The sequence below is a fragment of the Lipophrys pholis genome (assembly GCF_963383615.2).
Source record: "Lipophrys pholis genome assembly, chromosome: 1".
NCBI lineage: Eukaryota > Metazoa > Chordata > Actinopteri > Blenniiformes > Blenniidae > Lipophrys > Lipophrys pholis.
The window spans coordinates 25,688,252-25,832,430 of NC_137635.1; the positions used below are offsets into that span (position 1 = coordinate 25,688,252).

Sequence of the window (144,179 nt, forward strand, 5' to 3'; positions counted from 1 at the left end):
CAATAAAATGTCCAGCTTTTCAAACAAATCCACCTTTGAAGAAGGAGAATAAATAACTACAAGAATAAAAGACATTTGCTGTGACAAGGAAACCGTTAGTCCAAAGAATTCTACTCCATTCTCATCTGGGACATGTATCTCATTACAAGGACAAGTGTCCTCCTCCTGTGGAACCCTGTCTGTCTTTTCTAAAAATGTTAGGACCAGGTACAGATAGTGTTGCTGGAGGCAAAGAGTGACGAAGACATGTCTCAGATAGGCAAAGGACGTCGATATTAGAGTCAGTGAGAAGGTGATGGAGCTGATCACTTCTTCTTACAATACTTCTATATTTAAGTGTGCACAAAGAATGCCTTTTGGTTTGTAGGTTGAATCCCATATTAGTTATTGAGTCATTAACGGTTTGAAACACCCTGAATGTCCGGTGTTTTAATTTTGCGGGATTTGGCAGCTTCCTGTTTCTTTTATTGGCAATGTTTGCATGTGGCTTTACATTGCTCGCTTCCACATCAGCCAAAACATCTCCACCTACCGTTGGCCCAGTTAACAGAGGCGGAGGCCCGGGTAGCAGAGGTGGAGGCCCAGCTAGCAGAGGTGGAGGTCAAGCTGGCAGAGGTGGGGGTCCAGCTTGCAGAGGTGGAGGTCCAGCTGGCAGAGGTGGAGGCCAGGCTAACAGTGATGTGGGCCCAGCTAGCAGAGGTGGAGGCCCAGCTGGCAGAGGTGGGGGTCCAGCTAGCAGAGGTGGAGGTCCAGCTAACAGTGGCGTGGGCCCAATTAGCAGAGGTGGAGGCCCAGCTAGCAGAGGTGGAGGTCAAGCTCGCAGAGGTGGGGGTCCAGCTAGCAGAGGTGGAGGTCCAGCTGGCAGAGGTGGAGGCCAGGCTAACAGTGATGTGGGCCCAGCTAGCAGAGGTGGAGGCCCAGCTGGCAGTGGTGGAGGCCAGGCTAAATGGTGACAGTCTTCTCCTGCTCACCTGGGGGGCCCAGCATGGCCATAGTCCAGCACCTGTGTGAATAACATGTGCTGACTCCATCTGGCGGGGTACAAGGTGAGAGTGTCCCTTTTTCTGGTACAAGTTGAACTTAACAGATGTTAGAGAGTTATCCAATAACAGAGGAACAATCCAGGGTCCAATTTGCTTTTTGGATGACTTTTTAACACTCAGGACTGCCCAACTGTGTGTCTGCACCCTGGTGGCCATCTTGCGTACTCGACGCTGCTCCTTAATGACGTTAATGACGTTAATGACCTTAACCACCTTAACCACCTTAACAACATCAATGACAACGCCCTCATGACCTCACAGCAAGTCAAGTTGGCATTGACACATGAAGTCACCGAGGCTTCCAGAGCCTCTGGTTCTACTCCGTCATGTCGGGGATCTGTATGTTCTTCCTCCAGAACCCTGAAGAGCCGTCGGTTTCGGTGTGTTTGCTTCAGATCGTTACAGAACCTGGCGTCATCACTTCTCTGGCAACTTTTTTGTTACACAAAGTGTGTGTGAACAGAGTGTGAACAAAGTGTGTGTGAACAAAGTGTGTGTGAAGAGAGTGTGTGTGAACAAACTGTGTTTGAACAAAGTGTGTGTAAACAGAGTGTGAACAAAGTGTGTGTGAAGAGAGTGTGTGTGACCAGTGTGAACAAAGTGTGTGAAGAGAGTGTGTGTGAACAAACTGTGTTTGAACAAAGTGTGTGTAAATAGAGTGTGAACAAAGTGTGTGTGAACATAGTGTGTGTGGAGACTCTGGCGCCCCCCAGAGGACTGCTGCACTGACTCTCACAGCATGACAGCCAATCATAAGAGCAATCATTGGCAGTGGCGTTTCTACACGTAAACACGCAGCAGAGGTCGACACCACTGAAACGTTTCAGCCACACGTTGCTCTCGTGACAGGGTGAACGCTGAGCCAGCCACTAATAAATGAACACATGATTCTGTTAACTAGGTCGGCCATGGAGCCACCAGCCTCTCAGTGAGCTGGTTTACTCTTAGGATCCTTACACACCTACTGTCACCACGTCACTCAGGTCACCACGTCACTCAGTTCACTACGTCACTCAGTTCACCACGTCACTCAGTTCTCCACATCAACACGTCACCATGTCACTCAGTTCATTATGTCACCACGTCACTCAGGTCACCACGTCACTCAGTTCACCACGTCACTCAGTTCGCCACGTCACCATGTCACTCAGTTCATTATGTCACCACGTCACTCAGGTCACCACGTCACTCAGTTCACCACGTCACTCAGTTCTCCACATCACCACGTCACCATGTCACTCAGTTCATTATGTCACCACGTCAATCAGTTCACTACGTCACTCAGTTCACCACGTCACTCAGTTCTCCACATCACCACGTCACCATGTCACTCAGTTCATTATGTCACCACGTCACTCAGGTCACCACGTCACTCAGGTCACCATGTCACTCAGTTCACTACGTCATTCAGTTCTCCACATCACCACGTCACCACGTCAATCAGTTCTCCATGTCATTCAGTTCACCACGTCACTCAGTTCTCCATGTCATTCAGTTCACCACGTCACTCAGTTCACCACGTCACTCAGTTCTCCATGTCATTCATTTCACCACGTCACTCAGTTCACCACGTCATTCAGTTCACCACGTCACTCAGTTCTCCATGTCATTCAGTTCACCACGTCACTCAGTTCACCACGTCACTCAGTTCTCCATGTCATTCATTTCACCACGTCACTCAGTTCACCACGTCACTCAGTTCTCCACGTCACTCAGTTCACCACGTCATTCAGTTCTCCACGTCACTCAGTTCACCACGTCATTCAGTTCATGATGTCACCATGTCACTCAGTTCACCATGTCACTCCGTTCATGATGGCACCACATCGCTAAGTTAACCACGTCACTCAGTTCACCACGTCACTCAGTTCTCCACATCACCACGTCACCACATCACACAGTTCATGATGTCACCACATCAGTCAGGTCAGCACGTCACTCAGTTTACCACGTCAGACAGATTACCACGTCACTCAGGTCACCTCGTCACTCAGGTCACTACATCACTCAGTTCACCACGTCCCTCAGTTCAACATGTCACTCAGTTCACCACATCACTCAGGTCACCACATCACTCAGGTCACCGCATCACTCAGGTCACTACATCACTCAGTTCACCACGTCCCTCAGTTCAACATGTCACTCAGTTCACCACATCACTCAGGTCACCGCGTCACTCAGGTCACTATGTCACTCAGGTCACCACGTCACTCAGGTCACTACCTCACTCAGTTCACCACGTCCCTCAGTTCAACATGTCACTCAGTTCACCACATCACTCAGGTCACCACGTAACTCAGGTCACCATGTCACTCAGTTCACCACATCACTCAGGTCACCATGTCACTCAGTTCACCACATCACTCAGGTCACCACGTCACTCAGTTCACCATTTCATTCAGGTCACTCATTTCACCATGTCACTCATTTCACCATGTCACTCAGTTCACCACATCACTCAGGTCAGCACGTCACCGTCACTTCCGCCTCTAAAATCAGAGTTTAAACTTCAGTAAATAATCCACCTGGTTCTTTCTGACTCTACAGTACCTGTTGCTCTAGCAGCTCCTTCATCACCAATCATTATTCACCAGCCAATCAGCTCTCAGCTTCCAGATGATGTTGTTTGTGGGTGGGGCCTTGGGCTGGAGCCCCACGAGACATTAACATCTCTGATCTGAATGAACGAACCAACGAACCAACCAACGAACCAACGAACAAACCAACCAACCAACCAACCAACCAACCAACGAACGAACCAACGAACCAATGAACCAACCAACCAACCAACCGACCAACCAACCGACCAACCAACCGACCAACCAACCGACCAACCAACCGACCAACCAACGTACGAACCAACGTACGAACCAACGGACGAACCAACGAACGAACCAACGGACGAACCAACGGACGAACCAACGGACGAACCAACGGACGAACCAACGGACGAACCGACGAACCGACGAACCGACGAACCAACCAACCAACCAACCAACCAACCAACCAACGACACCACAGCCTGTGCGTGACATTTGACTGCATGAATACACACTGCACTGTGGGAGAGGTGCAAGCCACATTCATGTAACCATCAGAGTAGATCAGAACATTCATGTAGTAAAACCCTCCCACACTATTTGTTTGCAGTTCAGGAGGAAGTTTTGTTCATAATCAAGTCTTGTAGAGAACCTTAAAGAATTAACATACTTGGGCTGCAGTACTTTCTGGTGCCTCCAGGTGGCGCAGTGCCCCCCTGACCCTGACGACCAGTCACCCCGAGACAGTTTTGTCTCTCACACTCACGTTGTTTTCAATACATATTTTCATGACTGGTCTCCTCACATGACGCTGAGACCGAACAGTCCAACAGTCCCTGAACGCCTCTCTGTAGACCGTCTGAAGGACAGCAGAGGATCTGCTTCCTGCCCTGGGGGGATTTTATCTCATTTCATTTATTCATTTAGTTAACTTTTCTGAGACCTTGTACAAAATCTTAATCTTAATCTTAATCTTAAAGAAAAGATGCCTCCTATCAGATTTCAGCCGTAGGAACACAACATAATAATACATATTTAAACATATAACATACAGTAAAAATGTGTAACATTAGCAGTAACCATTAAAATGTAAAACCTGCTTCCATAAAAATTCCTACAGATATTAAAAATATTATGGAACACTTTACACAGAAAGCACAACGAGCAGCAAGACATTATAATACACATTGTAAATATAAACTACAATAAGATCAGTAACATTATAATTAACATCAACAATAACTATTATACCTCTACACCTGCATTCCTAAAATTCACACAAAATACTAAAATACATTATACAACAATAAAATGGACATGAAATAGACTAGTGGCTGGTTTTCACTAATGGGATTGTTTAGTTTTTGAGAAAAAGTGTTCCAGTCTTCAGATTCAGAGTTTGATGGTTTTAAATGAACAGAGTGTGTAAAGGTGGAGGCTGTCCTGGTGACGGACACTTTCTGAATGTTCTGCTTCTTTGTTCACACTAAAGTTTGGTGAATATTTTCAGTGGCAGTGGAGCAGTATGGTGAACAATTTTAAAGATGGTTTTTAAATTAGTTACATACGATTAGATTGTCAAAACTTAGTATTTTGTATCTGAAGAATATTAGAGTGACGTATAAAGAAGGGGCTTTTTGTTCAGGACCTTTAGTGCCTGATTCTAGAGAGGGTTTGAGTGTCTCATTGGCCTGAGACAGAAGGACAAACACTACGTGGTGTGAGGAGTGAACATAGAATGAAAGTATGTGAAAGATGCCTTGATGATCAGACTCTTCCTGATGTGTCTCAATGAAGAGACAGTATATTTCACTGAATCACATAGTTTTATTACGTGCTTTTTGAAGCTCGGGGTTTGGTCCAAATGTACTTCTGGACATTTCATTTCTGTCACAATGTTTATCTTGGTTCCATCAACAGATGTTTGGCATCGCTATATGTTTATTAAGCTCCATGTCCCTCCCATGTACATAGATGACGACATCGTCCGCGTATATGATGATGTCGACATCTTTGCACACAGCCGGGGGTCATTGATGTAGATGCTGAACAACAGGGGCCCCAGGATTGACCCTTGGGGGACTCCAGTTTTGCAGGGCTTCATGGAGGACAGAGCATTATTTGTCCTCACACCTTCACCCGATCTGAGAGAAATGACTGCATCCACTGCAACGTCTCCACAGACAGGTTATACTGAGAAAGTTAAGACAGGAGGACAACATGTCAAAAGCTGCTCTAGAATTGAGTTGCTCATTTCCTTTTTGTGAATCTGACTGTGGTTTTGAAGACACTGGGGACCACGGTCCTCAATAGATTCCTCAATAGATGCGGTCACCGTGCTCACAGCTCACAGCCTCACTATTATGAGTGGAAGGTTGAGGTGCTGAGCTCCACAGCTGTGTTGAGTAATTTCATTCACTGAGTTTATAAAACAATTGGTGAAATAATTTGCACTTCTTTACCCATCTTTAAAACATCTCTCATCAGATTTCAGCTCTATTATTCCACTCTGAGCAGTTTAGAGTTTCTTTTAGCTTCTTTGATTCCATCAAGACAAAGTGGAGTTCAGCCTCACTGGCTGGCCTCAGCTGTTGAAGAACTTTGTTTCAAAGTTCAATCTAGATTAATCCAGCAGCTGCAAGTCCTGATTTATGGTACTTTTTAAAAGTTGATGTCATCAATTTTAATAACTTATCATTTAGCCAAGGTGGAGGCTTTTCCTCTTTATGCTTTGCCTTTTTCACTTTAGAATGTGTAGAACCGAGCAGTTTCACCTTTGTAAGCTGCACTGCTGTCCTAATCTGTCCCCCCCCCCCCCCCACACACACACACACATTACCTGTCTTCTCTCATTACCAGGCAGCTGGAGGTCTCTCCTGGGGATTCACACTACAGACTCATTTGAGTTGACCATTTTGACAGTTTCCTGGCAAATAATGTTAAATGATGGTCAGAGAGCCTGTTGTTAAATGATATCTTTACTGATCCGGTCTGCTTTGTTAGTGAGCAGGAGGTGGAGGAGGTGGAGGAGGTGGAGGAGCGTCTGGGACATTTTAGTCATCTGACTGGCCTTTTCAATTATTTGCCTTGGATTAGATTTTTCAGTAATTTCTTTTAGTTTTCTTTTTGCATATTTGTCGAGCCAATTTATAGTATTTCCCCCAAGAGAAGTATCTCTTTTGTGCCACATTGTTTACAAATATCACTAAGGTAAGTAAAAGATACATCATTAGATGATGGAGTATGCAATACTATAACAGCAAATGACATTTCAGGAGCCAGTCTAGTTTTTGTCCCAAGGCATTCTAGAGCATCCCGCACTGCTTCAGTCTGTGAGCACCGAAAACTTAACCCAGCTCATGGCTCCGCCCCCTTTGCCGTGTCCACGATCACGTCTGTATACAGGACTGTCTCAGAAAATTAGAATATTGTGTTAAAGTCCTTTATTTTCTGTAATGCAACTAAAAACATGAAAATGTCTTACATTCTGGATTCATTACACATCAACTGAAATATTGCAAGCCTTTTGTCGTTTTAATATTGCTGATTATGGCATACAGCTTAAGAAAACTCAAATATCCTATCTCAAAATATTAGAATATCATGAAAAAGTATACTAGCAGGCTATTTAACTAATCACTTGAATCGTCTAATTAACTCGAAACACCTGCAAGGGTTTCCCTGAGCCTTTAAAAACACTCAGCTTGGTTCAGTAAACTAAATCACAAGTATGGGGAAGACTGCTGACCTGACTGCTGTCCAGAGGACCATCATTGACACCCTCCATCAGGAGGGTAAGACACAAAAAGAAATTTCTAAAAGAGCAGGCTGTTCACAGAGTGCAGTTTCAAAGCACATTCACAAAAAGTCTGTTGGAAGGAGGAAATGTGGCAGGAAACGCTGCACAACCAAGAGAGAGGACCGCAGCCTTAACAGCATTGTGAAGAAGAGCCGCTTCCAGAATTTGGGGGAGCTTCAAAGACAGTGGACTGAAGCTGGAGTCCAGGTATCAAAAGCCACCGTTCACAGACGTGTCCGGGAAATGGGCTACAATAGCCGTATTCCCATGGTCAAGCCACTCCTGAACTCAAGACAACGGAAGAAGCGTCTGACTTGGGCTATGGAAAAGAAGCACTGGACAGTTGCAGAGTGGTCCAGAGTCCTGTTTTCAGACGAAAGCAAGTTTTGTATTTCATTTGGAAGTCAAGGCGTTAGAGTCTGGAGGAAGGCTGGAGAGGAGCACAATCCAAGTTGCTTGAAATCCAGTGTGAAGTTCCCACAGTCAGCAATGGTTTGGGGAGCCATGTCAGCTGCTGGTGTTGGTCCACTGTGTTTCATCAAGTCTAGAGTCAATGCAGCTGTGTACCAAGAGATTTTAGAGCACTACATGCTTCCATCTGTTGAAAAGCTCTATGGAGATGATGATTTCATTTTCCAGCATGATCTGGCACCTGCCCACAGTGCCAAAACCACCAGTAACTGGTGTACTGACCATGGCATTACTGTCCTCGATTGGCCTGCCAACTCCCCTGACCTGAACCCCATAGAGAATTTGTGGGGTATTGTGAAGAAGAAGCTGAAAGACACCAGACCCAATAATGCAAATGAGCTAAAGGCCGCTATTGAAGCATCCTGGGCCTCCATAACACCTGAGCAATGCCACCGGCTGATTGCTTCCATGCCACGCCGCATTGATGCAGTAATCCGTGCAAAAGGGTTCCCAACCAAGTACTGAGTGCATTAATTGACATTTTCAAATGTTTGATTTTGTTTTGCTGTTATAAATCTTTTTTTTTTTACTTGGTCTGAGGAAATATTCAAATTTTTTGAGATAGGATATTTGAGTTTTCTTAAGCTGTATGCCATAATCAGCAATATTAAAATAATAAAAGACTTGCAATATTTCAGTTGATGTGTAATGAATCCAGAATGTATGACTTTTTTTGTTTTTTTAATTGCATTACAGAAAATAAAGACCTTTATCACAATATTCTAATTTTCTGAGACAGTCCTGTATGTTGTAACCTGGAAAATGAACAACAGTGTTTGAGGTGTAAGGTTTTAGCCACGTCTCAGAAAGACACAAGAAGCCCAGGTTAGAGTGTGTGAGCAGCTCCTGATATTTAGGTGTCCCCCAGATACAGCTGCAGGTTTAACCTTTGTCCCCCAGATACAGCTGCAGGTTTAACCTTTGTCCCCCAGATACAGCTGCAGGTTTAACCTTTGTCCCCCAGATACAGCTGCAGGTTTAACCTTTGTCCCCCAGATACAGCTGCAGGTTTAACCTTTGTCCCCCAGATACAGCTGCAGGTTTAACCTTTGTCCCCCAGATACAACTGTAGGTTTAACCTTTGTCCCCCAGATACAGCTGCAGGTTTAACCTTTGTCCCCCAGATACAGCTGCAGGTTTAACCTTTGTCCCCCAGATACAGCTGCAGGTTTAACCTTTGGGTCTCTCATGATCTCCCAGAGTACTTGGCTGTGGTTTACAGTCTGAAAGAGTCAGTATTTTTGCTGTCTGGCCACAGCGGTAGGATGACACTGCATGAATGAATGTGTCTGTGCTCATTTGAGGGACTCACTGCGGCCGTGGCTGCTGCAGATCCACACCAGGGCAACACGCTGTTAGCTCCCGTCCCAGCTCCCGTCCCAGCTCCCGTCCCAGCACCCGTCCCAGCCGTCAGGATTCAGATGTCCATCCCCGCACAATAAGAGTAAAGTGCACAGCAAGGTTGAAACAGCTGATCCTCGGCGGCGGTGCTTCTCAAATCGGGAGACGGTAGAAACAGGCACAACTGCTTCTGTTTCAGCACCGATGCGTAAATAGCGTGTCTGCTCCAGGTGCTGAACGGTGGTACGTGGTACATCGCATTGTGGTCTGCCCGGCAACAACGAGCTCGCCAGTCCCTCACGGCCAACACGTACGTGAACACATACTGCCTGGTTATTGGTTGTCCATTTCTTCTCAAATAAGGTAAATTGTGAATCAGCATCAGTTCCACAAATGTTCGATGACTTTGGCGTAATAAGGAAGGTGAGCTTGCAGGACCACCTGTTGCCATTCTACGTGGTTCCACCTCAGTATGGATGAGGGTTCATTTGACAGGTGTCATGTATGATCGTCTGCAGTCATGCATGTTCATGTCATGGTGTCATTTGGTTGGCATTTCAGCCTGACGCTGGTGTTATCCCTAACGACAACCAATCAGAGTCAGAGACACTCCAAATAGTGTCTGAACTGAGTAAAGAGGCGGGAAATAAAATAACTGGTACATCCAAATGTTTTCCTCCTTTCAGGTGTGGAGCACATGAGTGATAACCAAGAGGTCCAGCGGTCTGCAGTGACGCCCCCCTGTGGTCACTCACTGACTCTGGGATTCATGACAAGACCCCTGTGGGACTCCACAGGCAATGTCCAACTTGTATTCTCCTGTTTCTACAAACTGTTGTCGGTTCTGTAGCTTTTGGACCAGTTCAGTGCCAGTCCTCTGATACCGAGCGTATACATTTCATCATGTAGGAAATCAGGATTTATGGTGGGAATGCTTTTGGCCGGTCGATAAATACTCCAAGTGCTTGTTGTTTATTGTCCATGCTAGTTGTTATTTCTTCCATCTATTCCATTAGAGCCGTGACGTGGTGCTTTTCTATGAAGTGGTTGAAACTTCCATGGAAAACCTTTGTGAATATCTTTAGCTGTGTGGGAGTGGACATTCAGGATGGAGCCGGTGAATTGATCCAGTGGAATAACTTCAGCTATTCATATCTGACGTGGAAATGAACACGTTAGGAAACAAGTTGCAGATATCGGTTAGTAGGTTTCCTACTCCATCAATGACGTTTCTCACCCCCATCATATCACTCTCATGACAGTCTGCCCACTTTTACTTTTAGAAGTTCCAGCAAAATTCATGGCTTCATTTTCATCAACTGCTTTTAAGAAGATAGAACCTGGAACGCTGTCTCACTGATCACTTCCTGTCTCACTGATCACTCCGTGTTTTCCTGATCACATCCTGTCTCACTGATCACTTGGTGTTTTCCTGATCACTTCCTGTCTCACTGATCACTTCCTGTCTCACTGATCACTCCGTGTTTTCCTGATCACATCCTGTCTCACTGATCACTTCCTGTCTCACTGATCACTTGGTGTTTTCCTGATCACATCCTGTCTCACTGATCACTTGGTGTTTTCCTGATCACTTCCTGTCTCACTGATCACTCCGTGTTTTCCTGATCACATCCTGTCTCACTGATCACTTGGTGTTTTCCTGATCACTTCCTGTCTCACTGATCACTTCCTGTCTCACTGATCACTTCGTGTTTTCCTGATCACTTCCTGTCTCACTGATCACTTCGTGTTCTCCTGATCACTTCCTGTCTCACTGATCACTTCGTGTTCTCCTGATCACTTCCTGTCTCACTCATCACTTTGTGTTTTCCTGATCACGTCCTGTCTGACTGATCACTCCCTGTCTCACTGATCACTTCCTGTCTCACTGATTACATCATGTCGGTTCCTCCGTCAAGTGCTCTCTCGGTGGTTCCTCCATCAGGTTCTCTATCTGCACTTCCTCCATCAGGTTCTCTCTCTGCAGTTCCTCCGTCATGTTCTCTCTCTGTGGTTCCTCCATCAGGATCTCTCTGTGAATGACACAATCTGAATCAGGGTTCCTCCATCCGGTTCTCTCTCTGTGGTTCCTCCGTCAAGATCTCTCTGTGAATGACACAAACTGAATCACGGTTCCTCCGTCAGGTTCTCTCTCTGTGGTTCCTCCATCCGTTTCTCTCTCTGTGCTTCCTCCATCAGGTTCTCTATCTGCAGTTCCTCTATCCGGTTCTCTCTCTGCTGTTACTTTGTCATGTTCTCTCTCTGTGGTTCCTCCGTCAAGATCTCTCTCTGCGGTTCCTCCATCAGGTTCTCTATCTGCAGTTCCTCTATCATGTTCTCTCTCTGTGGTTCCTCCGTCCTGTTCTCTCTCTGAATGACTCAGACTGAATCACGGTTCCTCCGTCTGCCAGAAAACAGGAAGTGTGAAATGATTCACACTCAGCTGGTCATTTCCGTCTCCACCTCCATCACACATCCCACCACTTTCTATCCGTCCTCATCCTTCCATCCTTCCATCAGATAGATGGGGGGGGGGGGGGTGGGGGTAGAGAGAGAGAGAGAGAGGGAGAGAGAGAGAGAGAGAGAGAGAGAGAAGGGAGACTGCTCTTCTCTCTCTCTCTCTCTGATGGAAAGTCTTGAGGAATTGAATCATGACAGTCGGTGGGTGATGAAGAGGATGAAGAGTTTCTGTTGATTGTTGGTCTGGATGGGAGGATGGGAGGCTGAGACAATTGGAGGCTGAGACAATTGGAGGATGAGAGGATGGGAGGATGAGAGGATGGGAGGATGAGACGATGTGAGGATGGGAGGGTGAGAGGATCGGAGGATGAGCGGATGGGAGGATGAGACAATTGAAGGATGGGAGGATGGGAGGATGAGTGGATGAGAGGATGAGAGAATGGAGGATGGGAGGATGAGAGGATGGGTGGATGAGTGGATGAGAGGATGGGAGGATGAGTTGATGAGAGGATGGGAGGATGAGAGGATGAGAGGTATTTATTTACCCATTAGTCTTTTGTTACTTTATCTATTTTTCTCTCTATTTATTTGCACTACCTGCGCTAAGCTGCCATTTAATTGATTGATTGATTGATTGGTTGGTTGATTTAAAAAGGGGCGGGGCTTCCTGCCAATATCTTTTTACTCAGGAAAATGACAGAAATAGTGTAACATCTCTGCAGGTGTGTTCTTGTTGCAATGTTCAGGTTTATTATTTATGTTTGTTTGTTCCAATTCATTGGTGTTTCCTGAACACACCGTTAGAGCGAGTTGGTCCGTGATTGGCTGAGAGTGGAGAAGGGGGCGGGTCAGGTCAGCGTGCAGACACACTGCCTGGGTCCGTTTGGAGGAGAACAAAGCAGTGGCTGGTTCTATTTAGTAACAAAGCTGCTTTACAGACAAGAAACTCGTCCTGCTAAACGCTACCATAGTAACGCACAGTGACTTGGACAAATAACTTTAATCTGATTACTGGTTTGGAAAGAGTCACGCGTTAGATTACTAGTTGGTCCTATGAGAGTAACACGTTACCGGCGCCCCTGATGGCGGCTCACAATGAGCTCCATTCAGAATGGTTGTTATCAGAGGCAGGAAGGCACCCGGAGTTCTACTGAACGCTGGTTCCCCAGGTTCTGTTCCAGGAGAAAACCAGAGATGCTTCCCTGCATAAGGAGCTCGGACGCTGGGTTCTGGGGAGTTCTGACCCTCAGTAGTATCCGGAGGAGAGGAGCTGAGGAGTCGAGGCCACTGGTGTTAGCGGTTAGCTGGCTGGGCTAACCGCTGGGTGAGCTTCATGGGAGGAGGGAAGGGGGAGGGGGGAGAACCTGATGCACGGCCCCCTGCGGTGAGGAGGCCAGGCTGATTCCTGAGGTCAGACTCCAGCTCAGGACTGCTGTGTTGTGTATGGGAGCGTCTGATCATGTCACCAGGCATCGGGGGATGGGTCTTCTCATTGAGAAGGATATCAACCAAACATCCGTCTGGGACCTTTACTTTGGAAACCATTCAGTGCAATGACGTGCTTTTGGGATTCTTGAGAAAAATAACTGCACTTTGGGGTTTTTTTCCTACAAATGTAATCAGGATCAAACTGCTGAGAGCCATTGTGTCTGTTTGAGCCAATCAGGTGTCACGTCAAGAGAAGCGATTCAAGCAAGTCTTTACCTTTCCTGTAGAGGGGACTGGATTCAAACCCAGTCCCCTCCCTCAAGGCCAAGAACAAGACTTCAACCAACGGACTCTAACAGCACGAGTCTTAACGCTTCATTTGTTCTGTATGTGCAGGTGCAGTTTGAGAAAGTACCTGAGGCCAAGAGAAACAGGAGCAGACTTCATCCTGGCAGGATTTATGGAGAGTGCAGCCCCATGCATTTTTAATAGAGCGGTTACATAACAGAGCTTACAGTGTCTCCTCTGCTTCATGTGAGCTTCAGCTAATATGAAGCAGTGCTAAGCTGCTCTCACGCCGCTCTGCCATTCTTCCGGGGAGAAGCAAGATCCACGTTGGACTGGCTGAGAGCAGCCTGATAGAAATAGCTCAGTGCTCTGCCCTCCGCTCTATCCGACTCAGCTCTACCCTCTGCTCTCTGCTCTCTGCTCAGCTCTCAACTCTCAGCTCTCAGCTCAGCTCTGCTCTCTGCTCTCTGCTCAGCTCTCAACTGTCAGCTCTCTGCTCTCTGCTCTCTGCTCTCAGCTCAGCTCTGCTCTCTGCTCAGCTCTACCCTCTGCTCTCTGCTCTACACCCTCTGCCCTCTGCTCTCTGCTCTCTGCTCTACACCCTCTGCCCTCTGCTCTCTGCTCAGCTCTTAGCTCAGCTCTACCCTCTGCTCTCTGCTCAGCTCTACCCTCTGCTCTCTTCTCTACGCCCTCTGCCCTCTGCGCTTAGCTCAGCTCTACCCTCTGCTCTCTGCTCTACGCCCTCTGCCCTCTGCTCTCTGCTCAGCTCTTAGCTCAGCTCTACTCTCTGCTCTCTGCTCAGCTCTTAGCTCAGCTGTACCCTCTGCTCTCAGCTCAGCTCAGCTCTGCTCTCTGCCCTCTGCCCTCTGCCCTCTGCTCTGCTCTCTGCTCAGCTCTGCTCTACCCTCTGCTCTCTTCTCTCTTCTCTACACCCTCTGCCCTCTGCTGTCTGCTCTCTGCTCACCTCTTAGCTCAGCTCTACCCTCTGCTCTCTTCTCAGCTCTCAGCTCAGCTCTGCTCTCTGCTCTCTGCTCTCTGCTCTCTGCTCTCTGCCCTCTGCCCTCTGCCCTCTGCCCTCTGCTCAGCTCTCAGCTCTCAGCTCTGCTCTACCCTCTGCTCTCTGCCCTCTGCCCTCTGCCCTCTGCTCAGCTCTCAGCTCTCAGCTCTGCTCTACCCTCTGCTCTCTGCCCTCTGCCCTCTGCCCTCTGCTCTCAGCTCAGCTCTCAGCTCAGCTCTACCCTCTGCACAGTATTCAACTTGATTGCATGTGTAATTAATGTGGAGCATCTGAGTTGTTTCCTGACATTGATCTTTAGTTGTAATCCAGGTTAGTTTGGCTCTTTGTGGTCAGTTTCTGTGTGTGTGTGTGTGTGTGTGTGTGTGTGTGTGTGTGTGTGTGTGTGTGTGTGTGTGTGTGTGTGTGTGTGTGTGTGTGTGTGTGTGTGTGTGTGTGTGTGTGTGTGTGTGTGTGTGTGTGTGTGTGTGTGTGTTCTGTAAAGAATTGATTAGCAGTGACGAGCCTTCACCCTCCACAGTCCTCCAGGTGGCTCCAGTCCAGTCCCTCCACAATTGGAACCAGAAGTAAAGCAGATGAGTGTCAGTGGAAGCAGCTGGAGGTGACACGTTAGAAGCTTCTTGTTTTCACGATAGAACATGTCATCTGGTTGGACGTCGTGTTGGCGTCTGTTTGGACATCTGGTTGGACGTCGTGTTGGCGTCTGGTTGGATGTCGTGTTGACATCTGGTTGGATGTTGTGTTGGCTTCTGGTTGGACGTCGTGTTGGTGTCTGATTGGACGTCTGGTCGGATGTCTGGTTGGACGTTGTGTTGGCGTCTGGTTGGACGTTGTGTTGGCATGTGGTTGGACATCATGTTGACGTCAGCTGGTGCGCCACCATGAGGGCTGAGGAGGGATGCAGAGCGAGCTGAAGAGGGACGCAGAGCGAGCTGAGGAGGGACGCTGAGCGAGCTGAGGAGGGACGCGGATGGACACAGAGTGAGATGACGAGGGACGAGGAGCGGGCTGAGGAAGGACGCTGAGTGAGCTGAAGAGGGATGCTGAGGGACGCAGAGCGAGCTGAGGAGGGACGCTGAGCGAGCTGAGGAGGGACGCAGAGCGGCTGAGGAAAGACGCTGAACGAGCTGAAGAGGGACGCAGAGCGAGCTGAGGAGGGACGCAGAGCGGGCTGAGGAGGGACGCTGAGCGGGCTGAGGAAGGACGCTGAACGAGCTGAAGAGGGACGCAGAGCGAGCTGAGGAGGGACGCAGAGCGAGCTGAGGAGGGACGCAGAGCGAGCTGAGGAGGGACGCAGAGCGAGCTGAGGAGGGACACTGAGTGAGATGAGGAGGGACGCTGAGCGAGCTGAGGAGGGACGCTGAGCGGGCTGAGTAGGGACTTAAAGCGAGCTGAGGAGGGACGCGGAGGGACGCGGAGGGACGCGGAGGGACGCAGAGCGAGCTGAGGAGGGACGCGGAGGGATGCGGAGGGACACGGAGGGACGCGGAGGGACACGCAGGGACGCAGAGCGAGCTGAGGAGGGATGCAGAGCGAGCTGAAGAGGGACTATGAGCGAGCTGAGGAGGGACGCTGAGCGGGCTGAGGAGGGACGCTGAGCGGGCTGAGGAGGGACGCTGAGCGGGCTGAGGAAGGACGCAGAGCGAGCTGAGGAGGGACGCAGAGCGAGCTGAGGAGGGACGCTGAGCGGGCTGAGTAGGGACTTAAAGCGAGCTGAGGAGGGACGCGGAGGGACACGGAGGGACGCGGAGGGACGCAGAGCGAGCTGAGGAGGGACACGCAGGGACGCAGAGCGAGCTGAGGAGGGATGCAGAGCGAGCTGAAGAGGGACTATGAGCGAGCTGAGGAGGGACTATGAGCGAGCTGAGGAGGGACGCTGAGCGGCGATGCAGAGTGAGCTGAGGAGGGACGCTGAGGAGGGACGCTGAGGAGGGACGCTGAGGAGGGACGCTAAGTTGCGACGCAGTGCGAGCTGAGGAGGGACGCTAAGCGAGCTGAGGAGGGACGCTGAACGAGTGTTTCCCTTCTGAAATCTGCATTTAGCCACTAGTGTGTCACTGGCTGCGCTGGTTGCCATGGTGACACATCCTCTCGCTATTTGGTGAGATGGACACTGTGAGACAGACAAATGAAAATCTTTCTCCTGCAGCACGGTGGGACGTTAGTGGCTGTGATGGCGGTTTGTGAGCAACGAGCAGCAACGGGATTGCAAACATCCCGTCACTCTGAGGGAACCTGGACAAAAGCAGGAACACTCTGTGGTCAGGTCGGTCAGGTAGAACCAAACAGCTTCCAGCGTCGGGGACACAAACAAATATATTCTAATATTTTCACATGCTGCATTGGTGATTCATGACTTTTAATCTGAAATTGTAAAACGAGAACCAGAAAAATCTAAAAATATGTAAATATAATAAATCTATGTTAAATATAAGTTTCACTCTGTGATTTGATTGAAAAGAGAAAAGAGAAAAGAGTTTTCGTTTTAAATGGTTTTCAAAATACAGTATACAGTATACAGTGTACAGTATACAGTGCAGTGACATTACAGAGACTTAGAACCAACGTGACACTGATGAGACTCACGACCTGTCATCAGAATTGTTTGTGTTGTAGTGACTTTGACACTGAGCAAGGTCTTCACAGGATACTTTAGTACTTTAACAATACTTTCATAATACTTTAATCAACCTGTAATAGTAACCATTAAAACGATCTGACTCTCGGCAGTGATTCTATAAACTAATACTAGCAATACTATTGATCGGTGTCAGTGTTTCTATTGGATACAGAATAGCCTCGTTTCCACAGCACAGTATGATCTGGTACAGTACGGTACGTAAGGTAAAGTACGGTACGTAAGGTACAGTACAGTATGTAAGGTACGGTACAGTATGGTACGTAAGGTACGGTATGTAACGTACAGTATGGTACATAAGGTACAGTACGGTAAGTAAGGTATAGTACGGTATGGTATGTAAGGTATGGTACGTAAGGTACAGTATGTAAGGAAGGGTACAGTATGGTACGTAAGGTACGGTATGTAACGTACAGTATGCTACATAAGGTACAGTACAGTACGGTAAGTAAGGTATAATACGGTATGGTATGTAAGGTACAGTACGTAAGGTACAGTACAGTATGTAATGAAGGGTACAGTATGGTACGTAAGGTACGGTACGTAACGTACAGTACGGTACATAAGGTAGAGTACAGTACGGTAAGTAAGGTATAGTACGGTATGATATTTAAGGTATAATACGGTATGTTATGTATCTTTTGGTACGTAAGGTACAGTACAGTACGGTATGTAAGATACGGTATGTAAGATACGGTACGTAACGTACAGTACGGTGCGTAAGGTACGGTACGGTACATTATGTACAGTATCTTATGTACCGTACTGTACTGTACGTACCGTACTGTACTAACCATACTGTATCGTACCGTACCTTACGTACCGTACTGTACTGTACGTACCGTACTGTGCTGTACTAACCATACTGTATCGTACTGTACCTTACCTTATGTACCGTACTGCACGTATGGTACAATCAGGTACGTAGAGGGGAGGAGCTTCAGCAGGACCTGTGCACCTTAATAAAGTGACGAACATCAGCAGTTTCAGCAGCTCGATCTGGAGCAGGTCGTCCTCCATGTTGTTGTATTTGAGTGATGTCGTAGCTCGTACCTGTTGTAGCTAAGTACCTGTCGTAGCTCGTACCTGTTGTAGTTTTTAAATGTCGTAGCTCAGTACGTGTCGTGGCTCAGTACCTGTCGTGGCTCAGTACCTGTCGTGGCTCAGTACCTGTCGTAGCTCACTACCTGTCGTGGCTCAGTACCTGTCGTAGCTCACTACCTGTCGTAGCTCAGTACCTGTCGTAGCTCACTACCTGTCGTAGCTCAGTACCTGTCGTAGCTCAGTACCTGTTGTGGCTCAGTACCTGTCGTAGCTCAGTACCTGTCGTAGCTCACTACCTGTCGTGGCTCAGTACCTGTCGTAGCTCAGTACCTGTCGTAGCTCACGTCCTGTCGTGGCTCAGTACCTGTCGTAGCTCAGTACCTGTCGTAGCTCACTACCTGTCGTAGCTCACTACCTGTCGTAGCTCAGTACCTGTCGTAGCTCACTACCTGTTGTGGCTCAGTACCTGTCGTAGCTCACTACCTGTCGTAGCTCACTACCTGTTGTGGCTCAGTACCTGTCGTAGCTCACTACCTGTCGTGGCTCAGTACCTGTTGTGGCTTGGTTTCATTGTCTGACATCATCCTGTTGGACCCTGCAACCCTGAAACCTCATCCAACATTTTCAGTCCCGCTGACATCATCAGACGCTTCTTAACCTTTGACCCTGTATGCATCCAACTAAGTTTACTCCACCCAACCAGATTTACTTCATCCTACACAATCAATCAATCAATCAATCAATCCTAAAATATTTTAATTCAATATTCAATAACAGCAATCCTGCAGTAGTTCTCGACATGACGTGGTGACTTCAGGTCTGGAAGCTACGCCCTCGGTGTAGGTCTCACACTCACACTTGTTTATACGTCTGCACTGGCCGTTTGAGGACGGGTGTATTGAAGAACATGAAGACACGTTACGATGTCTGACTCTGGATGGTGAATGATGGGCTCTGGCCTCACACCGACACTGGTCCACTCTGGACTGACCTGAGCAGGGAAGCAGTGGTTTCCTCCAGAACCTGTTTTCCTCCATCAGTCCACAAACAGCTGCTGAAGTGACCAAGTTGAGAGGAAGAACATGAGTGTATTTCCCTGTTGCTCTGTGTTTGTGGACTTTCACCATTTCTTATGTTTTCCTGTCAAAGTGCTGCCAGATCTAAAGTAAAACTCACTCCTACTCTCTGGTGCTGCGTGAAGCAGGAGCTGACCCAGAGCCCCTCTAGTTCGATGGAAAATCCTCTGATCTCTGGGAGCGTGAACTCAGCAGTGGTATTTATCCAGACTGCACTCTGTCCAGTGCAGTGGGCAGTGGATTCCTCTGGGGATCTGCTTCCTGAGTGAGACATTTTGATAAACCTGCTTCCAGTGAAGCTCGGCAGAGCTGCCAGTGTCCAAGACAAACCACTGCATTGTGCTTCATGTGGAACCAACCAAACCACTGCATTGTGCTTCATGTGGAACCACGTTGTGTTAGATTATTACTAAGTTCTTATTGACCCTGGTGGGCCAGCGGCAGCCGCTGAGGTCCAGTGGGTCCGGTCCAGCAGGTCCTGTCCAGCAGGTCCGGTCCAGTAGGTCCGGGAGGCTCAGTCTAGCAGGTCCGGTCCAGCAGGTCCGGTCCAGCAGGTCCGGACCAGTAGGTCCAGGAGGCTCAGTCCAGCAGGTCCGGTCCAGCAGGTCCGGTCCAGTAGGTCAGGGAGGCTCAATCCAGCAGGTCCGGTCCAGCAGGTCCGGACCAGTAGGTCCAGGAGGCTCAGTCCAGCAGGTCCGGTCCAGCAGGTCCGGTCCAGTAGGTCAGGGAGGCTCAGTCCAGCAGGTCCGGTCCAGCAGGTCCGGACCAGTAGGTCAGGGAGGCTCAGTCCAGCAGGTCCGGTCCAGCAGGTCCGGACCAGTAGGTCCAGGAGGCTCAGTCCACCGCCTCAGGCTCGTCTCAGGACTCAAAGCTGAACCTCCTTCCTTGATGAAGACAATCTGGTTGTCAATGACTGATGAAATGTCCTTCAGTCAGAAAGAAGACACACGGGACAGAAGGTCCTTCACAGCTGCTGGATGTGGGCTCTGATGTGAAGGTCCTCTCTTATCGGGCCATGGAACGAGGATCCTGTCTGCCTCCGGTTCTGGTACCCACCCTCGGAGGGTGACTCAAAGGCTTTTTGTTTGCCAGCTTCCATTCAGCCTAAAATAACTTGATCTCAGCCCTATTTTCATTCCTCCTTCCGCCCACACACTCAGCATCCAGCCAGCCTGCAGCTCTTTGAAACATGCAGCAGGCGCTGCTGGTTAAAGACCACATTCAGCTGTCAGTCTCTCCTCGCCTGTTTTGATCCCACCGCACAATCTGGTACATTTGTTCCCATCAGCCTCTTTGCATCCAGTCCTGTGCTGCTTTTCTCTTCTCATGTGTTTGGATGCTTCTCACCTGCATTCGTGTGTTAGTTGTATTAATGCTGCTCTCTCCAGTGTGGATACATCTTCTCTTCTGAGCTGTTGAAATGTTAGTCACAGTCACTTCCAACAGAGCAGTGGCACCATGAAAAGAGCTGGACGTCCACTGGGGGCAGCGCAGCGTCCAGGGTCTCAACATTTATTTTCCACTTGCAGCGACTTGACTCAGCTGGTTCGTTGTCGGAGTCATCAGAGCTTTTCTCCGTTGTGCTAAGTTATCCCCCCGATAGAATCTTTATCTCCTGAAGCAACAAGGCGTGGTTCACTGTCCGGTGTTTCGGTTTCACTGGGGCCCCTGTTAACTGGTGACTTCTGCCAGCAGCTGTTAGTTGCAGCTGATGTTAAAATAAGACAAACAAACTCTACGATACTTCAAACTTTGATGGAAATGTTTAATAAAGGGCGTTCTCAAGGACAGCTGCGGATTCTTAACATGTGCTGTGAAAAGGAGACACTGAGGAAGCCAGTCACCAGTTAACATGGGAACCAGTTAATCCTAAACACTGGTGGTATCGTGGCTGGGAGACTGCAGCCTAGAGGTGATCAAGCCCTGATGGGAACCAGGTGTGCTGCCTCACCTCTCGGCCCATACAGGAGGAGCTGCCAGACACTCGGGGTGACGGAGGAGACCCAGAGACCACGAGGGAGCCTGAAAAAGGCACTGTGTCTTCTGCTGTTTTTCTGGTTCTGATCGGGTTTTAAAATGGCGGCTGAATGAGACGCCCTCTGACTCATCTGTGCCGTGACATGCCGGCCAATCAGACGCAGCCGTCTGCCGACGTCACATTTTCCACTGGCCTAAGCTCACTGGGAACCTGAAGTATGAACCAGGACAGCAACTGGTACCACGACAGTGCCCAGTACCACGACAGTACCTGCTACCACAACAGTACCTGGTAGCATGACGGTACCTGGTACCACGACAGTACCTGGTAGCATGACGGTACCTGGTACCACGACAGTACCTGGTAGCGTGACAGTACCTGGTACCACGACAGTACCTGGTAGCGTGACGGTACCTGGTACCACGACAGTACCTGGTACCACGACTGTACCTGGTAGCGTGACAGTACCTGGTACCACGACAGTACCTTGTAGCGTGACGGTACCTGGTACCACGACAGTACCTGGTACCACGACAGTACCTTGTAGCGTAACAGTACCTGGTACCACGACAGTACCTTGTAGCGTAACGGTACCTGGTACCACGACAGTACCTGGTAGCGTAACAGTACCTGGTACCACAACAGTACCTGGTAGCGTGACAGTACCTGGTACCACGACAGTACCTGGTAGCATGACAGTAACTATTAGCATGACAGTACTTGGTAGCACGAAAGTACCAGGCACCACAACAGTGCCTAGTAGCAGGTACTAAAACGTAGTTGAAAAGCATCAAAGACGAGGCGACTGGAGTGGAGTAGGATTAGTAAGGTACAAATAGGTACGAGTGGAAAAGCACCATTAGAGAGAGAAACAAGCAACAATCCCAGAACCTGCTACCTTCTATTGTAATGAATACAAAGAGAAATACAAAGAAAAAACAATCAATGCAATCAGGTCTTCGAACATTTCCCATAACACTGTAAAACAGACATGAACTCTTGTATAAAGTACATTATTTCACCCATTGAGCTGTACTGTCCTCTGTACTGTCCTCTGTACTGTCCTCTTGGCTCCTTCTCACCCTCGTTCACTTCCACTTCTTCCAACTGACGTTACTCTGGAACTTTCCGGAAGAAGATCCCTTCTCACTTAATTCAAACCAAGAAACTGGGAAAACTATTAGTTTGCAGCAGTGAAAGTGATAAACAGACAAGTGAGGTACAAAGATCCCCAGAGAACTACAATAGTATGGGACTGTACTTAGTTCTATTTTGCCAAACTTTAAACCCTGCAGTTCTTATTAAAACACCAGAGAACTCTCTCCTCCACCCTAGAACCTGCTTTCAGTCAGTGTGTGTGTGTGTGTGTGTGTGTGTGTGTGTGTGTGTGTGTGATGTAAGTGTTCAGGATTGAACCGTCTCCCGTTTTCGTTTTAAAATTGAAAATCCAAAAACTAAAAAATCAGATGGTTTCTGGTTTCCTGATATGCGTTTCTTAAACAAATCAGGAAATAAAATACAACGTAATTCTATATTTCAAATTTGATTTGCTGGAAAACCCGGAAGTCGAGTCTCTTTTTCTGCCGCTGCTGCCGCTGCCGCTGCTCCCGCCGCCGCCGCCGCTGCTGCTTCACCGTCCAGACTGGTCTGACTGTCCCCTCGGTGATGTTCTTTTATAAACTTAATGATTAAAAACGTCTTTGGACGGTTGCGCTAACGTAATAGTGGACATGGTCCCCAACGGCAGGACTACGGGTGAAATGAGAGTTTCAGGGAGGAATGTCTGGCGATGGATCTGCAGCAGAGCGAGGCTTCTCCACCTACATGGAGCTCCAGCAGAGCTTCTCCACCTACATGGAACTCCAGTAGAGCGAGGCTTCTCCACCTACATGGAGCTCCAGCAGAGCTTCTCCACCTACATGGAACTCCAGTAGAGCGAGGCTTCTCCACCTACATGGAGCTCCAGCAGAGCTTCTCCACCTACATGGAGCTCCAGTAGAGCGAGGCTTCTCCACCTACATGGATCTCGAAGAAGAAACTCCACTTCCAGGTTTTCCAGCAAATCAAACTTGAAATAAAGAATTTCATCGTATTTTATTTCCCGATTTTTGTTTAAGAAACGCATATCAGGAAACCAGAAACCATCTGATTTCCGTTTTTTTCGATTTTCAATTTTAAAACGAAACATGGGACACGGCTTGTCTTCCGTGTTTTGTTTCCCAATACTAAATTTTAAAAACGAAAATCGAATGGTTTCCGGTCGCGGGGTTGTGGGGTCACAGGGTAGTGGGGTTGCAGGGTTGCGGGGTTGCGGGGTCACGCTGTAGCGGGGTTGCGGGTCGTGGGTTCGCGGGGTCGCCGGGTCACAGGGTTGCGGGGTTGCAGGGTTACAGGGTCACGAGGTCAGCAGAGAAGAGACTCCATGAATCTCGGGCCACACCAGCCAAAACTTCTCCTGTCGTTCTTCAGATATTTCCGTCCACGACGGTGAGGGAAACATCTGCGTCCTCACGACATCATGGAAACCCAGTGTAGAACATAAGCCAGGCCTGTTGGTGGCGCTGTAAAGCGGCCTCATAAATACAACAAAACCAGAGAAGAAAACATGGTGATGACATCATAGCTTTCAGCTCATGGGTCTCGTCCATCCTCACTCAAAGCCGAGGCGGAATTTTCACATTGCTGTTCATAACAAAACCCATTTTCAGGCTCCGAAACCTGCGGCGTGGGACAGGAGATGGTGTCGTGGTGTGGGCGGGGCCTCAGTGTCCGTCTGGAATAAATAACTTTGGTCCTTCATGTTCAATGAGTTTCCTCCAGAGGCTGTTTCTCAGAGCATCAAGTCAAGAGGAAGAAGAGAGACAACTACTGAGGGAGTTTAAACATGAACTACTGAGGGAGTTTAAACATGAATTACTGAGGGAGTTTAAACATGAACTACTGAGGGAGTTTAAACATGAATTACTGAGGGAGTTAAACATGAATTACTGAGGGAGTTTAAACATGAATTACTGAGGGAGTTTAAACATGAATTACTGAGGGAGTTTAAACATGAACTACTGAGGGAGTTTAAACATGAATTACTGAGGGAGTTTAAACATGAACTACTGAGGGAGTTTATACATAACTGTAGTTATTGTAGCTGTGATTACAAGTGTTTTCTCAAGGAAGTAGTTCAGGACTTCCTGTCCACAGTGCATCTGGTGTTACTTCAGTCTTTTCATGTCTCGTCCAGATGTTTCTGGACTCATGACTTTACTCTGAAAGCAGCAGCAGCAGTGAAGACAGAGGGAGGTTTGAGGGACGACTTTACTCTGAAAGCAGCAGCAGCAGTGAAGACAGAGGGAGGTTTGAGGGACGACTTTACTCTGAAAGGAGCAGCAGCAGTGAAGACAGAGGGAGGTTTGAGGGACGACTTTACTCTGAAAGGAGCAGCAGGCTGATACAGGAAGTGAAAAGGTTTCCAGGCTGCTGGACGGTTTCAGTCCCAGTTTGTAAAGTCAAGCAGGTGGACAGGAGGTCACAGCTTTCCTGTCTCTTTTATCTTGTTTATGTGTTGATTTCAAGCTTTCACCTTTGACCTGGACATTCTAACAGAGTTGTGTGTTGTTTCTTTGTGTTTCAGAGTGTGCAGCTCTCCTCTCAGGGACAGTCTTCTGCAGCCTTTCTGACCCTCCATCATCCCTCTCTCCTTCACTCACTGCTCTCGACATGAAAGGCCTGTCCAGTAGTCGGAGCCACCATCATGTGGTCTCCTATGAGCCGTCGTACGACCCGCTGGGTCACCACGTTGACCACAAGCCATACCTGATCAGTCAGATGGACATGCCTGTGCCCATCCCCATGCCACACCCTGCTGAGCTGCCCTACTACAATGCTCAGCGTCCGCCCTACCCCTCTGACAGCAACAGCATCGTCCCATATGGAACCTTTCCCAGGAGGTGCCACTCCACCTCCTCATCCCACCATCCTGAGGTAAAGGATGAGTTCATGGCCATGGTACCATATATAGGAGGAGGAGGAGGAGGAGGAGGAGGAGGAGGAGGAGGAGGAGGAGGAGGAGGAAGAGGAGGAGGCTATGGAAGTAAAACGCCTACTCGGGTACCAGCAAATTTGGTGGACCCGTTTGAGCGTCAGCCGTCCTTTTCCAGAGACGGCTACCACACACTGCAGTACAAACGAGGAGTCCTGGCCCATAGTGGGGGGATGGGGGCCAGCAACAACAACAATGACAGCCCGGGGAGAATCCGTCACCTGGTCCACTCGGTCCAGAAACTCTTCACCAAGTCACACTCACTGGAGGGGCCACACCACACACAGTCCTCCAAGGGGGCCAATAATGGGAGTGTTAATGGTGGCGGTGGTGGCGGAGGAGGTGGTGGTGGTGGTTCACGGGCCAGCCTCGAGGGTGAAACCCCACCGGGGGGGGTGCGCCACCGCAAGCGCAGCAAGAGCCGCGAGCGCTGCCGATCAGCGGAGCCCAAGCATCGCAGCCACCACCACCACCACCACCAGCTCCACGGCTCAGCGTCTGCTCCAGGCTCTGGATACTGGAGTTCAGACGACAACCTGGAACGGGAGCTGTGTCTCTACCACCCTCACCACCACCAACCTCCACCCTCACCCTCACCCTCCATTTCCCCTTCACCCATCGCTATGACCATGGGCCGTTACCAGGGCAACAACCCTGACAAGTTCCCCCAAACTCCCCTCCCCAGTCTCTCCTCCTCACAGTCCCAGCAGTACTTCCTGATGGACCCTTACGCCACACTCAGCGAGCACACCCACTCCCACGCACACCATGGCCACACACACCACCACTCTGCACTCAAAGCCTCCCGGAGCAGCAACGATGTGAAGTATGCAGCGTCATCGCCATGCATGCCAGTTAGTGGTAGCAGCAATAACAGCGGTGGCGGTCTCGGTGGAGGAAGTGGCCCCTTGCTGCCACTGGGTCTTGTGGACGGGCCCCTTGTGAAGAAAGGGGCGTGGTCGTCAAGCCTAACGGTGAGCAGGGCCCGAGAGGTCTACACCAACACCAGCAGCCACAGCCAGCTTCGAGCCAGCGCAGGAGCCGCTAACCTAAACCTAGATAGAGCTCTAGTCAAATCTAAGGCCAGTCAGCAGCAGGAGCGCTCTTGCCATTTCTTGCAGGTAAATAATTCCTCCCCAAACCCTCTTCAAATCCAGTCGATTCACCCTCCCACCCTTTGTTCACTCCCTTTTTTCTCTGCCAATGTTTCCTCTGAGCCAGTACTGTCCAGTCCTGCACCACAAACTACACTTTCTGACCAAAGAGTATCTCCAGTGACAGAAAGACAAACACCGGCCTGAAGCTGAGCACAGCAGGAAGGACGCTGCGCTTCCTAATCATCCCTGTCAAATTCTCATATACCTGAGTATGAAGCTCCTCCGTCCTCTGAGCGTGATGAGGTGAGCAGTGTGGACAGAATCACGTCCTCTGAATGACTCCTGGGGTACGTCTGAAAAGTCCCTCCTATCTCCTTATCTTGGGACTTTACCTTGACCCCTGGATGACATCACAGGGTTAGTGAAAGGTGTTAGGAGGCATCGTAAAGGAGTGAAGGAAAGGTGTTAGGAGACTTCCTGAAGGAGTTAGTGAAAGGTGTTAGGATGCTTCCTAAAGGAAGTTCAGGAAAGGTGTTTGGAGGCAACCTAAAGGAGTGAAGGAAAGGTGTTAGGAGGCTTCCTAAAGGAGTTAGGGAAAGGTGTTAGGATGCTTCCTAAAGGAAGTTAAGGAAAGGTGTTAGGAGGCAACCTAAAGGAGTGAAGGAATGGTGTTAGGAGACTTCCTAAAGGAGTTAGGAGGCTTCCTGGAGGTGTTAGGATGCTTCCTAAAGGAGTTAAGGAAAGGTGTTAGGAGGCGTCCTAAAGGAGTGAAGGAAAGGTGTTAGGAGGCTTCCTAAAGGAGTTAGTAAAGGTGTTAGGAGGCTTCCTAAAGGAGTTAGTAAAGGTGATCACGGTGGTGAGGCAGTCAGACTTTCACTTAGTGACGTCATAATAAAGCGACGGCGGCTCTAGTTAGTGACGTCTGCCATGGTGGGGAAAGAACTACAAGTTTCTGAAAATGAACTACAAAAAGTTCATCTGGGTTCTAGATGATTTCAAGTTGTTCTAGGCAGATTATTGCTTTGGTAACTTACATGATCTGCTCCTTTTTCAGTCATCCTGAGTTTCCCTGAACGCTCCGATAAGCGGTTTCCTTTAAATGTTGTCGCTGCAGGGAATTCTGAGGAACATGAGCTGGTCTCCTTTGGTAAAGGAAGCATCAGTGGTTCCTAGGGTAAAGGAGGTTCTAAAGGATGCATCAGTGGTTCCTAGGCTAAAGGAGGTTCTAAAGAAAGCATCAGTGGTTCCTAGGCTAAAGGGGGTTCTAAAGAAAGCATCAGTGGTTCCTAGGCTAAAGGAGGTTCTAAAGAAAGCATCAGTGGTTCCTAGGCTAAAGGAGGTTCTAAAGAAAGCATCAGTGGTTCCTAAGCTAAATGAGGTTCTAAAGGAAGCATTGAGCCTCCTTTGCTTTGCTTATTGAGAATTCAGACAGTCCTTATCATGGCCACGACACAAAACCCTTCCGGGGTGAAGGAGGAGTGGATAGTGAAGGAAACAGGAGGGACTATAAGGAGACAGGAGGGACTACTCGGATGTACCCCTGGTCAGGATCATCAGGCCTTCAGGCCAGGAGTTCTGCTCATAGACAGAGAGAACCCCCTGGAGCTTCCTGCAGAGGCGTTCTCTGTGGAGCAACCAATACCAGGAGTCATTCTGAACATTTCACATGTGATGAATCCAACAGCTTATAGGAATTTTCCTACCATTTCATCACTTTTACAGTATTTTTCTAGTTATGACATCACTGAAATCATATTAAAAAAACTATTTTAAAACTTTGATTTACGAAATGTTGTCAAGCTCCTGTGAGGATACAATTATTTTTATGAGATTATTGATAATCCACAAATGCTGTGTTGAGTATCACATTAACAAATGTTAGAATGGAGGAGAGCATTACTGAATCTTAGTGACTCAAATAAAGGAAATGTAATGGTGATATTTTAATGATTCATAAGGTAGACTGATTGGCTCCATGACCTCATGACCCTCCACGGGATGATGGATGGATGGGTAGATAGAAGCATAGATGGATGGATGGATGGATACATGGATGGATTGATTTATGGATGGATGGATGGATGGATGGATGAAGGATGGATGGATGGATGCATGGATGGATGGATGGATGGATGGATGGATGTGCAGATAGATGCATAGATGGATGGATGATACATGGATGGATGCATGGATGGATGGCTGATGAATTGATGGATAGATGAATGGATAGATGATCGATAGATAGATAGATAGATAGATAGATAGATAGATAGATAGATAGATGATCGATAGATAGATAGATAGATAGATAGATAGATAGATAGATAGATAGATAGATAGATAGATAGATAGATAGATAGATGTACGGCATGCGTCTGTGCGGCGTATGGTTGCAGGGTCAGAAGGTCGTAGTGCGTCTACAGCCTCAGAGGAAACATTGCCCCTCCTCCACCAGTCTTACCCCACCTTTTCTCCACTCACCCGCCTCACCCCCACGCTTCTTATCTACCCACCTCCACCTCCTTTACCCCCCTTGGTTGGGAGAGCTTCCTCTTCCTTCTCCTCTTCCTCCTCTTTCCTCCTTTTTGAGTTGAAGAGAGAAGTAAGTGCAGAGCCAGTAGCAGCCTTACTCTCTCACTGTAGGTGACCCATGAAGAGCCACACCCTTCCTCTTCCTGTAGACTCCATTTTGTTTTACTGCTTCCTTCCTCTTCCTGTAGACTCCATTTTGTTTTACTGCTTCCTTCCTCTTCCTGTAGACTCCATTTTGATTTACTGCTTCCTTCCTCTTCCTGTAGACTCCATTTTGATTTACTGCTTCCTTCCTCTTCCTGTAGACTCCATTTTGTTTTACTGCTTCCTTCCTCTTCCTGTAGACTCCATTTTGTTTTACTGCTTCCTTCCTCTTCCTGTAGACTCCATTTTGATTTACTGCTTCCTTCCTCTTCCTGTAGACTCCATTTTGATTTACTGCTTCCTTCCTCTTCCTGTAGACTCCATTTTGATTTACTGCTTACTTCCTGCCTGGTGCCGCTCATCTTCTGTCACGTTGGGATGATTGTGGATGTTTGTCTTCAGCTCCAGTCTGTCAGCTTCACACGGGATGGAAACAAACCAGAAACTCACCAGTGGTTTACTGCAAGTGTTTTCATTGAGGCTCAACCATCAGAAAAACAAGCTCATCTCCTCTAGTTTGTTCTAATATAGAGCCTGACATCTACTGACGTCCACTGACATCGACTGATTGACCACTGACGTCTACTGATGGACCACTTTCGCCTACTGACGTCTACTGATTTACCATTGACGTCTACGTACATCTACTGAGGCGCCACTGATGTCCACTGACGTCTACTGACATCCACTGATATCTACTGGTCTCTACTGATGGACCATTGACATCTACTGATGGACCACTGACGTCCACTGACATCCACTGATATCTACTGGTGTCTACTGATGGACCATTGACATCTACTGATGGACCACTGATGTCTACTGATGGACTACTTTCGCCTACTGACGTCTACTGATTTACCATTGACGTCTACTGACATCTACTGATGGACCGCTGATGTCTACTGATGGACTACTTTCGCCTACTGACGTCTACTGATTTACCATTGACGTCTACTGACATCTACTGATGGACCGCTGATGTCTACTGATCGACCACTGATGCCTACCGACGTCTACTGGCGTCCACTGATATCCACTGACATCTACTGATGGACCACTGACGTCCACTGATGTCTACTGACATCTACTGATGGACCACTGACATCTAAAGACGTCTACTGATGGACCACTGACATCCTCTGATGTCTACTGATGGACCACTGACATCCATTGATGGACCACTGACATCTACTGACATCTACTGACGTCTACTGATGGACCACTGACATCAACTGACATCTACTGATGGACCACAGACGTCTACTGATGGACCACTGACATCAACTGACGTCTACTGATGGACCACAGACGTCTACTGATGAACCACTGACATCCATTGATGGACCCCTGACATATACTGATGGACCACTGATGTCCACTGACGTACATTGATGGACCAAAGAATTCTACTGACATCTGCTGATGGACCACTGATGTCTACTGATGGACCACAGACATCTACTGATGGACCACTGATGCCTACTGACATCCACTGGTGTTAACTGACTACTGTCAGGGGGGGATTGAGATGCTTTTCCTTTATTTTCTCACCAATGTCTTGTTATATATTTAATCAAATAAATTGTAACTCAGAAATATTGCAGTATAGTAGAACCACTAAAGGTGGACATCCTGTACTGGTGGACGAATCACAGAGCACAACACGTATTAACTGTGAACTCACCTTAATGACAGACAACATGCCAAAGCAGGACAACAACATGCCAAAACAGGACAACAACCTGCCAAAACAGGACAACAATCTGCAAGAACAGGACAACAACCTGCCAAACTACGACAACCTGCCAAAACAGGACAACAACCTGCCAAACCAGGAGAACAGCCTGCCAAACAAGGACGGACTGCCAAACAAGGAGAACAGCCTGCCAAACAAGGAGAACACCCTTCCAAACAAGGACAAACTGCCAAACAAGGACAAACTGCCAAACAAGAACAGCCTGCCAAACAAGGAGAACAGCCTGCCAAACAAGGACAAACTGCCAAACAAGGACAAACTGCCAAACAAGAACAGCCTGCCAAACAAGGACGGCCTGCCAAACAAGGAGAACAGCCTGCCAAACAAGGACAAACTGCCAAACAAGGAGAACAGCCTGCCAAACAAGGACAAACTGCCAAACAAGGACAAACTGCCAAACAAGAACAGCCTGCCAAACAAGGACGGCTTGCCAAACAAGGAGAACAGCCTGCCAAACAAGGACGGCTTGCCAAACAAGGAGAACAGCCTACCAAACAAGAACAGCCTGTCAAACAAGGAGAACACCCTGCCAAACAAGGAGAACAACCTGCCAAACAAGGAGAACAACATACCAAAACAGGACAACAACCTGCCAAAACAGGATAACCTGCCAGACCAGCACCACAGAAAACCTGTCAAACCTGTCAAACCAGGAAAACCTGCCAAACTACGACAACCTGCCAAAACAGGACAACAACCTGCCAAACCAGGACCACATCATGCAAAACCAGGAGAACAGCCTGCCAAACAAGGACGAACTGCCAAACAAGGACGAACTGCCAAACAAGGAGAACAGCCTGCCAAACAAGGAGAACACCCTGCCAAACAAGGACAAACTGCAAAACAAGGACAAACTGCCAAACAAGAACAGCCTGCCAAACAAGGAGAACAGCCTGCCAAACAAGGACGGCTTGCCAAACAAGGAGAACAGCCTGCCAAACAAGAACAGCCTGCCAAACAAGAACAGCCTGTCAAACAAGAACAACCTGCCAAACAAGGAGAACAACCTGCCAAACAAGGAGAACAACCTGCCAAACAAGGAGAACAGCCTGCCAAACAAGGAGAACAACCTGCCAAACAAGGAGAACAGCCTGCCAAACAAGGAGAACAACCTGCCAAACAAGGAGATTGATTGATGATGGAGCCTCCTGCCACTGTGTTGTGACTCTCAGCTTGACTTTCACTTTGGCTTCACAGCAGAGAACATAAGTCCTTCAGACCAGAGCCTTAACCACAACCACAACCACAACCACAACCACAACCAAAACCACAACCTAACACAGAGCCAAAACCAAAACCAAAACCAAAACCACAACCACAACCTAAAACAGAGCCAAAACCACAACCAAAACCAAAATCACCACAACAACCACAACCAAAACCACAACCATAACTATAACCATGAACAGAGCCACAACCACATCCACATCCACATCCACATCCACATCCACGTCCTCAACCTCAACCTCAACCACAACCAGAGCCACAACAACAACCACAGCCACAACCTCAACCAGAGCCATAACAAGAACCAGAGCCACACCCACAACCTCAACCAGAGCCACAACCACAAACACAACCAGAGCCATAACCACAGCTACAACCACAACTAGAGCCTTAACCACAAACACAACCACAAAAGGAGCCACAACAACATCCAGAGCCACAACCACAACCACAACCACCAGAACAGCAACCACAAGAGTAACAATCACAACCGCAACCAAATCCAATACCAGAGCTACAATCAAAACCACAACCAGAGCCACAACAACAATCCGAGCCACAACCACAACCACAACCAGGGTCACAACAACAACCTCAACCAAAACCAGAGCCACAACCACAACAACAATCAGAGCCACAATCACAACCAGAATAAGAGCCACAACCATAACCACAACCACAAAAACAACCACAGCCACAACCTCAATCTCAACCACAGCAACAACCTCAACCTCAACCTCAACCTCAACCACAACCACAACCACAACCACAACCAGAGCTACAACCAAAACCATAACTACAACCAGAGCCACAACAACAACCACAACTACAAGAGCCACAACCACAACCAGAGCCATAACCACAACAACAACCACATCCACAACTATAGTGACAACCACAACTACAACCAGAGCCACAACAACAACCACAACTACAACCAGAGCCACAAGCACAACCAGAGCCACAGCCACAACCTCATCCACAACAACCACAGCCACAACCACAACAGCAACCAGAGCCACAACCACAACCTCAACCAGAGCCACCACCACAAACACAACCAGAGCCATAACCACAGCCACAACCACAACTCGAGCCTTAACCACAACCAGAGCCACAACCACAACCTCAACCAGAGCCACCACCACAAACACAACCAGAGCCATAACCACAGCCACAACCACAACTCGAGCCTTAACCACAACCAGAGCCACAACAACATCCAGAGCCACAACCACCATAAAAGCAACCACAACCACAACCACCAGAACAGCAACCACAACAAGAGTAACAATCGCAACCAAATCCAAAACCAGAGCTACAACCACAACCATAACCACAACCAGAGCAATAACAACAACCACAACTACAACCAGATCCACAACCAGAAACAGAGCCATAACCACAACCACAACCAGAGCCACAACAGCATCCAGAGCCACAACCACAACCATAACCACCAGAACAGCAACCACAACAAGAGTAACAATCACAACCACAACCAAATCCACAACCAGAGCTTCAACCACAACCATAACCACAACCGCAACCACCAGACCGGCAACCACAACAAGAGTAACAATCACAACCACAACCAAATCCACAACCAGAGCTTCAACCACAACCATTTCCACAACCGCAACCACCAGACCGGCAACCACAACAAGAGTAACAATCACAACCACAACCAAATCCACAACCAGAGCTTCAACCACAACCATAACCACAACCGCAACTAACACTAACACCACAACCACAACAACAACCACAACCACAACCACAACCACCAGATCAGCAACCACAACAAGAGTAACAATCACAACCACAACCAAATCCACAACCAAAGCTTCAACCACAACCATAACCACAACCACAACCACAAAAACAACTAGAGCCACAACCACAACCAGAGCCACAACAACATCCACAACCACAACCACAACCACAAACACAAACACAAACACAAACACAACCACAACCACAACAACAACTAACACTATCACCACAACCACAACCACCAGAACATTAACCACAACAAGAGTAACAATCACAACCACAACCACAACCAGAGCTACAACCACAACCATAACCACAACCAGAGCCACAACATCAACCACAACTAAAACCAGAGCCACAACCAGATCCACAACCATAGTCACAACAACCATAACCACAACCACAACTACAACCACAGCCACAACCACAACCATAACAACAACCACAGTCACAACCTCAACCTCAACCTCCACCACAACCACAACCACTAACACAACCACAACAACAACTAACACTAACACCACAATCACAACAACAACCACAACCACCAGAACAGCAACCACAACAAGAGTAACAATCACAACCACAACCAAATCCACAACCAGAGCTACAACCACAACCATAACCACAACCACAATAAGAGCCACAATCACAATCACATCAATAATAACATCGAGAGCCACAACCACAACCACATCCACATCCACAACCACAACCACAACCACAACCACAACCACAACCAAATCCATAATCACGACCACAACCACAACCACAGCCACAACCACAACTAGAGCAGGAACCGCCTGCCAGATTTTCCCGTCCGGCCCCACAAACCACCAAGCTACGTGCTGATTAGGATTCATAGGAGGGGTTTTCACATTTCACTTCATTTTCACCAGAATGTTTCATTAAAATTTTCAGTACCAACTGTGTGATCTTGCAATATCATACACAGTTTCATGAAGTACACTTTGTACTCCAACAAAGAAAGACTTTCAAGGATAAATTTAAAGTTTATATTAGCAATATTTTACTGGTCTGGCCACTGCAGATGAAACTGGACTGTATGTGGCCCCAGAACTTCACTTCATACATATATATATATATAGATATAATAGTTATATAGATATAGATCTATATATATTTAAATATATATATTTATGTGGTTCTGTGCAGAAGTCTACCTATACATTTCTATGTGGTCTGTCTTCTTCTGGTTTTTTGTTGTTTGGTGAGTCACCGCGCCCCTAAAGGCGAGGCATGTGTACTACATGCCCTGAAGCCTCGTGTTGAGCCTTGTTCATAGTGAGGTGTGGACGGAAGTTTTTTGGGAGAAGGCCAGGGAGGACAAAGATAGCAGTGCAGCAGTATGTCAAAGTATTCTGACTTTGAAGTGGAGTGAAGTGTTTATAATTCACATTGAAATGTAAATGTTTTGTGACATTCAGGTCAAACCTCTCATACTGCTTTAAGGTAAACTGACATTTAATACACAAAGAAGTTACATTGGAGCCTGAGAGTATTTATGTTTAAGATTTATTTATTTATTTTTATTGTTGTATTTGCACTTTTTTAGGACTTATTTTCAACCCAACCAGCCAAAGACACTTTGAAGTGGAATTGGTTTTACTGATTGCTTTCACTGAATACTGTTTATGTTGAAGTATTTTATACTTTATATGTCAAACTGATTCACTGGGTTTCATTTTGAATTTATTTTTTTTGCCACAAAATCCAGGTGAAGTTGTTTAAGTTACCATAAATAAGAGAAACAAGACTGCAGAGTGTAACTGGGTTTTTGTTGTTCTGACTGAATAAAGTTTAAATAAGTTCTTAAGTCGTTCTGAGAAGAAGTTTGATTCAATAAGTGAGTTTTACAATCATTTCTAGGTAAACAAAGCTTCTACCAATAGTGCTTTTAGCTTCAGATATCTTAGCTGCTCCAGAAATACACTATTGAGTATATTTGCAATAGTAATGTAAGTATAGGATCAGGGAAGTATCGGTATCGGCCGATACTCAATTCTGAAAAATCGGATTGGTATCGGGGGCCAAAATGTGTGATCAGTACATCCTTAATATATATATATAGATAGATATGTATATATATATATATATGTGTGTGTGTGTGTGTGTATATTTATATATACCTGCTATTGATCAGTAGCCATTATTGCTGCTGCAGCCAAAGCCAGAACATTCCTGACTTGTTAATGCTGACTTGGTGGGATTATAGCAGATAAATTCATGGAACAATAGAAACGGACTCACTTTCACTTTTGTCTGGTACCGACTGGTACCGACTGGTACCGACTCCGACTGATACTGACTCCGGCTGGTACTGGCTGGTGCAGACTGGATCTGACTCTAGCTGGTTCTGACTCTTGCTGGTTCTGACTCTGGCTTGTTACGACTCCGGCTGGTTCTGACTCTCGCTGGTTCTGACTCTGGCTGGTTACGACTCCGGCTGTTTCTGACTCTAGCTGGTTCTGACTCTGGCTGGTTCCGATTCTGACTGGTTCTGACTGGTTCCTGCTTAGCCCCAGTTTTGTTTTTTTTCTTACCATTTTGGAGCTTTTCTCCCTTTGAGCAGTTTGATCTCTCAGCATCGCTTCTCCCCACTTCGCTTGTTGTGGGTTTTTTAAAGCGTTTTCATACAGGAGATAGAAATCATTCTGAAAATGACTCTGGTGTGTCAATAGAAATAGAATAAGATCAAATGTTTATTTAGGTATAATTTAGTGAAAGCTTCAGGGAGTCACTACAAAAAGGCTAGAGAGCCGCAGGTTGACCTCTGACCTTTAGCCAGAGCGTCTGCTCGTGGATCAGCTCTAATGCTTCAGTAGAAGCACAGAGCGATTCCCTCCCTTTCAAAATGCCTCGTGCAGTGAAGGACTGAGAGAAGGAGCGTTTGGTTTAATGTGCAGACATTTCCTGTTTGATCGTGTGGAAACTCTGCAGACTTGATTGAGGATGAATCACCCAGGCTTCACAAGTCTGAACCACATGTTGGACTTGTGAGTGGGATCTCTGTAAACATCCTCAATCCAGAGTGGTTGTGCATTCTGTCTGTGATGAGGAACCAGTGAGCCGGTGGATTAGGAAAGCAAGTCGAGCAAAACGGTGTGATTCTGGAGAAACGAGCTACAAGCAGCACATCAGAGCAGTTTGATCCTAAACCTGAGCTCGTCCCTCCGGCGCCACGCTCAGTCTGGAAGTGATTATCTGCAGCGTCCCGCTCCGTTTCAGATCGGTTATTTCTAACGCTGCTGCCTAGAGCCCTCAAACGCTGTTACCAAGGAAACCGAGGACTTTCTGTAGTGTAGAACCTGCTAGGTACATCCAGCTCGCCGTGAGTCAGAAGGAAGTCACAAGCTGCTTCCACTTCCCGTCAAACTCACACAGCAACAGGACTGACTGGCAGGAAGTGTGCAGCAGGAAGCAGTGCAGCAGGAAGCAGTGCAGTGGGAAGTGTTCAACAGGAAGTGTGCAGCAGGAAACAGCGCAGCAGGAAGTGTTCAATAGGAATTGTGCCGCAGGAAGTATTCAGCAGGAAGCAGTGCAGCAGGAAACAGCGCAGCAGGGAGTGTTCAACAGGAATTGTGCAGCAGGAAGTATTCAGCAGGAAGTATTCAGCAGGAAGCAGCGCAGCAGAAAGTGTTCAACAGGAAGTGTGCAGCAGGAAGCAGTGCAGCAGGAAACAGCGCAGCGGGAAGTGTTCAACAGGAAGTGTTCAGCAGGAAGCAGCGCAGCAGAAAGTGTTCAACAGGAAGTGTGCAGCAGGAAGCAATGCAGTGGGAAGTGTTCAACAGGAAGTGTGCAGCAGGAAGCAGTGCAGCGGGAAGCAGTGCAGCAGGAAGCAGTGCAGCGGGAAGTGTTCAACAGGAAGTGTGCAGCAGGAAGTGTTCAACAGGAAGTGTGCAGCAGGAAGCAGCACAGCAGGAAGTGTTCAATAGGAAGTGTGCAGCAGGAAGCAGCACAGCAGGAAGTGTTCAACAGGAAGTGTGCAGCAGGAAGCAGCACAGCAGGACGTGTTCAATAGGAAGTGTGCAGCAGGAAGTATTCAGCAGGAAGCAGTGCAGCAGGAAACAGCGCAGCAGGAAGTGTTCAACAGGAAGTGTGCAGCAGGAAGCAGCGCAGCAGGACGTGTTCAACAGGAAGTGTGCAGCAGGAAGCAGTGCAGCAGGAAGCAGTGCAGCAGGAAGCAGTGCAGCAGGAAGCAGTGCAGCGGGAAGTGTTCAACAGGAAGTGTGCAGCAGGAAGCAGTGCAGCAAGAAGCAATGCAGCGGGACGTGTTCAACAGGAAGTGTGCAGCAGGAAGCAGCGAAGCAGGAAGTGTTCAACAGGAAGTGTGCAGCAGGAAGCAGCGCAGCAGGAAGTGTTCAATAGGAAGTGTGCAGCAGGAAGCAGCACAGCAGGGAGTGTTCAACAGGAATTGTGCAGCAGGAAGTATTCAGCAGTAAGCAGTGCAGCAGGAAACAGCGCAGTGGGAAGTGTTCAACAGGAAGTGTTCAGCAGGAAGCAGCGCAGCAGGAAGTGTTCAGCAGGAAGCAGCGCAGCAGGAAGTGTGCAGCAGGAAGCAGTGCAGCAGGAAGCAATGCAGTGGGAAGTGTTCAACAGGAAGTGTGCAGCAGGAAGCAGTGCAACAGGAAGCAGTGCAGCGGGAAGTGTTCAACAGGAAGTGTGCAGCAGGAAGCAGTGCAGCAAGAAGCAATGCAGTGGGAAGTGTTCAACAGGAAGTGTGCAGCAGGAAGTGTTCAACAGGAAGTGTGCAGCAGGAAGCAGCACAGCAGGAAGTGTTCAATAGGAAGTGTGCAGCAGGAAGCAGCACAGCAGGAAGTGTTCAACAGGAAGTGTGCAGCAGGAAGCAGCACAGCAGGAAGTGTTCAATAGGAAGTGTGCAGCAGGAAGTATTCAGCAGGAAACAGCGCAGTGATGTGAGGCGGCTGCGGGGGCGACAAGCTGCATTTATGTGTTTTGACGTCACAGCCTGGAGAGAGAGAAAGAGCGAGAGAGTACATTTTTCCATGCTCTCTCTCCCGGTGATTCATCTGTAATTACAGTACCAACGTTGTTCTCCTGCTGCTCCTCTCTTATTGTCTGAACATACTGCTGAACACACTCCAGCTGCTGAACACACCCCAGCTGCTTAAAATACTGCTGAACACACTCCAACTGCTGAACACACTCCAGCTGCTGAACACACTGCTGAACACAATCCAGCTGTTTAACATACTGCTGAACACACTCCAACTGCTGAACACACTCCAGCTGTTGAACACACTGCTGAACACAATCCAGCTGTTTAACATACTGCTGAACACACTCCAGCTGTTGAACACACTGCTGAACACATTCCAGCTGTAGAACACACTGCTAAACACAGTCCAGCTGTTGAACACACTGATGAAAACACTTCAACTGCAGAACACACTGCTGAACACAATCCAGCTACTTAACATACTGCTGAACACACTGCTGAACACACTCCAGCTGTTAAACACACTGGTGAACACACCTGAACACAGTAAAAAAACGCTACTGAACACACTGCTGAACACAGTCCAGCTGTTGAACATACTGCTGAACACACTCCAGCTGTTGAACACACTGCTGAACACATTCCAGCTGTAGAACACACTGCTAAACACAGTCCAGCTGTTGAACACACTGATGAAAACACTTCAACTGCAGAACACACTGCTGAACACAATCCAGCTGCTTAACATACTGCTGAACACACTGCTGAACACACTGCTGAACACACTCCAGCTGTTAAACACACTGGTGAACACACCTGAACACAGTAAAAAAAAACGCTACTGAACACACTGCTGAACACAGTCCAGCTGTTGAACACACTGCTGAAAACACTCCAGCTGTTAAACACACTGTTGAACACACCTGAACACACTAATGAAGACGCTACTGAACACACTGCTGAACACACTTTAGCTGTCGAACACACTGCTGAACACACTCCAGCTGTTGAACACTGTTGAAGACACCTGAACACACTACTGAACACACTCCAGCTGTTGAACACACTGCTGAACACACTATTAAACACAATCCAGCTGTTGAACACACTGCTGAACACACTCTTGTTGTTACACACACTGCTGAACACACTGCAGCTGTTGAACACGCTGCTGAACACATTGTTGAACACACTGCTGAACACAATCCACCTGTTGAACACACAGCTGAACACACTACTGAACACACTCCAGCTGTTGAACACACTCCAGAACACACTGCTGAACATTCCAGCTGTTGAACACACTGCTGAACACACCCCAGCTGTTGAACACGCTGCTGAACACACTGCTGAACACAACCCAGCTGTTGAACACACAGCTGATCACACTGCTGAACACATTTTAGCTCTTGAACACAGTGCTGAACACACTCCAGCTGTTTAACATATTGCTGGACACTCTACCGAACACACTCCAGCTGCTGAACACACTGCTGAAGTCACTCCAGCTGTTAAACACACTGCTGAACACACTGTTGAAGACACCTGAACACACTACTGAAGACACTGCTGAACACACTCCAGATGTTGAACACACTCCTGAACACACTGTTGAACAATCTCTAGATGTTGAACCCACTGCTGAACACATTTTAGCTGTTGATCACACTGCTGAACACACTCCAACTGTTGAACACACTGCTGAACACATTTTAGCTGCTTAACATACTGTTGAACACTCCTGAACATACTAATTATTCAACGATTCACAAAATAAAGTCAGTGAAGAAAACGTGAACTGAGTTACACCTTAACTTCTATTTCATTATTTCTCCCTTGAAGTAGTAGTATATTATGAAACACACAGTAAACACACAGTAAACATTTGTAGCATCAAGACCCCAGGAGGGTAATGATGAAGTACAGTACTCAAGATAAAGTAAAGCACAGTATGTAATAAAGTATGTCAGTAAAATGGTTGTGGTTCCTGGTTCTGCCAGACCACCTGGTTGTGTGTACCTGGTTCCTGGTTCCAGACGAAAGCCGGACAGGAGCAACTCCTGGTCAAGAGGAGCCGTAGCATCCATAAGAACAGACTGAGCTCAGAACTCCTGGTCCACCATCTGCTGGTCTGGTAACCATGGTAACAAGGACCAGAACTCCTGGTCCACCATCTGCTGGTCTGGTAACCATGGTAACAAGGACCAGAACTCCTTCAGGAGGATTTTGAATAACAGTCTGGAAGACATTTTTGTTGTAATAATAAACCAGTTCATCGGGGGTGGACTGAAAAGAGTACAGTAGAGTACAGTAGAGTAAAGTACAATACAGTAGAGTGCAGTAGAGTAACGTACAGCACAGCACAGTACAGTACAGTACAGTGGAGTAGAGGAGAGTACAGTAGAGTACAGTACAGTGCAGCAGAGTACAGTACAGTAGAGTAGAGTAGTAGAATTGAAAGACGACTCATGGAGTACGGTACACAGAGAAGACGAGATAAAACCTGTAAATATTTAAACAAGGGAGCCAATAGAAAGCTATTGCTGTTTACATTAAATGAAACACAGAGACTGAGACTTAGTTTCTGAACATAAATCCTCAGACGCCATGTTGGAGTACTGGAGGGTTCTGTACACATCATGCACTATGTAAGCCTGTTAGTGGGTCTGGTGCTGCGGTATCCGTATTGGAAGTCAAGGGGTTAATACCTGAAGCGGCGTCTTCATGATGGAGAGAGTTTAACGATAAAGGAGAGTAGGCCGTGGTCAGCCATGGAGAGTTCATCAGCTGTATCGTCTGGAGCAATACATCAGATCCAGAATCTTTCCTTTACAGTTTCTAGTGATGAAGGCATGCTGCAGAAATCCAGACCTCTCGAGACAGGAAGTGAGGTCTGTCTTTATAGACTTTGGGTACGTCTGAAAAAGTCCCTCCTATTTCCTTATCTATGGACTTTACCTTAAACGCTGGATAACATCACGGGGTTAAGAAAAGGTGTTAAGAGACTTCCTAAAGGAGTTAGTGAAAGGTGTTAGGAGGCTTCCTAAAGGAGTTAGTAAAGGTGGTGTGGCAGTCGGACAGCACTTTCCCTAAAGGAGGTTCAAAAGGAAGCATCAGTGGTTCCTAGGCTAAAGGAGGTTCTAAAGGAAGCAACGAGCCTCCTTTTCTTTGCTTTTTGAGAATCCAGACAGTCCTTATCATGGCCACGACACAAAACCCTTCCGGGGTGAAGGAGAAGTGGATAGTGAAGGAAACAAGACTGTGTATCAATTCTGAAATCATCTCATAAATCAACACCTTCAAGCAGCAAACGACATCTAACATGGAGATCTAATCTATTAAACAGCAACACTATGTACAAAGAGTGTGTGTGTGTGTGCGTGTGTTGAGTGATGAGGGTGAATGGGTGTAATGACCCCGAACGTCCACCAAGTGGAAGCAGACATTTGCGGGTCAATGTGAGTGGGTGTAGTGACCTTGAACATCCACCAGGTGGAGGCAGGTTCAGTGTGGTGACTGTGACGACCACTAGGGGCGTGCAGCGGCGCGCAGAGGGAGAGCGATGACCCACGTTACCACAAGAGGCGTTTGACTCGCTCTTCCTGGGGATGGCGGTTGCTTAGCGACCAAATAAACAAGACGCCCGTCACGCGCGCATGTGCGAGAGGCATCTTGGAGCGAGCGGTCCACCGAGGTCGGTTGTGTTAAAGTGACGACTGGACAGTGTTGGTCCGGTTCCGAGTGCTGAAGGTCTAACTGGATGTCGGAACATGTAGCCAGAACTCTGGTGACCGTGTGGATGTGGTCTAGTGGCACAAGTTAGCGGTTCGGGTACTAAATGTGGCAATGTGTGTGAGCTCTATCAGATAAGACGAGCAGCAGCGGACGGATTTAGTGAAAGCGGAAGAGACAGAGAAGGAGAGAAGAGTTCTGGCGAGGTTCGGTTCTGAACCCTGGGTCCTCCACACAGAGATTGAAGAAGCTTCTGGAAGCTACTTGATTCTCTGGTTTCTGTGGTGGGGGAACTGGAGTTCGTACTGCGATGGTGCACGTGAAGGTCGTGCTCACATAACAGGCTGTGAGCACGTCTTGGAGATGGTTGGATTTTCGCCAGTTTGACTTTTATAGTCATGCATCATGGTCCGACTCCTGCTGCGCTCAGGATGCCTCTGAGCCAATCTCCTTGGGCTGGTCTCAGGGTTCCAGACCATGGGTGTGGTGGAGTTGGTGGATCCCCCTGGTGGTGAGCTGCAGGGATGCAGCTTCCAAGGTTGGGGCCTGGGGGCCCCCCTTGTGGGGGTCACGTGACCAATGGCGAATTTTTCCAGTGGGGACTACATGTTTCTTTGTTCTCAGAGAAACATGGTCATCAACAATGGTCATGGTAAGTTACCAAAGCAATAATCTGCCTAGAACAACTTGAAATCATCTAGAACCCAGATGAACTTTTTGTAGTTCATTTTCAGAAACTTGTAGTTCTTTCCCCACCATGGCAGACGTCACTAACTAGAGCCGCCGTCGCATTATTATGACGTCACTCAGTGAAAGTCTGACCGCCACACCACCGTGATCACCTTTACTAACTCCTTTAGGAAGCCTCCTAACACCTTTACTAACTCCTTTAGGAAGCCTCCTAACAACTTTCACTGACTCCTTTAGGAAGCCTCCTAACACCTTTCCTTAACTCCTTTAGGAAGCCTCCTAACACCTTTCCTTAACACCGTAATGTCATTCAGGGGTAAGGTAAAGTCCATCTATAAGGAGATAGGAGGGACAATTCAGACATACCAGAAGTAAAGTCTTTCTAGACAGGAAGTGAAGTCTGTCTCGACAGGAAGTGAGGTCTTGCTAGACAGGAAGTGAGGTCTTGCTAGACAGGAAGTAAAGTCTTTCTAGACAGGAAGTGAAGTCTGTCTCGACAGGAAGTGAGGTCTCGCTAGACAGGAAGTGGAGTCTTTCTAGACAGGAAGTGATGCCTTTCTAGATTAGATTGAGATCTTCCAAGACAGGAAATGCAGTCTTTGGACACAGGAAGGGAAGTCTTTGGTGAGTGGCAGGCTGGTATTGTCCATGTGGATATTATAATCCCCCAGCAGGATTATGTTCGGTGAGAGAGAAGAGAGATGAGTGAGGAAACCAGCAAAGTCATTAAAAAAGTCACTGTTAGGTTCAGGGGCCGCTGACCATAGCAACGATGGTGGGAGTTGGACCAGATGGCTAAAAGACGGTGGATTCAAGCCATCCAGAGACGGGCACAGACACCAGCGAGACTTTCCCCTTCTGGCGGTGAACCACTGTGAGAAGTGGAAAGCTGTTGAAGTGAGTTTTGCAGGAACCATAAGGAGACCTTGTCTGTGATGATCCTGCTGGAGCCCAAAGCTTTGGTCTGACCTGACTGAGACCGAGTCTGACCGGTCCAGGAGTCACAGGATCTGACTCTGAGGGACGTGGTGAAATGCTCCTTCACATCTGATGGTTCAGTCAGTTGAAGAGGCCACGCCCACATCAACGCATTGTGCAACAGGAGTAAAGACAGACACACAGGCATTGATACTGAGAAGTCATCGATCAGACGCATTGAACAACAGGAAGTGACGTGTGTGTTCGGAGAAGAGAGGATGGACCCAGTTTGTTCTGAATGATGACCTGCATCAGCTCCCTGCCTGCTGGGCCACAGGGAGGCGTGCAGACACATGTAATGTGATTACTGTAACCGACTCCTGCATGCACTCAGCTCAGTTTGTCACGTGGCGTCTCTCCAGTGTTTCCAAATACGCCACGACTCAGCTGCAACTTGTGGTTTGTGACTCTGAACGACTGATCTGATGTGTATTTTCATAACATGACTGAAATATGTGTGTAACGCTCAGGTCCTGGCTGTCGTCTGTCACTCTGATCTCAGTGAGCAGGCAGAGCCCTGCTACATCGTCCTGCCATCATGTATGAGCCCCTGAATCTGCTGCTGAACTGATTCACTCCTAGAGAGCAGATGTGCAAAGTAGCCAGAGAGGAATTCCACACGGTTTGGTCCATGCTGTGTCAATGAGCCGACAGACGGGAGTGTGTGTGTGTGTGTGTGTGTGTGTGTGTGTGTGTGTGTGTGTGTGTGTGTGTGTGTGTGTGTGTGTGTGTGTGTGTGTGTGTGTGTGTGTGTGTGTGTGTGTGTGTGTGTGTGTGTGCTGCATGCTGCCTTGCCTTGCCTTGCTCCATGTTGCAGGCCGGTGTAGTGGGGGGTTGGTGTGGGTGTTCAGGCAGCGCAGCAGCAGCTCGTCTTCACAGCCCCTCCTCTTCCTCGCCGGCCGGCAGGTTCCTCAAGATGAGTGGAGCGGCTTCTCTCCGCTGGGGAAGGAGGACGACATCCCCTGTCGCAGGATGAGAAGCGGCAGCTACGTGAAAGCCATGGCGGAGGACGACAGTGGAGACTCCGACGGCAGCCCCAAACCCTCCCCCAAGATGCAGGCCCGGCGGGCCAGCTACCTGAAGGCCACGCAGCCCTCCCTCACCGAGATGACCACCCTCCAGTAAGACTCCACCGCCTCCCTCTGCTGAGGCACACACACCTGCAGCGGGCAGCCCACTGTCAGGGTCAGACCACTGTGAGGTGAAGACCACCGTCAGGCAGACCACCGTCAGGCAGACTACTGTCAGGCAGACCACTGTCAGGGGTCAGACCACTGTCAGGGGCAGACCACTGTGAGGTGAAGACCACCGTCAGGCAGACCACCGTCAGGCAGACTACTGTCAGGCAGACCACTGTCCTGGGTCAGACCACTGTCAGGGGCAGACCACTGTGAGGTGAAGACCACCGTCAGGCAGACTACTGTCAGGCAGACCACTGTCAGGGGTCAGACCACTGTCAGGGGCAGACCACTGTGAGGTGAAGACCACCGTCAGGCAGACCACTATCAGGGGGCAGGCCACTGTCATGGGCAGACCACTATCGATGGTCAGTACGTCCTGCAGGTTGAAACCAGCAACCACAGCAACATGAACTCAGGAACGTTTCCAGAACCATTAAGGTCATCACGCTGTGGTCAAGCCAGTTTGTATTGTCCATCTTGATTTGCTTCCTGTCACATGACATCGACTGTTGAGCATGATTCTTGGGTGAATTGAGCTTGAATCGACGGGGAATCAAGGGGGAATCTAGAGTGAAATCATGGTGAATCAAAGGTGAATCTAGGGTGAAATGATGGTGAATCGAGGGTGAATCGAGGGTGAATCAAGAGTGAATCAAGGGGAACTCGAGGGTGAATCGAGGGTGAATTGAGGGGGAAACGAGTGGGAATCAAGGGTGAATCAATGGGGAATCGAGGGGGAATCTAAGGTGAATCGAGGGTGAATCAAGCGTGAATTGAGGGTGAATCGAGGGTGAATCGAGGGGGAATCGAGGGGGAATCGAGCAGGAATCTAAGGGGAATGTAAGGTGAATCAAGGGGTAATCAAGTGTGAATTGAGGGTGAATTGAGGGGGAATCGAGGGGGAATCTAGACTGAACCGAGGGTGAAGCTAGGGGGAATTAAGGGTGAAAATAGTGTGAAATGAGAATGAATCAGTACATTCTTGCTGTAAGACCCACCACCCTGCAGTCATGATCTGACTGGAGTCTCAATATGTGGTGATTTGTGATGAATGAATGAATGAATGATGAAGGAGTGAATGATGAATGAGTGAATGATGAATGAGTGAATGATGAAGGAGTGAATGATGAATGAGTGAATGATGAATGAGTGAATGATGAAGGAGTGAATGATGAAGGAGTGAATGATGAATGAGTGAATGATGCAGGAGTGAATGTGTGTCAGGCTGTAAAAGCGTGCTGTGTTTCGTCCTGCAGGATTTCCACGGAGCACTCCCCCAAACTACAGATCAGGAGCCACAGTTACCTGCGAGCGGTGAGTGAGGTTTCAATCAATAGAAGCCTGGATACCCTGGACCCCAAAACCCTCCTCGACCCCAAATCGCTGCTGTCCTCACCCCAGTACCGCTCCCGCAATGAGAGCTACATGAGGGCCATGAGCACCATCAGTCAGGTTGGTGTCACACTCCCTCCTCCCCCCAGACATCTCCGCCTCATGCTTCTGTGTGCTGGACCTCATGTTCATGCTCTGTGGTGAGAACCACGACTCATCACCTCCACTTCATCTCAACGTCTACTTGGTTCTACTAAGCAAACCTGTAGAGTCACAGTTCCACCAGCTGCTCCAGAAAACATCCGACTGCAAACCAAAGACCAGATCAACTGGCAGGATACGTCAGAGGAATTTCATTCTGGTTCCACTTCACCCAGTTGTTTCTTTTCTTTAGCCAACACTAGCATAGCCAACACTAGCCTAGCCAATGCTAGCATAGCCAACACTAGCATAGCCAATGCTAGCATAGCCAACACTAGCATAGCCAACACTAGCCTAGCCAATGCTAGCATAGACAATGCTAGCATAGCCAACACTAGTAAAGCCAACACTAGCCTAGCCAATGCTAGCATAGCCAACACTAGCATAGCCAACACTAGTAAAGCCAACACTAGCCTAGCCAATGCTAGCATAGCCAACACTAGTAAAGCCAACACTAGCCTAGCCAATGCTAGCATAGCCAACACTAGCATAGCCAACACTAGCCTAGCCAATGCTAGCATAGCCAACACTAGCATAGCCAACTCTAGTAAAGCCAACACTAGCCTAGCCAATGCTAGCATAGCCAACACTAGTAAAGCCAACACTAGCCTAGCCAATGCTAGCTGTGCTGCCTGTACCAGCTTGGCTTGAAGAACAGAAGTCAGACAGGAAACAAACAAACAATTAGAGGGTGGAGATTGATGAAGCATTTTTCCTAAAGTGTGTGACATCATTACTCACATTCATACACTAACAAAGCCAGTCGCCATGCAGAGCACCTAATCCATCCAGTGGCAGCAGTTTGGGCATTCAGTGTCTTGCTCAAGGACACTTCGGTAGGCGGACAGGCAGAGACGGGAATTGAACCTGCGACCTTCCACCGCTCCACCAGTGAGCGACAGCTGGATTAGGTTGCACATCATCACATTGTGTCTTTATTTCCATGGAAGCCATCCCAGGCTTCCTGGTATCAGGCCCACATCCCAGAATCTCCTGAGCCGCAGCGTGGAGAGCAAAGCTTCCGGAAGCCCAACAGAACCAGAACCAGAACCACTCAGGACAGAAGAACCAAAGACAACAAGCAAAATACTAAACCTTTTTTAACAAACTGAAATCAAACAGAATCAACTGAACAAACTCAAACCACAACAAACACATGAACAGGCCAAAGCACAAAGACAACAGCCTGCATTGCTCACAGAACCCACATCGCATCGCATCGCATCGCATCACATCGCATCGCATCGCATCGCATCGCATCGCATCGCATCGCATCGCATCGCATCGCATCGCATCGCATCACATCATATCATATATGATAAAATATGATAATATTATATTGGCAGGAGAACACAGAAGGTTTTGGTTGTGGACAGGACCTGAATCACAATCAATAGAATCAACACATCTTTTCATTCCCATTCACCTGACCTGTCCTCACCTGACCTCACTTGTCCTCACTTGTCCTCACCTGTCCTCACCTGTCCTCACCTCACCTGATCTCATCTCACCTGTCCTCACCTGTCCTCACCTCACCTGATCTCACCTCACTTGTCCTCACCTGTCCTCTCCTGACCTTACCTCACCTGATCTCACCTCACCTGTCCTCACCTGTTCTCACCTGTCCCAAGTATAACTGCTTGTCAAGCCCACTTTCACCTTAAACCTCTTCCTGACCTTGTACCCCCCCTCCCCCCACACACACACTCTCTGACTTGATTGATGGATGGATGGATGGATGGATGGATGGATGGATGGATGGATGGATGGATGGATGGATAGATGGATGGATAGATGGAGTGAATAGTGGAGTCTCCTCCTGAGTGTCCTCCCCCTGAGTGTCCATCCCCTGAGTCTCCTCCCTCTGAGTCTCCTTCTCCTGAGTCTCCTTCTCCTGAGCCTCCTCCCCCTGAGTCTCCTTCTCCTGAGTCTCCTTCTCCTGAGTCTCCTCCCCCTGAGTCTCCTCCCCCTGAGTGTCCTCCCCCTGAGTCTCCTTCTCCTGAGTCTCCTTTTCCTGAGTCTCCTCCCCCTGAGTGTCCTCCCCCTGAGTATCCTCCCCCTGAGTCTCCTCCCCCTGAGTCTCCTTCTCCTGAGTCTCCTTCTCCTGAGTCTCCTCCCCCTGAGTCTCCTCCCCCTGAGTGTCCCCCCCCTGAGTATCCTCCCCCTGAGTCTCCTCCCCCTGAGCCTCCTCCCCCTGAGTATCCTCCCCCTGAGTCTCCTCCCCCTGAGTCTCCTCCCCCTGAGCCTCCTCCCCCTGAGTATCCTCCCCCTGAGTCTCCTCCCCCTGAGCCTCCTCCCCCTGAGCCTCCTCCCCCTGAGTATCCTCCCCCTGAGTATCCTCCCCCTGAGTATCCTCCCCCTGAGTGTCCTCCCCCTGAGTATCCTCCCTCTGAGTCTCCTTCTCCTGAGTATCCTCCCCCTGAGTCTCCTCCCCCTGAGCCTCCTCCCCCTGAGTATCCTCCCCCTGAGTATCCTCCCCCTGAGCCCCTCCCCCTGATTCTCCTCCCCCTGAGTCTCCTACTCCTGAGTCTCCTCCCCCTGAGTATCCTCCCCCTGAGCCCCCTCCCCCTGAGTCTCCTCCCCCTGAGTATCCTCCCCCTGAGCCCCCTCCCCCTGAGTCTCCTCCCCCTGAGTATCCTCCCCCTGACCCCCTCCCCCTGAGTCTCCTCCCCCAGAGTCAATTTTTCCTGAGTCTCCTCCCCCTGAGTCTCCTCCCCCTGAGTGTCCTCCCCCAGAGTCGATTCCTCCTGAGTCTCCTCCCCCTGAGTCTCCTCCTCCCTGATTATCCTCCCCCTGAGCCTCCTCCCCCTGAATCTCTTCCCCTCACCCTGAGCCTCCTCATGAAGCTGCTGTAGAGAAGAACCAGACATGATGTTTACCATGAAGATTTAAAAATATTCCTGAAGATTTTTTTGTTAAATCATTCCTGTTTCCTGTTTTTATCCTCCTCCTCCTGCTCTTTCGCCTCCTGTTCCTCCTATTCCTCCTGATCATCCTCCTCCTCCTTCTCCTTCTCCTGCTCCTCCTACCGTTCCTCCTCCTTCTCTTGCTCCTCCTCTTCCTCCTCCCCTCCTCCTCCTGCCCTTCCTCCTCTTCCTTCTCCTGCCCTTCCTCCTCCTCCTGCTACTTCTTCTCCTCCTCCTTCTCCTGCTCCTCCTCCCCCTCCTGTTCCTCTTCCTTCTCTTGCTCCTCCTCTTCCTCCACTTCCCCTCCTCCTCCTGCCCTTCCTCCTCCTCCTCCTCTTCCTCCTGCTACTTCTCGTCCTCTTCCTTCTCCTCCTGCTCCTCCTATTCCTCCTGATCCTCCTCCTGCTACTTCTCCTCCTCCTCCTTCTCCTCCTCCTGTTCCTCCTCCTTCTCTTGCTCCTCTTCCTACCACCTCTTCCTCCTCCTCCTATTCCTCCTTATCCTCCTCCTGCCCTTCCTCCTCCTGTTCCTCCTGCTCCTCATCATCCCGCTCCTCCTCCTGTTCCTCCTCCTCCTCTTCTTGCACCTCCTTCTCCTCCTCTTCCTCCTGTTGCTCCTCCTCCTTCTCCTCTTCCTTCTCCTTCTCCCCCTCCTGCTCTTCCTTTTCCTCCTCCTGCTACTTCTCCTCCTCCTGCTCCTCCTATTCCTCCTATTCCTCCTGATCCTCCTCCTGCCCTTCCTCTTCCTCCTCCTCCTATTCCTCCTTATCCTCCTCCTGCCCTTCCTCCTCCTGTTCCTCCTGCTCCTCCTCATCCCGCTCCTCCTCCTGTTCCTCCTCCTCCTCCTCCTACTTCTCCTCCTCCTCCTTCTCCTCCTCCTCCTCCTGTTCCTCTTCCTTCTCTTTCTCCTCCTCTTCCTCTTCCCCCTCTTCATCCTGCCCTTCCTCCTCCTCTTCGTGCGCCTCCTTCTCCTCCTCTTCCTCCTCCTCTTGCTCCTCCTGTTGCTCCTTCTCCTCCTCATCCTCCCCCTCCGCCTCCTGCTCCTCCTCCTTCTCCTTCTCCTCCTGTTCCTCCTGTTCCTTCTCTTCCTGCTGTTCCTCCTCCCCCTCCCCCTCCTCCACCTGCCCTTCCTCTTCCTGTTCCTCCTCCTCCTCTTGCGCCTCCTTCTCCACCTCTTCCTCCTGTTCCTCCTGCTCCTCCTGCTCCTCCTCCTCCTGTTCCTCCTCATCTTGCTCCTCCTGTTGCTCCTCCTCCTTCTCCTCTTCCTCCTCCCCCTCCTCCTCCTGCTCCTCCTCCTTCTCCTCCTCCTCCTATTCCTCCTGATCCTCCTCCTGTCCTTCCTCCTCCTCCTCCTCCTCCTCCTGCTCCTCCTCCTCCTTCTCCAGCTCAGCGAGGTGGAGGTGAACGGTCAGATAGAGCAGGTGTGTGAGCAGATGTACAGTGAGCTCCAGGCCCAGGCGATGGAGGCGGCGATGGACAGCCTGGAGACCATGGACACGCTGCCGATGCCTGGATGCTTCCGGATGCGGAGCCACAGCTACGTGAGGGCGATCGACCAGGGCTGCTCCGGGGAGGAGGAGGGGGAGGAAGGGAGGCCTCTGCTCCTGCTGCCATCTTCTCCACCACGAACATCAGCCACCACTGTGAGGACCATCCAGAGCAGCACAGGTAGGACTCGGCTCTGCAAATGGAAGGTTCTTGGCGAGGTCTGCCGCCACAGGAAGCTCCTGAAGCTGTGACTCGCTCACATGTCAACTTTTTAATAGACTTGATATCATTTGTGCGCTAGATGATCTTTCTAAAGGACTTTAGTCGAGCTTTTTAAAAAGAGAGAAAAACCAAGATAAAAAAGCTGAAACAACTAAAATGGCCAAACATGTCGAAAAAGTTTGATTCCCAAGAAAACGTATAAATAAGTAAATAAAACAAGCAAAATGAAATGACTTCATTGTGTGAAATAAAAAAAAAAGTTGGAGTCATAAAAATGGCTGAAACAAGTAAATACGTAAAACACAGAAAATAACGGAGTGGAAGTGCTTGTCAGACAACACCATCATGGAAGGTTGATCCTGTTTCCTGTTTGTCTGTCCTCCTGCGCCGCGCCGCGCCGCCGCGCCGCGCCGCCCTGCCGCGCCGCCCTGCCGCGGCCACGGTGGTCGTGGTTTGTTCCGTACAATCCACAACTTTGTCAGTGACACCACGTGAAAACTCATTCAGTCCTGTTAGCACAGATCAGCCTCTTTAGCCCTGTTCAGCCCTGTTCAGCCCTGTTCAGTCCCATTAGCCCTGTTCAGCCCTGTTAGTCCTGTTCAGCCCCGTTAGCCCTGTTCAGTCCCATTATCCCTGTTCAGCCCTGTTCAGCCCTGATAGCCCTGTTCAGCCCTGTTCAGCCCTGATAGCCCTGTTCAGCCCTGTTCAGCCCTGTTCAGCCCTGATAGCCCTGTTCAGCCCTGTTCAGCCCTGATAGCCCTGTTCAGCCCTGTTCAGCCCTGTTCAGCCCTGTTCAGTCCCATTAGCCCTGTTCAGCCCTGTTAGTCCTGTTCAGTCCCTTAGCCCTGTTCAGCTCTGTTAGCCCTGTTCAGCCCTGTTCAGCCCTGTTCAGTCCCCTTAGCCCTGTTCAGCTCTGTTAGCCCTTTTCAGCCCTGTTCAGCCCTGTTCAGCCCTGTTCAGTCCCGTTAGCCCTGTTCAGCCCTGTTAGCCCTGTTCAGCCCTGTTCAGCCCTGATAAACCGCCACAAACAGCCGGTGGGACCGAGACTTTATCTTCACCAACTCTGGTTCCTTCTCACATGGTAACAGTCACACTGCTGAACTGCAGAACCAGACTAGGAGGAGAAACCTGCAGAACCAGACTCAGAGGAGGAGAAACCCGCAGAACCAGACTAGGAGGAGAAACCTGCAGAACCAGACTCAGAGGAGGAGAAACCTGCAGAACCAGACTAGGGAAGCAGAAAAGAGAAGCGATATAAATGACCCTCCAGCAGGTCCAACTCGTTTTCATCCCAGTTGTTGTGCTGATTCAGCAATTTGGCATCTTCAGCTCTAACCTAGAATCACCTGGACTGTGGAGAAACGTCCTGTTTATGGTGTAAAGTCCTTGATGTTCTCCTGTTCCGTTGCAGTCAGCTGGTATGTCCTGTTCCGTTGCAGTCAGCTGATATGTCCTGAGTAAAACTCTGCCATGAGACAGTCCTGCAACATTTCAAAGTGCTGACTCAGTGATTCCTGATAGAAATGGCTGCTAATGAAAGATTGTGATTCTTTAGTATTAGGAATGAGTGGCGAGTCGTCCCAGACGCTCATTAACCATTAGTGTGTGTGGCTGGGTAGAGCTGCTACGCTCCCTGCTGCTGCTCTGCCTGGCGCTGCTCTGCCTGGTGCTGCTCTACCTGCAGCTCCACTGGTCTCCAGATGAGAACTGGTCTGAGCTTCATCTCTTCTCTCTGCTGTTCCTACTGTTTATGCTGCACTGGGGTGACCTACATTCACTTCTCCTCTGGGAATTCTTCTGTACACACACACACACACACACACACACACACACACACACACACACACACACACACACACACGCTCAGCTCCACTTCCACATGACAGGACATTGTGCTGATGAGGTGCTTTAATGTTCATTGAACTGAAATGTTCACTCTGGACTGTAATGACCACCGGGGTCTCCACTGCATGACCGCCAGGGTCTCCACTGCATGACCGCCGGGGTCTCCACTGCATGACCGCCAGGGTCTCCACTTCATGACCGCCGGGGTCTCCACTGCATGACCGCCGGGGTCTCCACTGCATCCCTGGATTACCTGGAATGTCAGAGTATGTTTTTGGTTTCTTTCCTAAGAAGAAATGAAGTGAAACGTCCCTTCAGTTCCTGTCAGAGGAACCAAGCAGGTCAGAGGAACCTAGCAGGTCAGAGGAACCTAGCAGGTCAGAGGAACCTAGCAGGTCAGAGGAACCTAGCAGGTCAGAGGAACCAAGCAGGTCAGAGGAACCTAGCAGGTCAGAGGAACCTAGCAAGGTGTTGGAACAGCAGGTGGGCCTCCTGGATTGAATTGATGAAATCTGGGATTAAAGACAAGATGATTGAAGAGCTGGAAAGAAGAGTGGAGGAGCCGCAGCAGATTACAGAGTGATGGAGTGGTGGTCTCTGGCCTGGAGAAAACCCACATTACTGATGCTGGGATCAGTTTGTCCACCATAAAGAGTACAAATGGAGCTGCATGTCAAAGTTTCCCACAAAAACCAAACATCAGAATCTGATTAGTAAATAGAAAACATCAAACTGAGGAGCTGCAAATGTCCTGAAGGGACAGGGAGACATGAGGACATTCCAAGAAGTATTCCTGAGACTCAATGGTACACAGAACAAAGTGTAAAGTATTCCTGAGACTCAATGGTACACAGAACAAAGTGTAAAGTATTCCTGAGACTCAATGGTACACAGAACAAAGTGTAAAGTATTCCTGAGACTCAATGGTACACAGAACAAAGTGTAAAGTATTCCTGAGACTCAACGGTACACAGAACAAAGTGTAAAGTATTCCTGAGACTCAACGGTACACAGAACAAAGTGTAAAGTATTCCGGAGACTCAACGGTACACAGAACAAAGTGTAAAGTATTCCTGAGACTCAACAGTACAAGCTGTCAGAGATACCACAGATCTTGAGATATCTAAATGAGAACTCTGGATGAGAGGAGGAATGTCATTATCTGTTTGGGGATTTGTTGTTAACAAGGTTTGATACTTCAAACGAATATGTGAAGATATTCAATTTAAATGTTTTGATTTTAACGACGGCTCATTTCCTGAGTTGCAGAACCACACTGAGCTGTTCTGACCATGTTAATATGAAGTGTGAACATTATTCTGAGGGAGAAGTAAATACTACGATGAAAGACTTCCCATTGATACATTTCAACAGTAGGAGTCTTTACAGTAACTTTTCCAAAATAAAAGACCATCGTAAATTGTTTGAAGAAATGTTTATTGTGTTCGCCATTTCAGAAACGCTGAGTCATGATGAAGACCTGGAAGGTTCTGAAATGCTTTGGCAAAACAGGATGAAGAAAAGAGGAGGGGGCGTGGCCACGTTTTAATTTTAGCTCTCAAATATAAAGTTATTAAAGGTATGACAGCAGGAAGTGATAATCTGGAGGGATTAACCACTGAAATGCAGGTGAAAAGAAGCAAACCTATACTAATGAGCTGAACACCAGGATCCATTCACCAATTCAATATGAAGATTTCAGAAATATTTGAAATACATAAAGATAAAGTGACTTTAACTCTGTGTTGTAACATTTGCCAGTTTTTGCGATGCTTGAAATGAATGATCAGCTTTTTCTTTAAGACGAGGGACAAAGATGAGGACAGCTTCATTATTCCAGAATGAAATCACCACAAGCTTTTAAAACACAACTTGCAAATCATGACTGGCAGGAAGTTTAAGTGAAGAATACCAACGATGCTTAGGATGTATTTGATGATCAATATGGTCCACTAAAGATGTTCATACCCAATTCTAAAAAGAGTGAAGACATGGTTCACAGAGGGGCCAAAGGACAAACAGACTTTACATGGAATTTATAAGCATAGAAGAAAGGAAAGGAAGACCAGTATAATAAAGGTAGAAGCAGATTACGGTGTGTTGAAAAGAGGAGATGTTTTATAAACAGCTGCTTCAAAAAGATCACGGCTACCTGGAAAGTCATTAATGAGGCGATTAATGAGCTCAAATAGGTATTTTCCAACTTCAGTTGTTAAAAAGGACAGACAGATCTGTGACATTGAGGACATGGTTAAAGGGTTTAATGACGACTTTGTCCATGTGGGTCCAGAGACGTCCTCCAGGAGCAACGGATGAACGTTGGATTTAACCTTCAATAACTCAGTGTTTCCTGGACGAGTCTGTGAGAGCGACTAGACGTTGTTAGAACATTTAAAAGCAAACAATCTACCCATCGTTCTGACGGAGAAATGTCCCTCCTAAAAGGACTTGTCTTTTTGTGTCCCTGAACCATTAACATTTATTCATAACAAACCAGCTCTAATGCAGGAAGATGAAAGCTGCTCCAGTCTTCTCACTTTATAAACACGGTGACAGGCAGTGTGTGTCTGCTGCCTAACCTTCAAACATTCTTGAAAAAATATTTGTAAATAAACTGGATGCTTTTATTGAGAAATCTGAGGTGCAGTTGGTTAAGAAGTTTTCTGAATACTAGGTTTCAATATATGAGCATTAATCATGTTAAACCTTATGTTGAAAGAGTAACCTGTGGAGTCCCACAGGGTTCAGTACTGGGACCCAAGTTAGTTTTACTTTATATTAATCATATTTGCAGAGTAAGAGATGCATTAACATTTACAATGTTTGCTGATGACACTGATTTATTCTGTTCTGGAGGAAACCTCAAGGATTGTTAAAAACAATAGAAATAGAATTGATTAAGTTAAATACATGGTTTGCTTTTAATAAGTGATCATTAAATGCAAGTAAAACTAAATTGATGTTTTGTGGAAAAAGAGCAGATGCTGAAGTAAAACTGTATTTAAACAACGTTGAAATGAAAGGGTTTATGAAAGTACTTTATTTAGGAGTAATAATAGATGACAAACTTTGTTGGAAGCCTCATATAGAACACGGAGAACCACAATTGTCCCATTCTGTTTCTATTCTTTACAAAACAAGAGACTTACTGAATTATAAATGTGTACTTGTATTGTACTGTTCACTTGTGCTTCCTTATAGGACATATTGTGTGGAAGTATGGTGAAACACATATAAAACTAACTTGGATCCAATAATGAAATTATAGAAAAGTGCAATTAGGATGATAACTAGAGCCACAGACCAGGATTCATACAATCACCCACACTAAAAGTCCTGGATATTATATATTTAAAAACATTAGAAATGATGTTCCATGTGTTGAACAATAGCATTTCAGATGGTATTCAAACTTTATAATTTAAGGGGGGTGTTAATGCTTAAAACCTGTAAAGTAAGAACAAATGTTAGATATAGACGTGTGTCAGTTTTGGGAGTGAGGTTATGGAATGGAAATTAATGATAAGCTGAAAAGGCGTAATTCTCTGTGTTTTCAAAAAGAGTTTAAGGTGTAAAATAATTAAAGGTTATCCTGTGAATTGTTAATTTGATATTTACTTAATATTCGAAATGTGTTTTCTAACTTAAACTGTCATTTAGTTTTGTATTTGATTATTGATCTTTCTTTGTGATCCTTTGATGGTTCAGGATCGGCAAAACAAGCCACAGAAATAAGCTCAAACAACTACATCTATATTATACATCTACAGTATACTGCTCTACATCTATATTATACATCTACAGTATACTGTTCTACATCTATATTATACATCTACAGTATACTGTTCTACATCTATATTATACATCTACAGTATACTGTTCTACATCTATATTGTACATCTGCAGTATATTGTTCTACATCTATGTTATACAACTATATTATACATCAATCTATATTCTAAAATATTATACATTTATATTCTATGACATACCGGGTTCGGGTCATAGAGCTGAAGCAGCAGAATTGTGTTCTAGTTAGTGCGTTTCACTAAGACGTGTAAACTGAACTATGTTTGAAAGCAAAAGAAGAACAAAGTGTGTGCTGTTCTTTCATTCTTCACTTCCTTTGCTTTCGTCCTGGTTCTAGAGGGAATCACTTCTCTTCAGATCAGCACTTTCTTTCTCTGACAGAAATAACCTCTACATTTGATCACACCCCAAACATGGTCCTGACCCTGTCCACCGAGTCCACCACGTAGTCCTGACCCTTGACCCTGTCCATGCAGCCTCCATATTCTGCTGAAATAACCCAGTTCTCTCTGCAGACCAGCTCACCAAACCAAATCGTGCCTTGCCATACCGTACCGTGTCATGCCATACCATACCAAGCCGTACCATACCGTACCGTGCCGTACCATACCGTACCATACCATACCATACCGTACCGTACCGTATCATGTCGTACCGTGCCGTATCATACCATACCATGCCATACCGTACCGTACCGTATCATGTCGTACCGTGCCGTATCATACCATACCATACCATGCCATACCGTACCGTACCGTACCGTACCGTATCATGCCGTACCGTGCCGTACCATACCATGCCATACCGTACCGTATCATGCCGTACCGTGCCGTGCCGTACCATACCGTGCCATACCATGCCATGCCATACCGTACCGTACCGTATCGTGCCGTACCATGCCGTACCATGCCGTTCTGTACTGTCCCTCGGGTGAAAGATGCATGGATCCAGGCCTGCTGGTCTATGTCAAGTTCTAATTGTATCCAGTGGACAAGCCACCCACCCACACACACACAAACACAAACACACACACACACACACACACACACACACACACACACACACACACACACACACACACACACACACACACACACACACACACACACACACACACACACACACACACACACACACACATATATTATTAACTGTTTTACAAAATATGAGCGTTTGTCTGTTTTGGTTATTTTATTCATTCATGCTTTTGAGATTTTTTTTAAATGTAAAGTGCATTGCAAATATAATACCCAATAATAATAATAATAATAATAATCATATTAATAATCATAATAATAATAGTAACAATAATAATAATAATAATAATAATAATAATAATAATAATCGTCGTCCATCGACCATCGTTGTCGTCGTCATCCTCCTCATCATCGCCTTCATAAAAATAGTTAGTAGTAGTAGTAGTAGTAGTAGTGTGTTTGGTAAACTGCTGCTCTCTATCTGGTTTCACAAGGTTCACGTCTATGTTGTAACTGTAACTTGATCATCAGCAACTTTTAGAAAATGAAAGGATGTTTGAGCGGGATCACAATCAAGAGTTTGTAGAAAGTGTCAGGACATCAATGCTGCCATCTGGAACCATCTGGAACCTTCTGGAACCTTCTGGAACCTTCCTGTACAGTGGACCTGCTGAGGTTATGGATCTGTGAGCTTAGACCTGGTGTGAGATTTTGAGTTGCTCTATGTGGTTGTCTCTCTTTGCTCTGGCTCTGTCACTCCCAGCAAGTGGTTGATATTTAGATGAATGAGCTGCGTTGGGAACGAGGCAGCTCACCTTCCTTTGGGCTTCATGTTATTTATCAACACACAAGTAGGAATAAATGTCACTTCACATCTGTATACTTGGATTTTCTGTGACTGGCTAAAAGAGACACGTGGCCCAAGGGTTGTCAAAGAGCAAGTTGCACCGCACTGGAAGACGTGTGGCCAGTGGCTCACTTTAGCAACAGCTCCACCTGCAGGACACACTGAGCAGAGCACATGCAGGGCTTCATCCTTTCCTCTCAGTTTAAACTCAGGGTCCAGGAACCAGGAGGAGTTAATATGACACAAAGATTATGAACAGGGTTCGTCTGAACAGAGCCTAGGAACCTGTTACTCACATTTTATCCATTCAGTTTTTTCATTTGAAGAAAATCCATCATTAAACATGATTCTCCCTCTTCCTCTTTTTCTTGTTGTTTGTAGTTTCATCTTGCATCACCACCTATAAGAAAACCCCTCCACCTGTGCCACCCCGGACCTCCACCTGCTCCACCACCTCCAAGCCATACATCTCCATCACGGCCCAGAGCAGCACCGAGTCGGCTCAGGTAAAACACCTCAACCTGCCCCGTCAAGAGCAGACGGAGACGTTAACTCAAGTCCAGCAACTTGAATGACAAACTTCTCCAAGTCTGGTCTTTGTGATGTTTTTCCTACACAATCATACTTATTGATTGATGATCTCTGCGCCTGGAGCCTCTTCTGAACCAGGTACCTGGAAACAAATAGCAGAACACCTGTAAGACTGCGAGTGTCCAGGTGTTTGTTGGATGGAGGGGTTATGTCCCTCACATGCAGCCATGCTGGAAACAGCTGGACTGAGTTCAAGGAGAAATCAGAAGGAGGCAGAGCAGTGATTGGACGACTGATCTGAGGAGTTCACCGCCTGATGATTTACTTGATTTCCTGCCACCTCTTTAAGCTTGACTCAGAATGACACCAGCACACGAAAATAAAGCGTGAATAGCAGTCCTCTGAAAAATGAACAAATGACAAGCTGAGATGCTTTGGCACCAACATAATTAGACCAGGACTCTACACATCTGAACACTGAGTGCCTCGATTCATGTGGTTTTATACTTGAAAATAAAAGTTGATGTTTACAACTCAATCCAAAGTGTGAAGACTCAAACTGCTTCTGCATGGACGCTTTTGAAAAGGCTTCGTTAGCTTTAGTCAGGAGCTCAAACCTCTAAAGTCTTTCTTCTAGCTCACTGGATTTCTCTGTGAAAGTAAAACTGATCAACCATAACATTAAGACCACCTAGAAAATCCCAGAGGAAATTTTGTTGTGCCTGCCTCCTGCGGTACCCCCTACCACCTACTATTGCGGGCGTGGATAGTGGTGGTGGGTGGTGGTACCACTACTCTGGTGGTGATAGGGTGGTGTTTCGATAAAACAAAGGAAGCCACTTTCAGCTGGGGTTGGTCCTGTAACCCTAACCCTGGGGTGGGGTCAAAAGTTGGTGGGACCCGGCTAATTAGCTAGTGATCCATAACCCTAGCCCCCCCTTTAGGCCGCCCCCCACATATCAACTCAATCAAACATTTAATGTTAGCATGCTAACTAGGATGCTAGGCTAGTACCTTTTATCTACCTGAAAATCACACAGGTGACTCTCCAGGTGTCCCTGACCTGGATTCTGGTCTTATCTCACATGCTAATCAGCTAAGCTAACTAGCACAGTATTAGCATTAAAAACCATTAAAAACCATGCTACCTAGGATACTGTGTGTGTGTGTGTGTGTGTGTGTGTGTGTGTGTGTGTGTGTGTGTGTGTGTGTGTGTGTGTGTGTGCGAGTGAACACTGGCTTGTAAACCATGACATCACATGTCCACTTTATCAAAGGAGCAGTCTGTGTTACCAGGCAGATTAGGTGCAGCAGTGTGTGTTGCCATGGAGACGGAGCTCCTGACAGTGGTGCTGCACTTGTCACTGAGTAGCAGAGGCTGGCTCTCATACAGTCACCAAATGTGATGCGCACCTCCCAAACAACTGATTATAGTTTGAGAACCGTGACACTTGGTTGAAAAATGTCTTCACCGTCAGCGTCAGTAGAGGTTGAAGGACCCATAGTGAGCTTCTCATGTTTTAAAAACATTCTGTCTCCTCGTGCAGAGTTGAGACAAATGTCTCAAACTTTGAGTTTGAGCGAAAAAATATCTCAACAACATACATTGGAGTCGATGGGAGGAAATTGTGCACTTGCTGCCAATTAAGTCTTTTTTTAGAGAGAACCGTTTATTTACCAGACAAAAGGGACCCCTTGTTAGAAGCACAAGGCCTGTAGCTACAGTTGTGCTCATAAGTTTACATACCCTGGGAGAATCTATGATTTCTTGGCCGTTCTTCAGAGAATATGAATGAAAACACAAAGCCTTTCTTCCACTCATGGTTGATGGTTGGGTGAAGCTGTTTATTGGCAAACAACTGTGTTTATTCTTTTTATATCAAAATGACAAAAGAAAGTATCCAAATGACCCTCATCAAAGGTTTATACCCCAGTGACTTTGACCTGATAACACACTAACAGGTTTGAATGGGTAATCAAGGTTCCCATCCTGACCTGTGACCTGTTTGTTTGTAGTTAGTGTGTGTGTATAAAAGGTCAGTGAGTTTCTGGGCTTCTGACAGACCAGTGCATCTTTCATCTAGTGCTGCACAGACGTTTCTGGATTCTGAGTCATGGGGAAAGCAAAATAATTGTCAAAGGATCTGCGAGAAAAAGGTAATGGAACTGCATAAAACAGGAAAGGGGTATAAAAAGATATCCAAGGAATTGAGAATGCCAATCAGCAGTGTTCAAACGCTGATGAACAAGTGGAAAATGAATTGAACCCAAACCATGGTCAGGTAGACCAGCAAAGATTTCAGCCACGACTGCCAGGAAAGTTGTTCGAGATGCAAAGAAAAATCTACAAATAACTTCAGCTGAAATCCAGGTCTCTCTGGAACGTCGTGGTGTGGCTGTTTCAAGATGCACAATAAGGAGGCACTTGAAGAAAAATGGGCTGGATGGTCGAGTCGCCAGAAGAAAGCCATTTCTGCAAATGTCACAAAGTATCCCGCTTCCATTACGCCAAACAGCACAGAGACAAGCCTCAATACTTCTGGAACAAAGTCATTTGGAGTGATGAGACCAAAACTGAACTTTTTGGCCATAACCATAAACGTTACATTTGGAGAGGCGTCAACATGGCCTATGATGGAAGGAACACCATTCCTACTGTGAAACACGGCGGTGGATCTCTGATGTTTGGGGGGGGGGGGGCTACAGAGGCACAGAAAACTTGGCCAAAATTGATGGCGAGATCAATGCAGCATGTTATCAGAAAATACTGGAGGAAGATTTGCACTCATCAGCCTGGAAGCTGCACGTGGGACGTTTCTGGACGTTCCATCATGACAATGATCCAAAACACGAGGCCAAGTCGACCTGTCATTGGCTACAGCAGAACCAAGGGAAGGTTCTGGAGTGGCCCTCTGTCTCCTGACCTCTCATTCAGCAAATCTGGGGAGATCTCAAACATGCAGTTCATGCAAGACAGACCAAGAATTTACAGGAACTGGAGGCTTTTTCCCAGAAGAATGGGCAGCTTCACCATCTGAGGAAATAAAGAACCTTATCCACAACTCCCACAAAGGACTTCAAGCTGTCATTGATGTTACACGGTATTAACAACTGGGGGATGGAAACTTTAGATCAGAGTCATCTTGGTACTTTCTTTTGTCATTTTGATTTAAAAAGAATAAACACAGTTTTTTGCCAATAAATAGCTTCACCCAACCATCAACCATGAGTGGAAGAAAGGCTTTGTGTTTTCATTCATATTATCTGAAGAACGGCCAAGAAATCATAGATTCTCCCAGGGTATGTAAACTTATGAGCACAACTGTACATTTTCATGTATAATATGACGAGAAAGAGGAAGACATGTGGCCATGGAGACGAGAGAGACATGTCTTTTGGGGGAAAATCGACAGCTTCTCCCACTCTATGAAAATCTCCCCACTCAAGCTTTTCCAATACACACCAATGTTAAACTCCAAAAACGGCTGAAAACTTTATAGAACTTGAAGGCTCACAGATTAAAATTGGGTGGAGATGTGGAAAGTATGTTTTCACTTCTGAATAAAGGACAAGAGAGGCTACGTTTAAAATTTTTAATCAAGTCTCTAGCTGAAAATATGGCGACGTAATCTGGCGTTGAAAAAGTTTGAATTTTTTTTTTTGTTCCCAATCACTTTGAATGGGAAATTGTTTACCCTTTTTTAAATTTGTTTTTGGAAACCGTGAGCCGTGGCGCTTATAAAAGTCATAGCACACTATTCCAGAATTTTAAGCATGTTTTGATGTGCTTTTTGTGTACCCGCTCCAAGCGGTGCGGGACTAGTTATGCGCCGAAAAAACTGTTAGAAAAACTTTAGAAGAGGCAGGCACTAAGAATAACAGGTGAAGTGAGTAACACTGATTATCTTTGCATCATGGCTCATGTTAGTGGATGGAATATATTGGGCAACAACTCCATTTTTCCCCTAAAATCTGAGAAAATTAGGAAAAAAAGCTTTGAGGAAGTTTGACAAAAACACCAGGTTGTGCCTCACATCTCCCGATACTGCAGCTTGTGTGGGATCAGTATTTATCTCAAGTGGAGAAGGATTTGGACAATCCAACCTCAAACTGTTGCAGAAGGAACTGTTGCAATGGTAGGGTAGTGGCATCCAGAGGAATTACCCCAAGGCCCAGGAAGAACTCTGCAGAAAGTTCTCATCTCATTTAGTCCAACCATGGCTGCAAGGCAGCAGCGAGCCCCTCCCATGGTGTGAAGTGTGAAGTGGCAGATAGTTCTCTTGATGCTTAAGGACGGGGGTCGGCAACCCAAAATGTTCAAAGAGCCATACTGGACCAAAGAAACAAAAAACAAATCTGTCTGGAGCCGCAAAAAATCAAAAGCCTTAAATAATGTAAGTGTATATTAGCTATATTAGCCTACTATCAAAATGACTAAGTAGGCTACAAATACATAATGAGCATTCATGATTGAATGTTTATTTTCCCTGCAGCGCATCCTGGAGAGAATGACACGCCACATGACTACTCTGCTGTACCATAGTTGGTGCTTTAAGTTTAACTTCCATAACAATATTAACGTATTATGTTTTGTTGCATTGATGAAATTGTAGAAATACAGTAACGAAATCAGATTTTTTTTTGTGGGTTTGAAAAAAACAAAAACAGAATGGAATGTGCATAATAGGCCTCCTGCAATTTCAGACCTTCCCATGGAAATAAAATGCCGTCCTCTTCAAACCTCAATAACAAAACAATCCTCTTCTCTTTTTCCCCTTATCTGGGCAACAGAGTGCAACAAAACGCCTGCAGTTAAAACGCAGCCTGCAATTATAATAATAAAACAGCAGCCTTTTGAAAAGGTAAGTAGGCTATATAAATCGAACATAAACCAGTTTAATTTTCTGTGCATTATCCTCTTCTCTTAGTTTTCTTTGCAAATGCCAAGTTAAGTAGCCTAAGTCAGTGCAAATGAATAAAATGCAGAACAATCCTTTTCTCTTTTGCCCCTTATGGCGGCAACAGACACAAATGAATAGGCTTGCAAACGAGTAATAAAACAGCCTGCAATTAAAAGGCAGCTTGCTTAAAAAAATGAAACACAGTAGAGGAGCTTTATGAAAAAGTAAAGCAAAAATTTAAATAAGACAATTTAAGTTTGATTTCTCTGCATTATCCACTTCCTAAATCCACCTTTGCACTCCTCTAATTTCTCCAGAAGTACTGCAATCGCACTTTTTCTCTCACTCCCAACTGGGTAGTCGGCTGCAAATTTAGCATCCCTTCCCTGGAAATGTCTTTCCAAATTACTTTTTTTGTTGTTGGACAACTTCTTATTACAAAGCAAACATGCAGGCAATCCTTCCGCATTAGCAATGAAAGCAAATGATTCGGTCCATTCTTCCGTCAATCCTCTGTTCTCCTCAGCTGTCTTTCTCCTTTTCCCTTTGGGATCCATGGCCCTTGACACACCCGCCGGTTTGTTTACAACAGCCACCTGCCTGGCACGGCGCTGCGCTGAAACCGGCGTCGCAGGCTATGGCGCAAATCTTCATTGACAGAAATGTTTAAATTTAATATTCCTTTTTACAGCATTGGAAAACATTAAGAATGTTTGTCCTCCTACTGAAACCATATTAAGACAAAAAATACATCCCCCCCATCCATTTTCATACATTAGGGTTAGGGTTAGGGGTAGAGTTAGAGTTAGGGTTAGGGTTAGGGTTAGGGTTAGGGTTAGGGTTAGGGTTAGGGATAACCCTAACCTGCTCTTCGAGGTAACAGGTAATGCTGGACATGGGACCATGATGGACCCAGCTTCTGATACCAACTATATCAGCCATGAGACAGCAGAAGTGAAGGTCCAGGGTGTAACGACCCATGGTGTAACGGTCCATGGTGTAACGGTCCACAGTGTAACGGCCCATGGTGTAACGGTCCATAGAGTAACGGTCCATGGTGTAACGGTCCACAGTGTAACGGTCCATGGTGTAACGATCCAGGGTGTAACAGTCCAGGGTGTGATGGTCCACAGTGTAACGGTCCATGGTGTAACGATCCAGGGTGTAACAGTCCAGGGTGTGATGGTCCACAGTGTAACGGTCCACTGTGTAATGGTCCAGGGTGTAATGGTCCAGGAAGTAACGGTCCATGGAGTAACGGTCCAGGGTGTAATGGTCCACAGTGTAACGGTCCACGGTGTAATGGTCCAGGGTGTAATGGTCCAGGAAGTAACGGTCCATGGTATAACGGTCCAGGGTGTAACGGTCCAGGGTGTAATGGTCCACAGTGTAACGGTCCATGGTGTAACGGTCCATGGTGTAACGGTCCAGGGTGTAACGGTCCAGGGTGTAATGGTCCAGAGTGTAACGGTCCATGGTGTAACGGTACACAGAGGCATCAAAGTCTTTGTCGAAACAATGCAAACCTTCTGAAAATCTGTCAGCAACTCAAGAGGCTTTTTCAAGCCCCACCAGCTGGTTTGCTATGGCCTAGACATCATAGCCGGCATCAACAGACATGTGACTGCCAGAGGTCTTCCGGGGATTCCTCCTCAGCCACCTGGTGAGGCCAAGAGAGACCCAGCTCCTCGTGAGCACAAGGAGAGTCAGCTGGCTCCACAGAACTCCCTCACAGTGGGGGGTGTAGTGCTGGGGGGCGGACCAGTGGGAAAGACAGGAACTCATCCTGAGTCAGCCCACGCATCCACAACCAACTTTGCAACCACACTAGTGTAGTCTCCATCCATCCTCCAGGTGCCTTAGCAGTGGCGGACCTGGCTGTTTTTTTCAGCCCTGGGTGAACAGCCCCCCCGCCCCCCTTCGCCGCTAGCGAAGAATGGTCTTTGCACACATGACGCCCCCCCAGCAAAAATTTTGGCACTGTGCTGCACATGCACGTTGCAGCTCACTAATGACTATCAGTCACATTTCAATCATGTTTAGCTTGTAACGTCGCTACTGTATGAGTCCCGCAGCTCGTTAACATGTCAGAGGGCGGAGTTACGTGTTGCACCTGAACACATCACTCAAATCTGTCAGCTACTAAGCAACGTTTTTACTTTTCAACTGCACAGCTTATCTTTTTTCAGAAATACATTTATGTGGACGCTTTGAGTAATAAAAGAGAAAGCTTGTGTCCGAGCCGCCATGTTGGTCTGGTTTTAACTGCAGGAGCTGGCAGCCGTCTGCTCAGACAGGGGGCGGAGTCACAGACCTTATCTGAGCCGGAGCACGGTGCACCTGTTGAGTTTTGCCCTGTGCAGCTGCCCACTTTGCCCAGAATAAACTCCACCACAGCAACTTCCTGGATTGGTGGAAGTGGGACGGATGTGGTGACTGTCGTCATGGAAACCGTCTGCTGGGCGGCAAAGACATCACCCTCTCTGAAGAAATGGAACCGGAGCTGGTAAAGAATGGCCTCACATACGTAGTTCCTGATGACCCAGTAAGAAGCTTCACTGGCACATCAAGCAGCCCTGGTAGAACATCTGGCCTCATCACCAGACAGCCCGGGTAGAACATCTGGCCACATAACCAGACAGCCCTGGTAGAACATCTGGCCACATCACCAGACAGCCCTGGTAGAACATCTGGCCACAGCAACAGTCAGAACTGGTAGAACATCTGGCAACATCCCCAGACAGCAGGAGAGCCACTGAGGCCTCCGTCCTGAGGACAGACAGGCAGTGGGCAGGGAGGCGGACTAGACCATCATGAGAGGCAACAAAATGTTCTAAAGACGTCCTTCATGCATGGGCTGGTCCAGTGTGGTTCTAGTCACCTCATCACACCCACCCCAACCTGGTCTGGAAAGGCAGTCCAGTGCTGACGGCCTCCACTCCACCAGGAGATGGTTCACCTACCCCAGTGCAGCATCTGGAGGAGGAGGAACACAGCTTTGTCCATGACCTCTTGACCTCTCATGATGACTTGGACCAGCTCATGTCACCATGTTGATTTGATTATTTACTTCCTAAGAAATAACGGTGGAAGCCATATTTGCCTTCATTAGACACACGCTCGAATGTTGACATATTTACCCTTTCTAGAATTTTGTGCCGTTGAAAAGCACACCGTTTCCCGGAGGTCAGAGGGGAAGGAGGATGTGACATCACGGCGGGGACACTCTCTGGATCACGCAGGGAGTGCTGCCTTTTCATATTGTTGAAGTGCTTTTTTATGGGTTTCCAACATGACATATTGAATAATCTCCTAGACCGTGTCGACACCATAGACATGCCTCGTAGATCTTTCAGTGCACCTGTGCGGTGTTGACACTGCAAAAGCACTTCATACTGTAAGTAAAGTCAATGTACCTTTTAAAGGAGTGTAAGATGAGCCTGTGTATATCACCAAACCTTTTTGTCTTCTTCAAACACCCAGGATGCGTACATGGAGGAGGAGGGACCCCGAGGAGACATGACCATGCAGTCAGGACTCAGTAACTCCACAGAGAGCATCGACAGTATGAAGGCCTTGACAGCTGCCATAGAAGCTGCTAATGCTCAGGTTTCTCCTCTTGACTTATTTTCCTGTAGTGGGACACGGCCATTTATTGGACTTGCAGTACGTCTTGTCGTTGCTCCCCTGCAGGTCCATGGACCGGCCAGCCAGCACGTCAGCAACAGCAGCATGACGGTCAGCATGCCCGTGCCCTCGGTCCTGAGCAGGGGCATGGCTGTGGACGACTACCGGGACGACTACAGGAAAGAAGCACTCAGGAAGGGGAAATGTCTCTCCATCGGCATCCAGGTATGAGATGATCAACCATCTCCTGATGTGGAGCTGCTGTGTCTTCTACCACAGCTCAGACTTCAGCCAGCTCGCAGGTTCATGGTGAGGAGGTGAGGGTGAGGGTGAGGGGGTCTGCTCAAACTGTCCTCCTCCTGAAGGTGGACGGACCAGAGGAGCTTCCAGATCCAGAGGACCCGTCCAAGTTCACCTCAGTGGGGATTCAAGTGGAAGATGACCGAGGGTGAGTTCCTGCCAAGAACTGTTCTTTACACCTGACTGGACTTTATGGAAGCTCTCACTGCTGTTTTCACTGCTGTTTCACTCTCTCACTACTGTTTCACCCTCTCACTGCTGTTTCACCCTCTCACTACTGTTTCACTCTCTCACTACTGTTTCACTCTCTCACTACTGTTTCACCCTCTCACTACTGTTTCACTCTCTCACTACTGTTTCACTCTCTCACTACTGTTTCACCCTCTCACTGCTGTTTCACCCTCTCACTACTGTTTCACTCTCTCACTGCTGTTTCACTCTCTCACTGCTGTTTCACTCTCTCACTGCTGTTTCATCCTCACACAGGACGTAGCTGTTACCCCTGCTGATACATATTTAACCTTTGACCTCCTGCTGGTACATATTTAAACATAGACATATACACTAGAACATAGACATATACGCTAGAACATAGCCATATACGCTAGAACATAGCCATATACACTAGAACATAGACATATACGCTAGAACATAGACATATACAATAGAACATAGACATATCCACTAGAACATAGACATATCCACTAGAACATAGACATATCCACTAGAACTAGAACATAGGCATATCCACTAGAACATAGACATATACGTTAGAACATAGACATATACACTAGAACATAGACATATCCACTAGAACATAGACATATACACTAGAACATAGACATATACACTAGAACATAGACATATACGCTAGACGCAGACTGTGTCCGCCCACCGCTCCCATACATCAGAGTGGCTGCCATATTGTGAGCGTTAGTCTATGACAGCAATGTGTTTTCTGAAAAAAAACTGGCAAATATACATTTACATGACTGTGAAGAATCATTGCTTTCATTTTTAATTTATTAAATTAAAAATTATTTCATTTATTTATTTAATGTAGCATACTTATAGAAAGTATTGAGAGGAAATGGAAGCAGTTTGCAGACGGGACATTGGGACGCTGTCCTCTCCTTTTAGAGCAGCAACATGATGGAGCCATGACAACAATATGTAAAGTCTTTATTTACACACAATGGGACATTTATGGACAATGAACATATACATTATAAAGTTATAACTGTTTTGCGTAACAAATGTAGATTTTTTTTTTTTACATATTTACACACAATAACATATATACCTATTATACTTGCATTTTTTTACACAGTTACCTTTAATATTACATAGAAAATAATTGTTACATATTTAGCTATTACATGTTTATTTATTGTTACACATTTATCTATTATTCCATATTATATGACATATTCTCTTCCAGCTCTCCATTTATTAGATGTTTCACTCTCAGTTCCTCCAGAAGACCCCCCACTGTGCTCTTTGCCCTCCGTTCTCCATCTTTTCATTCCTCTTCTCTCTTCTCAGACTCTCCACCTCGGCCATGGCTTCACTGAGTCTGGCTGTCAAAGCATCAGGACATGTGGGCAGTGCATAGGAGAGGTCCTAGTGGGAATAAAGGATTTACATGTTGCTCAGCTGTTTGAGCACAGCCAGACAGTACTTCCTACTGGGATCAGGCTGAGGTTCTCCTGCTGGAACAGGCGGGGAACAGTACACTGACTGGTTCTGAGCAACTCATTTCTTTTGAAATGTAATAATCTACACACTGTAACTAAAATAGCCTCCGTTAGATGAACCCAATAGACGTTGATATTGTTGTTGTTGTTTGAGGGCGAGCTTAAGCCAGGGAATAGAGAGCATTTCCCACGGCTCCAGCTCATCTATGTCCCAAGTTAATGTTATATGAGCTAAACACAACGACAACAACAACAAATATGTTTTTCCTCCCTGTGGAAGGTAATCCCACGCAGTCGATTGTCCTGATTTTGTCTGTTTGTACAACCAAAAGCAGAACAGTGATGCGGTATCGTTGCTGAAAGCCTGACAAATGCCCCTCCCAAGATGGCGGACGCACTGACGTATGTTCCTGCCAGTCAGTGGGGGGTCTAGTGTGTATATTTCTATGTATTTAACCCCGTGATGTAGTTGTATTCTGTTATCTATTTATTCATTTGCATTACCTGCTCTATGTGACCTTTGAATCTGCCCCCTGTGGACAAATAAAGTCTTTCATTGATTGATTGATTGATAGATTGAGATCTGTTCACTCAGGAAATTTACAAAAATAGTAAAACATCTCTGCAGGTGTGTTCTTGATGCAATGATGTGGTTTAGTGATGATGTTTGTTAGTTCTGATTCTTTTGTGTTCCTGAACATATCGTTAGAGCGACTTGGTCTGTCATTGGCTGACACTGGAGAAGGTCGCTACAATACGAACAGTAACTAATAGTACTAATAGTAACCCTATAATAGTCACGCTACAATAGTAAAGCTATAATAGTCATGCTACAATAGCAAAGCTATAATAGTCATGCTACAATAGCAAAGCTATAATAGTCACGCTACAATAGTAACGCTATAATAGTCACGCTATAATAGTAACGCTACAATAGTCACGCTACAATAGTCACGCTACAATAGTCACGCTACAATAGTAACGCTATAATAGTCACGCTACAATAGTAATGCTATAATAGTCATGCTACAATAGCAACGCTATAATAGTCATGCTACAATAGCAACGCTATAATAGTTACGCTACAATAGTCACGCTATAATAGTCACGCTATAATAGTCATGCTATAATAGTCACGCTCCAATAGTCACGCTATAATAGTAATGCTACAATAGTAATGCTACAATAGTAACGCTATAATAGTCACGCTATAATAGTCACCCTATAATAGTCACGCTACAATAGTAAAGCTATAATAGTCATGCTACAATAGCAAAGCTATAATAGTCATGCTACAATAGCAAAGCTATAATAGTCACGCTACAATAGTAACGCTATAATAGTCACGCTATAATAGTAACGCTACAATAGTCACGCTACAATAGTAACGCTATAATAGTCATGCTACAATAGCAACGCTATAATAGTCATGCTACAATAGCAACGCTATAATAGTTACGCTACAATAGTCACGCTATAATAGTCATGCTATAATAGTCACGCTATAATAGTCATGCTACAATAGCAATGCTATAATAGTCACGCTACAATAGTCACGCTATAATAGTCATGCTATAATAGTCACGCTATAATAGTAACGCTACAATAGTCACGCTATAATAGTCATGCTATAATAGTCATGCTATAATAGTCACGCTACAATAGTAACGCTATAATAGTCACGCTATAATAGTAATGCTACAATAGTCATGCTATAATAGTCACGCTCCAATAGTCACGCTATAATAGTAATGCTACAATAGTAATGCTACAATAGTAACGCTATAATAGTCACGCTATAATAGTCACGCTATAATAGTCACGCTACAATAGTAATGCTACAACAGTAACGCTATAATAGTCACGCTATAATAGTCACGCTCCAATAATAATGCTACAACAGTAACACTATAATAGTCATGCTCTAATAGTCACGCTACAATAGTAATGCTATAATAGTCACGCTATAATAGTAACGCTATAATAGTCACGCTACAATAGTCACGCTACAATAGTAACGCTATAATAGTCACGCTACAATAGTAACGCTATAATAGTCATGCTACAATAGCAACGCTATAATAGTCATGCTACAATAGCAACGCTATAATAGTTACGCTACAATAGTCACGCTATAATAGTCACGCTATAATAGTAATGCTACAATAGTCATGCTATAATAGTCACGCTCCAATAGTCACGCTATAATAGTAATGCTACAATAGTAATGCCACAATAGTAACGCTATAATAGTCACGCTATAATAGTCACGCTATAATAGTCACGCTACAATAGTAATGCTACAACAGTAACGCTATAATAGTCACGCTATAATAGTCACGCTCCAAAAATAATGCTACAACAGTAACACTATAATAGTCATGCTCTAATAGTCACGCTACAATAGTAATGCTATAATAGTCACGCTATAATAGTAACGCTATAATAGTCACGCTACAATAGTCACACTACAATAGTAACGCTATAATAGTCACGCTACAATAGTAACGCTATAATAGTCATGCTACAATAGCAACGCTATAATAGTCATGCTACAATAGCAACGCTATAATAGTTACGCTACAATAGTCACGCTATAATAGTCATGCTATAATAGTCACGCTATAATAGTCATGCTACAATAGCAATGCTATAATAGTCACGCTACAATAGTCACGCTATAATAGTCATGCTATAATAGTCATGCTATAATAGTAACGCTACAATAGTCACGCTATAATAGTCATGCTATAATAGTCATGCTATAATAGTCACGCTACAATAGTAACGCTATAATAGTCACGCTATAATAGTAATGCTACAATAGTCATGCTATAATAGTCACGCTCCAATAGTCACGCTATATAGTAATGCTACAATAGTAATGCTACAATAGTAACGCTATAATAGTCACGCTATAATAGTCACCCTATAATAGTCACGCTACAATAGTAAAGCTATAATAGTCATGCTACAATAGCAAAGCTATAATAGTCATGCTACAATAGCAAAGCTATAATAGTCACGCTACAATAGTAACGCTATAATAGTCACGCTATAATAGTAACGCTACAATAGTCACGCTACAATAGTCACGCTACAATAGTAACGCTATAATAGTCACGCTACAATAGTAACGCTATAATAGTCATGCTACAATAGCAACGCTATAATAGTTACGCTACAATAGTCACGCTATAATAGTCATGCTATAATAGTCACGCTATAATAGTCATGCTACAATAGCAATGCTATAATAGTCACGCTACAATAGTCACGCTATAATAGTCACGCTATAATAGTAATGCTACAATAGTCATGCTATAATAGTCACGCTCCAATAGTCACGCTATAATAGTCATGCTATAATAGTCACGCTACAATAGTAACGCTATAATAGTCACGCTATAATAGTAATGCTACAATAGTCATGCTATAATAGTCACGCTCCAATAGTCACGCTATAATAGTAATGCTACAATAGTCATGCTATAATAGTCATGCTATAATAGTCACGCTATAATAGTAACGCTACAATAGTCACGCTATAATAGTCATGCTATAATAGTCACGCTACAATAGTAACGCTATAATAGTCACGCTATAATAGTAATGCTACAATAGTCATGCTATAATAGTCACGCTCCAATAGTCACGCTATAATAGTAATGCTACAATAGTAATGCTACAATAGTAACGCTATAATAGTCACGCTATAATAGTCACGCTATAATAGTCACGCTACAATAGTAATGCTACAACAGTAACGCTATAATAGTCACGCTATAATAGTCACGCTCCAATAATAATGCTACAACAGTAACACTATAATAGTCATGCTATAATAGTAACGCTATAATAGTCACGCTATAATAGTCACGCTCCAATAGTAATGCTATAATAGTCACGCTATAATAGTAACGCTATAATAGTCAAGCTATAATAGTAATGCTACAATAATAATGCTACAATAGTCACGCTATAATAGTCATGCTCTAATAGTCACGCTACAATAGTAATGCTATAATAGTCACGCTATAATAGTAACGCTATAATAGTCAAGCTATTATAGTAACGCTACAATAGTAATGCTATTATAGTAACGCTATAATAGTAACGCTATAATAGTCAAGCTATAATAGTAACGCTACAATAGTAACGCTATAATAGTCACGCTATAATAGTGATGCTACAATAGTAACGCTATAATAGTAACGCTACAATAGTCACGCTATAATGATAATGCTACAATAGTCACGCTATAATAGTCACGCTATAATAGTCACGCTACAATAGTAACGCTCCAATAATAATGCTACAACAGTAACGCTATAATAGTCACGCTATAATAGTAATGCTACAATAGTAACGCTATAATAGTCAAGCTATAATAGTAACGCTACAATAGTAACGCTATAATAGTCAAGCTATAATAGTAACGCTATAATAGTAACGCTATAATAGTCAAGCTATAATAGTCACACTATAATAGTCACGCTACAATAGTAATGCTATAATTGTCACGCTATAATAGTAACGCTATAATAGTCACGCTATAATAGTCACGCTACAATAGTAATGCTATAATTGTCACGCTATAATAGTCACGCTACAATAGTAATGCTATAATTGTCACGCTATAATAGTAACGCTATAATTGTCACGCTATAATAGTCACGCTATAATAGTCACGCTACAATAGTAATGCTATAATTGTCACGCTATAATAGTAACGCTATAATTGTCACGCTATAATAGTCACGCTATAATAGTCACGCTCCAATAATAATGCTACAACAGTAACGCTATAATAGTCACGCTATAATAGTAATGCTACAATAGTCACGCTACAATAGCAACACTTTAATAGTAACGCTACAATGGAAAAGCTACAATAGGAACGCTTTAATAGTAACGCTTTAATACTAACTCTACAGGGTAGGCACGTCAGTCAGGGTAGGTAGGGTAGGCAGGATCTACCAAGGCTGAATTGAAATGAATTAAATATTCATTTTGATTATTTGTTGTAATTTTAATATAATTATATATCATTTTTCAATTTCCGGTAGCTTACAGTACATAGAGGTTTGAAAGTGTCAGCATTTTGTGCTTTTCATAGCCCAGATGACTCAACACCGCCATCTCCTGGTATGGCAGAAAGGCTGCATGTCTGTCACTCCTGCATTGTCTTACGGTGAAGGCCACACCCTCTCCTGAAGGCCACACCCCCTCCTGAAGACCACACCCTCTATTTAAGGCCACACCCCCTCCCGAAGACCACACCCTATTTTTAAAGCCACACCCTCTTCTGAAGGCCACACCCTCTCCTGCAGGCCACGCCCTATCTTTAGAGCCACACCCTTTCCTAAATGCCACACCGTCTCCTAAAGGCCAAACCCTCTCCTGTAAGCCACACCCTCTCTCAAAAAGCCACACCCCCTACTGAAAGCAACACCCTCTCCTGAAGGCCACACCCTCTCTCGAAGGTCACACACCCTTCTGAAGACCACACCCTCTCCCGAAGGCCACACCCCCTCCTGAAGGCCACACCTTCTCCTGAAGGCCACACCCTCTCCTGAAGGCCACACCTTCTCCTGAAGGCCACACCCTCTCCTGAAGGCCACACCTTCTCCTGAAGGCCACACCCTCTCCTGCCGGTCATATCCAGGATGTATGGATGTTTGCTCATGGGCAGTCAGTTCTCCAATATGAAACTCATTTAGGTAAAAAGGCAGATCTCTACGCTGCCTTTGGCCATAACCGTGCTATGCTAAATGCTAAAGGTACGTTCACAGTGCAGGTTCTCTAGCTAGTTGGCGGGTTAACAGGCAGGATGGCAGCTCTAGAGATGATCATGACATTTTCACGACTTTTTTTAGAGGACAATCAGCAGCTTTAAAAGATGGGAGACCAACACCTGAGCTACAGACCTCCAGCAAAGGAAAGATCATTGTTCTGCTTTCATGTAAATCTGGGGAGCAGACGCTCTGCAGGAGTGGTTTCAGCACCACAGACGCTCTGCAGGAGTGGTTTCAGCACCACAGACGCTCTGCAGGAGTGGTTTCAGCACCACAGATGCTCTGCAGGAGTGGTTTCAGCACCACAGATGCTGTACCATCAGAGTTGTTTTCATTTCCTCTGTTTCTGAGTTTCCAACATGAACAACAGACGCTCTGCCAGGTCATGAGATTGATCTTGTTGGGAGAGTCTGGAGATTGATTGAGAATCATGGGTTAAGTTTCTTTAAAGCCGTTTTACCATCTTGATTCTGTCAGATTAACACTTTACCAGCAGAAACATATTGTAGTGTCACGGAGCTGATTGCTGCAATGCATTATGGGAGTTGGGTTGGCAGTGTTCCAAATGTCTTTATTTGGGTTATATTAGCATTGTTAGTGTTGGTAATGGTTGTGTTGTTTTTGTTGCTTAGTTTGTGTAGTTCAATTCAATTCAATTTTATTTGTAAAGCGCTAAATCACATCAACAAACATCTCAGAGCTTCTTACAATGATCGAGAACAACAGAACCCAACTAAACCTTCCAGAGCAGCAGATGGAACAAGCAACAGTGGAAACCAGGAAAAACTCCCTCGCATGGAGAGAAGTTCATAAGAAGTCCCTCTTCAGGAAGAAAGCGTGGGGCGGACCCTAGACTCTGGAAGGGCAGCCATCCGCCTTGACCGGTTGGTGGGAGAAGTACATGGGATAGGACAGGGAGAGAGAGGAAAAGAAGAGGGAGAGAGAGAGTGGCAGACAGGCCAGAGAAGTACAAATACTAAGAAAAGTCTATGATGAGCGTTGGTCTGATGATGAACCAATCTCAGTCTGGAGTTTAAGGGCCGTGCCGTTGCGGTGGGGTCCCGGTGCTGTGGTGGGGTCGGGTAGTAGGACCGTGGTAACTCCACTCTGGGAGTCTGGGGTCTGATCCCCTGGATCCTGCTCCCCTCCTGTCAGGGAGAAAAACAGACGGCGGCAGTATCTGCTGGCTCCAGTAATGTTGTTACACAGAGAGAAAGAAAGAAAGACAAGAAACAGAAGCTCCAAATGTAGAGTTCCTCCCTTTAACGGGAGAGAGGAAATCCCCTCAGCAGTCTAGGCCTAGAGCAGCTCAACTTAGTGCTCCTATTTTATTCCTAATGAGAAGCTCTATCAAAGAGGAAGCTTTTTAGTCTCCTCTTAAATAAACTAATGGTGTGGGCCCTTCGGACCGAGGCTGCTAGTTGATTCCAGAGTAAAGGAGCCATATGGCTGAAACTCCTGCCTCCTGTTTTACTTTGAAGGACTTTAGGGATTACCAACAGTCCTGCATCCTCAGAGCCAAGGGCTCGTGGAGGGTGAGACACTTCTAGAAGTTTCTCCATATAGGACGGAGCCTGGTGATGAAGAGTTTTATATGTGATCAGAAGGATGTTGAATTCTATTCTAGATTTGATGTGAAGCCAGTGTAAGGATGCTAAGACTGGGGAGATGTGCTCTCTTCTTCCAGTTCTGGTTAGTAAACCTGCAGCAGCGTTCTGCACTAGCTGGAAGATCCTAACAGAGGAGTTTGGACATCCTGACATTAGGGAGTTACAATCATCTCATCTTGAAGTCACAAAGGCAGGAAGCATTTTTTCTGCATCTTTGAAGGACAAGAAGTTTCTCATTTTTGCAATATTCCTTAGATGGAAGAAGGCTGTCCTGGAGACATGTTTAACATGGGACATAAAGGACAGATCCTGATCAAAAATAACACCCAGGTTCCTAATATCACTGTTAGAGGTTAAGGTAATATTATCTAAGGTAATCAGACTATCTGAAAAGTAATCCCTGAGCTTTTTAGGACCTAGGATTAGAACCTCAGTCTTGGATGTGTTGAGCATTAAGAAGTTGATAGACATCCAGGACTTAACGTCCCTGAGGCAGGACTCTAGTTTAACAAGTTGGTCGGCCTGATTGGCTTTAACTGATAAATATCGCTGAGTATCATCTGCATAACAATGAAAGTTAATGTTGTGTTTCCTAATAATATTTCCGAGTGGTAACATATAGAGATTAAACAATATGGGTCCGAGGACGGAGCCTTGTGGTACTCCACACAGGACCCGTTCATGCATTGAAGATTTGTTATTTACATGAACAAATTGAAACCGGTCAGATAAATATGATTTAAACCAGTTTAAGGCGAAGTTTTTAATGCCGACGGCATCTTCTAATCTCCTTAAGAGTATATTATGATGGACAGTATCAAATGCGGCACTAAGGTCCAGAAGAAGTAAAGCAGATAGAAGAGCTCTATCTGAGGCCATTAGAAGGTCATTAGTAACTTTTAGCAGTGCAGTCTCTGTACTGTGGTTCATTCTGAAGCCGGACTAAAGGTCCTCTAACAGATTATTCTCCTGCAGATAATCCTGGAGTTGTTTAGCCACTACTTTCTCCAGAACCTTTGACAGGAAAGGAAGGTTGGAGATGGGCCTGTAGTTTGAGAGAAGGCTTGTGTCTAAGTTTGGCTTCTTAATGAGAGGTTTAATAACTGCTAGTTTAAAGGATTGTGGCACATAGCCTATTGTTAGAGACTGGTTAATAATTGCGAGTATAGAATTATTGATTAGTGGCAGTGCCTCTTTCAGAATTCTAGTAGGAATTGGGTCCAACAGGCTAGTAGTTGGTTTAGCAGAAGAAATAAGGGAGTTTAGTTGGACTAGTTGTATTTGCTGAAAGCATTCCAGATGACTGTTAGGTTTAACCAGTTCCTCTGTTATGGGGCTAACAGACGGTAGGGTTTGATGGATGTTATCCCTAAGCCTTGTCATTTTATTTTGAAAGAACTTCATGAAGTCCTCGCTACATATATTGATAGGAATGGTGGGCTCCACGCTATTTTGGTTCTTGGTCAGTTTGGCTACAGTACTGAAAAGAACCCGAGGGTTGTTTTTGTTTTCCTCTATTAAGGATGAGTAGTAATTAGTTCTACTTCTACTCAGAGCTTTCTTATAAGTTTTGAAGCTATCCTTCCAGGCTATATAATCTAGGTCTGTTTTTGTTGAACGCCAAGTTCTTTCTAATCTACGGGAGCGTTGTTTAAGCTGGCGGGTTGATGAGTTAAACCATGGGGAGGACTTTTCCTGTTTTTTCAGTCTCATTTTTTGAGGAGCTATGTCGTCTAGCGTTGTTTTTAGCATATCTGTCAGACTGTTTGTTAGGTATTCAATGTCTGAGCTAGCAACAGTATACGGGTCAGGAAGATTCACTACTGATTCTATAGCAGAGGGAATTCTTTCCTTGAATTTAGTTACTATGTTATCAGAGAGAGACCTGGTTAACACGGCTTTAACCGGAGGGTTATAACTATTTAGAACAAAGTCAAAGGTTATTAAGAAGTGATCTGACAGGAAATCATTGTGAGGAGAGACGGCCAGACGCTCTATATTCAAACCATAAGTTAGAATGAGGTCTAGGGTGTGGAGATGTTTATGGGTAGGCCCGTCTACTACCTGAGAGAAACCTAGAGAGTCAAGTGTAGATCTAAAGCTGGTACTGAAACTATCATTTTCTAGGTCAACATGAACATTGAAGTCTCCTACCATGATAACTTTATCTTTAGTCAGGGCTAGATCTGACAACAATTCAGAGAATTCAGTTAGAAAAGTTGAACAAGGTCCAGGAGGACGATAAATGATTACAAATTCTACAGAATTTACTATTTTATTTGACGGGTGTGGCATGGTCATGCTCAGACTCTCAAAAGAACTAAGTTGGATTTTGGGTTAATATCAATTAGTAACTGAGAGTTCTAGATGGCTGCCTCCACCCTCCTCCACCACTTTCACCAGCGATTTGAGTGTTAGTATGACTTGGAGGGGAGGCTTCATTTAGACTAACATACTCATCTTTACATAGCCAGGTTTCTGTTAATCCAAAGAGATCAATGTTGTGTTTGGTTATCAGATCATTGACTAGAAGAGCTTTGGATGATAAAGATCTAATGTTTAGGAAACCACATTTCATTCTTTTGTCTTGATTTTGTCTAGTTTCACACTTGATACGGATGAAGTTTTTGTAGTCATTAGAAGTTGTTTTCCTAGGTTTAGATAGTTTTATACTTGTGGTGGTCCGAGGGATAGACACAGTCTCTATGGGATGTTTGACTAAGTTAGCTATGGTTGGTGACTGCCGAGAGGGAAACTCAGAGAGGCGTGTAGGACTGTGAATCTGTTGCCTGGTCCCCACTCTGCTACGTCAGGATGGAGGAGCTAAGCTTTTAACTCTGTTTCTAGATAAGAGGTACGCTCCATCCAACGTGGGATGGATGCCGTCCCTCCTGATGAGACCAGGCTTGCCCCAGAAGGACTTCCATTTATTACTGAAGCCTACCGAGTTACTGGGACACCACCCTGACAGCCAGCGGTTAAAAGATGAGGTGCGGCTAAACATCTGGTCACTGATGAGGTTTGGGAGGGGGCCAGAGAAAACTACTTTGTCTGAAATGGCCCGCGCGTATGTGGACACTGACTCTACCTTAGCTTTGAGGACCTCAGACTTCTTCAGGCGAAAGTCGTTTCCACCGCAGTGGATTATAATCCCTTTAAATCTCTGTTTACTCTTGGTCATTAGCTTTAGCTGGGACTCTATGTCGCCTGCTCTGGCCCCAGGCAGGCAGCTAACTGTGGCCGCTGGTTGTCCTAGGTTAACGTGTCTCACTATAGAGGAGCCAATAACCAGCGTGTCCTTCTCAACCAGCGTGCTGCTGAGTGGGGCAAACATATTGGAGACACTGACGGAGGCCTGCGGGGTGTAGCGGGGGTGTCCGGTAGACTTCTTGCTGCTACGTTTACCCCTGGCAGTCACCCAACCGCCCTGTTCCCCCGGCTGCTCGGGGGCCACTGAGGGGGGGTTAAAGTTAGCAGCTACCTGCGCTGCTAAGCTAGAACGCTCCGCTCCAGCTAAACCTGGCGGCTGCCTACTAGCTACAGGGCTAGCCCTAAGCTGGACAGAGAGGAGACGCTCCTCAAGCTGACTCAGCCTCGCCTCAAGTGCTACAATAAAGCTCCAGGTCACAGGTCCCTGAGTCAGTAACTGAGGTGGAGGTGTAGCTAAACATCTGACATTTGGAGCAGGAAAAAATAGGAGGAGAGGAGGGGGAAGCCATGACGAGACAGGAGCTAATAGGAGCTAAAACAGAGCACAAACAGGGAGAAACTGGAAGGCAATCACCTTTTCGGTTTAGGAATCCGGTTCTTTCAGTCCGGTTCTTTTCGTCCAGTAGTTGGGTTTAGCCGCTCACCTGCTCTGAGCACCGCTCACCTGCTCTGAGCACCGCTCACCTGCTCTGAGCACCGCTCACCTGCTCTGAGCACCGCTCACCTGCTCTGAGCACCGCTCACCTGCTCTGAGCACCGCTCACCTGCTCTGAGCACCGCTCACCTGAACTAGTTAGTTAGTTGATCGAGTTTAGTTTATTTTAATATTTGGAAGTTGGCAACCTGGAGTGAAAAGGGTTTGGTGTGTCAAGATAAAAGTTTCTGTTCATCTCATTTGTTAACTTCTCCATTGCTCGCCACAATATCTTAATGTCACTGGTGTCGACATTGATGGTCTCGGAATGCAATGTCCAACCTATCCAACCCTAGTGCTCAAGGCTCGTCACTCAATAGTAAAGCACAGTTACATGTATAAGTAATAGTAATCTGATTACCTGTTTAGAAATAGTACTGAAAAAAGTAGTCATATGAGAGTAATGTGTTACTAATTCATGCGTTACTGGCATCACTGGACTCTGGTTTTCTCTCCTGGATTAATTTCAGGATTAACTCTGGTTTTCTTTGTCATGAAGAGCACTGAAACACACTCACACGGGGGAGGAGCCTCACACGGAGGAACCTCCGCCTCAGAACAAGTGGATGTAAAATGTAAAGTAAAAGAAGAGCAGTGAGGAAGCTCTGCCTGGAACCTTTCTGCTGGAATAAAGTGAAAGTGACTCCGTTTCTATTGTCCCATGAATTAATCTGCTCTAATCTCACCAAGTCAGCATTAACAAGTCAGGAAGGTTCTGGCTTTGGCTGCAGCAGCAGTGTTGCTTTGAGCTGCTGGATGGGTTGGAATTCTTCATAATCTCAGAGATTAACTGCTCCTCTATGGTAAAGTCAGCTGCTGTGCAGGGTTTCTGATCAATAAAATCAATATTCTGATCAATAATATCAATGTTCTGATCCATAGTATCAATGTTCTGATCCATAGTATACATGCAGCACTGAGCTCTAGCAGGACCAGAACAGAGACCAGTTCTTTGTCTGAGGCCAAGAGAAGATGATCAATAACTCTGATCAGAGAGTCTCTGAGCTCTGATGAATCTAAAACCGACTGGAAAGACTCAAATAAATTATTTTGGATTAAATGGTCACATAAATGACTTGTAATCACTTTTTCTAGGATTTTAGAAATAAAGGAAGGTTGGATATAGATACTCAGTGACTGAAACTACTTCCTGTAGGATTTTAGAAATAAAGGAAGGTTGGATATTGATACTCAGTGACTGAAACTACTTCCTGTAGGATTTTAGAAATAAAGGAAGTTTGGATATTGATACTCAGTGACTGAAACTACTTCCTGTAGGATTTTAGAAATAAAAAAAGGTTGGATATTGATACACAGTGACTGAAACTACTTCCTGTAGGATTTTAGAAATAAAGGAAGGTTGGATATTGATACTCAGTGACTGAAACTACTTCCTGTAGGATTTTAGAAATAAACAAACTACTTCCTGTAGGATTTTAGAAATAAAGGAAGGTTGGATGTTGGCCTGTAACTTGCTAAGACACCTGGGTCAAGGTTAGGTTTTTTAAAGAAGAGGTGTAAAGGCTTGTGGTACATAACCTGTTATTAGAGATATGTTGATCTGATCTTGTATTGATGTACTAATCACAGGGGAACTATCGTTAAACAGGTTAGTGGGGATTGGATCTAGCAGGAAAGTTGTTGGTTTAGATGAAGCCACGATTGAGGAGAACTCAAGGAGCTCTATAGGGTGGAAGCTGAATAACTGGAAATCTAGTTCCACTGACTAATCTGAGGATGTGGTTGATCGATCTGCAGCAGCTTTGGGCAGTGAGTCTTTAATTTGATCCCTAATAGTTAGAATTTTGTCATTAAAGAAGTTAGAAAGTCATTACTGCTCAAAGTTAAAGGGATATGAGGTTCGACAGAGCTGTGACTTTTTGTCAGCCTGGCTATAGTACTGAAGATAAATCTAGGATTGTTCTGGTTTTCTTCTATTAAGGAGGAATAGGAGGTATTTCGGGTTTTGCGAAGGGATCTTATATAGATTAGTAAACTATCTCTCCAGGCTGTTCAAAATACTTCTAACTGAGTTAAGTACCATTTCTTCTCTAATTTTCATGCTGATTTCTTTAAAGTTCTCATGACCATCATACAATGGAGCTATCCTCCTCTGAGTTGTTGCTTTTATCTTTAAGGGAGCAATGGAATCAAGTGTGGAGTGAAGTAAGGCTGCTGTTCCATAGACAACCAAGTCAGCCTGAGTAGGGCTAATGCTAATGCTAATGCTAATGCTAATGCTAATGGTGTGACAGCTGTTTACTGCTGGATCCACGGATAGAACTGAAGTCAGTATTGATGGGAGTACTTCCCTGAATTTGGCTACAGGATTGTCTGATAGATATCTTTTATATTTCAGTTTATTTTCCGGGGCTATAAAGCCAGTTAATGTAAATTCAAATGACATCAGGAAGTGATCCGACAACAGAGGGTTGTGGGGAAGAACCATTAATTGATCAATGTCAATACCATAAGGGAGGACAAGATCAAGCGTGTGATTAAGTGGGTTCATTCACCTTGTGTGAAAATCCAATTGTGTCCAGTAAAGAGCTGAATGCAATGTTAAGGCTCATTGTCAACATCTACATGAATGTTAAAGTCTCCCACTATAAGGACTTTATCTGAGCTCAGTACTAAAGTAGAGAGACAGTCTGAGGATTCAGACAGACATTCAGAGTATGGTCCAGGAGGACGGGACACTAGGACAAGTAGAACTGCTGCTGGGTTTTCTGCTCAGAGTCATGAGATTCAGAGTGAGACTTTCAAAGGATTTCTGGTTAGTTTTAGTTCTGGGATCAATAAGAAGACTAGAGTTCTAGATAGATGCTCCTCCTCCTCCTCGTCCAGTTCCTCCAGGGACATGATGGTTAACATGAGTGGTGGGAGTTGCTTCATTTAGGCTGAGATATCCGTCTCCTTTTAACCAGGTCTCAGTGAGGGGACAGAACTCACATTAGTCATCTATTATCAGATCACTTACAAGTAAAGATTTAGACCATAGAGAAGGAATATTTAACAGTCCACATCTGATTGTTGTGGGATTTTGTTTACCTGTGGAGGTAGTTTAGATTTTTTAGTTAGTTTAGGTTTTGTTTTAAAAACACATGAGGATTGAGTTGACAGGAAAGGACATTAGAGGGCACTGGAGGAAGCAGCAATGGGTGGATTAACAACATCTAAATCAACTGGTGGGCAAGTTCAAAGGTCACAGACCGCCTGAAGGGGGCAGCAACACAATGTGCCGTTGTTTACTTTCCCATCAAACGAAGAAGAGACTTAATTTCCATGCTTTCTGGTAAATCAAGCTTGAAATAAAGAATTACGGTCGTATTTTATTTCCCGAATTTTGTTTAACAAACGCATAACAGGAAACCAGAAATGACCCGATTTCCGTTTTTCAAATTCCAAAGGTTTTTTGTCCACCAATATCAAATCGGAAAAAGAAAATCAGATGGTTTCCCGTTTCATGACATCAAAAGGGAAATCCAAAGGTGACAGGTAGCCGGCCCTAAATTCCTCTCACCAATCACAACCAGCCTCCAGTCAGAGCTCCATGAGGAACTCAGCCTCTGTCCAGACAGTGAGAACATGAAGTCCTCCCAGTACGTTTCCAGTGTCTGATCCAGAGGAGCTCCATTGCACAGCCCTGTCCTCGGTTCTTGGTATTTTTCTGCAGACGTGGATCAGAGCAGCTTCGGGAGGCGAGCTCAGTCATTTTCATATACAGTCATTTCTTCTCTCTCACAAACACCCATACTCTCCGCTCTCTGCTCTCCACCGCCTGTGAGCAGTTCTGACACTCTCCTCTTTCTGCTCTCCACCACCAGTGAGCAGTTCTTACATCCCCCAATGTTTCCTTCTTTTGCCGTCCCTCCATCTTACTTCTTCTTCAGCGCTAACGAGGAGCCAGTCAGTAGCTCTGACAGACTACACCTCTGTCTTCACACTGTGGTTGTCCTGACCTCTGACCTCTTTTCTTAACCCTTACCCTGACCTCTGACCTTGACCTCTGATCTTAACCCTGACCCCTGACCTCTGATCTTAACCCTGACCCCTCACCTCTAGTCTTAACCCTGACACCTGTTGGGATTCATAGTTGGTTATTAGCATTAAATTACTGTAAATAATATATTACTGAAAGTAATAAATCACTGGATTAATGGACTGGACTAATTATTAATGGAAGTAAATGGTCATTTACTCATTAACAACTCCTAAAGTATTTGAGTAATTACTTAAAAATGAATAAATTATCAAAAATAATTTATTAATAAAAAAATATTAATTTGCATTAATTTGTTATTTATGTATTAATAATAAATTGGGGCACCACCAGATAAACTGGAAACAGCTAATACCAAAATATCAGTCTCGGTAGTAAAAAGTTTATTTAAGTTAGTTAATGATTCTGCATAAAATATAACAATCTTAAATAGAATGGAAGGTGTGAGATCCGAGCACAGACTGTTACAAACCAGTGAATTGTCAACAATAAATACACAATAATCACCAAGAAGCGTTCAATTCAGCTAACAGGCGTTTATTAATAAAATGTATTAATTCAGAAATAATTCAGAAATCATCTCATAAATCAACATTCAAATAGCAAACAACATCTAACACGGTGATCTAATCTATTAAACAGCAACACTATGTACAAAGTGTGTGTGTGTGTGTGTGGGTGTGTGTGTGTGTTTGTGTGTGTGTGTGTGGTCTGGAGTGATGAGGGTGATGGGCGTAATGACCCCGAGCATCCACCAGGTGGAGGCAGATGTCGGCGGGTCAATGTGAGTGGGTGTAATGACCCCAAACATTTGGTGGATGAGTTGAGATCCTCATCCAAGATGGCTGCTCTGAGGCGGGTTGAAAGAGCGGGGGTCCGCAAACGCACTGTCAGTAATCTAGCACTTCTTGCGTGGGTGCAGAAGCGAGCTTCAGGTTAGCAGGCACGGGGAAGCTGCGCGGCTGTGTGGGTCATTTTGAAGGAAAAGAAAAGACGGACAAAAAGTACGTTTCCACGGCATCTCCAGCTCGTCCTGTGAGTTGGAAGTGTTCGGGCCCAGTCCATGTGAGTCAACACGCGGCCCTTTGGTGTCCCCATATGGAGTTCTGCGTCTGGATCAACACCAGTCCGTCTTGGAGATGGTTGAATTTTCGTGTGTTGGACTTTTATAGTTGTGCGTCATGAGACCAGCCAATCTCCTTGGGCTGGTCTCAGGTTTCCAGACCATGGGTGTGGCGGAGTTGATGGATTCCCCTGGTGGTGAGCTGCAGGGATGCAACTTCCGAGGTGGGGGCCCCCTGGTGGGGGGTCACGTGACCAATGGCGAATTTTTCTAGTGGTGGCCACATGTTTCTTTGTTTTCAAAGAAACGTGGTCAACCCCCCCCCCCCCCCCCTCCTTTGTCCGGAGTGGGGGTGAGCATGGTGGTCAAGGCCCAACATCCCCTCTTTGTTCCAAAGAGTGGGATGCTGGTCGCAGTCTTTGGAGCAAACCTGGGCCATATAGTCCATATGATCGTGGAGTCCATGTTCACATCCGAGTGTCCTGGAAAACATCATGTCCACAACAGTCCAACAGTTCATACAGTTCATGTGCAAGGCTAATGTCTGGGCAGACAGAGAGACCAGTCTGGGCAGACTTTTAACTTCTTTTCTAACTACCTACAACCACAAGACTCATTTCGTACAGTTTGCCAAACATGAATGAAAATGAAGTACCAGAGTCGAAGACAGGAAAGGGAAAGGGGGACAGGTGGTTAGGAAATAGTTAGTAGGCTCCTCCCACACCTCCCGGAGGATAGGAATTAACTCGCGACATGTTTGTGGACCAGTTTACAAAAGCGGAGGTACCGGATGCAGGGAATCGAGTCTGATCTGTAGCATTTGGAGGTGGTTGCACTTGGCGTGTGCGACGACATCGGCGATGGTTCACCAGTGAGCAGTCATCCAAGAGCCACCAGCCGTCTGGGGGGTCTTGGTGCACCTGCTCCTGCGAAGAGTGAGAGAGTGAAGTGTGGTGTGTGGAGGTGTACGTGTGTGTTCCCTTCCAAAACCCAACGTTCACTACAGAGACTTCAAACTGTACACATTATTTCAATAATGGCCATGTTCTGAAGAAATCACAACTCTTGGCTCTGTGGGTCCACAGAGGTTAAAATAGCACTGCAGAGACTACGTCAGATGTATCTGTGAAGGTTTAGAACCGTGGTGATGTTAGTCTGGAGAAGTTGCTCAACCCGGGTTAGTGGAGCTAAGTAAGGTGGTTCTACCTGTACCTGCTGACGGAGGAGCTCATCTCCCACTGCTCCTGGGGTGGAGGTTCTCCCCCCTCGCTAGGGGAGGAATTAACCTTACTCCAAGGGAGTAAATGGATTGAGTGGCTCTGCTGTGCAGGCCGTGACAACACTGCCCTCTTCTGGTTGGTTCAGAAGGTGCAGTGAAGGGTCATTTCTCTACCAGTCATTCTGTTGATGGAAGTGAAACCTGTGGGGTGGTGCACGGTGGACCGAATGGTCACCAGCACCCGTTGGAGGTTCACCTCTCCATCTGTACCACTGCTATTGTCATACCTGAGTATGTGGGTGGTGCTGTGGTTGACTTGGTCAACCTGGGAAGATGACTGGGAGTGGTTTGGTAAAAGGAGGTTGGTCTCCATTACCAACATGTCGTACAGAGCAGCCATGACACTGGGGGTGACATGAGTGCTTCTGGCTGAGTCGACGGAAGGTGGGAGGCTCCAGCAGCTGAACGCTTGGTTCAGACGGAGGACAGCAGCCGTGGTGGCTGTGTCAAGGTGGAGCTGGACGTCAGCAACATGAATGCGAAGCGGACCCTGACAGACATTTTCATCATGATCATGATGACTGGATGGAACGGTCTGAGTCGTGGCGAAGGCTTTCTCGCAGTGGGGCGTCTGTATCTCCACGCTGTTAAGCGGTCTGCTAGCGTACACCACAACTTTGTCTGTGTCATGTGACTGCGCTGGGGCGGCACTGAGACTATGAGTGGGAAAGTCTGTCTGGAGGAGGAACTCTGGGTCCTGGTCTAGGTGGGCCAGATAGGATGCTGAGCAGAGGTTCTCTTTTGTGAGACAGAAAGATGTTTCTGCAGGAGTTTCCCACCCACAGGGCTTGTCTTCACGAAGGGGTTCTCTAGGGCGTCCAGCACTCACTGCACAGTCCCTGGTGGACTGTGAGGAGCTGCTGCAGACCACATGGAGGCTCCTAAGTCCTGACACGTTAGTCGGGGCTCTGAGGTTTTGAATGGCGTGAACTCTCCCCGCTCGGGGTTCAATCCCATCAGCGCCACCTATGAGCCCGATGTGTTCAACTGTGGTGCGGCACCCCTGAACTTTGCTGAGAGCAAGTCTGGTTCCAGCTACCAGGAGTTGATAAAGGACGTGTCGTGTTTCGGCTAAATGTTCCTCAAAGGTGCAGTGATGAATGAGGAAGTCGTCCACATAGATGAGATTACCGCTCGCGGCAGCGTTGCTCATTGTTGCGTGGAGAAGGATGGTAGACACCGATGGTGGGTCTAAGTAGCCGAACTGGCACCGGTTCCAGGCAGACTGCTGGTTGCCAAACAAAGAAACTAGCTGGTACTGGTTAGCGGGGTCCACCTTCGTGGTCCAGAACCGCTTCACCACGCATGCAGCTAGAAAAGATCTGTACTGGTGTACAAAAGATGGCAGTGCCTTTGGGTCGGTTGGGACGCGCACCGGGGGGAGGTCCATGACCCCCCTTTCATGCGAGTCCTGCGCGAAGATTGTTTGATAATCGCGGAAGACCTCAATGAATGCATCTCCTCGTTTCTGCGGTGTTAAAGTATTAGCTTTAGCAGACTGTGGCTCGGTCTTGGACTCGAAACCTGAATAAGGTTCTTCTGGTCCAGACGTGGTCTGTTTACCTGAAGTGTCTGTATTCTCTGGTTGAGTCACCGGTGCGTACACAACCATGTCACCTTCGGTGCTCGGTTTTGTACCATTGAGAACCTGTTCGAGGTTAACGTGGTGAGCGCTGGTGAGGGTTTTGGTTGTGACAGTGAGGAGAGCGGTGTCATGCATGTCGTCACTGGTGAGGGACGGCTGCAGGTTGTCAATGACAGGCACCATCAGTTCAAGGTTGTGAAATGAACTGTCAGTTAACATCTCTAATGGTGGAAATGCGGTCACTTTAATCTGACCGTGTCAGATTTTGGACCCGCAGGTTGGCTGAACGATTGTTCAGCTCAAGAAGAGATGAGTCACAGATCGTCGGGTCGAGATCTGGACTGTGAGGCGAGGAGGCGCGTGAACCAAGGACCTTGGTTAAGGTCTGCAGTGACTCTGCTGAAAGTGAGCGGTGGCTCGGAACTTTGAGCAGGTCGGCGTTGGTGGCAGATTTCTCTGACCAGGGCGCCAAAGGTGCCTCAGGAGCCGTGGTTCCATTCATGTGTGCACCCCCCACGGTGTGGTGGGCGTGCAGAGAAGTACTCATGTACAAAGAAGAACTCACGTCCTTCAGTGAAACAAGTAAAGAGTGGTGTGCTTGAAACGGGTCTTGGCTCGTCACCTGCAGCGGTTGCTGGCTGTCAGGGAGCTTGGAGGAGGATCGGTGCGGGTCGGACTTTGGAAGAGACCCAAGTATTGGTAGGGAACCTCTGGACTGGATGGCAGCGACTCTGCTGTTGGAAACTGAGTGGCCTGGTTCTGGGCCAGAGGGAGTCGGGCTGGTGACTTGAGACCAAAGGCGCCGTTGGTGGCAGTCAATCAGCACAGCCAGTCGGTTCAGGAGGTCCTGACCAATAAGCAGTTCCTCTGTGTTCAGAGAAGTGACATATGGGGGGGATGTGTCACTGACATGTCCTGTAAAGTGACGTCGACCCAGACACGTTTAGTGATGGGTGACTCGTCCTGAGTGAAGCGTCCGATGTTCATGCTACACTCTTCCACCTGAAGAGGCTTCCTAGGTCACGCATGGTTCTAGCAACCTGTGTGAAGGTGGCTGAACACATGAGGGTGATTCCTGACCCAGAATCAAGCAGGGCGAGGGTGTCGACACCCCTACCACTACTGAGGTGTATAAGCGGTTGGCATAGCCATCGCTCACAAGATTACCCAAGAATGTCAAAGGGGGCCTCTCTGTTGGTTCTGGGGGCCTCTTTGACTTCCTGGATCTCCTCCTTCTCCTCCTTACAAAGTGGACTTTGTGTGCGGAGGGGAGGGGCATCCGGCCTAGTCATGCGGTCAAGGGCTGGGAGTCCAGTTCCTCTGAGGTGGGTTCAAGTCCTGCACCACCTCTTTGATGCAGGTTTTAATCCACTGTGGGACGTCTGCGTCCCAGTGGTTTCACCTCGTCCTCGGTTGTTAGACTTACCTCTCCGTTGGGAGTGGTGAGGTCTTGGCCTACCTGATCTCTTACCTCTGTGCGGTTGTCCACCTCGTGGTCGAGGTTGTGGACATCTAACGGGCCCCCCATCCGCAGCAGGTGCGGGGGAGGGGACCTCGTGACCTACAGGTGCCGGGTTCGTGTTTCCAGTCACCTGCGTTCTTAGGATCCCCGCTTCACCATCATGGTTTTCACCTGAACGATGGCGCAGCTCCCACACCATCTGCGCGTGTTTGCGGAGGTCTTTCATGGTGGGGTTGGTGGTCCTACAGAACAGGGAAACATCGAACCGCACACTGCCGTGGAGGTTTTAACGAAGAGGGACTTGAAAGTCTGGTCTTCGTCCAACCCCGGTGCATTGCGGCCTTGGAAGTAGGCAGCCCTTAGGCGCCTGTAATACTCTCTGGGGGGCTCCGCCCCCTTCTGAGTGATTGCAAGTGCACCAAAAGTTGCAGAGGCAGGATCATTGTACAGAGAATACTCTTCCCTCAGTGCATGACAGAGGGCTGAGTAATGGTCTCTGATGGCAGGTGGGAGGGATTCCATGTAAACATGGACGCTCCTGGATGTCGTCTTCCAGAGAAGCTTCAGCTTCTCCTGTGACGAAGGATGAGGCAGGTCGAGGAGGCAGCGTTCAACCTCCCGGAGGTAGTCCTCTATACTAACCTCCGGGTTGTTAGGGTCGAACCGCTCTATGTCCTCTGCAAGGGACTCAAGTTGGCGGTCCGAAGACCGCGTTCCCTTGGGGGACCGGACTGGTCCGAGTCTTCTGAGCTGGACCCCCCTGGTTCTCTCCGGTGGAGAGAGTGAGGGTCGCGATGACCATGAGGGTCTCCAGTGAGTGGAGGACCAAAGCTGATAGCACTGTGAGGTGCTGGAAAATAACTCTTTACTTTCTCCTGAAAAGGAGTGAAAGAGCTGCGAGAGCGCATTGTGGTGCGGCTGAGCACCGATGGATGTGTGTCATAGCACACCGGGACCCTGTGGTCCTCAAAGTGAAAAGCTGGAGGGACTGGGTGTCAGTTCAGTGGGATGCAGTCAATTCCCACAACACTGGGCCGGTGTCTCATGCCACGCCCCCCTGGCTGTGTGTCAAGCCCCCCCCTCGCCATGGCTGCGGGGGAGCTTGATGCTGTCTGTCCACCTGACGGGACAGCTTCAAGTCTGTACTCACCTGTGGTGGGCGGTCCACCTGACTGGACCACTTCAGGACTGTATAGACCTGGAGAACGCTGTCCACCTGACTGGACAGCTCCAAGAATGCGCATATCTAGGGTAAATTGTCCATCTGACTGGACATTTTCCAGACTGCTGGGATGTGCAGCGTCTCTGCTGAGAGCTGCACCAGGTTTTACCCCAGTGTGGTTTGGCTCATTGTTCTGAGAGCCATAACCTGACTCATCTTCTGATGAACCATCAGATGATGAGTCTGTTTTAACTTCTCTCTCAGAAGTTTGGGTTTGTGACCCAGTAGGTTCCGTGTACAGAGCCTGATCGTCCCTGGCCTGGACCTCCTGTCTCAGGCGGGAGTTCTCCAGCTTCAGCTGGGCATTGTTAATCCTCAGCTGCGAACTGTAAAGTTGCAGCTGGGAGAGCTGCTCCTGGGTTTCAAGAGCTTGCAGCTCGGCCTTGCGCTGGTAGAGCAGTGCAATGTGGCCTAACACATCTGGAATGGTGAGCTCTACCTGACCAGCCGGGTTCCTCACATAGCTTAACAGCTGCCTGATCTTTGCTTCACAGGTCTCTGAGCTGTAGCTGTTGAGGTTTCCTCTCTCCTCTGTGGAGAGGCATAGGAGACCAGCGACCACAGTCTGCTGGGCTGGGTCATGTGGCTCCCGAGGAGTCTCTGCTCCGAGCACGCAGTGTCTCTGACTACTCATGGTAGTCCCTCACCTCTGATCTTAACCCTGGCCCTGACCTCTGACCCTGACCTCTGATCTTAACCCTGGCCCTGACCTCTGACCCTGACCTCTAATCTTAACCCTGACCTTGACCTCTGACCCTGCGTGTTGTGCGGCAGGTTACAGTCTCTGTTCCAGCATCACTCAGACTGAACAGACCCTCTCTCTCACTGGCAGCAGGAGCTGCTGGAGCTTCAACCAAACCTTTGAATCCCTGATGGACCAACTGTTTCACTGAGCTGTACTTCAGTCAGTACTGGAGAGTGGGTAGTCAATACTGGAGAGTGGGTAGTCAGTACTGTAGAGTGAGTAGTAAATACTTTAGAGTGAGTAGTCAATACTGGAGAGTGGGTAGTCAGTACTCTAGAGGGAGTAGTCAGTACTGGAGAGTGAATAGTCAGTACTGGACAGTGAATATTCAGTACTGTAGAGGATTAATAAATACTGGAGATTGAGTAGTCAGAAAAACTGACCAACCAACCAACTGAATAACTGACCAACCAACCAACCGACTGACTAACTTACCAACCGACCAATCCACAAACTGACAAACTTACCAACCAACCTACTGGCCAACTGACCAACTGATCAACTGACCATCTGACTAACTTACCAACTGACCAACCAACCAACTGACCAACTGATTAACTAGCCAACCAACCAACTGACTAACCGACCAACTTACCAACTGACTAACTTACTAAATGACCAACTGACTAACCTACCAACTGGCCAACTGACCAACCGACCAACTGACCAAATGACTAACTTACCAACTCGCTAACAGACTAACTGACCAAAAGACCAACCGACCAACCAACCAACCAACAAACTGACTGACTTACCAATCGACCAACCGAGCAACTGACAAACTTACCAACTGGCAAACTGACCAACTGACCAACCAACCAACTGACTAACTTACCAACTGGTTAAACCGACTAACTGACCAATCAACCAAACAACTGACTAACTTACCAACCAACCAACTGATTAACTTACCAACTGACTAACTGACCAACTGACCAACTGACTAACTGACCAACTTACCAACTGACCAACTTACCAACCAACCGCCTGACTAACCAACCAGCTTACCAACCAACCAACTGACCAACTGATTAACTCACCAACCAACCAACTGACCAAATGACTAACTCACCAACCAACCAACTGACCAAATGACTAACTTACCAACTGACCAACTGACAAACTGACTAGCTTACCAATTGGCCAATAAACTACCCGACCAACTTACAAACTGACAAACTTACCAACTGACCAACTGACCAACCAACCAACTGAATAACTGACCAACCAACCAGCTGACTAACTTACCACAGACAACCAACAATCTGGCTAACTTACCAACTGGTTAAACAGACCAACTGATCAACCGACCAACTGAGCAACTTACCAACCAACCAACCAACCAACTGATTAACTTACCATCTGACTAACTGACTAACTGACCAACTTACCAACTAACTAACTTACCAACTGACCAACTAACTAACTTACCAATTGACTAACTTACAACACAACCAACTGACCAACCAACTAACTGACCAACTGACTAACTAACCAACTGATTAACTTACCAAGTACTAACTTTGTTCTAACTTACCAACTAACTAACTTACAAACCAACCAATTGACCAACTTCCAGTGTTTCTTCCTGATGTTTGAGGGCACGATGAGTTTGGACTGGCCGGTTCTGGTCGGGTTTGGGTGATGGTGGGTCCGTTGTGTTTACCTTGTTTTCCTTCTACTTGTCAGGTACCGGCGGTTCCAGCGCTCCAACAGTGTGACTGCAGCTGTTCAGGTAAGTTTGATCACTGGTATTCCACTTCTCTTCCATGCTTCATAATGTTGGTGCTGAACAGATGGAGTAGAACTGTCCAGATGTTGAGCTCTAGTCCGCTTCCATTGGAATCACAGTTTAGTGTCTCCTGGTCCAGATCTGTGGTTTCGTGTAGGTGTGGATGTCCCTGGCAGGAGTACTGACTCTGGCTCCCTGGTTCTCGCAGGCTGACCTGGACCTGCCGGACCTGCTGGACACGCCCCTGGACTCCCCGGACACCGACATTGAGCTGTTGTCCGGCGCCATGTCTCGACGATACTCCCGTGATGCCAACACCTCCACGGTCAGCATCCAGGGCTCAGGGAACCACTACCACGCCTGTGCCTCTGACGAGTACGAGGACGTGGGCTTCGACCCGTCCATCCTCCCTCCCCCAGACCCCTGGATCGACAGCGTGACTGACGACTCGCTGGACGCCAACTTCAACAGCTCCGCCATCCTGGAGGCACGTGGCTCACTCTCTGGGCACATGACGTCACATCACACACACACACACACACACACACGCACGCACGCACGCACGCACACACACACACACACACACACACGCACGCACGCGCGTGCACACACACACACACGCACACACACACACACACACACACACACACACACAGGAAGAACATGCAGCCCAATCAGTGTAAAGAGTTCAGATGAGCAGATCGTTAGCTGTCAATATGAAAGCGCTGAATGAATATTGAAGAGAGTGAGACTCTAATGAGAATAATGAATATTGATGAGAGTGAGACTCTAATGAGATGGAACACACTGATCTGCTAAAGTTTCACACTCATCTGTTTATGTTTCTGCAAAATGAATGCCTTCATGCATGTGTAAGTATAAAAGAGACCGGCTGCAGGTTTGTCCTTTAATATGAAACATGGTCCAAGTTGAACCTGACGACACCCAGGTTCTAGTCAGCACCAGAACTTGTCAGTACCTCCTGACGTACAGTGACGTGTCCAATGCATCCACACTGTCCCTGGGCCCGGCGGCAGACCCAACGTGGTCCACACTGAGGCACCAGGAAATACAACTCAGACCATGGCTGCTCCACTGTGGTTCCTCCTTCATTAAAACTTCACTAAACACTCAGTGTGTGTGTCACCTGCTGCGGTGCATGCTGGGTGGTGAAAGACCTTTCCAGATGTGGAGACAAACCTTTCCGGCTGTGGTGAGAAGTGTGTCCAGATGTGGGGAGACACATTTCCAGCTGTGGTGACATATGTTTCCAGATGTGGAGAGAAGTGTTTCAGCTCCTTTCTACAAAGTGTTTTTGGTGTATTGATGCAGTTTTAGGCCGACCAGCTGAGGATTGCCGCTCCGCAGAACTTTGGTAAAACCTGTAAAGTTGTGCAGTGAAACTAGAAGCAGGACAGATTCAGCAGCTTGTTACTCTCAGAAGTTTCCAAAAACGCTCTGAACTCAGCCTTCGTCCAATGAGGAGCAGGCAGGACCCTTTGTGACAAGATGTACACACACACACACACACACAACACACACACACACACACACACACACACACACACACACACACACACACACACACACACAGATGTGTGAACGCGGTGACGTGTGCGGCAGGTGGTGCAGCGGTCGGTGTGTCAGCGGGACGGTCGCTGGTTCCTGAAGCTGCTGCAGGCAGAGACGGACCGGATGGACGGCTGGTGTCGACAGATGGAGTTGGACCAGCAGGAGAACCAGCTGCCTGACGACAGTACGTCTCTCTGCACATGCTGCCACCCCCTGCTGGTGCCCCCTGCTGGCGCCCCCTGCTGGCGTCCCCCGGTGCCTCTAAGTGTTTTTCTTCTCTTGCAGTCCTGGGGAAGATGAGGAGCGCGATGGGCAGTGCTCAGCTGCTCATGTCTCAGAAGTTTCAACAGTTCAGAGAGCTGTGTGAGGAGAACCTGGTGAGTCAACTACACACAACCATCGGCCAAAACATTAGTAATAATTCCCCTCTGTGTAATTCTATTCTATTCTATTCTATTCTATTCTATTCTATTGTAGATACAGCAGTCATCACAGGGCTTTTGTGGAAGAGTTTTACCAAGAATTTGCAGAGTTTAAGTGAGGTTGTTGGGCGTAATGTTTTTCACCTGGTGCAGATCACCTGGTGCAGATCACCTGGTGCAGTTCACCTTGGCTGGTTATGAGTGTTTGAGTGCCTCCAGAGTGTGAAGCAGAGCGAGGAAAGAGCTTGACTTTGACCCGTGGTGCTGCTTGTGTCACAGAACCCCAACGCCCACCCCCGCCCCGTGGCTTCCGACCTGGCCGGGTTCTGGGACATGCTCCAGCTCTCCATTGAGAACATCAGCCTCAAGTTTGACGAGCTTCACCAGCTGAGGGCCAACAACTGGAGAGCGCTGGACCCTTTTGACAGAAAGGTAGGCAGCTCACCACAGACTCCATCAGGTGTCGCTGCACGGCCATTATCAATGTCTCATTGATTGATTGATTGATTGATTGATTGATTGATTGATTGATTGATTGATTGATTGATTGATTGATTGATTGATTGATTGATTGATTGATTGATTGATTGCATGCTGGAGCAACAAGAGACTTCAGTGTGAGCAGAGCATGAACTCTGGAGACACTTTGCTGTACGGTTTCACTCTCCTCCTCAAACTGGAAAGACTCCGCCGCCATCTGGGAAGCAAACTGACCGTAAAGAGATAGAAGCTTATCAATAGTGAGCTGATACCAAACCCCAGAGAAATCAATCACATAATCAAAGTATTGATCTGAAGGAGGGAGTGAAAGAACTTTGGTTTGGAACCGAAGTGAGACAAACCAGTGAAATGGTTTCCTACAAATCATCCATGACAGAACATGAACACATGAAGTGAAGCATTCCGTATGACCGGTGGATGTCAGCCTGACGTTAATGCTCCAGCTGGCGGGGTCATTCAAGGGGGAGGGGTCATTCCAGCTGGCGGGGTCATTGCAGGGGATGCGGTCGCTCCAGGAGGTGGGGTTGCTCCGATGGGCGGGGTCACTCTAGAAAGTGGGGTCGCTTTGGGGGACGGGTTAGCTCTGGAAGATGGTGTCGCTCCAGGGGGCGGGGTCGTTCCAGGGGGTGGGGCCGCTCGAGAAGGCGGAGTCGCTCCAGCTGGCGGGGTCATTCCAGGAGGCGGAGTTGTTGCAGGAGGCGGGGTCATTCCAGGGGGCGGGGTCACTCCAGGGGGTGGGTCGCTCCGGGGGGTGGGGTCCCTCCGAGGGCCGGGGTCGCTCTAGAAGGCGGGGTTGCTCCAGGGGGTGGGGTCATTTCAAGGGGTTGGGCCGCTCCAGAGGGCGGGGTCGCACCAGGGGGCGGGTTCGCTCTACCGATCAGCTGGATGGTGGGCGCTTCTCTTTCTGAATGAGTGAAGTGAGCTGGAGTCACAATGAAGTCCAGCTCTACCCTATTGCTGCAGTTCTGGAGCTGGAGTTTGAACTGGTCTCCATGACAACACTCTGCAGTGTGAGCTGGTCTCCATGGCGACACTCTGCCTGTTGCTCTTGTTGCTCCTGTTGTGGTTTTTCAGTCAATGTGAATCTGGATTCTGCTGCTTCTTCATCTGCTCTCATGCTTGTCTTTTTCTTTGTGTGTGTGTGTGTGTGTGTGTGTGTGTGTGTGTGTGTGTGTGTGTGTGTGTGTGTGTGTGTGTGTGTGTGAACAGTGAAGCCATCCATCAATCAGCATAACAGCAAAGCCAACACCACAGAGCCTTGACTCCGCTGAGACTGGTGGTTCATCATGTCTGTTTCCCCTCCTCCTCCCCTCCTCCTCCTCCTCCCCTCCTCCTCTCCTCTCCTCCTCTCCTCCTCCTCATCATCCTCTCCTCCTCCTCATCCTCTCCTCCTCCTCTCCTCTCCTCTTCTCCTCCTCCTCTCCTCTTCTCCTCCTCCTCTCCTCCTCTCCTCCTCCTCTTCCCCTCCTCTTCCCCTCTCCTCCTCTCCTCCTCCCCCCACCTCTTCCTCCTCCTCTCTTCTCCTCTTCCTCCTCCTCCTCTTCTTCTCTCCTCCTCTCCTCCTCCTCATCATCCTCTCCTCCTCCTCCTCCTCTCCTCCTCTCCTCCTCTCCTCCTCCTCCTCTCTTCCTCCTCTCCTCTCCTTCTCCTCCTCCTCCTCCTCTCCTCTTCTCCTCCTCCTCTCCTCCTCTCCTCCTCTCCTTCTCCCCCTCCTCCTCCTCCTATCCTCCTCCTCTCATCTCCTCCTCTCCTCCTCTCCTTCTCCTCCTCCTCCTCCTCCTCCTATCCTCCTCCTCTCATCTCCTCCTCTCCTCCTCTCCTTCTCCTCCTCCTCCTCCTCCTCCTCCTCCTCCTCCTCCTCCTCCTCCTCCTCCCTTCCATTGTGTAGCATGTTCTTTGCGTGTGAAGCCTCCAGCCTCAGACTCAGTGGACTATCTCGTTCTTCGTCGCCGACCTTTGACCTTTCTGACCACTCTGGTTCTCTCTCAAGTTCTGCTTGTTTTTCCACCATTTTTTATTTTTTTATTTTTTTTTATTTCAGAGGTTTGGGTCATTGTAGTTGTGTGAGCTGTTCTCAGCCGGGAGCTCAGACCTTTGGCCAGGACTCACAGTAAGGTGAAGTGTGTGTTCAGGTTGATGTCTGCAGGCTCTGAACTATAAAACACAAGTGTTCTTCAGAAGGTCACAAAGTGTTGAGCTGCTGAATGAGACAGAAGAGGAACCACTGAAAAGAATATTAACCAGCAAAGAAACAAAAAGAACCGAAAATGTGTTAATGGGGGTTTGATAAAAAGCCGTCTTACTGTTTAGACGAGCTGGAGCATCACAACAAAGTGTCTGAGGTTCTCAGGTTCCAGAAGATTTTCTCAGGTTGGTAGAAAACCTGCAGCAGCTGATCGTCTGGGAAACGTTCTCCACACTGCGTGATGTGTTTTCTGACGTTTGTAAAGCACCAGGGGCCTCATTTATAACTCTCACTCTCCTCCATGATGTCACTCTCCTCTGACCTCCATGATGTCACTCTCCTCTGACCTCCATGATGTCACCCTCCTCCATGATGTCACCCTCCTCCATGATGTCACTCTCCTCTGACCTCCACGATGTCACTCTCCTCTATGATGTCACCCTCCTCCATGATGTCACTCTCCTCTGACCTCCACGATGTCACTCTCCTCTATGATGTCACTGTTCTCCATGATGTCACTCTCCTCCTTAATGTCACTCTTCTCCACAATGTCACTCTCCTCTGACCTCCACCTTCAGATCAGACTCTTCTCCACCTCTGCAGTCACTGATCTCTCTCAGACTCTCACACTATTTCCATCAGCTGCTGATCACTTGTTTTTTCTAGTATTAGTGATTCCACTACTGTGACACCAGATCTCCTGACCTCAACCATCTCCTGACCTCCATCATCTCCTGACCTCCACCATCTCCTGACCTCCATCATCTCCTGACCTCCACCTCCTCCGTGACTATTTCTCTCTCAGTAAATTTCATTTTCTTCATCTTTTCGTCCAGGATTCATTGTGAAATGCCGACGATCAGCTGATTGAGATGTAAAGATATTGAGGAGGCCCTTTGCATTCAGCATTGATGGTAGAAAGTGGGCGTGTTGAGGGCGGGGCCTGAACTGTCTACCTTCCAGGTGGACTGGATCTAGAAAAGGAAAGTGTGTGCAGATGAGCGTACGCACCGTTATATAGATGCAAAGTTTTTTGGGCGCACGCCATTTTCTGCTTTTGGTGGAACAAACATTTTTAGTAGGAATCCTGGGGATGTTATATAAACGAGGCCCCTGGACCTTTAATGGTAATAATGACAGAAGAGTAGAGCCCCGCATGTACTGCTTCTCACCATGAAATCAATTAACGTAAAATAAAGTGTAATCTTGAACCATCGTTGTCTGCAAACCAATAAAAGTCAAATCATCCACTGAACCACAGAGAAACACAGCAGGTACCACAGGTACCACAGGTACCACAGGTAACACAGGTACCACAGGTAACACAGGTAACAGGCTCTGATGTTAAAACAAATGTTACAGGGCCCGGTTGCTCAAAACTGGGTTATCGTTTAACCAGCTGTTAAATACCTTTAAGACCGTTAACTTTAACAGCACTGTTATCTTGTTGTTCAAACTGGGTTAACTTTAACTGATGTTATCTTGTTCAAACTGGGTTAACTTTAACCAGATGTTATCTTGTTGTTCAAACTGGGTTAACTTTAACCAGATGTTATCTATTTTGGTCCAACTGGGCTAACTTTAACCAGATGTTATCTTGTTGTTCAAAACTGGGTTAACTTTAACCAGATGTTATCTTGTTGGTCAAACTGGGTTAACTTTAACCAGATGTTATTTTATTGTTCATGACTAGGTTAACTTTAACCAGATGTTATCTTGTTGTTCAGAACTGGGTTAACTTTAACCAGATGTTATCTTGTTGGTCAAACTGGGTTAACTTTAACCAGATGCTATTTTATTGTTCATGACTAGGTTAACTTTAACCAGATGTTATCTTGTTGTTCAGAACTGGGTTAACTTTAACCAGATGTTATCTTGTTGGTCAAACTGGGTTAACTTTAACCAGATGCTATTTTATTGTTCAAGACTAGGTTAACTTTAACCAGATGTTATCTTGTTGTTCAGAACTGGGTTAACTTTAACCAGATGTTATCTTGTTGTTCAAAACTGGGTTTACTTTAATCAGGTGTTATCTTGACATTGAAGTTAACCCACCTCCAGACCTCCACTAACTGTTTACCAATGGTTAACTCTCACCATGGTGTTCATGATAGCAGTTGAACAAAGGAAGGACAGGGTGGAGGACTGAACTTTGATAGAGTCGATACTGCAATGAAGAGTTGCGCCTCTATGGAGCCCCAGAGTGGACATAGAGAAATAATAATAATAACAGGTGGGAATGAGATAATAACTAGTAACCTCAGATTAATAACTGAACACAGAGAGTTACTATCTCCTTCCCTCATATTATATTTTTCACCAATGTCGCCTCCATCCCGTCATATTTGCTGCTCTGGAGCTTTAAGAGCCTCGTTTCCACGGAGCACATTAGATCTTGGTGTTTTCTAACTAAACATGTGAAGTCCAGACGTGTTAAACTCACCTTGGTCCAGAAAGAGAAGATCTCATTCTCATGTCTCTCCTCTTTAGCAGGAAGAAATGAGTTTGGGTCTTATTTTTCACCATTCCAACATTCCATAGTGACATTTTGCTCCTTTCACTTTATTTCTGGACGAGTCTGAATCAAAAGCTTCAACATGGAGGAACGGAGGTGTAGAACGCTGCTCTACAACCGTTTCCATGGTAACCTAGGTAACCACTCTGATTAAAGTTCTCTTTCACATGAAGCCATTAAAAGGCACATTTTAGCTCTAAAAACTCCAAGTTTTCATTTATAGTAGTTTGTAGTTTGTTTAGTAGTTCCTGAGGAACCAAAAGTCTGGCTTCATTAGAAAGAAGTTCTGTGGAGTGTCTCATAGCGGAGCGCCCCCTGCTGCCTCATGCAGACCTCTCCCTTCGTCAATCCAGAGATGAAATGATCTGGTTCCCTCGCTTTATTCATTTGAGGTAACGACTTATTATCTGGTTCCCACGTTCTTATTATTTTCCTCTCTGGCCACTCAGTCCACTCTCTAGATGGTTCTCTCTCGATGGTTCTCTATGGTCAAATTAGTTTAGTAATCAGTTTTCATCTTCCACTTTAACATCCTGGTAGTTTTTCATGTTCTATGGTAGTTTGATAGAGTAGATAAAAACACTGCGCTGCCTCACCACAATGTTTAAGACTAAACACGGAAGCACAGAGACTTGAAAGTGGGTGGGGAAAAAAAAAAAAAAACCTTTGACGGTGACGTTAACTAACGGGATGACTAACCATGTTTTAAACAATGCATATTTAACAGTTGCTTAGCCTACCACGGGTTAAGGATTTAGCCAGCGGTTATGGCTTAACCAGTGGTAAACATATAACACTTTAGAACAGGGGTGTCAAACTCAGATCCTCGTGGGCCGCAGCCCTGCACGTTTTCAATGTCTCCCTCCCCTGAATGTCCTGATGGTTCATCATCACATTCAGCACAAAGCCAGATAACGAGCTGCTCATTGCAATCAGCTGTGTTGAAGCTGGGAGACATGCAAAACGTGCAGGGCTGCGGCCCTCGAGGCCTGGAGTTCGACACGTGTGCTTTAGAACAACTGGGCCCTGATGTTCAATGGTAAAAAGACTCAAACAGCCATAGTACTATAGTCCCTGCCACACACACACACACACACACACACACACACACACACACACACAAGTCCATGTCTTTTTTTCCTGAATTGTCTCCCCCCCCCCCCCCCCCGTCCACCAGGAGAGGCGCCTTCCACCTCCAGTGCCCAAAAAGCCCCCGAAGCCCCCCCCCCAGCACCACCACCCCCCTCTGGCCAGAGACCGCTCGCTGGAGAGCTCGGAAAAACAGCGGCAGGAAGCTCGCAAGCGTCTGATGGCCGCCAAGAGGGCGGCGTCCGTCCGGCAGAACTCCGCCACCGAGAGTGCCGACAGCATCGAGATCTACATCCCCGAGGCCCAGACCAGGCTATGAGGACAGACACACACACACACACACACACACACGAGGAAGTGGTTTGATTGTCCATACGGGTCAAATATCCTGCAGCTCTGAGAACAGAAACGTTTCCTCAACAGAGAAGAACATCGTTCACATCGTCCTGCCCTGAACTCTCTCCTCCAGCCTGCAGGGTCAGAGGTCACACTGCAGGGTCACACTGCAGGGTCAGAGGTCACACTGCAGGGTCAGAGGTCACACTGCAGGGTCACACTGCAGGGTCAGAGGTCACACTGCAGGGTCCCAGGTCACACTGCAGGGTCACACTGCAGGGTCACACTGCAGGGTCAGAGGTCACACTGCAGGGTCCCAGGTCACACTGCAGGGTCACACTGCAGGGTCACACTGCAGGGTCAGAGGTCACACTGCAGGGTCCCAGGTCACACTGCAGGGTCACACTGCAGGGTCACACTGTAGGGTTAGAGGTCACACTGTAGGGTCACACTGCAGAGTCAGAGGTCACACTGCAGGGTCTCACTGCAGGGTCAGGCAGGGTCAGATGTCACACTGCAGGGTCCCAGGTCACACTGCAGGGTCAGAGGTCACACTGCAGTCAGAGGTCACACTGCAGGGTCCCAGGTCACACTGCAGTCAGAGGTCACACTGCAGGGTCACACTGCAAGGTCCCAGGTCACACTGCAGGGTCAGAGGTCATGCTGCGTTCACAACCAGCTGCAGATCTCAAACACTCAGAACCTCCTCACTGTTATATGAGTCCTCTTCGGTCCGACTTGTAGTGCTCATATGACTGAGCAGCCTGAAGGGTGAGAACGGACCCTGGTGACAGGGTGAGGACAGACCCTGGTAATAGGGTGAGGACAGACCTTGTAACAGGGTGGGGACAGACCTGGTGATAGGGTGAAGAAAGACCCTGGTGATAGGGTGAAGACAGGCCATGGTGACAGGGTGAGGACAGGCCATGGTGACAGGCTGAAGACAGACCCTGCTGGTAGGGTGAGGACAAACCCTGGTGAAAGGGTGAGGACAGACTCTGGTGACAGGGTGAAGACAGACCCTGCTAATAGGGTGAGAACCAGGGTTAACCAGAGTTAGGGGCAGTAAGATGTGACTGCCAGCGAGTCTCTTCCCTCCTTCATCAGACGAGGCGTCAGTCTGACTGAAGGTTGGTCCAGCAGGTGAAACTGACTTCTGGCTGACTGAGTGTATCCACTCTGGATATGTGACCTGAGGTGTGACCTGAAGGTGTGACCTGAGGTGTGACCTGAAGTTTGACCTGAGGTGTGACCTGAAGTGTGACCTGAAGTGTGACCTGAGGTGTGACCTGAAGGTGTGACCTGAGGTGTGACCTGAAGGTGTGACCTGAAGGTTCGACCTGAAGGTGTGACCTGAAGGTGTGACCTGAGGTGTGACCTGAAGGTGTGACCTGAAGGTTCGACCTGAAGGTGTGACCTGAAGGTGTGACTTGAGGTGTGACTTGAGGGTGTGACCTGAGGTGTGATCTGAAGTTTGACCTGAGGTGTGACCTGAAGTTTGACCTGAGGTGTGACCTGAAGTTTGACCTGAAGTTTGACCTGAAGTTTGACCTGAGGTGTGACCTGAAGGTGTGACCTGAAGGTTCGACCTGAAGGTTTGACCTGAAGGTGTGACTTGAGGTGTGACTTGAGGGTGTGACCTGAGGTGTGATCTGAAGTTTGACCTGAGGTGTGACCTGAAGTTTGACCTGAAGTTTGACCTGAAGTTTGACCTGAGGTGTGACCTGAAGGTGTGACCTGAAGGTTCGACCTGAAGGTTTGACCTGAAGGTGTGACTTGAGGTGTGACCTGAGGTGTGATCTGAAGGTGTGACCTGAAGTTTGACCTGAGATGTGACCTGAAGGTGTGACCTGAGGGTGTAACCTGAGGTGTGACCTGAAGGTGTGACCTGAAGGTTTGACCTGAAGTTTGACCTGAGGTGTGACCTGAAGGTGTGACCTGAGGTGTGACCTGAGGTGCGACCTGAGATGTGACCTGAAGGTTTGACCTGAGGTGTGACCTGAAGGTGTGACCTCAGGTTTAACCTGAGGTGTGACCTGAGGTGTGACCTGAAGGTTTGACCTGAGGTGTGACCTGAAGGTGTGACCTGAAGTTTGACCTGAAGTGTGACCTGAAGGTGTGACCCGACCTGAGAGCGACAGACAATCTGCAGACAGTCACATGATCACCACCCCTCAGACAGGTGGCTCCTCTCAGCAGGTCTTCAGGTGTATGAATGCTGCAGGACAGCTTCTCCACTCTTCCTCCTCCTCCTCCTCCTCCTCCTCCTCCTCCTCACTGTGTCTGGTCAGCTGGTGACCTGCTGTGAAGAGAAGCTCTGTTCTACTCCTACATTCCGTCTGTCCCTGTCGTTGTGGACGTCTGGAGCTTTTCCGGCAGACCTTGCAGTGTTGCAGCTGCAGGATTCAGCCTCCAGGCGCCGCTCATCCTCTCACTTCTGCTGTTTCTCACCACAACTACAAGACCAGGGACCTCACCAGGGACCTGGAATGTCACTTTGACAGGAAGAAATAACTTTACTAAATGAGCTGGTGAATGTTTACATAATCCTCTGTGCACAAGTTGTCTTTTCTGATTGTCAGCTTTCAATTTGAAACCATTTTCCGTTTCGGGGTTCGAGGCAAAGAGTTTATACAGGGTACATTTAGACCGAAGCAATATCTAGAGTGAGAGAGTGAATCCAAATGAACACTGCAGTCTGGTACGACTCGTGCCTCCGACTGCATCTCTTGTTCACATTTCTCCAACTTCCTTCTGCCTACATCTGTTTCTGCAGTCAGTTCTTTGTTGGAGGAGGCGGAGCTCTGTGGAAGTAGTGAGGCAGTGGGGCGGAGTCAGCTGGCCTAAAACACACTCTTCACTTTGACTGTGGTGGAACGTGTGTGAGGATCTCATCCTGAGATCCTCAGAACGTCTCACTCTGTGTCTCACTCTCAGACCATGTCTCTCTCAGAGTGTCTCACTCTCAGAACGTCTGACTCTGTCTCACTCTCAGACCATGTCTCTCTCAGAGTGTCTTAATCTTAGAATGTCTCGCTCGGTCTCACTCTCAGAACGTCTCACTCTCAGACCATGTCACTCTTATAGTGTCTCACTCTCATAACATCTCACTCTCAGAGTGTCTCACTCTCGGAACGTCTCACTCGGTCTCACTTTCAGAGCATGTCACTCTCAGAACATCTCACTCTCAGGGTGTCTCACTCTCAGAACTGCTCTTAAGAACCAGAGGTTCACAGCCAGTTTGGGGTCACGTTTATTACCCCAGAGGTCAGATGGAGGGCCAGGATCATGCTATCATGTTTCTGAACCGTCTGTACATGACCAAGGTCCAGCTCCTGGTCCAGAACCGTCTGTAGATGACCCAGGTCCAGCTCCTGGTCCAGAGCCGTCTGTACATGACCCAGGTCCAGCTGCTGGTCCAGAACTGTCTGTAGATGATCCTGGTCCAACTGCTGGTCCAGAACTGTCTGTAGATGACCGAGGTCCAGCTCCTGGTCCAGAACCGTCTATACATGATCCAGGTTAAGCTGCTGATCCAGAACCATCTGCAGATGATCCTGGTCCAGCTGCTGGTCCAGTGACACCTTCAGTGGTCACAGCTGGTATGTACTGGTGTATTTTTAGTATGAGTCCCATGACCGAGTCAAACCTTAACAAACACTGTGAGTAACAGATAAATATGATAATCGACATCAACCTGTGCAGCTCTGCTTGGTCACTCAGACGATTTGTTCATCAAACAAAACTTTCAGACTGTCGGGAGAAACGTCAGGAACAACTTGTTAAAAATGCGACAAATATTCAACCACTTAGTGACTCCTGAGAGTCAGAGGTTCAGACTGACTTTTCAGAGGTTCAGACTGACTCTTGAAAGGTTCAGACTGACTCCTGAGAGTCAGAGGTTAAGACTGACTCCTGAGAGTCCGAGGTTCAGACTGACTCCTTAGAGGTTTAAACTGACTCCTTAGAGGTTCAAACTGACTCCTGAGAGTCAGAGGTTCAGACTGACTCCTGAAAGTCAGAGGTTAAGATTGACTCCTGAAAGTCTGAGGTTCAGACTGACTCCCAAAGCTCCCACCTTCCATCAGACTCTCTCAGTGATCTGACTCACACACAGTGGCAGAGGAATGAACTTTGAAATATTCATTATGATAATATCATGTATTTTTGATTGCACCTTGATCAGACTCAGCGGTGTCCCCTCATGACACTCAGTGGTGTCCCCTCATGACACTCAGTGGGGACCCTTGTGGTGGTCCTGCTGCTCTGCTGTAGAAGCATGAAGGAAAGTGTGACAACAATGAGGAAGGAACAAAGGTCCTCCCACTGAGTGAATGTGTAGTGTGAGGTCCATAGTGTGGTCCATAGTGTGAGGTCCATAGTGTGAGGTCCATAGTGTGGTCCATAGTGTGAGGTCCATAGTGTGAGGTCCAAAGTGTGAGGTCCATAGTGTGAGGTCCATAGTGTGAGTTCCATAGTGTGAGGTCAATAGTGTGAGGTCCATAGTGTGGTCCATAGTGTGAGTTCCATAGTGTGAAGTCTATAGTGTGAGGTCCATAATGTGGTCCATTGTGTGAAGTCCATAGTGTGAGGTGTATAGAGTAGTCCAAAGTGTGAGGTCCATAGTGTGAGGTCAATAGTGTGAGGTCCATAGTGTGGTCCATAGTGTGAGTTCCATAGTGTGAAGTCTATAGTGTGAGGTCCATAATGTGGTCCATTGTGTGAGGTCCATAGTGTGAGGTGTATAGAGTAGTCCAAAGTGTGAGGTCCATAGTGTGAGGTCAATAGTGTGAGGTCCATAGTGTGAGGTCCATAGTGTGGTCCATAGTGTGGTCTTAAGTGTGAGGTCCAGAGTGTGAGGTCCATAGTGTGGTCCGAAGTGTGAGGTCAATAGTGTGAGGTCCATAGTGTGAGGTCCACAGTGTGGTCCAAAGTGTGAGGTCCATAGTGTGAGTTCCATAGTGTGAGGTCAATAGTGTTTAGTCGATAGTGTGAGGTCCATAGTGTGAGGTCCATAGTGTGGTCCATAGTGTGGTCTATAGTGTGAGGTCCATAGTGTGGTCAGAAGTGTGAGGTCCATAGTGTGGTCCATAGTGTGAGGTCTATAGTGTGAAGTCCATAGTGTGGGTTCCACAGTGTGAGGTCTATAGTGTGAGCTGGATAGGATCGTTTCCCTCCGTCCTGCAGTGGGACGATGAAAAGACACTTTGACATGTTTGCTTTGCTTTCCAGTAAAAATAACTTGCTTTACCAAAGACAGGGCACTTAATGGTCCATGTCAGCCTGTCAACCTGGGGTCAGCCTAGGGTCAGTCTGAGATCAACCTGAGGTCAACCTGGGGTCAGCCTGAGGTCAACCTGGGGTCAGTCTGGGGTCAGTCTGAGGTCAACCTGGGGTCAACCTGAGGTTAACCTGAGGTCAACCTGGGGTCAGCCTGGGGTCAGTCTGAGGTCAAGCTGGGGTCAACCTGAGGTCAACCTGGGGTCAGCCTGGGGTCAGTCTGAGGTCAACCTGGGGTCAACCTGGGGTCAGTCTGAGGTAAATCTGGGGTCAACCTGAGGTTAACCTGAAGTCAGCCTGGGGTCAGTTTGAGGTCAACCTGGAGTCAGTCTGAGGTCAGCCTGGGGGCAGTCTGATTTCTACCTGGGGTCAACCTGAGGTCAACCTGAAGTTAACCTGAGGTCAACCTGGTGTCAACCTGAGGTTAACCTGAGGTCAACCTGGCATCAGTCTGTGGTAGGCCTGAGGTCAACCTGAGGTTAACCTGAGGTCAATCTGGGGTCAACCTGAGATCAGCCTGAGGTCAGCCTGGGGTCAACCTGAGGTTAACCTGAGGTCAATCTGGGGTCAACCTGGGATCAGCCTGGGGTCAGTCTGAGGTAAATCTGGGGTCAACCTGAGGTCAACCTGGGATCAGCCTGGGGTCAGTCTGAGGTCAACCTGGGGTCAACCTGGGGTCAGTCTGAGGTAAATCTGGGGTCAACCTGAGGTTAACCTGAAGTCAGCCTGGGGTCAGTTTGAGGTCAACCTGGAGTCAGTCTGAGGTCAGCCTGGGGGCAGTCTGATTTCTACCTGGGGTCAACCTGAGGTCAACCTGAAGTTAACCTGAGGTCAACCTGGTGTCAACCTGAGGTTAACCTGAGGTCAACCTGGCATCAGTCTGCGGTAGGCCTGAGGTCAACCTGCCATCAGTCTGCAGTCAGCCTGAGGTCAACCTGGCATCAGTCTGCAGTCAGCCTGAGGTCAGTCTGAGGTCAGCCTGAGGTCAACCTGAGGTCAGTCTAAGGTCAGCCTGGGGTCAACCTGAGGTCAGTCTGAGGTCAGCCTGGGGTCAGTCTGAAGTCAGCCTAAGGTCAACCTGAGGTCAACCTGAGGTCAGTCTGAGGTCAGCCTGGGGTCAACCTGGCATCAGTCTGCGGTCAGCCTGAGGTCAGTCTGAAGTCAACCTGAGGTCAACCTGAGGTCAGTCTGAGGTCAATCTGGGGTCAGCCTGAGATCAATCTGAGGTAAACCTGGGGTCAGCCTGGGGTCAGTCTGAGGTCAACCTGAGGTTAACCTGAGGTCAATCTGGGGTTAGTCTGAGGTCAGCCTGGGGGCAGTCTGATTTCTACCTGGGGTCAACCTGAGGTCAACCTGAGGTCAACCTGAAGTTAACCTGAGATCAACCTGGGGTCAGCCTGAGATCAACCTGAGGTCAACCTGGGGTCAACCTGGGGTCAGCCTGGGGTCGGTCTGAGGTCAACCTGGGGTCAACCTGAGGTCAACCTGGGGTCAGCCTGAGATCATCCTGAGGTCAACCTGAGGTCAATCTGGGGTCAGTCTGAGGTCAGCCTGAGGTCAGCCTGGGGTCAGTCTGAGGTCAACCTGGAGTCAGTCTGAGGTCAGCCTGGGGGCAGTCTGATTTCTACCTGGGGTCAACCAGAGGTCAACCTGGGGTCAACCTGAAGTTAACCTGAGGTCAACCTGGAGTCAACCTGAGGTTAACCTGAGGTCCACCTGGCATCAGTCTGCAGTAGACCTGAGGTCAACCTGGCATTAGTCTGCGGTCAGCCTGAGGTCAGCCGGGTGTCAGTCTGCGGTCAGCCTGAGGTCAGCCTGGCGTCAGTCTGGGATCAACCTGAGGTCAGTCTGAGGTCAATCTGTGGTCAGTCTGGAGTCAGTCTGGGGTCAACCTGAGGTCAGCCTTTGTTTTCTATCCAGTGGTCCATCCGACTGCTCAAGTGCCATAATAGACATTCCAAATCCTTTTGGATCTCATGTTCTGCAGCTGGACTGGGCCGGGCCGCCGGTGGAACCCAATCCGGTCTGAGCATCTTCTCTGGGGCCATTCTCATGTTGTTTATCTTGAATAATATCATTTATATGACTAACTACATTTGTTGAAGCAACTTCTTATATAACTGCCCTTCCTTTCTCCAGAGCCACGGTCTGGAGACTGAGTGAGCATTTAGGTTCTACAGACTATTTAATGATGATACTATATCCTATTTATTTTCCTCTTTTGTAAAGATGAGGCGTGTGTGTGTGTGTGTGTGTGTGTGTGTGTGTGTGTGTGTGTGTGTGTGTGTGTGTGTGTGTGTGTGTGTGTGTGTGTGTGTGTGTGTGTGTGTGTGTGTGTGTGTGTGTGTGTGTGTGTGTGTGATTTTGTACAGAATCTGATTACCTCTGTGTTTAAATGACAGTGAGCCATATTCTATGTAAAATCCTCCTACTGGAGAGGAAACGGCCATACAGCTACTGGTTGACCTGTTTATTGTTTCCTATAAGATTGTGAAGTGTTTTCTTGTGTCCAGCCTGGTGGCAGGCTGGTGGCAGGCTGGTGGCAGGCTGGTAGCAGCCTGGTAACAGCCTGGTGGCAGCCTGGCTGGTGACAGGCTGGTATCTGGTTGTCTGTCTGTGAGTTTGGGAGGAAGCCTGGAGGAGGAATAGCGGGACACTGAGATGAACGAGGCGAGTGGAAGATGCAAAGAGCCTGAAGCTTCTTCAGGAAGAATGAAACCAACACTGCTGCACCAACATTGCCGAACCAACCCATACTGAACTAACACTACTGACCCAACACTGCTCAACCAACACTGCTAAACCAACACAACTGAACCAACACTGTTGCACCAACACTACTGAACCAACACTACTGAACATACACTACTGAACCAACACTGCTGAACCAACACTGCTCACCCAAAACGTCTGAAAAAACACCATTGACCAACCACTACTGAACCAAAACCACTGAACCAACACTACTGAACCAACATTACTGAACCAACACTGCTGAACCAACACTACTGTACCAACATTACTGAACCAACACTGCTGAACCAACATTACTGAACCAACACTACTGAACAGACACTACTGAACCAACACTGCTGAACCAACACTGCTGAACCAAAACTGCTGAACAAACACTACTGAACCAACACAGCTGAACCAACACTGCTGGACTAACACTACTGACCAACAATACTGAACTAACACTACTGAACCAACATTAATGAACCAACACGATTGAACCAACACCATTGAACCAACACTGCTGAACCAACACCGCTGAACCAACACTGCTGAACCAACACCATTGAACAGAGACTGCTGAACCAACACTACTGAACCAACAATGCTGAACCAACACTGCTGAACAAACACCCTTGAACCAACACTACTGAACCAACACAGCTGAACCAACACTGCTGCACCAACACTGTTTAACCAACACTGCTGGACTAACACTACTGACACAACATTACTGAACCAACACTACTGAACCAACATTACTGAACCAACACTATTGAACCAACACTACTGAACCAACACTGCTAAACCAACACTTCTGAATCAACACTATTGAACAACCACTACTGAACCAACACTATTGAACCAGCACTACTGAACCAACACTACTGAACCAACACTGCTGAACCAACACTGCTAAACCAACACTTCTGAATCAACACTATTGAACAACCACTACTGAACCAACACTACTGAACCAACACTGCTGAACCAACATTACTGAACCAACACTGCTGAACCAACACTACTGAACCAACACTGCTGAACCAACACTGCTGAACCAAAACTGCTGAACAAACACTACTGAACCAACACAGCTGAACCAACACTGCTGGACTAACACTACTGACCAACAATACTGAACTAACACTACTGAACCAACATTAATGAACCAACACGATTGAACCAACACCATTGAACCAACACTGCTGAACCAACACCGCTGAACCAACACTGCTGAACCAACACCATTGAACAGAGACTGCTGAACCAACACTACTGAACCAACAATGCTGAACCAACACTGCTGAACAAACACCCTTGAACCAACACTACTGAACCAACACAGCTGAACCAACACTGCTGCACCAACACTGTTTAACCAACACTGCTGGACTAACACTACTGACACAACATTACTGAACCAACACTACTGAACCAACATTACTGAACCAACACTATTGAACCAACACTACTGAACCAACACTGCTAAACCAACACTTCTGAATCAACACTATTGAACAACCACTACTGAACCAACACTATTGAACCAGCACTACTGAACCAACACTACTGAACCAACACTGCTGAACCAACACTGCTGAACCAACACTACTGAACCAACACTACTGAACCAACAATGCTGAACCAACACTGCTGAACAAACACCCTTGAACCAAGAACTACTGAACCAACACAGCTGAACCAACACTGCTGAACAAACACCCTTGAACCAACACTACTGAACCAACACAGCTGAACCAACACTGCTGTACCAACACTGTTTAACCAACACTGCTGGACTAACACTACTGACCCAACAATAATGAACCAACACTAATGAACCAACATTATTGAACCAACACTACTTAACAGACACTACTGAACCAACACTGCTGAACCAACACTGCTATCCCAACATTGCTGAACCAACACTGCTCAGCCAACACTTCTGAACCAACACTATTGAACAACCACTACTGAACCAACACTGCTGAACCAACACCGCTGAACCAACATTCGTGAACCAACACTATTGAACCAACACTGCTGAACCAACACTACTGAACCAAAAATCTATAACCAACACTGCTGAACCAACACAGCTAAACCAACACTGCTACACCAACATTGCCGAACCATCACCACTGAACCAACATTACTGAACCAACACTGCTGAACCAACACCGCTGAACCAACACTGCTGAACCAACACCATTGAACAGACACTTCTGAACCAACACTGCTATCCCAACATTGCTGAACCAACACTGCTCAGCCAACACTTCTGAATCAACACTATTGAACAACCACTACTGAACCAACACTGCTGAACCAACACCGCTGAACCAACATTCGTGAACCAACACTATTGAACCAACACTGCTGAACCAACACTACTGAACCAAAAATCTATAACCAACACTGCTGAACCAACACAGCTAAACCAACACTGCTACACCAACATTGCCGAACCATCACCACTGAACCAACATTATTGAACCAACACTGCTGAACCAACACCGCTGAACCAACACTGCTGAACCAACACCATTGAACAGACACTGCTGAACCAACACTGCTGAACCAACACTACTGAACCAACAATGCTGAACCAACACTGCTGAACAAACATCATTGAACCAACACTACTGAACCAACACAGCTGAACCAACACTGCTGAACCAACACTGTTTAACCAACACTGCTGGACTAACACTACTGACCCAACAATACTGGACCAACACTACTGAACCAACATTCATGAACCAACACTATTGAACCAACACTACTGAACCAACACTGCTAACCCAACATTGCTGAACCAACACTACTCACCCAACACTTCTGAACCAACACTATTGAACAACCACTACTGAACCAACACTGCTGAACCAACACCGCTGAACCAACACTAATTTACCAACACTATTGAACCAACACTGCTGAACCAACACTACTGAACCAAAAATGCATACCCAACACTGCTGAACAAACACTACTGAACCAACACCATTGCACCAACACTGCTGAACCAACACAGCTAAACCAACACTACTGAACCAACACTATTGAACCAACACTGCTGAACAAACACTACTGAACCAACAATGCTGAACCAACACTGCTGAACCAACACAGCTGAACCAACACTGCTGCACCAACACTGCTGAACAAACACTATTCAACCAACACTGTTGAACCAACACTACTGAACCAACACTACTGAACCAAAAGTACTGAACCAACACTGCTGCACCAGCACTGCTGAACTGACATTACTGACCCAACACTGCTGAACCAACACTACTGAACCAACACTGCTGAACCAACACGACTGAACCAACACTACAGAACCAACACTGCTGATCCAACACTACTGAACCAACACTACTGAACCAACACTGCAGAACCAACACTGCTGCACCAACACTGCTGAACTGACACTACTGACCCAACACTGCTGAACTAACACTATTCAACCAACACTATTGAACCAACACTACTGAACCAACACTGCTGAACTAACACTACTGACCCAACATTGCTGAACCAACACTATTCAACCAACACTGCTGAACCAACACTATTGAACCATCACTATTGAACCATCACTACTGAACCAACATTACTGAACCAACACTGCTGAACCAACACTACTGAACCAACACTGCAGAACCAACACTGCTGCACCAACACTGCTGAACTAACACTACTGACCCAACATTGCTGAACCAACACTGCTCAGCCAACACTTCTGAACCAACACTATTGAACAACCACTACTGAACCAACACTGCTGAACCAACACCGCTGAACCAACATTCGTGAACCAACACTATTGAACCAACACTGCTGAACCAACACTACTGAACCAAAAATCTATAACCAACACTGCTGAACCAACACAGCTAAACCAACACTGCTACACCAACATTGCCGAACCATCACCACTGAACCAACATTACTGAACCAACACTGCTGAACCAACACTACTGAACCAACATTACTGAACCAACACTATTGAACCAACACTACTGAACCAACACTGCTAAACCAACACTTCTGAATCAACACTATTGAACAACCACTACTGAAACAACACTATTGAACCAGCACTACTGAACCAACACTGCTGGACTAACACTACTGACCCAACAATAAAGAACCAACACCACTGAACCAACATTAATGAACCAACACTATTGAACCAACACTACTGAACAAACACTACTGAACCAACACTACTGAACCAAAACCATTGAACCAACACTGCTGAACCAACACCGCTGAACCAACACTGCTGAACCAACACTACTGAACCAACAATGCTGAACCAACACTGCTGAACAAACATCATTGAACCAACACTACTGAACCAACACAGCTGAACCAACACTGCTGAACCAACACTGTTTAACCAACACTGCTGGACTAACACTACTGACCCAACAATACTGGACCAACACTACTGAACCAACATTCATGAACCAACACTATTGAACCAACACTACTGAACCAACACTGCTAACCCAACATTGCTGAACCAACACTACTCACCCAACACTTCTGAACCAACACTATTGAACAACCACTACTGAACCAACACTGCTGAACCAACACCGCTGAACCAACACTAATTAACCAACACTATTGAACCAACACTGCTGAACCAACACTACTGAACCAAAAATGCATACCCAACACTGCTGAACAAACACTACTGAACCAACACCATTGCACCAACACTGCTGAACCAACACAGCTAAACCAACACTACTGAACCGACACTATTGAACCAACACTGCTGAACCAACACTACTGAACCAACAATGCTGAACCAACACTGCTGAACCAACACTACTGAACCAACACAGCTGAACCAACACTGCTGCACCAACACTGCTGAACAAACACTATTCAACCAACACTGTTGAACCAACACTACTGAACCAACACTACTGAACCAAAAGTACTGAACCAACACTGCTGCACCAGCACTGCTGAACTGACATTACTGACCCAACACTGCTGAACCAACACTATTCAACCAACACTGCTGAACCAACACTACCGAACCAACACTACTGAACCAACACTGCTGAACCAACATGACTGAACCAACACTACTGAACCAACACTGCTGATCCAACACTACTGAACCAACACTACTGAACCAACACTGCAGAACCAACACTGCTGACCCAACATTGCTGAACCAACACTATTCAACCAACACTGCTGAACCAACACTATTGAACCATCACTATTGAACCATCACTACTGAACCAACATTACTGAACCAACACTGCTGAACCAACACTACTGAATCAACACTATTGAACAACCACTACTGAAACAACACTATTGAACCAGCACTACTGAGCCAACACTACTGAACCAACACTGCTGAACAAACAATGCTGAACCAACACTGCTGAATAAACACTACTGAACCAACACAGCTGAACCAACAATGCTGCACCAACACTGCTGAACCAACACTGCTGGACTAACACTACTGACCCAACAATAAAGAACCAACACCACTGAACCAACATTAATGAACCAACACTATTGAACCAACACTACTGAACAAACACTACTGAACCAACACTACTGAACCAAAACCATTGAACCAACACTGCTGAACCAACACCGCTGAACCAACACTGCTGAACCAACACTACTGAACCAACAATGCTGAACCAACACTGCTGAACAAACATCATTGAACCAACACTACTGAACCAACACAGCTGAACCAACACTGCTGAACCAACACTGTTTAACCAACACTGCTGGACTAACACTACTGACCCAACAATACTGGACCAACACTACTGAACCAACATTCATGAACCAACACTATTGAACCAACACTACTGAACCAACACTGCTAACCCAACATTGCTGAACCAACACTACTCACCCAACACTTCTGAACCAACACTATTGAACAACCACTACTGAACCAACACTGCTGAACCAACACCGCTGAACCAACACTAATTAACCAACACTATTGAACCAACACTGCTGAACCAACACTACTGAACCAAAAATGCATACCCAACACTGCTGAACAAACACTACTGAACCAACACCATTGCACCAACACTGCTGAACCAACACAGCTAAACCAACACTACTGAACCAACACTACTGAACCGACACTATTGAACCAACACTGCTGAACCAACACTACTGAACCAACAATGCTGAACCAACACTGCTGAACCAACACTACTGAACCAACACAGCTGAACCAACACTGCTGCACCAACACTGCTGAACAAACACTATTCAACCAACACTGTTGAACCAACACTACTGAACCAACACTACTGAACCAAAAGTACTGAACCAACACTGCTGCACCAGCACTGCTGAACTGACATTATTGACCCAACACTGCTGAACCAACACTATTCAACCAACACTGCTGAACCAACACTACCGAACCAACACTACTGAACCAACACTGCTGAACCAACATGACTGAACCAACACTACTGAACCAACACTGCTGATCCAACACTACTGAACCAACACTACTGAACCAACACTGCAGAACCAACACTGCTGACCCAACATTGCTGAACCAACACTATTCAACCAACACTGCTGAACCAACACTATTGAACCATCACTATTGAACCATCACTACTGAACCAACATTACTGAACCAACACTGCTGAACCAACACTACTGAACCAACACTGCAGAACCAACACTGCTGCACCAACACTGCTGAACTAACACTACTGACCCAACACTGCTGAACCAACACTACTGACCCAACACTGCTGAACCAACACTATTCAATCAACACTGCTGAACCAACACCACTGAACCAACACTGCTTAACCAAAACTGTCACTGAACCCTTACAGCAATAGACTTCCTGTTTTTGCATGAAGGACTTACTCAAATTGAAATATATTGAGATATCTTTTATAGAGATAAGTAGCCTCCTTATGTTTGAATCCATACTGTTACATTTATTAAAGCAGTCTGAGAAGCCGTCCAACCTGTTGATTCAATAACACTGTCCAAATGTTGATCTTTTAGTTTTCCACATTTAATTTCTGTGGAGAAATTTCTTGAACCTGCAGCATAATTCTGGTTTTAAACAGATGGAACTTTTCAGATTTTTAAATACAGTTTGGACTTGATTTCCTGATTTCACCGTTTCCATGGTGTCTGACCGGGACGTTGATAGAAGGTCACTAGGACGTAGCAGTTGTCCCCCACGACTCCACCCAGCAGTGCCGTGCTTGACCTGACGGCTCAGTGGGCTTTACTTCTCCTCAGGAAGAGTTGGGAAGTGTAGGTTTCCAAATCAGGGTCTCCCAGACATGATGCTGAATGCTGTGTGTGCCAGTGTGTTTATTTCATTTCTCTATAGAAGCATTTTGAAACGTGTGTGTGTGTGTGTGTGTGTGTGTGTGTGTGTGTGTGTGTGTGTGTGTGTGTGTGTGTGTGTGTGTGTGTGTGTGTGTGTGTGTGTGTGTGTGTGTGTGTGTGTGTGTGTGTGTGTGTGTGTGTGTGTGTGTGTGTGTGTGTGTGTGATCTCTATAAAGTGCTTCCTTGTTTTCTATGTCGGGCCTTTCCTCAGTGCGGTCTAGTAGCCTCAGAGATCATCGTGTATAAAACATGTTTGTACAGAAGAGAAAGATGAGGTTGTTTCATGACGCATGCAGACGCTATTATTAGTACTTATGAATCTATATCTGAGTTGAAAACATGTATTTGGTTGATTTATGCTCTAATTTATTGATTTTCTATACTGACATTCTGTTGAAGTGGTCTGTCATGCTCTTCTGATCTTATCCTGTGTTGTAAAGAGATGATTATCTGTCCATAACTATTGATGAACCATAATAAACAAGACTAATTAACCATCGCTGGCTCCTCTCCATGTCTGCTGCTTTAGTCTCTGTTTGGACTGTGGAGGAAACCACAGCTCTCACCACCAGGGAGAACATGCAAACACCTCTGCATCCAGCACCATCAAACCTTCAGTTCAATAACTTTCAGGTCCTCTATGCTGCAGGTGGAGCAAATAAGGAGTAAAGCTGTGGTGGAGTGAAGGAGTGGAGGAGCAGTGTAGTGGATATCCTGGATGGAGGGTGGAGTAGATGTCCTGAAGGAAGGGTGGAGTATGGGTCCTGGAGGGAGGGTGGAGTGGACATCATGGAGGGAGGGTAAGAGAGAGGTAGAGAGATGTAGAGACAGGTAGAGCGGGAGGAAGTGAGAGAGGTAGAGCGGGAGGAAGTGAGAGAGGTAGAGCGATAGAGAGAGGTAGAGAAAGAGGTAGAGAGAGGAAGAGAGAGAGGTAGAGAGAGGGGTAGAGAGAGGTAGAGAGAGACTTAGCGAGAGGTAAAGAGAGGTAGAGGGAGAGGTCGAGAGAGGTAGAGAGGTAGAGAGAGGTAGAGAGAGACTTAAAGAGAGGTAGAGAGAGAGGTAGAGAGAGAGGTAGAGAGCGGTAGAGAGAGAGAGAGAGGTAGAGAGAGAGGTAGATAGAGACTTGGAGAGAGGTAGAGAGAGATGTAGAGAGAGGTAGAGAGGTAGAGGGAGGTAGAGAGAGGTAGAGAGAGGTAGAGAGAGAGGTAGAGGGAGAGGTAGAGGGAGGTAGAGGGATGTAGAGAGAGGTAGAGAGAGACTTAGATAGAGGTAGAGAGAGGTAGAGAGAGGTAGAGGTAGAGAGAGACTTAGAGAGAGGTAGAGAGAGGGAGAGGGAGAGGCCGAGAGAGAGGTAAAGAGAGAGTTAGATAGAGGTAGAGAGAGACTGGTGGAGAGAGGTAGAGAGAGGGGTAGAGAGAGGTAGAGAGAGAGGTAGATAGAGGTAGAGAGAGACTGGTGGAGAGAGGTAGAGAGAGAGGTAGAGAGAGCTAGAGAGGGGTAGAGAGAGGTAGAGAGAGAGAGGAAGAGAGAGGTAGAGAGAGAGCTAGAGAGAGGTAGAGCGAGGTAGACAGAGGTAGAGAGAGGTAGAGAGAGTTGGAGAGAGGTGGAGAGAGAGGTAGAGAGAGGTAGAGAGGGGTAGAGAGAGTTGGAGAGAGGTGGAGAGAGAGGTAGAGAGAGTTGGAGAGAGAGTTGGAGAGAGAGTTGGAGAGAGAGTTGGAGAGAGAGGTAGAGAGAGAGAGGTAGAGAGAGGTAGAGAGAGGTAGAGAGAGGGGTAGAGAGGGGTAGATAGAGGTAGAGAGAGAGGTAGAGAGAGGTAGAGAGGGGTAGAGAGAGGTAGATGCAGAGGTAGAGAGAGAGGTAGAGAGAGGTAGAGAGAGAGGTAGAGAGAGAGGTAGAGAGGGGTAGAGAGAGAGTGAAAGTATCTTGAAGCAGTCCTCACTGTAGCTTCAGTAAATAGAAAAGTCTTGAGTAGAACCTTAAAAGTAGAGCCTGTTTCAGCCTCCCTAACTGAAACTGGGATCTGGTTCCACATCAGAGGAACCTGAAAGCTGAAAGCTCTGCCTCCATTCTACTTTTAGAAAAGCTAGGAACTTCCAGTAAGCCAGCACTGTGAGAACCAAGAGTTCTTCTGGGGAGATCTGGGACTAGCAGTTCTTTAAGATCTGATGGAACCTGGTTGTTAAGAGCGTTCTAAGTTAGAAGGAGGATTTTAAATTCTCTTCTAGATTGAACAGGGAGCCAATGAAGCGAGGTTTGTATTGGAGTGAGGTGATCTCTGATGCTGGTTCTTGTCACGACTCTGGCTGCAGCATTTTGAAGCAGTTATTGTTTCACCCTGATAATAGGGAGTTACAATAGTTACTCTGGAAGTAACTAATGATGGATTACTTTTTCAGCATCACACTGAGTCAGCATGTTTCTAATGTTGGAAATATTACGGAGGTGAAAAAAGGCAGTCCTGCAGATTGTTTAATGTGGAGTTGAAGGATAAATCCTGGTCCAAAAGAACTCCCAGGTTCCTCACAGTGGTACTGGAGGACAAAGTAATACCATCTACGAGCTCAGAGCAGGTGAGCTCAGAGCAGGTGAGCTGCTTAACCCAACTACTGGACGAAAAGAACCGCACGGAAAGAACCGGATTCCTAAACCGAAAAGGTGATTGCCTTCCAGTTTCTCTCTGTTTTTGCTTTGTTTTAGCTGTTTTAGCTCCTATTAGCACCTGTTTAGCCATGGCTTCCCCCTCCTCTCCTCCTATTTTTTCCTGCTCCAAATGTCAGATGTTTAGCTACACCTCGACCTCAGTTACTGACACAGGGACCTGTGAAAAGTGTAGCTTTATTGTAGCACTTGAGGCGAGGCTGAGTCAGCTTGAGGAGCGTCTCCTCTCTGTCGAGCTTAGGGCTAGCCCTGTAGCTAGTAAACAGCCGCCAGGTTTAGCTGGAGCGGAGCGTTCTAGCTTAGCAGCGCAGGTAGCTGCTAACTTTAACCCCCCCTCAGTGGCCCCCGAGCAGCCGGGGGAACAGGGCGGTTGGGTGACTGCCAGGGGTAAACGTAGCAGCAAGAAGTCTACCGGACACCCCCGCTACACCCCGCAGGCCTCCGTCAGTGTCTCCAATATGTTTGCCCCACTCAGCAGCACGCTGGCTGAGAAGGACACGCTGGTTATTGGCTCCTCTATAGTGAGACACGTTAACCTAGGACAACCAGCGGCCACAGTTAGCTGCCTGCCTGGGGCCAGAGCAGGCGACATAGAGTCCCAGCTAAAGCTAATGACCAAGAGTAAACAGAGATTTAAAGGGATTATAATCCACTGCGGTGGAAACAACGTTCGCCTGAAGAAGTCTGAGGTCCTCAAAGCTAACGTAGAGTCAGTGTGCACATACGCGCAGACCATTTCAGACGAAGTAGTTTTCTCTGGCCCCATCCCAAACCTCATCAGTGATCAGATGTTTAGCCGCACGTCATCTTTTAACCGCTGGCTGTCAGGGTGGTGTCCCAGTAACTCGGTAGGCTTCAGTAATAAATGGAAGTCCTTCTGGGGCAAGCCTGGTCTCATCAGGAGGGACAGCATCCATCCCACGTTGGATGGAGCGTACCTCTTATCTAGAAACATAGCTAAAAGCTTAGCTCCTCCATCCTGACGCACCAGAGTGGGGACCAGGCAACAGAGTCGCAGTCCTACACGCCTCTCTGAGTTTCCCTCTGGGCAGTCACCAACCATAGCTAACTTAGTCAAACATCCCATAGAGACTGTGTCTATCCCTCGGACCACCACAAGTATAAAACTATCTAAACCTAGGAAAATAACTTCTAATGACTACAAAAACTTCATCCGTATCAAGTGTGAAACTAGACAAAATCAAGACAAAAGAATGAAATGTGGTTTCCTAAACATTAGATCTTTATCATCCAAAGCTCTTCTAGTCAATGATCTGATAACCAAACACAACATTGATCTCTTTGGATTAACAGAAACCTGGCTACGTAAAGATGAGTATGTTAGTCTAAATGAAGCCTCCCCTCCAAGTCATATTAACACTCAAATAGCTGGTGAAAGTGGTGGAGGAGGGTGGAGGCAGCCATCTAGAACTCTCAGTTACTAATTAATATTAACCCAAAACCCAACTTTAGTTCTTTTGAGAGTCTGAGCATGACCATGCGACACCCGTCAAATAAAATAGTAAATTCTGTAGAATTTGTAATCATTTATCGTCCTCCTGGACCTTATTCAACTTTTCTAACTGAATTCTCTGAATTTTTGTCAGATCTAGCCCTGACTAAAGATAAGGTTATCATGGTAGGAGACTTCAATGTTCATGTTGACGTAGAAAATGATAGTTTCAGTACCAGCTTTAAATCTACACTTGACTCTCTAGGTTTCTCTCAGGTAGTAGACGGGCCTACCCATAAACATCTACACACCTTAGACCTTATTCTAACTTATGGTTTGAATATAGAGCATCTGACCATCTCTCCTCACAATGATTTCCTGTCAGATCACTTCTTAATAACCTTTGACTTTGTTCTAAATAGTTATAAACCTCCGGCTAAAGCCGTGTTAACCAGGTCTCTCTCTGATAACATAGTAACTAAATTCAAGGAAAGAATTCCCTCTGCTATAGAATCAGTAGTGAATCTTCCTGACCCGTATACTGTTGCTAGCTCAGACATTGAATACCTAACAAACAGTCTGACAGATATGCTAAAAACAACGCTAGACGACATAGCTCCTCAAAAAATGAAAATGAAAAAACAGGAAAAGTCCTCCCCATGGTTTAACTCATCAACCCGCCAGCTTAAACAACGCTCCCGTAGATTAGAAAGAACTTGGCGTTCAACAAAAACAGACCTAGATTATATAGCCTGGAAGGATAGCTTCAAAACTTATAAGAAAGCTCTGAGTAGAAGTAGAACTAATTACTACTCATCCTTAATAGAGGAAAACAAAAACAACCCTCGGTTTCTTTTCAGTACTGTAGCCAAACTGACCAAGAACCAAAATAGCGTTGAGCCCACCATTCCTAACAATATATGTAGTGAGGACTTCATGAAGTTCTTTCAAAATAAAATTACAACGCTTAGGGATAACATCCATCAAACCCTACCGTCCGTTAGCCCCATAACAGAGGAACTGGTTAAACCTAACAGTCATCTGGAATGCTTTCAGCAAATACAACTAGTCGAACTAAATTCCCTTATTTCTTCTGCTAAACCAACTACTAGCCTGTTGGACCCAATTCCTACTAGAATTCTGAAAGAGGCACTGCCACTAATCAATAATTCTATACTCGCAATTATTAACCAGTCTCTAACAATAGGCTATGTGCCCCAATCCTTTAAACTAGCAGTTATTAAACCTCTCATTAAGAAGCCAAACTTAGACACAAGCCTTCTCTCAAACTACAGGCCGATCTCCAACCTTCCTTTCCTGTCAAAGGTTCTGGAGAAAGTAGTGGCTAAACAACTCCAGGATTATCTGCAGGAGAATAATCTGTTAGAGGACCTTCAGTCCGGCTTCAGAATGAACCACAGTACAAAGACTGCACTGCTAAAAGTTACTAATGACCTTCTAACGGCCTCAGATAGAGGTCTTCTATCTGCTTTACTTCTTCTGGACCTTAGTGCCGCATTTGATACTGTCGATCATAATATACTTTTAAGGAGATTAGAAGATGCCGTCGGCATTAAAAACTTAGCCTTAAACTGGTTTAAATCATATTTATCTGACCGGTTTCAATTTGTTCATGTAAATAACAAATCTTCAATGCATGAACGGGTCCGGTGTGGAGTACCACAAGGCTCCGTCCTCGGACCCATATTGTTTAATCTCTATATGTTACCACTCGGAAATATTATTAGGAAACACAACATTAACTTTCATTGTTATGCAGATGATACTCAGCTATATTTATCAATTAAAGCCAATCAGGCCGACCAACTTGTTAAACTAGAGTCCTGCCTCAGGGACGTTAAGTCCTGGATGTCTATCAACTTCTTAATGCTCAACACATCCAAGACTGAGGTTCTAATCCTAGGTCCTAAAAAGCTCAGGGATTACTTTTCAGATAGTCTGATTACCTTAGATAATATTACCTTAACCTCTAACAGTGATATTAGGAACCTGGGTGTTATTTTTGATCAGGATCTGTCCTTTATTTCCCATGTTAAACATGTCTCCAGGACAGCCTTCTTCCATCTAAGGAATATTGCAAAAATTAGAAACTTCTTGTCCTTCAAAGATGCAGAAAAAATGCTTCCTGCCTTTGTGACTTCAAGATTAGATTATTGTAACTCCCTAATGTCAGGATGTCCAAACTCCTCTGTTAGGACCTTACAGCTAGTGCAGAACGCTGCTGCAGGTTTACTAACCAGAACTGGAAGAAGAGAGCACATCTCCCCAGTCTTAGCATCCTTACACTGGCTTCCAATTAAATCTAGAATAGAATTCAAGATCCTTCTGATCACATATAAAACTCTTCATCAGAAGGCTCCGTCCTATATCGAGAAACTTCTAGAAGTTTATCACCCTCCACGAGCCCTTCGCTCTGAGGATGCAGGACTGTTGGTAATCCCTAAAGTCCATAAAAGTAAAAGAGGAGCCAGGAGTTTCAGCCATATGGCTCCTTTACTCTGGAATCAACTACCAGCCTCGGTCCGAAAGGCCGACACCATTAGTTTATTTAAGAGTAGACTAAAAACATTCCTATTTGATAAAGCTTATCCTTAGGAATAAAATAGGAATAAAATAGGACCACTAAGTTGAGCTGCTCTAGGCCTAGACTGCTGAGGGGATTTTTTCTCTCCCGTTAAAGGGAGGAACTCTACATTTGGAGCTTCTGTTTCTTGTCTTTCTTTCTTTCTCTCTGTGTAACAACATTACTGTAGACACCAGACACTGCCGCCGTCTTTTTTATCCCTGACAGGAGGAGAGCAGGATCCAGGGGATCAGACCCAAGACTCCCAGAGTGGAGTTACGACGGTCCTACTACCCGACCCCACCACAGCACCGGGACCCCACCGCAACGGCACGGCCCTTAAACTCCAGACTGAGATTGGCTCATCATCAGACCAACGCTCATCATAGACTTTTCTTAGTATTTGTACTTCTCTGGCCTGTCTGCCACTCTCTCTCTCCCTCTTTTCCTCTCTCTCCCTGTCCTATCCCATGTACTTCTCCCCCAACCGGTCAAGGCGGATGGCCGTCCTTCCAGAGTCTAGGGTCCGCCCCACGGTTTCTTCCTGAAGAGGGAGTTCTTGAACTTCTCTCCATGCGAGGGAGTTTTTCCTGGCCACTGTTGCTTGTTACACCTGCTTGCTTTGGAAGGGTTTAGTTGGGTCCTGTTGTTCTCGATCATTGTAAGAGCGCTTTGAGATGTTTGTTGATGTGATTTAGCGCTTTACAAATAAAATTGAATTGAATTGAATTGAATCTAGTGGTACTAGATCTTTAGATCATTTCTCTCTCACATGTTTTGGGCCAAATATAATAATTTCAGTTTTATCAGAGTTCAGGAGCAGGACATTGTCGGAGACTCAGGTCCTTTGGAGTGCAGGGGGCGCTCCTGAGGACCTTTTATGACTCAGTGGTGGCATCAGCCATCTTCTATGGAGTGGTCTGCTGGAGCAGCAGCACTCCGGCTGCAGACAGGAACCAACTGAACCAACTGGTGAGGAAGGCCAGCTCTGTCCTGGGCTGCCCCCTGGACCCTGTGGAGGAGGTGGGAGACAGGAGGATGTTGAAGAAGCTTTCATCCCTGATGGAGACCGTCTCCCACCCCCTACATGGTACCGTCACATCACTGGGCAGCTCCTTCAGTGACAGGCTTCTCCACCCGCGGTGTCTGAAGGAGAGACTCCGCCGGTCCTTCCTCCCTGCTGCAGTCAGACTCTTCAACCAAGCCTGCTCCCAGTAGACCACTGCACACCACCACCGGACAATATCACTCCACTCCAGCTGGACAAGAAGTGGTGCAATAACTACAATAATCTATAAGAACGTATTTACTATGTAAAATACATCCACCCCCATATTCTGTACATGTCCACACTTATAGGCACTGTGTGCATATTTTTCTATTATATTGTATTTTTATCTGCTTTTCTTAGTTCCTGCTATGTGTGCTTCTTTCTCTGTACTATCCTGCTGTACCACTGCAAATTTCTCCACATGCGAGATAAATAAAGGGATATCTTATATTATCTTATCTTATCTTATTACGGCTCATCCAACCTTTATGTCTACAAGACAGCTTCTAGTTTAGAACGTTGGTTATTATCCTCAGGTTCCATAGATAAATAGATTTGTGTGTCATCTGCAAAACAATGGAAGTTAATGGAGTGTTTTAATAATATTCCCTACAGGAAGCGTGTATAAAGTAAAAAGTAAAGGACCTAAGACATAACCCTGTGGAACTCCATGTTTAACTTCAGTCTGGACTGAAGAGTTATCGTGAACATGAACGAAGTGGAACCTGACTGATAAATATGATCGGAACCAATTTAGTGCTGTACCTTTAAGCCCGATGATGAGTTCTAGTCTCTGTAGTAGGATGTTCTGATCAATAGTATTAATGTTCTGATGAATAGTATCAATGTTCTGATCAATGTTCTGATCAATAGTATCAATGTCCTGATCCATAGTATCAATGTTCTGATCAATAGTATCATTGTTCTGATCAATGTTCTGATAACTAGCATCAATGTTCTGATCAATAGCATCAATGTTCTGATCACTAGCATCAATGTTCTGATCACTAGTATCAATGTTCTGGTCAATAGCATCAATGTTCTGATCACTAGTATCAATATTCTGATCAATGTTCTGATCAATGTTCTGATCACTAGCATCAATGTTCTGATCAATAGTATCAATATTCTGATCAATGTTCTGATCAATGTTCTCATCACTAGCATCAATGTTCTGATCAATAGTATCAATGTTCCGATCAATAGTATCAATGTGCTGATCAATAGTATCAATGTTCTCATCAATAGTATCAATGTTCTGATCAATAGTATCAATGTTCTCATCAATAGTATCAATGTTCTGATCCATAGTATCAATATTCTGATCAATAGTATCAATGTTCTGATCCATAGTCTCAATGTTCTGATCAATAGTATCAATGTTCTCATCAATAGTATCAATGTTCTGATCCATAGTATCAATATTCTCATCAATAGTATCAATGTTCTGATCTATAGTATCAATGTTCTGATCAATAGTAACAATGTTCTGATCAATAGTATCAATGTTCTGATCAATAGTACCAATGCAGCACTGAGCTCTAACAGGACCAGAACAGAGACCAGTTCTTTGTCTGAGGCCAAGAGAAGATGATCAATAACTCTGATCAGAGAGTCTCTGAGCTCTGATGAATCTAAAACCGACCGGAAAGACTCAAATAAAATATTTTGGATTAAATGGTCACATAAATGACTTGTAATCACTTTTTCTAGGATTTTAGAAATAAAGGAAGGTTGGATATTGATAATCAGTGACTGAAACTACTTCCTGTAGGATTTTAGAAATAAAGGAAGGTTGGATATTGATACTCAGTGACTGAAACTACTTCCTGTAGGATTTTAGAAATAAAGGAACTGCTTCATGTAGGATTTTAGAAATAAAAGAAATGTTGGATATTGATACTCAGTGACTGAAACTACTTCCTGTAGGATTTTAGAAATAAAGGAAGGTTGGATATTGATATTCAGTGACTGAAACTACTTCCTGTAGGATTTTAGAAATAAAGGAAGTTTGGATATTGATACTCAGTGACTGAAACTACTTCCTGTAGGATTTTAGAAATAAAGGAACTACTTCCTGTAGGATTTTAGAAATAAAGGAAGGTTGGATGTTGGCCTGTAACTTGCTAAGACACCTGGGTCAAGGTTAGGTTTTTTAAAGAAGAGGTGTAAAGGCTTGTGGTACATAACCTGTTATTAGAGATATGTTGATCTGATCTCGTATTGATGTACTAATCACAGGGGAACTATCGTTAAACAGGTTAGTGGGGATTGGATCTAGCAGGAAAGTTGTTGGTTTAGATGAAGCCACGATTGAGGAGAACTCAAGGAGCTCTATAGGGTGGAAGCTGGATAACTGGAAATCTAGTTCCACTGACTAATCTGAAGATGTGGTTGATCGATCTGCAGCAGCTTTGGGCAGTGAGTCTTTAATTCGATCCCTAATAGTTAGAATTTTGTCATTAAAGAAGTTAGAAAGTCATTACTGCTCAAAGTTAAAGGGATATGAGGTTCAATGGAGCTGTGAATTTTTGTCAGCCTGGCTATAGTACTGAAGAGAAATCTAGGATTGTTCTGGTTTTCTTCTATTAAGGAGGAATAGGAGGTATTTCGGGTTTTGCGAAGGGATCTTATATAGATTAGTAAACTATCTCTCCAGGCTGTTCAAAATACTTCTAACTGAGTTAAGTACCATTTCTTCTCTAATTTTCATGCTGATCTCTTTAAAGTTCTCATGACCATCATACCATGGAGCTATCCTCCTCTGAGTTGTTGCTTTTATCTTTAAGGGAGCAATGGAATCAAGTGTGGAGTGAAGTAAGGCTGCTGTTCCATAGACAACCAAGTCAGCCTGAGTAGGGCTAATGCTAATGCTAATGCTAATGGTATGACAGCTGTTTACTGCTGGATCCAGTAAAGAGCTGAATGCAATGTTAAGGCTCATTGTCAACATCTACATGAATGTTAAAGTCTCCCACTATAAGGACTTTATCTGAGCTCAGTACTAAAGTAGAGAGACAGTCTGAGGATTCAGACAGACATTCAGAGTATGGTCCAGGAGGACGGGACACTAGGACAAGTAGAACTGCTGCTGGGTTTTCTGCTCAGAGTCATGAGATTCAGAGTGAGACTTTCAAAGGATTTCTGGTTAGTTTTAGTTCTGGGATCAATAAGAAGACTAGAGTTCTAGATAGATGCTCCTCCTCCTCCTCGTCCAGTTCCTCCAGGGACATGATGGTTAACATGAGTGGTGGGAGTTGCTTCATTTAGGCTGAGATATCCGTCTCCTTTTAACCAGGTCTCAGTGAGGGGACAGAACTCACATTAGTCATCTATTATCAGATCACTTACAAGTAAAGATTTAGACCATAGAGAAGGAATATTTAACAGTCCACATCTGATTGTTGTGGGATTTTGTTTACCTGTGGAGGTAGTTTAGATTTTTATCAGATTCCTATGATTATGACACAATACAGTTAAGTAAATTCAAAATAATAGCACAATACGTTTGTTGTGTGAAAAATCACATTTATTGGAAGTGACAAAAAAAAATCTGAACCAACCAGCCAGCCGCCCGAGTTGAAACTGAGACGCCTCGACAAGAACCTGAATATTCCTGAACATCTGCGTATGTTGTTGAATACCTGACATGTTACTTGAACAGCACGTTGCCGAAAACCTTGTATGATGGTGAACACTTTACATGTTTATATTCAATCGTGCATGTTGCTGAACACCTTACATGTTGCTGAAAACCATACATAATGCTGAACACATTACATGTAGCTGATCACTTAACATGTTTATATCAAACCCTGCATGTTGCTGAACACCGTACATGTTGCTGAACACCTTACCTGTTGCTGAACACTTTACATGTTGCTGAACACCTTACATGTTGCTGAACAACTTACATATTGCTGAACACTTTGCATGTTGCTGAACACTTTACCTGTTGCTGAACACTTTACATGATGCTGAAAACCTTACATGTTGCTGAACACCTTACCTGTTGCTGAAAACCTTACATGTTGCTGAACACCTTACATATTGTTGAACACCTTGTATGTTGCTGAACACTTTATATGTTTATATTCAAACGTGCATGTTGCTGAACACATTACATGTTGCTGAACACCTTACATATTGCTGAACACCTTGTATGTTGCTGAACACTTTACATGTTTATATTCAATCGTGCATGTTGCTGAACACATTACATGTTGCTGAACACCTTACATGTTACTGAACACTTTACATGTTGCTGAACACCTTACATTTTGCTGAACACATTACATGTTGCTGAAAACCATACATATTGCTGAACACAATACATGTTACTGGACACCATACATGTTGCTGGACACCATACATGTTGCTGAACACTTACATGTTGCTGAACACCTTACATATTGCTGAACACCTTACATATTGCTGAACACATTACATGTCGCTGAAAACAGTACATATTGCTGAACACATTACATGTTGCTGAACACTTTACATGTTGCTGAACACTGTACATGTTGCTGAACACTTTACATGTTGCTGAACACCTTACATATTGCTGAACACATTACATGTTGCTGAAAACAGTACATGTTGCTGAACACATTACATGTTGCTGTACATTTTACATGTTACTGAACACCTTGCATATTGCTGAAAAGCATACATATTGCTGAACACATTCCATGTTGCTGAACAAATTACATGTTGCTGAAAACCATACATAATACTGAACACATTACATTTTGCTGAACACCCTACATGTTGCTGAACACTTTACATGTTGCTGAACACTGTACATGTTGCTAAACACTTTACATGTTGCTGAACACCTTACATATTGCTGAACACATTACATGTTGCTGAAAACAGTACATGTTGCTGAACACATTACATGTTGCTGTACATTTTACATGTTACTGAACACCTTGCATATTGCTGAAAAGCATACATATTGCTGAACACATTGCATGTTGCTGAACAAATTACATGTTGCTGAAAACCATACATAATACTGAACACATTACATTTTGCTGAACACCCTACATGTTGCTGAACACTTTACATGTTGCTGAAAACTTTACATGTTGCTGAACACCTTAAATATTGCTGAACACTTTACCTGTTGCTGAACACTTTACATGTTGCTGAACACCTTACATACTGCTGAACACTTTGCATGTTGCTGAACACTTTACCTGTTGCTGAACACTTTACATGATGCTGAAAACCTTACATGTTGCTGAACACCTTACATATTGCTGAACACATTACATGTTGCTGAACACATTACATCTTGCTGAACACATTATATATTGCTGAACACCATACATGTTGCTGAACATCAAACATTTTGCTGTACACTTACATGTTGCTGAATACTTTACATGTTTATATTAAATCTTGCATTTTGCTGAAAACCTTACATGTTGCTGAACACCTCACATATTGCTGAACACATTACATATTACTGAAAACCATACATATTGCTGAACACATTGCATGTTGCTGAACACTTTACATGTTGCTGAACACTGTACATGTTTCCGAACACTTTACATGTTGCTGAACACCTTACATGTCGCTGAAAACCATACATATTGCTGAACACATTGCATGTTGCTGAACACTTTTTATATTGCTGAACACATTACATGTTGCTGAAAACAGTACATATTGCTGAACACATTACATGTTGCTGAACACCCTACATTTTGCTGTACATTTTACATGTTATTGAACACCTTACATATTGCTGAACACCTTGCATATTGCTGAACGAATTACATGTGACTGAACACCTTCCATGTTGCTGAAAACAGTCCATGTTGCTGAACATCGTACATGTTGCTGAACACTTTAGATGTTGCTGAACACCGTACATGTTGCTGAACACCTTACATGTTGCTGAACACTTTACATGTTGCTGAAAACCATACATATTGCTGAACGCATTACATGTCGCTGAAAACAGTACATGTTGCTGAACACCTTACATGTTGCTGAACACCTTACAAATATCTGAACATATTACATGTTGCTGAACACCTTACATGTTGCTGAACACTTTACATGTTACTGAACACAGTGCATGTTGCTGAACACATTACATGTTGCTGAACACCTTACATGTCGCTGAACACCGTACATGTCGCTGAACACCGTAAATGTTTTGTGTTTCTTTCTGTCAGATATTCCCAGATGACAGCTCTCCAGATTATGCTCTGATGCCTCAGATTAGAGTACAACAATGTCTTTAATGTTCATAGTCCCTTTCAATCTTATAATGTTCCTTCAAACTGTTTCTTTTTTAGCACTTGGGCCTTTGTTGAGAGGTTGTTGCAGTCTCGTTCCATAAAGAGTTTTTGCACAACCTCAAACGTGTACTTCACATTTGAGGGGTAGCTCAAGTACAAATCAAAATGTGAGTGCATTAGACACATGATAGTTTCAGTACCAGCTTTAGATCTACACTTGACTCTCTAGGTTTCTCTCAGGTAGTAGACGGGCCTACCCATAAACATCTCCACACCCTAGACCTCATTCTAACCTATGGTTTGAATATAGAGCGTCTGACCGTCTCTCCTCACAATGATTTCCTGTCAGATCACTTCTTAATAACCTTTGACTTTGTTCTAAATAGTTATAACCCTCCGGTTAAAGCCGTGTTAACCAGGTCTCTCTCTGATAACATAGTAACTAAATTCAAGGAAAGAATTCCCTCTGCTATAGAATCAGTAGTGAATCTTCCTGACCCGTATACTGTTGCTAGCTCAGATATTGAATACCTAACAAACAGTCTGACAGATATGCTAAAAACAACGCTAGACGACATAGCTCCTCAAAAAATGAAACTGAAAAAACAGGAAAAGTCCTCCCCATGGTTTAACTCATCAACCCGCCAGCTTAAACAACGCTCCCGTAGATTAGAAAGAACTTGGCGTTCAACAAAAACAGACCTAGATTATATAGCCTGGAAGGATAGCTTCAAAACTTATAAGAAAGCTCTGAGTAGAAGTAGAACTAATTACTACTCATCCTTAATAGAGGAAAACAAAAACAACCCTCGCTTTCTTTTCAGTACTGTAGCCAAACTGACCAAGAACCAAAATAGCGTGGAGCCCACCATTCCTATCAATATATGTCGTGAGGACTTCATGAAGTTCTTTCAAAATAAAATGACAAGGCTTAGGGATAACATCCATCAAACCCTACCGTCCGTTAGCCCCATAACAGAGGAACTGGTTAAACCTAACAGTCATCTGGAATGCTTTCAGCAAATACAACTAGCCCAACTAAACTCCCTTATTTCTTCTGCTAAACCAACTACTAGCCTGTTGGACCCAATTCCTACTAGAATTCTGAAAGAGGCACTGCCACTAATCAATAATTCTATACTCGCAATTATTAACCAGTCTCTAACAATAGGCTATGTGCCACAATCCTTTAAACTAGCAGTTATTAAACCTCTCATTAAGAAGCCAAACTTAGACACAAGCCTTCTCTCAAACTACAGGCCCATCTCCAACCTTCCTTTCCTGTCAAAGGTTCTGGAGAAAGTAGTGGCTAAACAACTCCAGGATTATCTGCAGGAGAATAATCTGTTAGAGGACCTTCAGTCCGGCTTCAGAATGAACCACAGTACAGAGACTGCACTGCTAAAAGTTACTAATGACCTTCTAATGGCCTCAGATAGAGCTCTTCTATCTGCTTTACTTCTTCTGGACCTTAGTGCCGCATTTGATACTGTCCATCATAATATACTCTTAAGGAGATTAGAAGATGCCGTCGGCATTAAAAACTTAGCCTTAAACTGGTTTAAATCATATTTATCTGACCGGTTTCAATTTGTTCATGTAAATAACAAATCTTCAATGCATGAACGGGTCCGGTGTGGAGTACCACAAGGCTCCGTCCTCGGACCCATATTGTTTAATCTCTATATGTTACCACTCGGAAATATTATTAGGAAACACAACATTAACTTTCATTGTTATGCAGATGATACTCAGCTATATTTATCAGTTAAAGCCAATCAGGCCGACCAACTTGTTAAACTAGAGTCCTGCCTCAGGGACGTTAAGTCCTGGATGTCTATCAACTTCTTAATGCTCAACACATCCAAGACTGAGGTTCTAATCCTAGGTCCTAAAAAGCTCAGGGATTACTTTTCAGATAGTCTGATTACCTTAGATAATATTACCTTAACCTCTAACAGTGATATTAGGAACCTGGGTGTTATTTTTGATCAGGATCTGTCCTTTATGTCCCATGTTAAACATGTCTCCAGGACAGTCTTCTTCCATCTAAGGAATATTGCAAAAATGAGAAACTTCTTGTCCTTCAAAGATGCAGAAAAAATGCTTCCTGCCTTTGTGACTTCAAGATTAGATGATTGTAACTCCCTAATGTCAGGATGTCCAAACTCCTCAGTTAGGATCTTCCAGCTAGTGCAGAACGCTGCTGCAGGTTTACTAACCAGAACTGGAAGAAGAGAGCACATCTCTCCAGTCTTAGCATCCTTACACTGGCTTCACATCAAATCTAGAATAGAATTCAACATCCTTCTGATCACATATAAAACTCTTCATCACCAGGCTCCGTCCTATATGGAGAAACTTCTAGAAGTGTCTCACCCTCCACGAGCCCTTGGCTCTGAGGATGCAGGACTGTTGGTAATCCCTAAAGTCCTTCAAAGTAAAAGAGGAGGCAGGAGTTTCAGCCATATGGCTCCTTTACTCTGGAATCAACTAGCAGCCTCGGTCCGAAGGGCCCACACCATTAGTTTATTTAAGAGTAGACTAAAAAGCTTCCTCTTTGATAAAGCTTCTCATTAGGAATAAAATAGGAGCACTAAGTTGAGCTGCTCTAGGCCTAGACTGCTGAGGGGATTTCCTCTCTCCCGTTAAAGGGAGTAACTCTACATTTGGAGCTTCTGTTTCTTGTCTTTCTTTCTTTCTCTCTGTGTAACAACATTACTGGAGCCACCAGATACTGCCGCCGTCTGTTTTTCTCCCTGACAGGAGGGGAGCAGGATCCAGGGGATCAGACCCAAGACTCCCAGAGTGGAGTTACCACGGTCCTACTACCCGACCCCACCACAGCACCGGGACCCCACCGCAACGGCACGGCCCTTAAACTCCAGACTGAGATTGGTTCATCATCAGACCAACGCTCATCATAGACTTTTCTTAGTATTTGTACTTCTCTGGCCTGTCTGCCACTCTCTCTCTCCCTCTTCTATTCCTCTCTCTCCCTGTCCTATCCCATGTACTTCTCCCCCCAACCGGTCAAGGCGGATGGCTGCCCTTCCAGAGTCTAGGGTCCGCCCCACGCTTTCTTCCTGAAGAGGGACTTCTTATGAACTGTTCTTCCTGCGAGGGAGTTTTTCCTGGTTTCCACTGTTGCTTGTTCCATCTGCTGCTCTGGAAGGTTTAGTTGGGTTCTGTTGTTCTCGATCATTGTAAGAGGCTCTGAGATGTTTGTTGATGTGATTTAGAGCTTTACAAATAAAACTGAATTGAAAAAAATTGAATCAACCAGATTTCAGCTTGAGAGTTGGCCGCTCTGCAACAGGCAGAGTTGTTGAAAGGATTTCCCTCTTCTCGCCGCGCCTGCAGTACTGCAGTAATGTACCATCCAGAGTATCCTAACATACTGCAGTGATGTACCATCCAGAGTATTCGAACATACTGCAGTAATGTACTATCCACAGTATCCTACACTCAAAAAAGTGAACTTTGTGAGTTGTTGAATTTATTAAATGCACCTATGTCAAACTTAATTAACATATATGTGTTGGTGATTAAAACCTAATCCACTTTAACAGGTTGAAACTAAAATGCAGACTTGTTCCAGCTATAAAAGCCGGTTAGATAAATGTAAAACATAACAGTGCTGAGTAAATCATGCAATCACAACCGTACACACTAAGAATGTCAGAGTTTGGATTCCGTAGGACAGACAGCGCGCTTGCCCAGAGCGGCCAAATTGAGCGGAAGATGGAATGGTGGTAATCCAGCTACCTGCTAATACTTATCTGAGTAAGTATGTATTTTTTGTTGCAGCCTGTGATGTTGGAAGGTAAACGGATGGTTAGAAAGTGATAATGACTTTTGCCACAACAAATCTCAGACCAGACCTTGTGCTCTGGTCCTCCTCACTCCACACCGTGTCCATCATAGAGCTTCCTGTTCCCTGGGAGGCTGCTGTGGAGGAGAGCCTTAAGTACATGGAGCTGCCAGCCGATGCTGAACAACGTGGATGGAAGGCCAAGGTTTGTCCAGTGGAAGTCGGCTGCAGAGGCTTCATTGGCAAGTCAACCATCAGACTGCTTAAGGATTTGGGAATCCAAGGCCAAACCCTACGCCAAACCATCAAAGTCCTCTCAGGTGACACTACCTGGACCGCCACCAACACCCGCAGCATGTAAGGGTTGAAAGCAGAGGGGGCACACTTGGGACGCCGGGTGTTGCCGATGAGCCCTCTGGAGGTGTCGTGGGCCTATCATCGAAACACCAGTGAAAGAGGGTGCCCACCTGATGGCCCCAATGATGCTGACAACACCCCCCCCCCCCCCCCTCTCAATTAGACCAGCTACCGGAACAGCGTCAAAACCATCCCAACTCATGTAGTCAGCCTGGGGTCAGTCTGAGGTCAACCTGAGGTTAACCTGAGGTCAATCTGGGGTTAGTCTGAGGTCAGCCTGGGGGCAGTCTGATTTCTACCTGGGGTCAACCTGAGGTCAACCTGAGGTCAACCTGAAGTTAACCTGAGATCAACCTGGGGTCAGCCTGAGATCAACCTGAGGTCAACCTGGGGTCAACCTGGGGTCAGCCTGGGGTCGGTCTGAGGTCAACCTGGGGTCAACCTGAGGTCAACCTGGGGTCAGCCTGAGATCATCCTGAGGTCAACCTGAGGTCAATCTGGGGTCAGTCTGAGGTCAGCCTGAGGTCAGCCTGGGGTCAGTCTGAGGTCAACCTGGAGTCAGTCTGAGGTCAGCCTGGGGGCAGTCTGATTTCTACCTGGGGTCAACCAGAGGTCAACCTGGGGTCAACCTGAAGTTAACCTGAGGTCAACCTGGAGTCAACCTGAGGTTAACCTGAGGTCCACCTGGCATCAGTCTGCAGTAGACCTGAGGTCAACCTGGCATTAGTCTGCGGTCAGCCTGAGGTCAGCCGGGTGTCAGTCTGCGGTCAGCCTGAGGTCAGCCTGGCGTCAGTCTGGGATCAACCTGAGGTCAGTCTGAGGTCAATCTGTGGTCAGTCTGGAGTCAGTCTGGGGTCAACCTGAGGTCAGCCTTTGTTTTCTATCCAGTGGTCCATCCGACTGCTCAAGTGCCATAATAGACATTCCAAATCCTTTTGGATCTCATGTTCTGCAGCTGGACTGGGCCGGGCCGCCGGTGGAACCCAATCCGGTCTGAGCATCTTCTCTGGGGCCATTCTCATGTTGTTTATCTTGAATAATATCATTTATATGACTAACTACATTTGTTGAAGCAACTTCTTATATAACTGCCCTTCCTTTCTCCAGAGCCACGGTCTGGAGACTGAGTGAGCATTTAGGTTCTACAGACTATTTAATGATGATACTATATCCTATTTATTTTCCTCTTTTGTAAAGATGAGGCGTGTGTGTGTGTGTGTGTGTGTGTGTGTGTGTGTGTGTGTGTGTGTGTGTGTGTGTGTGTGTGTGTGTGTGTGTGTGTGTGTGTGTGTGTGTGTGTGTGTGTGTGTGTGTGTGTGTGTGTGTGTGTGTGATTTTGTACAGAATCTGATTACCTCTGTGTTTAAATGACAGTGAGCCATATTCTATGTAAAATCCTCCTACTGGAGAGGAAACGGCCATACAGCTACTGGTTGACCTGTTTATTGTTTCCTATAAGATTGTGAAGTGTTTTCTTGTGTCCAGCCTGGTAGCAGCCTGGTAACAGCCTGGTGGCAGCCTGGCTGGTGACAGGCTGGTATCTGGTTGTCTGTCTGTGAGTTTGGGAGGAAGCCTGGAGGAGGAATAGCGGGACACTGAGATGAACGAGGCGAGTGGAAGATGCAAAGAGCCTGAAGCTTCTTCAGGAAGAATGAAACCAACACTGCTGCACCAACATTGCCGAACCAACCCATACTGAACTAACACTACTGACCCAACACTGCTCAACCAACACTGCTAAACCAACACAACTGAACCAACACTGTTGCACCAACACTACTGAACCAACACTACTGAACATACACTACTGAACCAACACTGCTGAACCAACACTGCTCACCCAAAACGTCTGAAAAAACACCATTGACCAACCACTACTGAACCAAAACCACTGAACCAACACTACTGAACCAACATTACTGAACCAACACTGCTGAACCAACACTACTGTACCAACATTACTGAACCAACACTGCTGAACCAACATTACTGAACCAACACTACTGAACAGACACTACTGAACCAACACTGCTGAACCAACACTGCTGAACCAAAACTGCTGAACAAACACTACTGAACCAACACAGCTGAACCAACACTGCTGGACTAACACTACTGACCAACAATACTGAACTAACACTACTGAACCAACATTAATGAACCAACACGATTGAACCAACACCATTGAACCAACACTGCTGAACCAACACCGCTGAACCAACACTGCTGAACCAACACCATTGAACAGAGACTGCTGAACCAACACTACTGAACCAACAATGCTGAACCAACACTGCTGAACAAACACCCTTGAACCAACACTACTGAACCAACACAGCTGAACCAACACTGCTGCACCAACACTGTTTAACCAACACTGCTGGACTAACACTACTGACACAACATTACTGAACCAACACTACTGAACCAACATTACTGAACTAACACTACTGACCCAACACTGCTCAACCAACACTGCTAAACCAACACAACTGAACCAACACTGTTGCACCAACACTACTGAACCAACACTACTGAACATACACTACTGAACCAACACTGCTGAACCAACACTGCTCACCCAAAACGTCTGAAAAAACACCATTGACCAACCACTACTGAACCAAAACCACTGAACCAACACTACTGAACCAACATTACTGAACCAACACTGCTGAACCAACACTACTGTACCAACATTACTGAACCAACACTGCTGAACCAACATTACTGAACCAACACTACTGAACAGACACTACTGAACCAACACTGCTGAACCAACACTGCTGAACCAAAACTGCTGAACAAACACTACTGAACCAACACAGCTGAACCAACACTGCTGGACTAACACTACTGACCAACAATACTGAACTAACACTACTGAACCAACATTAATGAACCAACACGATTGAACCAACACCATTGAACCAACACTGCTGAACCAACACCGCTGAACCAACACTGCTGAACCAACACCATTGAACAGAGACTGCTGAACCAACACTACTGAACCAACAATGCTGAACCAACACTGCTGAACAAACACCCTTGAACCAACACTACTGAACCAACACAGCTGAACCAACACTGCTGCACCAACACTGTTTAACCAACACTGCTGGACTAACACTACTGACACAACATTACTGAACCAACACTACTGAACCAACATTACTGAACCAACACTATTGAACCAACACTACTGAACCAACACTGCTAAACCAACACTTCTGAATCAACACTATTGAACAACCACTACTGAACCAACACTATTGAACCAGCACTACTGAACCAACACTACTGAACCAACACTGCTGAACCAACACTGCTAAACCAACACTTCTGAATCAACACTATTGAACAACCACTACTGAACCAACACTACTGAACCAACACTGCTGAACCAACATTACTGAACCAACACTGCTGAACCAACACTACTGAACCAACACTGCTGAACCAACACTGCTGAACCAAAACTGCTGAACAAACACTACTGAACCAACACAGCTGAACCAACACTGCTGGACTAACACTACTGACCAACAATACTGAACTAACACTACTGAACCAACATTAATGAACCAACACGATTGAACCAACACCATTGAACCAACACTGCTGAACCAACACCGCTGAACCAACACTGCTGAACCAACACCATTGAACAGAGACTGCTGAACCAACACTACTGAACCAACAATGCTGAACCAACACTGCTGAACAAACACCCTTGAACCAACACTACTGAACCAACACAGCTGAACCAACACTGCTGCACCAACACTGTTTAACCAACACTGCTGGACTAACACTACTGACACAACATTACTGAACCAACACTACTGAACCAACATTACTGAACCAACACTATTGAACCAACACTACTGAACCAACACTGCTAAACCAACACTTCTGAATCAACACTATTGAACAACCACTACTGAACCAACACTATTGAACCAGCACTACTGAACCAACACTACTGAACCAACACTGCTGAACCAACACTGCTAAACCAACACTTCTGAATCAACACTATTGAACAACCACTACTGAACCAACACTACTGAACCAACACTGCTGAACCAACATTACTGAACCAACACTGCTGAACCAACACTACTGAACCAACACTGCTGAACCAACACTGCTGAACCAAAACTGCTGAACAAACACTACTGAACCAACACAGCTGAACCAACACTGCTGGACTAACACTACTGACCAACAATACTGAACTAACACTACTGAACCAACATTAATGAACCAACACGATTGAACCAACACCATTGAACCAACACTGCTGAACCAACACCGCTGAACCAACACTGCTGAACCAACACCATTGAACAGAGACTGCTGAACCAACACTACTGAACCAACAATGCTGAACCAACACTGCTGAACAAACACCCTTGAACCAACACTACTGAACCAACACAGCTGAACCAACACTGCTGCACCAACACTGTTTAACCAACACTGCTGGACTAACACTACTGACACAACATTACTGAACCAACACTACTGAACCAACATTACTGAACCAACACTATTGAACCAACACTACTGAACCAACACTGCTAAACCAACACTTCTGAATCAACACTATTGAACAACCACTACTGAACCAACACTATTGAACCAGCACTACTGAACCAACACTACTGAACCAACACTGCTGAACCAACACTGCTGAACCAACACTACTGAACCAACACTACTGAACCAACAATGCTGAACCAACACTGCTGAACAAACACCCTTGAACCAAGAACTACTGAACCAACACAGCTGAACCAACACTGCTGAACAAACACCCTTGAACCAACACTACTGAACCAACACAGCTGAACCAACACTGCTGTACCAACACTGTTTAACCAACACTGCTGGACTAACACTACTGACCCAACAATAATGAACCAACACTAATGAACCAACATTATTGAACCAACACTACTTAACAGACACTACTGAACCAACACTGCTGAACCAACACTGCTATCCCAACATTGCTGAACCAACACTGCTCAGCCAACACTTCTGAACCAACACTATTGAACAACCACTACTGAACCAACACTGCTGAACCAACACCGCTGAACCAACATTCGTGAACCAACACTATTGAACCAACACTGCTGAACCAACACTACTGAACCAAAAATCTATAACCAACACTGCTGAACCAACACAGCTAAACCAACACTGCTACACCAACATTGCCGAACCATCACCACTGAACCAACATTACTGAACCAACACTGCTGAACCAACACCGCTGAACCAACACTGCTGAACCAACACCATTGAACAGACACTTCTGAACCAACACTGCTATCCCAACATTGCTGAACCAACACTGCTCAGCCAACACTTCTGAATCAACACTATTGAACAACCACTACTGAACCAACACTGCTGAACCAACACCGCTGAACCAACATTCGTGAACCAACACTATTGAACCAACACTGCTGAACCAACACTACTGAACCAAAAATCTATAACCAACACTGCTGAACCAACACAGCTAAACCAACACTGCTACACCAACATTGCCGAACCATCACCACTGAACCAACATTATTGAACCAACACTGCTGAACCAACACCGCTGAACCAACACTGCTGAACCAACACCATTGAACAGACACTGCTGAACCAACACTGCTGAACCAACACTACTGAACCAACAATGCTGAACCAACACTGCTGAACAAACATCATTGAACCAACACTACTGAACCAACACAGCTGAACCAACACTGCTGAACCAACACTGTTTAACCAACACTGCTGGACTAACACTACTGACCCAACAATACTGGACCAACACTACTGAACCAACATTCATGAACCAACACTATTGAACCAACACTACTGAACCAACACTGCTAACCCAACATTGCTGAACCAACACTACTCACCCAACACTTCTGAACCAACACTATTGAACAACCACTACTGAACCAACACTGCTGAACCAACACCGCTGAACCAACACTAATTTACCAACACTATTGAACCAACACTGCTGAACCAACACTACTGAACCAAAAATGCATACCCAACACTGCTGAACAAACACTACTGAACCAACACCATTGCACCAACACTGCTGAACCAACACAGCTAAACCAACACTACTGAACCAACACTATTGAACCAACACTGCTGAACAAACACTACTGAACCAACAATGCTGAACCAACACTGCTGAACCAACACAGCTGAACCAACACTGCTGCACCAACACTGCTGAACAAACACTATTCAACCAACACTGTTGAACCAACACTACTGAACCAACACTACTGAACCAAAAGTACTGAACCAACACTGCTGCACCAGCACTGCTGAACTGACATTACTGACCCAACACTGCTGAACCAACACTACTGAACCAACACTGCTGAACCAACACGACTGAACCAACACTACAGAACCAACACTGCTGATCCAACACTACTGAACCAACACTACTGAACCAACACTGCAGAACCAACACTGCTGCACCAACACTGCTGAACTGACACTACTGACCCAACACTGCTGAACTAACACTATTCAACCAACACTATTGAACCAACACTACTGAACCAACACTGCTGAACTAACACTACTGACCCAACATTGCTGAACCAACACTATTCAACCAACACTGCTGAACCAACACTATTGAACCATCACTATTGAACCATCACTACTGAACCAACATTACTGAACCAACACTGCTGAACCAACACTACTGAACCAACACTGCAGAACCAACACTGCTGCACCAACACTGCTGAACTAACACTACTGACCCAACATTGCTGAACCAACACTGCTCAGCCAACACTTCTGAACCAACACTATTGAACAACCACTACTGAACCAACACTGCTGAACCAACACCGCTGAACCAACATTCGTGAACCAACACTATTGAACCAACACTGCTGAACCAACACTACTGAACCAAAAATCTATAACCAACACTGCTGAACCAACACAGCTAAACCAACACTGCTACACCAACATTGCCGAACCATCACCACTGAACCAACATTACTGAACCAACACTGCTGAACCAACACTACTGAACCAACATTACTGAACCAACACTATTGAACCAACACTACTGAACCAACACTGCTAAACCAACACTTCTGAATCAACACTATTGAACAACCACTACTGAAACAACACTATTGAACCAGCACTACTGAACCAACACTGCTGGACTAACACTACTGACCCAACAATAAAGAACCAACACCACTGAACCAACATTAATGAACCAACACTATTGAACCAACACTACTGAACAAACACTACTGAACCAACACTACTGAACCAAAACCATTGAACCAACACTGCTGAACCAACACCGCTGAACCAACACTGCTGAACCAACACTACTGAACCAACAATGCTGAACCAACACTGCTGAACAAACATCATTGAACCAACACTACTGAACCAACACAGCTGAACCAACACTGCTGAACCAACACTGTTTAACCAACACTGCTGGACTAACACTACTGACCCAACAATACTGGACCAACACTACTGAACCAACATTCATGAACCAACACTATTGAACCAACACT

At 46.3% G+C, this 144,179-nt stretch overlaps 1 protein-coding gene across 1 annotated transcript; it reads left to right on the plus strand.

Annotated features, from left to right (window-relative positions):
* Nucleotides 1–24,832: 24,832 nt before the first annotated feature.
* LOC308113543 (disks large-associated protein 1-like) lies at nt 24,833–102,940 on the plus strand (the record flags this gene model as incomplete). Its single annotated transcript, XM_080469918.1, has 14 exons — nt 24,833–26,275; nt 44,977–45,191; nt 46,508–46,703; nt 51,075–51,357; nt 59,260–59,384; nt 67,794–67,919; nt 68,004–68,162; nt 68,303–68,385; nt 94,295–94,340; nt 94,546–94,824; nt 95,961–96,093; nt 96,195–96,286; nt 96,611–96,763; nt 102,710–102,940. The coding sequence occupies 14 exons, from the start codon at nt 24,833–24,835 to the stop codon at nt 102,938–102,940; spliced, it is 3,564 nt and encodes a 1,187-aa protein (XP_080326044.1).
* Between the last annotated feature and the right edge of the window lie 41,239 nt (nt 102,941–144,179).